This window comes from Crotalus tigris, unplaced genomic scaffold, assembly GCF_016545835.1.
Source record: "Crotalus tigris isolate CLP2741 ecotype Arizona unplaced genomic scaffold, ASM1654583v1 scf7180000018018.2415403412:4055106, whole genome shotgun sequence".
Classification (NCBI taxonomy): domain Eukaryota; kingdom Metazoa; phylum Chordata; class Lepidosauria; order Squamata; family Viperidae; genus Crotalus; species Crotalus tigris.
The window spans coordinates 3,811,293-3,955,471 of NW_024096780.1; the positions used below are offsets into that span (position 1 = coordinate 3,811,293).

General features: G+C 38.8%; 1 protein-coding gene across 1 annotated transcript; it reads right to left on the minus strand.

Moving 5' to 3' along the window:
• Positions 1–9,221: 9,221 nt before the first annotated feature.
• On the minus strand, positions 9,222–106,936 carry ANKH (ANKH inorganic pyrophosphate transport regulator). The gene is made up of 12 exons (XM_039346778.1): positions 106,156–106,936; positions 34,979–35,195; positions 32,516–32,634; positions 31,455–31,538; positions 28,712–28,882; positions 27,462–27,596; positions 23,319–23,411; positions 21,400–21,495; positions 14,805–14,934; positions 12,917–13,040; positions 11,059–11,158; positions 9,222–10,359 (listed from the first exon to the last, which is right to left on the minus strand). Exons 1-12 carry the CDS (start codon positions 106,249–106,251, stop codon positions 10,243–10,245), a joined length of 1,482 nt encoding a protein of 493 aa, XP_039202712.1. The 5' UTR covers positions 106,252–106,936; the 3' UTR covers positions 9,222–10,242.
• Positions 106,937–144,179: the final 37,243 nt, after the last annotated feature.

The following is a 144,179-nucleotide window of genomic DNA, read 5'->3' on the forward strand; positions in this document are numbered from 1 at the left end:
TAAAACAAGCCATATAGGGTCCTCACCACCCCAATTTCACTGGGGTTTCAGATATTCATACAGCCATCTGAACAACACTTAAGGTGCAATGATTGGTCACTGACCATTGGACTTCATAAATTACACGTTACTTTTTTGACGGGGAATGGGAGTGGGGTGATTTCAGAATTTAGGATCACAGAATTGGAAGAATTATTGGAGACCCACCTCTTTTTTTGCAGAATGTGCAATATAATGGCCTGCTTAATTGCCAGGTGGCCCTGCAGCTTCTGTTTGTAGCTCTCTGTCATGACTGGAGGTAGGCAGCCTGCTTTGTTGTTCTGGAAGTCTCACTATTAAATCTTCCCTCTAGATTTTAGCTGAAACACATTTTCCTCTAATCTGTCACCAAATGGCTCTACTCATGCTTCTGACCAACAGAAAAAAATCCGCTCCGTCGTCTGTTTATCAGATACAGGAAGGCTACTGGTATACCTTCCCTTAATTTTCTGTTTTGCTGATTTCAACTCCCAGGGTTTGTTTGTTTTTTCAATCAACTCTTCTATGCTCACAGAATCCTTTAGCTCTCACCACTTTTCCGGGCACATTTGATTTCTTAATATGCGTAAGGCCACCCAACTTGATTGCTGTTCTGGGTGGCATATAATATAATATGTATTTACATCTACATTACATATTTACACAAATATAATTTTATATTGTAACCTGCCGAGAGTCGTCGGACACAAGATGGGCAGCAAATTAATTAATTCCACAATCTCTAAAAAGAACCATATAAAATACAAGTGGCCTCGTTGCCGTGGACCAGCCTCACCGTAGTGTTGGGTGTTCAGCAAGTCATCGGGTGCCCCACACTGTGGGCTCTCTGCGCTCAGAGCAAACCCACTGAGAAGAAGGACCCACCAGGATCCTCAGCAACAAGGTCCACGATGATGCCTAGAACTTTGATTATGACCAATGCCTTCCCGGGGTCTGATGAGGCCAAGATCTTTGACCAGCTGACTCCAGAGGAGAGCAAAGAGATTGGGGTAGGAGAAGCTTGAATTTAAACTGAGTTTAGCTCTGGAAAGTGTCTCGCTGTTCCCTTTAGCTGCATGTCTTTGGTTTCCAGAATGAAGTTCAGGGGGGTGTCTGGCTCTCCTAGAGGGCATTTTCCTTTAAAAAAAAAAAAAAAACAGGTAGTCCTCAATTTACGACCATTTATTTAGTGACTGTTCAAAGTTACAATGGCAATGAAAAAAGTAATGACCTATTTCGTGCTTATGACTGTTGCAGCATGATCAGAATTCAGACCCTTGTCAACTGGCTCATCTTTATGATGGTTGCAGCGTGCTAGGAACACGTCATCCCCTTTTGCAAACTTCTGACCAGCAAAGTCAATGGGGAAGCAAGATTCCCTTGGCAACCGAGTTACTAACTGAACGGCTGCAGAGATTCACCTAACAATTGTGGCAAGCAAGCTCGTAAAATGGGGCAAAACTCACTTGACAACTGTCTTGCTTGCCAGTGGAGATTTGGGGCTCAATTGTGGTCATAAGCCGAGGACCCCATGTAGTTGCCCAGCCCTGTGCAAAGTATCACACAGGCCTTGTCATGTAGGAGAGGGCACACAAACCTTGATCCTTTCCAGCTCATTTACTTTCCTTGCTGTTTTTCAGCCTGGATTCATAATTCTGCCTCTGTTTTCTCAAGGGGGAAACCCTCTGGGATTAAACTGGTTTTCCCCTCCAGCTAGTATGCATAGCCCTGGTCTCAGTTTCTTGGAAACCTGGACAGCTCTCGGTTAGTTTGCTGACATGCAAGTAAATGGCAGTCTAGAGAAAAGAAGGACTATGGGGAACATGATAGCAATCTTCCAGTATTTGAGGGGCTGCCACAAAGAAGTTTGTGTGTGGGGGAGGTCAACTTATTTTCCAAAGCCCCAGAAGGCAAGACAAGAAGCAATGGATGGAAAATAATCAAGGAGAGAAGCAACCTGGAATTAAGGAGGAATTTCCTATCAGTGAGAACAATCAATGGAATGGCTTGCCTTCAGAAGTTGTGGGTGTTCCATCACTGGAAGTTTTTAAGAAGAGATTGGACAAGCATTTGTCCGGAATGGTCTAAGGTTTCCTGCTTGAGTAGGGGATTGGACTAGAGGACCTCTAAAGTCCCTTCTGACTCTATGATTCTGTTCTGTTAGTATCTATTCCTTGGGAAACAGCCAGGTTTTAAGAGCTCTTTCAAACAAGGTCAGGTGGTCATATTAATTCATGGCATCCTGCAACTTGAATGGGAACAAAATAGTGCACTATTTATTACTTCCTATGAGCTGCACTTCATCCATATAGCCCAAGACTGCCACTGATGTTCAAGCATGGATCAGTGGCAAAGCTGAAATAGCTTTGAAATCAAGCAGAACAGTTCCTCTGAAAAACTACAGTCTTCCTCATACCTGAATTTAGATTTGGATTCGAGATTACATAGTACCTACTCTGACATCTCCCAAGATTTTTTTTTTTTAATTAAGCATTTAAAATTCAAGAGCTGACCCTGTGGGACTGCATCTATATTACACTAAGCCTCCAGATTCCTCCTCCATTTTCTTTTAACTGTTTTTTAGATCACTTTATGATCCTGAAATAGGAGCTTTTTAAGTAAGGCAAAGTGGATGTTGTACCCAAGGCTTATCCTAGCCTAGAGTCTGGTTTGTGCAAACCCCAGAGGGCGGTTGTGTTGGCTTCAAACAATGCAGTAAAATCTCAAAATTGCAGTTACAGCAATGATTGATGACTGAATTGTGAGCATGTGAACCACGTCTGGCAGATAGAGCCCAGGAGAATAGAAGTTAAATTAAAATACAATGTTTATATTTTAGCTGAAGCATAAGCACCATTTTATTAACCATCCTGAAACAGCTCTTCTGTCTAGAGATTTTGAAAACGAAAAAGGAAACCTTAACACCACCACCTCCCCTTTAGTGCAGCGCTTAAAATATTTATTATAACAATTCAACCAATAAACCAAAATGTCAGGTTGACAAGCACCTGAAGGTATATTTGCCACACGTAGAAGCTGGTTTATTATTTAGAAGCTTTTCAACATTTCTAGCTTTAATAGTGGAAATTTGAAGACATTTATTCTACTTGGAGGCAAACATTCTTTTGCAGCAGCTTCACACTCACTATTACAAAGAATCTTTGTCAAAAGGCTTTGAGATCTACTTTAGAACGCGTATTCTTTTAATAATGCTTCTCCAAGAGTTGTGCTGATATCAGCATCTCCATTTCCTAGCCACTGAAACATGGTGAGAGACAGATATGAGACTGAGGGCAGTCAACTAACTAAAAGTAAATGCCTGCTCTTGAGGCATGTGGAGAAACTGTGTTCTGAAACAGCTTTAAAATAGTCCATAGCAATAGCACTTAGACTTATATACTGCTTTACATTTCTCTCTAAATGGTTTACAGAGTCAACATATTGCACCCAACAATCTGGGTCCTCATTTTACTGACCTCAGAAGGATGGAAGGCTGAGTCCACCTTGAGCAGGTGAGGATCGAACTCCTGGCAACGAGCTGAATTAGTCTGCAATACTGCATTCTAACCAATGTGCCACCCTGGCTGCATGAAGTTCTTCAGCCAGAACTATTATTAGAAGTATATTATTCAAAATGGCGGCCAAATGTGTGTCTCTGCTTAATATCATGAATAATTCCTTAGAGATTCTCAGGTTGTACATATTGCTAGGCTGGACTGTAGTTAGTTAATTTGTGGATCAGGGCTTTGTGCAAATTCAGACCATTCAATCAGTATGAATAGTTTATAATTCTGTGCACAGCACAAACATAGGAAGTTGGGTTAATTCAATAAGCCATGAAATAACCATGGATCAGAAGCTTGTGCAATCATGGTCATTCTGCATTTATTTATTAATGCCGTCTTTATTTTTATAAGTAACTCAAGGTGGCCAATATACCTTATATTCCTCCCTCTTCCTATTTCCTATTTCTCCACAGCAACAGCACTTTGAGAAGAGTTGGGTTAATATGGGCTGATTGGTCCATGGTCACACCCAGGTGGCTTTCATAGCCTGCACCTTAACTGCTGCTCCAAACTACAGATAGTCCTCGACTTGCAACAGTTCATGTAGTGACCATTTGAAGTTACAACAGCACTGAAAAAAGTGAGACATGACCGTTTTTCACACCTAAAATTGTTGCAACATCCCCATGGTCAAGTGATCAAAATTTAGATGCTTGGCAACTGACTCATATTTATGACGGTTGTTCTGTCCTAGGGTCATATGATACCCTTTTGTGATCTTCTGACAAGCAAAATCAATGGGGAAGACAGATTCACTTAACAACCATGTTACTAACTTAAAAACTGCAGTGATTCATTTAACAACTGTGGCAAGGTCATAAAACGGGGCAAAACTCACTTTAACAACTATCACACGTAACAACAGAATTTCTGGGCTCCATTGTGGTCATAGTTTGAGGACTACCTATACTTTAAGACTAATTTCTAACAAATATGTTGTGCTCTGGTTTAGTAGTGGCACATTTTCGAAAGATTACTCTGCTCCCTGCATCATTTACGTAACTTGTGCTGTGTGCAGAGATAACTTGGCAGTCAAGTTCCCTTTTTCCCTTTCTTTTCTATGATCTGTTATGGAGGGGTAATTTTTTTTAACTGTGTAATACAGGTAGTCCTTTTGTAACAAAAGTGACTTATGACTTATGACAAAAGTGACTTATGACAATTTTTCACACTTACAACCTTTGGAACATCCCCATTGTGCTGTTAGAGCAAGTAGTATTTTAAGGGTTAAAATGCTGTCCCCTTAAGGGATGGCCTTCTGGGAAATGTAGTTTTAGTTGTTTGGTCAAATCTGTGTTCTAACTGGTCACTGGGAGGGACTTGTGCTTTTATTACGGGATATTCTGTTTATGTGCCAGTCTATTATCTCTCCATGAATCCTAGCCATGAGGGTTGGGAGCTCCATAGAATGGAGAAATCTATTATCCTTTTACCTACGTGATGGGTCCCCTGCAAAGAACTACAGATCAATGAAGGCATTCGCCATGATCCAGTAATTGACAAATACCTATAGGCCCAAAACTGTGTATGGACATTCAATCCTCCCCATGCATCCCACATGGGAGGAGCGTGGGCGCGCATGATTGGCATAGCCTGCAAAATCCTGGACTCCACATTAACAAAGATACCCATTCTGACGCATGAAGTTCTCACTACCTTCATGGCAGAAGTGGCAGGTATCATCAACGCTCGACCTTTGGTTCCAGTTTCCTTGGACCCTGAAAATCCAACTATTCTCACCCCGGCCGCCTTGCTAACCCAGAAGACTGGCCAGCACCATTAGGGAACTTTGTTCCCAAAAATATGTATAAACAACAATGGAGACAAGTTCAACTGTTTGCCAACACCTTCTGGAAGCGCTGGAAGCAAGAATACTTGTCTACTCTACAGGATCACCACAAATGGAAGATCAAAGAGTCTAACCTAGAAGAAGGAGAGCTTGTCTTGCTGAGAGACAAGGATGCACATCGGAACTCTTGGCCCATGGGACTTGTGCATCAAGTTCTACCCAGCTCTGTTGGACTAGTTTGCCAAGTTGAAGTCCAGATCACAAAACCGCAAGAGTCAGATCGTGACTCAAAGACTTTCATTAAAAGGCTTTACACCAGACTGATCACCGACCTGGTACTGCTGCTGAGGAGGACAGAACTTGAAAATTGAACCTCGAACTATGCATATTTGTGTCCATCTCATAATTGCATTGTTTGATGTTTGCCTTTGTTTATCTTAGTTATAGTTAATTAATATTGGAAATTTATAATTCCAGGCGGGGAGTGTGCTGTTAGAGCAAGTAGTATTTTAAGGGTTAAGAACTGTGTCTAGAGCAAGTAGCATTTTAAGGGTTAAAATGCTGTCCCCTTAAGGGATGGCCTTCTGGGAAATGTAGTGTTAATTGTTTGGTCAGATCTGTGTTCTAACTGGCCACTGGGAGGGACTTGTGTTTTTATTACGGGATATCCTGTTTACATGCCAGTCTATTATCTCTCCAGGAATCCTAGCCACGAGGGTTGGGAGCTCCGTAGAATGGAGAAATCTATTATCCTTTTATCTACGCCAGTGTTTCCCAAACTTGACAATTTTAAGGCATGTGGACTTCAACTCCCAGAATTCCACAGCCAGCGTGTATTTGGGACGCAGTGGGTCCCAATTACAATCTGCATTCCAGAGGAATTTCTGCAGTATCTGTAAGTTATTGACTTGAGGATGCCTGGAATAAAGTAATTTTGTCTGATTCATCCGTGGAGTTAATTCTGCCTGCTTCAAGTGAAATCCAGCAATCTCCTTTGCTTGAGCCAGGAAACCCATGATCCTGTTATCAAAATCCAGATGCTTGGCAACCGGTTCATACTTATGACCCTTGCTGTGTCCTGGGATCATATGATCACCTTCTGCAACTTTTTGACAAACAAAATCAATGGAGAAGCCAGATTCATTTAACAACCGTGTTACTAACTTATCAACTGCAGTGACTCACTTAACAACTCTGACAAGAAAGGTCGTAAAATGGGGCAAACCCTACTGAACAAATGTCTCACTTAACAACAGAAAATTTGGGCTCAAATGTAGTCATAATTCGAAGACTACCTGTATTTTTATTAACTCTACTGATAATTGCTTTTATTAGTGCAGCTTGGAGATTACTGTGATCCACTGAGAGCAGGCGTGTCAACTGCCGACCCATGGGCCGGATGCGTCATGCTGAAACTGTGCCCACCCCGGCAATGGAAAAAAAGTTGCGATATGTCACAACACATCATGTAACATTGTGAGTTTGACACGCCTGACTTAGAGCCTGTTGATTTGGTCCAATGCAGTTTATATACTAAATAAATAAAACATCTAGCTAAATAGTAAATCCATTTCTGCAGGGAACCTGTCTTAGAAATGTTTCCCTCATTTAAGTTCAATAGTCGATAATGCAGAAAAATGGAAACATTTTGGGTGTCCGTAAACAAATAGAAATAATACTGCATACTCACATGTGGGACAGATATCAATAATGTAAGACAGAATATATTAACAAAATAAACTCATGTATTCCTAACAAAGAACCTATTGTTGAACAGATCTGATTTTTTTTATTTCACTCGGGGCTGTTATTAATCACCAAGTCATTGAGAGCACATTCAATAGAGATTGGTTTATCACCCAGGACTCCCTGGGCTTTTGGCATTAATTATTATAACAAATAGTCTCTCCGTGTATTTTTCTTGCTTTTGGCTTGGCACTGGTGGGTCGGCTAATATTTTTTGGGTGGGACAGATTTAGCTCTGAAGTTTCAGAAGCTGATCTTAAACTTTGTCTTACTCTTACAGTATCTCCCTGGGTGCAGAACTCAGTACTGATTTGCAAAGATAGTGTGGTGGAATGTAGTACAGGAGCAGTCTCCAACTTTTGCGGTGAGCATCAAGCCAATGCACATATGATTTGCATGAGTGGTAAATCAGCCTGCATGCAAATATGCATGTGTAGCTTGACTTGCATGAGTGGTAAATCAGCCTGCATGCAAATATGCATGTGCAGCTTGACTTGCATGAGTGGTGGACTGGCACGCAAGCATAGGCGCACACAGCTCAACTTGTGCAAGTTGAGCTGTGTGTTTATATCTGCATGCACCAACCTGCCGCTCGCGCAAGTCAGGGTATGCACAAATACGAGCTGGACTGCAGCTCGCATGGGCCGGTTTGGAATATGCCGCAGCCCAGGGGTTGGGGACCCCTATAGTACAGACTTGCAGGAGGGAGGGGGTCTTTCCCAAAGAGCAGAGGCAGCTCAGCGTGGAATCTTTGGTCCATAGCATGGGTGTAAAACTCGTGCATGTCGTGATGTATCGCAACGTCATGACATGTGACGTATCACAACTTTTTTTGCATTGCAGGAGCTGGGGTGGATGCGGTCTCTGCATGATGCAACCAGCCTAGGAGCCGCCAGTTTGACACCCCTGGCCTATAGGAATAGAGCAGTGTTTCCCAAACTTGACAATTTTAAGGCATGTGGACTTCAACTCCCAGAATTCCACAGCCAGCATTGCTGGCTGTGGAATTCTGGGAGTTGAAGTCCACATGCCTTAAAATTGTCAAGTTTGGGAAACACTGGAATAGAGTAAGAGAGGACTCTCCCTAATCTTTCACAGGGTATAACTAATAGTTTTGCAGACTGATGCTTTAATCTAGCAAATTCCTGACTATAGGTGAGCTGCAATAAAGAAAGGGATCTGGAGTAATTCCTATCATTCTTGGTTCCCTGAGCTTAACAATTAGATAATTTACCCAAAATAATATACATCTTTAATGTTAAATTTCACCACGCAAACAAGCTGTTTTGCATTTTTTTCTTTTTACTGAGCTTTGGAAAAAAAAAAGACATTGCAACCTAAAATAAATTACATATAATGTACAATATATATATATATATATATATATGTATATGTATGTATGTATGTATGTGTATATGTATATATATATATATTTATACACATTCAGTATGTATATACACACATATATTGATATAGGATTGACATATTATCTTTAAATATGTCTTCTGATCAAAACTATCCACTTCCAAAATCTAGAAAACAGCTTTGTGCAAAATTAAATAAAATCATTTCACTGTTGTAAAGCTTATAGAAAAATATAATTTGTCTAAAGAAACCTTGAAATGTTTCAGTATGTTTTGTCTTGTGTTAAGATGTCATGTGAAGTTACCAAATTAATCATGGGCACTGAGGGTTTCACTTAGCTCCCTTAATAGTGCACAGCTGCATGACAAGAACAGGAAGTTCCTGAGCAAATACGGGCATCACTTTCACTTTCCACATCAATAGCTGGAAGCTGGTGTTGTCCATGTTAAAGCTGCGCTTGGACTGCAGTAACCCTTGCTAACTATGTAACTGGCAATCCATAAAAGTCAATGGCCTGGCCAAGGGGAAGCTCTATAGCATATCCAAGTCACCAAAGCGTTAAGTAGCCCCATCAGGTTAATGAGTGACAAATGAAACACTAATTCCACAGACAGAGATCCTCTTCCACAGCACTGCAAGATTTCTGTTTGGACCATTTCCCCTGTGTAGGCTTTGATTTATTTAACACCATTCCATTTTGGCAAGTTCCTCCTAAAGTAATATAGTCTTATCCAAAGTTTTCTAAAGGAAAAAGATATATTATTATATTTGTTGTACAAGTGAGCACATATAGCAGTTTGTACAAATAGCCTTATTTTTCCCCTACCCAAGAGATTACTACTTTGGTTTAAATATTGGGGTGTGTGTGGGGGGGCACATTTCTTTTGAGAAAGACCCCTATTAACAAATGCCTGTCCCTCATCTCAACCACATTATCCTGCATAGCATCAAATATGAGAACAACACTATCAAATATAAAGTTTTAGATAAGACACCAATATTGTAATAAAGCTTCTGATTTAAAGGTCCACAATTGTTTTTAGAAAACAGTTACAAGGTTAGTGTAATACAGATGGTTCACAGTTGACTACCAAAGGGAAAACTCTCTTTTGTATCACAGATAACAATTAATCTTAAACAGAAGTGTTACCCTGTATTTAGTCTTATTCTGTATTTATCAAAGTCTCTTTTAAGATATTTCATCTCTAATTCTTTTTTTTTTTTGACTCAGGATCTTGTCTGGTAGTCTTAGCAGTATACAATATATTACACTGAATATTAAGAAAGCTAATCTCAGGGATCCACCATGGTACAGATCAAAAGAGTAAGGTCATGTTTCAGCAAGCAAAATAAAGCTAATGTTCCCCTCCCCCCACAAATCCCATGTGTATTTTTATATTTCATTAACAATAATAAAAAGAAATGGGGCAGGTAAGAAGATGATGCAGGACGGCAACACAATCCATGAATCAACAGAGAGACTTTGGTTGACCAAGGAAGGATAAGGTCCCAAGAACATAGGCTTCCTCTACTGAATAGCCGCCATGTCTTTTGCGATTGCATGAAATGAGAAAAAAGAATCAGTGGAAGGGGAAGAAGAAAAATAGAGACTGTTCCTTGAAGTTCCTCATCCATGCCAGCATACTTGGTATGCTATGAATTCATTATCTGAAACCTTCAGAAGCAAGGTCTCATTATGAAAAGTAAAGTGTGAGAGAAGAAGTAAACTTCCAGTTTTCCCTGCAGAGTTTTCATTTATTATTCATTGTCTTCTCTCATTTCTACGATGTCCGTCGTTTCATCTGTTGGAGGCATGTCAGTCATTGCTGAATCTTCACCTTCTGTAGCAGTCTCATTATCATTCCTCTTCTTTTTCTAGGTTGGAAAAAAACAACAACCAGTTTTGTAGAAGATGGCCTGCAGGCAAGTTGCTTACTTGCCTGCCTGCCTGCCTACGTTCCAGCCATCCATAGATATCTGGATAGCTTAGATAAACACACATGTAACGCATAAAATTATAAAGTGTTAAAAGTAAATGTCAAAATAATTAAACTCTGAAGAGATTTTAATCTCCTTTTTAAATTTTACCATTTAAGAAGAAGTCAGCCTCAACTACAAGGGCATTTTATTCCACAATAAATGGGCCGTGCAAACAAGCGAAGTCCCATCCGCGGGATGCAGGCAGCCTGAGAAACCACGCCCCCTCCGGTCTGTGGAAAAACCTGTCTCCATGGAACCAGTCCTTGGTGCCCGAAAGGTTGGGGGGCACTGCTCTACTTCACACAGCAATAAATTTAGTAACATGCCTATAATAAACAAGTCTTCAGTTCAAGTGAGCATTTCTGGTCTTCAGAAATCATCACCATTACTGTAGGCTGGGGGTCTTCAAACTTGGCCCTTTTATGACTTATGGACTTCAACTCCCAGAATTCTTCAGCCAGCATACCTGGCTGAGGAATTCTGGGAGTTGAAGTCCACAAGTCATAAAAGGGCCACATTTGAAGACCCCTGCTGTAGGCCGAAGGTACAAGCAGATAAGCAAGAGATCTGTCTTTTTCTGAGAGAATGTCTTACCTGTTTTTGATAGACGTAACAAGCTGCTATTGCAACCATAGTTGATTCTCCTACAAAGCCAGCCAGAAGTGATCCTACACCTAGAGTAGCTCCATGGACCCTAAGAATATCAGAAAGAGAAACATTCTATTCTCTCATTCTTAATCACTATATTTTAACAATAAATACTACTAGAATGATGAAAGCTTGGTTACATTGATACTTTAAATAATGTTCTTTCTGTATATTGTTACAGACTAAAAACAATTGCCTCGATATCACTTCCAAAAATTTTTCCCTGGTCCAGTCATTGACTGCAATGTTAAAGTTTGATTACTACTAGCACAATAAGATGCAGAATGATTGTCCTGGTTGTGAGGAAAAATGCAGAGTTTGGGAACCATATCTTCATGATGGGAGAGAGGCCCCAAGCAGGAAGGGCCTCTCAGAGAGAAGGAGGCCAAACTGATGTCAGGTAGTACAGATAGTCTAAGGGATGGGGATGTTATAGAGAAGAGTAGGCTACTAGAGAAAAATCAAGAACTTGAAACACTGAAACAAGAATTGTATGGCCAAAGCATGTGTCATACAACACAGGACTAAGTAACAAAAAAAAAAAAAGCCATAAGCAACAACAGAATTACAGACAGTGCTCTAGGTATGAACAGGTTACATTCAAAGAAATTGTCTGGAAGTCCGTTTTGTTTGCAAGTCCAACAAAAGTACGTATGTGATGTGCTGTAAACTAACCTTCTCCCAACTTCTAGGACCTTCTAATTTGAAGTTGCAGACAAGATTGTTCATATCGGTGAAAGTTTGAAACTCGAAAATTCATAAATAGACTAATGTCTGTATATTCCTGTGGTACTGATTACTCATTACTCTCCACTGCCAGGTAGATGAGCAGTGTAAAACAGCAGTGTTTGTTACCTTGTATGTGTGTTTGATTCCTAGCCTGCCACACAACCTAATCACAAAATCTAGGTTTTAGAGTCATCTTCCAACATCTTGCCATAATAGTTTTCCTGACAGAAAAAAAAAGGAACTATGTAAACTCTTACAATTCTGAAATGTGTATATAGTTTCCTCCAGGCAGGAAGATCCCTGCTCCTCCATCATATCATTATTTCTGTACATGAGTTGTGATTTGAAAACTGAACATATATATTCTAAACACCAGAGTCCCAAAGTCATCATCTGATCAGTTATTTTAGTGTGTTCGAAATGCAGCAAAGTCGCACATTTGGGAAATAATGCCCAGAATTGAGTTTTTTCATTAAAGATCTTTACAGATAAATATATAATTATCAGCCAAAATTAATGGGGAAAAAAATAACAGAGGCAATCAACAGTTTCAATCAAGTTTTAGAAACGCTTCATCAACTCCAAACCTTACTTGCAAGTAATCCTATCTCCAAACCAAGGCTGTTTGGCATGCATCTAGACTAAATTACTTCGAATTATTTGGAATTCTCCTTATGGTTTTACAAAGCTCCATCCTCTTTAAAAATATTGGCTCTGTTTCAGTAGAAATGCAGAGCAGTCTCTGCATTGCTGAAAGAAATCAAGAAAAACAGAAAGGTAGCCCATGCTCACAAAAAGGATTGTCTGCTCCAGCAAACAGTTGAAGCAAACCCTGATTTAAATGTGGAAGGCTATCACTATGGGTTTAATTGTTGGGCTGATAGCATCCTTGCCTCTCTTTATGCAGTTCCTTAACCACTTCTGTGTGCAGTTGAACTGTGACCTAGCCAAGTAACAATTAGATGTGGATGGAGAATATTGTGTTTTAATGCAACGGATAGCCTGTAACTTTGTGTTACCGAAGTCATAGCATCATTAATACAAAATACCAAAGGCTAACAAGAGTATAACTTACCCTAAGTAAGGCAACACAATCAAACTGGTGATGAGAACAATGATGCGCAGTACTGAGCTAGGAGCTAGGACAAAAGTCTTTTTCAACGTCATCAACCATCCTGTCAAATGTGCTCTTACTGTGACTAAAGAAGAACACAGAAAGAACAATTACTGGCAGCAAAACCTCGGATACATGCTCAATGTCTAAGAGACAATTCTAGTTCCCTCCAGGAAAAAAAAAAATGATTGCCTTTCTTTCTCAGGTACTACATGAAGTTCTGAACTACATAAGAAAATGAGCATTATTCATGATTAAAGAAGCTGCAAACACAGACGTAAATAGCTAGAGTTACGATACACTATGAGTAGTAGCAAAATCTGATTTATTCTGTTGCTTAAAAAATAGGATTTGCCAATAAACAATCCTTTGGCTAACATACTACTAAACTGTAAGATCCTTGTGATATAGTTTGTTGCCCTCTCAAAATAGCACATTTCTAGTAAAGGCCTGATCTACCTTCTTCAACCTAAAAGATGCAGCATTAACACAACTAACTCCAGACTTGGAGTCCTGCTCAGATGGGAGAACATGAAAGGAGCCTGCCTGAAGATTGCATTATTTTTGGCAATTGGGCATCCCTTGGGCAATGGTGTTGTCACTGGCAAATCCTTTCAATCCAGACACACCCTTTGATTAACTTGGTTAGGTGCCTCTGACATGAACACAGACTTGCTCAGACTGAGGATCTTTATTTTATCTTGAATTAATCTGTATTGCCTCATAGTTTACATTTTAATTCAGGGACCTTCAAACTTGGTCCTTTTATGACTTGTGGACTTCAACTCCCAGAATTCCTCAGCCAGCGTGTCTGATTGAGGAATTCTGGGAGTTGAAGTCCACAAGTCATAAAAGGGCCAAATTTGAAGACCCCTGTTTTAATTTAAAGTAGCTGGAATTATCCTGATTGTTGTTAATACAGAAGAAAGTATACATGGTTGAATGCCAGAGCAATAACTAGGGTGGGGCAGTTCCATTATCTAATGTTTTGTTCTGCCATGATTCCCATTCTCTGTTCACACCCAGATTAAAATGCTAGTTTTAGTCTTCAAAAACCTAGCCAGTAGTCAATAGCAGAAGTTCCTTCCAGAGGTTTTCTACTGTAAGTGTCCTTCCCAAGTACAACCAAACAACTGGGAAACAAGGAAAGGACTGTCTTGGTGAGCTACTTGTGAAACATTCTCTTCAGAAATATGCCTTGTTATGGTGTTTTTTTTAATATTCCAGATGAAGACTTGACTTCATTTCACTTTAGTTGAAACTGTGATTTTAAAATGTGGGCTCTCAATATGTTTGAAAATCTTAGTATGCTTATTTTTGTTTTATTTTAATTCCCTTCTGAGTAAACATATTTTTATTTTATCATTATTTGCATTTAATATTACATTTGGTCAAATATGGACTAGAAGGCAAGAGGTCATGAGTTTTAGTCTTGCCGTAAGTATGGAGGCCAGCTGGGTGACTGGGTCAATCACCCTCTCAGGCCTAGGAAGATGATGTAAGACACTTCTGCAAATGTTGCCAAGAAAACTGCAAGAATTTGTGCCCATAGTATTTTCCCAATAATAACTTTCTCTAAAATACCTGCACATAACAAATTCAATATTGTCCTAAGATGAGCCTTGTTTGGATGTGTGGTTTTCCTGTGCGTGAAGAGCTTTTCTTTATCCAGAATCAACTGACACATTCTTTAAATGGAAGCTCTGGACAAGTCATAAAGGTTGATTGTTCCAAATGTGAGCTGTATTTCTACAAGTGTTGCCTTTGGGTGGATTGTTATGCAAAGCAGAAAAAGCTCTGGGTTAATGTAAATATTTTGTGCCATTCATTTCTTTGGTTTTCTACATACCTGGTACGGGAAAGAAGGAGAAGATGCGAAGAGGAATGACGCAGAGCTCTGCAAAAGCAAAATCGACGCCAATGATGTCGACCAAGATCTTCTCAGACACATTAGGTGTCCAAAACATCACAAAGCAAAGCTGGAAGAGTCAGAAAATAATACTTCATGATTAGATATCATCTCTTAATTAGCTAAACATGCCATTGGTTTTCAAAATATAGAACTTCAGCTCTCAAAACACTTCCAACTTACAGTATGTTTAGGACTGCTAGGCTCACTGAAGGTTACCATTCATTAGACCAGTGGTTCTCAACCTGTGGGTTGGGACCCCATTTGGGGTCGAACGACCATTTCACGGGGGTCGCCAAATAAGGCTGTCCGCCATTTTTTTCCTCCTTTTCTTTGGCCATGCCCCTGGCACCCGGTGATGTATAAGTGGTTGGGGGTCACAACATGGGGAACTGTATTATGGGGTCGCGGCATTAGAAAGGTTGAGAACCACTGCACTAGACTTATAAGCCTACTATTTTATTTAAAATGAAATTAATATTTTATTTAAAATGATATTCTTGCTCCATACTGTCAATATTTCTACCTGCATGAAAAATTCCAGGTTTAACTTCCCTTTCCATATTCCCAAAGCAATTCCATTTTGACTGCTGACCTAAATTTCTCTGTAAAAATGTAGTGAAAATATGCTTTTAAAGCCAGATTAACATTTCCTTGTTATATTTCTCTCTTAGTCAATATGCTGCTAATGTTCCTTTATTTTAATGCCTTCAGTCATTCATTTTTAACCACAACTGAGAGGTTTGCAGATTAAATCAAAAAAACAAAAACACTTCTAATCTTTGGAAAATGAAGTCTTCCAAGAACATCACATTCACAGCTCTTCTGAAATATGTTTTTAAACTTATATAAGTACAACCAAACATACATTTATAATAATATCTCTAAAGTATTGCACAGTTTAAACATTTCTTGCAGTAGTTTATTTATTGGTTTTAATTTTTTACTTTTTTCAGCACCTAAATCTGTAACTAGTATACAAATGCCAAAATCTAATAACTATTTAAAACATTAAAACATAAAAATATAAATTCTCATACTAAAATACAATTATTTTTTTTTAGAAAGGACTCTTTTTTCTCATGTTTTCAGCATATGTTGCTTCACTGTTTAACTTAAAACTTTAAAACTGTAGCTTAACTTGGTAACTAAAAATAGTTGCATAAATTAAGAACTAAAATAAGATTAAGAAATCGCCTTTCTCTTTTTGAAATTAAGTATATTTCCTTTTTAAGTTTACATGAGAATGGATCTAGTTTCCTAATGACTGAAAATGAATTAACTACTGCCCATCTAATTCAACTTAGACAGCAATCTGTGGGTTAAAGGATTAAGAAATAACAAAAATTGGAAATTGCAATAAGAATATCTTCAGACAAAATTATTCAGTATTGGATCAAGATCTCAGGGTGAATTACTGAAATTAATTGGACGAAAGTTAGCCATAATCCACAGAGTTCTTTGATTTTAAGGATTTATTGCAGATCACAGATTCAGTGATCTATTTTAAGGAGCTGCCTGATTCTGGATCTGAGCCACAGTTTTGAGAAAATATTTGGAGAGACTTTTACCCCAAGCCAATCAGAAAATATTTTAACGTAGAATATATACAGTTTATCATTTCATTTAATGGGCTACAGCTCTTTTCATGTGAAGAAATGTAAGTGGCAGTGTGCACACATCTACTTCAATATAGCATGTATTAATTCTTTCGGCATAAAAAAAGATAAATAAGTGTTAAAAAATGAACAAGTAACTTTTAAAAAAAAGCACCTACATCTTGGACAAAAAACACAAAGTATACAACTGGAACTGCTTCAACTTGATGGGAGAGGCCTAAGTACAGAGCAACTGTTCAGCATACAAATCTGTTATGCCAACTTGTACACATCCATCTCATAAATCATTCCAATGGCCAACAGATACTCTCTCATTACCTAATGCAGTTTCTTCCATCTGTTTCTCTCTACAAAAGAAAAACAGAGGCTTCTGTCTGATCATATCAAGTCAGCCTATTCTCCTGTCTAGCTCAGTAACTTCTGTTCAACAGTTCTTTAAAGTTTCAGACTTTTCCAATTATCTGCACATAGGAGACTCTTCCAACTATCTGCAAACACTTAGGACTTCAGCAAGTACAAAGTACATGCTCTATGGTGATAGTTAATCTCAACATTCATATTCCCCACCTCCAAAATATTGTAGGTTTCAAAAGGGAAGTGACTACTGCTGCTGCTGCAGCTTACACAACTGTTAGGAAATGTTCTTCCAAAAATAGAAAAGGATCTTGCTTATACTCTCTGAAGCTGATGAGGTTGACTGAAGGACACCATGTCTCCTGGCTACTTGTGGCCCTCCATGACATATGTCACTGCCTAATTGTTTTTCCCTCCAGATGAAAATTTGATCTTTATTCCAGTAAGGAGGAAAAGAAGCTCACTAGTGGAATTGTATCACTTCCCATGACTTTAGACTGGATATCCTGATCTTTCAGTCCCCCCCCCACACACACACACACATTGCAGCCAAGGAGGGCCAACATGATGCAGGCAATTGGACCAGGTTTTCCTCCCTGTAGCTTAAGCTGTTTCACATGCGAATGGCTTTAATTCTGATGAAAACATATGGGTCATCATTAATTCAATGCAACTTTTCTTTATCTATGCCCAGTCCTTTTGGATTTATTTAGTAGTTTTAAATACAGGTAGTCCTCGACTTACAACAGTTCATTTAGTGACTGTTCAAAGTTACAACGGCACTGAAAAAAGTGACATAACCGTTTTTCACACTTACGACCTTTGAAGCATCCCCGTGATCCTGTCATTAAAAAAATCGGAGGCTTGGCAACTGGTTCATACTTATGACCGTTGCTGTGTCCTAAGGTCATGTGATCATCTTTTGCTACCTTCTGACAAGCAAAGTCAACGAGGAAGCGAGATTCACTTAACAACCAGGTTACTAACTTATCAACTGCAGTGATTCAGTTAACAACGGTGGCAAGGAAGATCGTAAAATGGGACAAAACTCACTGAACAACAGAAATTTTGGCCTCAATTGTGGTTGTAAGTCAAGGACTATCTGTACATTTAGAATTTATTTAGAAATTCTACTTTTCAAGATACTACAACTGCTACCAAAATGGCTTACAAATGACATTTACATTTTTAAAGCAGAAAATCTGATCTCCTTCCTCCAAAATTACGTGTCCTGGGGGAAGAAAAGATAGAGTCCACTTAGTCCTAGAACAAGACTCTGGGTTAGTCTCTCTCTGCCTTTCTCCTTTTTTTTTTCTGCAATGCTTTTGGCAATTGCTCTGTGCAAGCAGTATTAAGAAGCAAGCCACAAGAAGGAAAACAGTATGATCACATTAGAAAATTTTCTTCCTTTCCTTCTCAACATTAGGTATTGAGTCAGAATAGAACATTTTTATTGGAAGAGTCAATTTGATCTAACAGAATAACAAAGTTGGAAGGGACTTTAGAGGTGTTCTACTCCAACCATCTCCTGTTCAAGCAGGAGACACTATATGAGACCCTAAATCGAGCAGGAGGATACCTTGGGGCAGGAGGTCACATTCTTGGAGAGGGCTCTGTTGTAACTTTGAATGGTTGCTAAGTGACCAAGTTATAAGTTGAGGACTACTTGTAGAGAGAGAAGAATGTATCCAAAAATGAAAAAAAAAAATGGAAAGACTATTATAATGGGAGAGTAATGTGCTAAACCAGGCATGTCAAACTCGTGACATCACGTGACATCACAAGATGTATCGGGACTTTTCCCCCATTGCCGGCAATGGGGTGAGCGCAGTTTCAGAGTGACCATCCAGCCCGGGAGTTTTACATGCCTGTGCTAAACAATCTCTTTTTTTTTTCTTAAAAATACATCTGAAAGATGCTGAGAACTATCCAAGCTGTTTGATTACTAGTCCAAAAATGGATTAAGAACCTGTTTGACTAGAATGTAGGCACTGTATGTTTTTTATAAGGGTAAAACCTAGTCTCCCAGTCTAATAACATAAAGTACTTTGCTGTTAAAATATTGAAGGTAGCATTTTATTTAGTTCACCAAACTTCCCAAAAACAGCTAAGGATTCTACTTATTGATAAAAAAGAATATATATAGCTCTGGGTTAAAATGAGGGGTCCTTGGTGCTCTAAAAGGGAACAAAATGACCAAAAGATCTCTCCATAAGCAATCAACACCCAGGTGAGCATAGAGCAACCAAGGAACTGCCAAACAAGATAATAATAAACAGCTGAACTAAAGAACACCAGGACCTCTCCCACCAACACTGGCAGGACAAACCACTAGAACACGGGTCTTCAAACTTGGCCTTTTTATGATTTGTGGACTTCAACTCCCAGAATTCCTCAGCCAGCACTCTGGCTGAGGAATTCTAGGAGTTGAAGTCCACAAGTCATAAAAGGGCCAAGTTTGAAGACCCCTGCACTAGAATATAAATTGAGAGCAAATCCTACTCCCTTACTAGCACCAATGATGCTACCTAGTTTGGGTAATTAAAAACATCTGCAAGAAAAAAACCAAACTCAGAGAGCACCAAGGACCTGTCATTTTATATATTGTTTGGTATTTATTTATCAAATTTATACAGCTGCCCATCTCATGAGTGTGACTGTGGGTGGTGTGCAGTAAAGCCAACAATTAAATTTAATATTAAAAACAGGAAGCATCAGTAATAATATTTAGCAGAAGTCAACACATTTGCATGTGACTTATTCAAGGTTTTCTTACACAAGCATTTTAATTTATGAACATAAAGACTTTAGGCAGATAATGAACAGCTGGGAGACTCAAGGATAAATGAAGGACCTGTCTAATTAAGAAGATTAATGAGATTTTTGATTAAGAATAAGCACTAACTCACAATGAAGTCTATTTTTAGAAGCCAATCCCCAATATATAGCCAACCATACTTGCTGAAAAGGAAAGAGAGGGTGAAGAGAACATTAGTGATGGAGTTCAGCTGATAACTTTTTCATGAAAGATTTGAGTGTTATTACTGTGCTTTGCTGTGCTATAATATAATAATGGTAGAGTCTAAAAAAGTATTTATTAGCAGGAATACCACATAACTATGAAGTTTCTTTTCACTTTTTTGTTTACTCAAAAATGCTACTGCAATTCTTGCTTCAAAGATTTGAGAGACAGATATTTAAGTCCATCTGAATTCTTTAAAGCTAAATTAATGAGATATAACAATGTGCAAATTATATTCCAAGTTTGTTATTGCTCTCTTTTATTCAGATTCTGTTTGATTTTGTTTGATATTTATTTGTTCTTTTCTCAGTAAGATTGCCTTGTGACTTGAAGGAGAAAAGACAAATTCAGAATGATTTTAACACCAAGTTCCCAATATTTACTACTATTCCAAGGAACAACATCCTAAGAAAGCACCTGCTTTGCAAATTAGGTCAGTTCCTAGCATCTCCAAGTCAGGATGGGAAAGATCCTCACTTCTGTGCTAGTCAACACAAAAAATAATAAACTCAGATAGTTGACTTTGAATAAACATCTTGCTGTATTGGTTTTTCTAATATAAGAAAAGAGAGGAATAATTTATTTTGTAATCAGTTCTTGGAAATCTGAATGCTCAATGTGGCAACCGAAACAGATTCTAGCTGTCTGAAAAAAATAGCGCAAACAATATTTCACAACATCATTTTCACATATTCAATAATTGAGTTTGCTAGAAATATAGAGAAAGGCAAAAGTTCTGAAACTGATTTTTACTTTTCATATGAGAGGTTTCATCTATTTAAAAAGAAAATTGTATCTGAAATCTAATTCAATTGTATAAAAATAGTATTTTCAACAATTTTGTTATATCTTATATGTATTTAATGTTTTGTTTTACTTTCTCAAGTATACTAAATAGATCAAATTCATAATCTCAGTGGCAGCATTCTTTTCTGCAAACATTCTAAAACAAAGAACCAAAACAGTAGTGGGCAAATGTAGGGAGTGCAAAGATAAGGTGAAAGAGTAAACAAATATTTGCTGCTGGCCTATTTGCTAACCTTAAGAGGACAGATCCTACATGCTCCAAAACCTAGTGTTTACAGCAGTGGTTCTCAACCTGTGGGTCGGGACCCCATTTGGGGTCGAACGACCATTTCACGGGGGTCGCCAAACAAGGCTGTCCGCCATTTTTCCCCCTTTTCTTTGGCCACACCCCTGGCACCTGGTGATGTATAAGTGGTTGGGGGTCACCACAACATGGGGAACTGTATTATGGGGTCGCGGCATTAGAAAGGTTGAGAACCACTGGTTTACAGTCAATGGAGACACTGACAATGGTTCTGGATAAATGGTTATAGAATTTCCAGCCAGGAAGGCTATCAGCCAATCTCCTGATAATTCTCCTAGTAGTAGTTCTGGAGGATTAGGATAAAATATTGCATGGCTTACAGAGGTGGAGTGGGTAGATAACCATGTATATCCTGGTAAAGAATGTGGACGGAGAGTGGTTAAAATAGGGTTAATTTTAAAAGCAATAATAAGACAGTTGACTCCTTACCGTTAAAGAGAGGGCCATGCAGACAAAAGTGAACTTTTTGATGTGTGTTCCTGTGACAGTACTGCTGGAATTCACCATTTTATTGCTGGGATTGTTCTAAGGTGAAAGGGAGAAAAAACAGTGCCATTAACCTTACTAGAGCAAATATATTTTATGTTCGGGGCAAATCATTAGACTTTGTCAACCTAATCTCTACTTATGCATTCCTCTGGATGAATTTAATGCTGAGTAAATTTGAGCTGAGAAACTTTAGAAAGTAAATTCTTTGCTGGCAAGAATTTGCCAATGAAAGAAACAACAGTGTCCAATAGGCTCTGCTTCTGGAAGTAACATCATAGTTCTGTTACCCATACTGCTATTCTTGCATGATGAAGCAGCCAAAAAAAAAAAAGAAAGTTGGCTGTAATTTTGCTTATTGCAGCTAGCAGCCACAAACCCATGAAGCTGCTTTCTTTATACCCACATCATTTCTTTCTAATCAGAATCAAAATGAACCGCATCCAACAAGCTTACAGAAGTGCATTTGCAATATTTCATAATTAGGATCCTCCATGTAGACAGCCCTCTGAATCTTGAGCTGGATCTCTTCCATTCAATAAATTAAAGCTTTTCACATAGCCACAGAACAATAGCTTTGAACATCTTGCAGCATAAGTGATAATCCTGATTTAGTGGGACTTACTCTACAGATTGGTTACCGCCACTGAATGCAACTTCTAAACAGAATACATATAAGAAATGGGAGGATGTTTTTCTATGCCAGTCACTGCTGTACAAATTGGTTAGAGATCATTAACCTTCTCCATTTGTCCATCTTCTCTCCAATTCCCTACTCTTTAATGGGAATTTACCCAAACCAATCCTGCAGCTTGATGCAGCAAGATGCTACTGCAGATGCTGAACACACAATAAGCTCTTATTTATTACAGTAGGTGTGTCTGCCTTCTTATAATATACCTACTGAATGTCCAGGCAAAATTTTCCAGATTCCTAGAGATCTATTAAGTCCAATGTGACCCACATGACAGTTGTTTTCATAGAAAAAAATATCCTCTCATCTCTCCCCAATGATCTAAATCACTGAACCCTGATTTACCCTACCTCTAATTAGCAATAAAAGTAACCTACAGAAAATGAAGGTCTGAACATCTAGTTTTTATTCACTCTGATGATTTGTACACATACTAAGTGACTTGATGTTCTGTTCTGCACAAAGAAATTCCAGATATCACTATGCAAATATTTAAAAAGCAACCTCTCTCTCTCCCTAAACCCACCCTCTATCTCGCTAGACAGATGGAGCTTCTGAAACAGAAGAAAGTGTTCATGCTAGAACAGCTGAAGCAGTGATGTCATTCTTAAAGGGAGCTAGGGATAAAAGGAAGCTAAGGGACACACACATACTTTTAGTGTGCATGTGTATACCCATCTTTGTGCATCATTTTCTTAGTTCATTAGTTGTGAGTCAGAGACTCAACGAAAAAAGAAAACCTCAATAGCTCTTTTACAGGATGCAATGTAAGAGAAAGTTTCTTGTCCACACAGATTGTTGAGGCTCTTTTTATATTCCATTGTATCTTTGTGCTCCATCCTTTGTTGACACATGGGGACACAACAGAGAAACAATTACCTTACAATTCCTTAAGGAAACAAAGGATTAACCTTTGGGTATGGAGGTCATTGTTCCAATCACTTCATAAGGAATAAAAAAGGTGGAGCGAGCAGGATGGAGCGAGATCAATGTATATGTGACAGTATCAGGAAAAGCAATCGGATAGACACAAACTAGTTTGCTCTGGCTTTTTTTTTTTTTTTTCTTCAAAATTCACTCCTCACAAAGCCTATTTCTTACAGAGTACTCTTGCCAAAACTGCATTTGGAAGGAAAACTAAGGCTTTGCTCACAGAACACAAGCTCACCTTGTCAAAAGCAGGATAAACAGCTCGGATCTCTGTCAACCAGCCATATGGCATGTGTCCCACTGGATACGTAGCTGTCAAAATTGCAACTGCCTACAGTGCAAAGGAAAGACAGAAGATTACAGATCAAATCTTCAGAGACAATGTGCTTTTTACCTAATATTCAGATGCTTCTATCACTGTTAGATCAGCAGTATTTTAAGACTGTCAAGCAGGCACCTGATTCATGACCACAGTAGATGCAAGCAACTAGGACTAGTAAATAAATACCTGGATTCACGTATTCTATTAAGTCATAATATTACTTTAATGCTGACTTAATATGTGTGAACCCCATAATTATGGTTTGTAAAACTGTGATTTATGGCTTAGTACACTGTGGCTTATTTAATAAAAAGCAGTTAAAGCAGACCATAGCATGGTATAATATGTGAATCCAATTTATGACTTTCAGTTGCAGAAAAATTTTAAGTTGCAACAATTCCAACTCAACTGCAACTGCTTTAAAATATATATACTTTGTCACCTTCATTCTGCATTTTCCCACATCCAGTAGACCTTTCTGATTTGATGACCATTCTCTAGTGAAATGTGGCACAATTGTTAACAGAGAAACACTGTTCAGAACTGTGGTAAAAATAAGCCAAACCATGACTTATGGAATGTTTTTGTTTCCATAGCAATTTATTCTATTTGTGATGCACTAGCATATGATTAACTGAAAATGGCAATGAAAGCCTCTGTGCTTCTCCCAACCATCCTGGAACGTGAGAGAGCACAAAACTGAAACTCATTACTAAACTTAATTTTAATTGAATCTAATTATTTTTCCCCTAAGCCCTCTTGATATTTTCTTGAAACACGGCTTCCAAACATGATTAAAGTTTGGGCCCATCCAGCTCATTCCACACATTTGGTCCAGATGTCATCTGCCTGCTATTGACAATTTTGTTGTGGTGCTATTCCAATTCAATGCAAGACTCTCCCCCCCCCCAAATTCTATAATCCTGTATTTTCATGGAATTTCTTGGAACATATACCACAAAACAGGCTAATCTGCATCTGTACAATGAAAGATCCATCTGAGTTGGAAAGCAAGGGGTAAACTGCATAAAACATTGAGAATGTTGTACTCAGTAATGAAAAGATATTCAGTAAATGGACAATATTTATACATCTTACCTAACTACTTGAGACTGCCTATGGAATTATGTTTTGTAAATCATGACTAGAAACACAAGCAAATGCGACTGCCTTGTGGATCATATCTAAACTACAGCAATCTATAAATTTTAGACATAGCAATCTAGAAGTATAGCAGTAAAGGAGCATACACTTAAATTGCTAGGATCATCTCAAGATTCTTTAAAGAAAGTGGACAGGCCTTTTGGCTTAAGGGTCAAGAACCCATATCTTGCGCAGTCAGAAATTTGAATAGTTTTTCGTAATCACATTAAAACTGTTTTGAAAAACATTCTGTATTATCCAGTCCAGAGTGGAAGTTCAAAATCTTATTCTTCCATTTCAAATTCACTGGGCAAATTTTATCTCAACTTTATTAATCTTTTCGAGTTTTGTTCTAAGGAAAATCATTAAGAAAACAATAACAATATAATCTTATGGCTTAGAAATAAATTCTAAGGCAGCGTTATTAAATTATTCTATGCAGCGAATTAAACTATTCTATGCAAAGTACTGTAATGGCACACTTCGCTAGGAAGCACATTCATGAGTGTAAACGTTGTGAGACACAGCATGCTTATTTAAGCAATTACAGTGCTGCATTTGAAAAAGGGAAATGAATTTCATAGAATTGCAAGGAATCATTTAGGCCATCAAGTCAAACTCTCTGCTTGGTACAGAAATCTAAACTAAAAAATCTCTGTCAATTCTGCTTGGAACACAGCCAGTGAAGAGGAGTCCACCACCTCTCTGGCTAAACAAGTGCACATTCAGCTAGCTTTTTGCCATCATGGGAGCTTTTTCTCATATTCAGTCATAATTTCTGGGACCTGTGTATTCTGGAGTAATAGATCATTTTATTTTTCAAATATATGAAGAGCGCTTTGCATGCAAGAAAACTGAAGTAATATCTGAGCCAGCAACACGTGTCTCACAGTCTAACCATGGTTGGTTCAAAAGCATCAAAACTGAATTGGGCCCAAAATAAGAGAAATAAAGCACTGGTCAAGTAGATCCAGCCACATTCATAAGCTGAAATTTGCAATACACTCTGCCTGTGTGCCAGGATTTTCCAAACTGTTAGTGCTACCAGTGCTTTCTCTTTTAGCAATGATGTTTTCAGACACAGAAAGCAACAGAACACACGAACAATAGACACCAATGAAGTCAGTTATCAGCTGACAAGATGACACACATTTCAACAAGAGAATGTTTAACAACAGAAAGCATGTCCAAATGGGTGGTTTAAAATATTAATTACACAACTTGTGCTCAGTAAAAGTTAATTGTTCAATTAAGTACATGCTGAATAACTCAGTTCTATATTTCACTTCTTTACATTACTCTGATACAAGTATATTAGATAAAATCTCAAAGGTCTTCATTTCTATGAAACAGAATTATATTAAATATCATGCTAGAATGAGAGTTGTACATTTATACCGATTCTACAAATGTGAGTGACTTTGTAGTGGGGCAGAATTCTAAGCATCTGAGCAGGTACCTGTATACCAACTTTTTTAGCCCTTGATATAGAAATATCCAAGCAATATTTCATGAAACCATAAGCACCTTCACCTTTGTAGTAATATGTAACAGAATTCAAAGCAATATGATTATAATATAGATTGATAAAAGAATCTAAAATTGCAGAGTACTGTAATGAAATTTAAAGCACATATACTGTTTCCTACATGAAGCTGATCAGACGGAACTGTCCCTAGGAACTGGTAGAGGATAGTAATAAAAAGAATCTTATTCAATTCCTCCTCATCTGGTTAAGAAATCAACATGCACATTGTTCTATATGGGATCATAACATAACTGAAGCAGTTCCACTCACAGGAAACAGTCTCAGAATTTGGCAGCTAAGGAAACCAGGTTGATTCAGAGCCTTGTATAACTTCTTGTTACTCTATATGACTAGTAGAGTCACATATTGGATTTAATTCTTCACGGGAAATTTAAGTATTGTACTTTTTCCCTGGTGTGTGATATATATAGGTTTGCCATGTGAAAGCTAGTTACCGTTAGAGAAAAAGTACATTTGAAAGTGTGCTACTTAATTGGGTACATTTTACTTACAAAGACCAGAAGCCATCTGGTTAAATATGCTCAAGCTGTCATTAATTGCTACAGTAGATGTGATTCCAACTATTAGTCTTCTCTTAAACTGTGTTCCTTAATTTGCGGAAGATGTGTTTCAACACTGAGCAATCTGGTCCATTAAAAGCAGTTATTCTCTAGTCTTTGAATTATAACAGCAGTGGAAACTGGGATTTCTGTCATTAAGTAATATGGTCAGAAAGCATGACATCACATGACTGCACTTTTAACAATGGTAATCTTTGCAGTCGCCACTGCTGTTTTTAAATGAGCACCTCCTCACAGTTTCCAACAATCAAAAGTGGGAAGCAAATAGGAAATTGTAAGTCCCAGGTGTCTCAAAAGCAGGCCAGTAGGCAGGTTAAGTGGCTGCTGTTGGGTGGGAAAGGGAAGGGCTGTGCAGATAGTTGGGGTGGCGCAGCATGAGTGTGGCAGGGCTTGGGGTGGCTGCTGCAGGGTGGAGGATATGTGCACAAGTAGTTGGGGAGGGTGGCTAGGATAGTGCAGCACAAAGTCAGTGAGTCAAAATCACCCAGCAAATCTGGAGAGCGCAAACTTAGTTAAATAAAAAAAGAAGACTTAATGATAATTTTGATTGGAAAGTCTTTCAGGGATCCTAGCAATGTCAGGAACAAGAAAAGCAAGTCAAGCCATGATGGTTAGGAATTGCAGGAAATAAATACAATACAGCTCAGAGCCAGTAATAATAAATCTTCAATAGCTTGACACAATGAGTTTTTAAAGGACTGGGAGAAAACACAGCTGTTTTGTGAAGACAGATTTAAGTTCTCTGCATAAATATAGATCTGCTATTCTGAACAACTATTAGAAAATCAAAGCAAATTGGACTCATACCTCTGTGGCTGCCGAACTGCCACCAAGATCGCGGGATACAAAGAGGTTCACAATAGGTCTACTGATTCTCTGAGTGGCCAAAATTAATGCCAAAGGCCACCAAAAACCTAGCATCTTTCTTATTGTAGCATCTCCCTGCAGATAAAATGAGAAAAAGTCAGTGTTGTTAAATCACAAAACCCGAGCACAGCCAATAGAGGAGCTAAAGAAATTATTTTACAAATTTCAGAATGTTTCAAAGATAGAGAAGTAGCATTAAAAAGCTCCTAAGGATATAAATAAAAAAGGAACTACATATTGTCTATGAAATCCAGGAATATTACTGTCCTGGGTGTTCAATTCATAAGAGAAGTATTTTAAGAATTTTCTTAAAATGATTGTGCTTTAGTTACAGAATTATGCAATGTGATATTTCAAAAAATAGTTCTTCTCATACATTTTTCTGCAAAGAAGCATCCTGGAAGATGAATGACTTTCACTGTCCCGCTATTGATTTTGCATTTTAGTTCTATGCTTATTTCCTTGGCTTGATGCTGACTGTCTCTGTTTCTTAGTATTGATAGAAATAAGAATGAGACAAAAAATATCAGAAACAGGAACACAAGAAATACTTTGGTAGAGATATGTAGGAGAAGAAGCAACAATGAAATAGAATGATCAAGTGGCATTATTTACGCCAAGTTTGATATATGCTGCTGAAACTAAAAAAGAATAAGTTACATTGAAGCCAGTATGTTTTATTGCCTAGCTATTGGTATGTAACTGTAGTAGTCTTGTACTCAGCAAAAGCCCACAAGCATCTTTGTAGGAAATGTTCAAAATGCAATTGATCTCTTACTGTTACTATACATTTTTTACCCTGGAATATTTTTCTCATTACATTTTTCAAACCTATGAAATAGCAAAATACCAATTAAATTTATGAAATGTCTTTTTAAAAGCATCCTTGCAAATGCAGGTGTGTAGTAGCTAACAGGAAATACTAGAAAGAGTTTTCTCTTTTTTTTGGTTAAAAAATCAACATTACAGTCCTCAATCTCTGTAACACACACACACACACACACACACACACACACACACACACACATATATATAGAGAGAGAGGGGGGGGAGGGAGAGAGAGGGGGAGGGAGGGAGGGAGGGAGGGAGAGAGAGAGAGAGAGAGAGAGAGATTGAACTATAACCCTATACTAACAATGGACGTATTGAATGCAATTATACAGTTAACATATTAATGTATCCAAACTTACTCCCATCTCTGGCCCGCTATGATCAGGAATAGTATCATGAATGTTTCTGTAGTAACCCAGGCATAACGTGGTACATCGGACGAGTGCTCCCATGTACAAAGACAGGATTGGGATCAGAAGGGGCTCTCGGCATTCCAAGTGACTGTGCAGTAAAATAGCCACAAAAACCACCTATCCAGAAAAAAAAAGAGAGAGAGGAGGAAGTCTAGTTAGGAATACCTAAGACTATCAGAAGGCTAAGTCGGGGCATCATTTTCTGAGCATGAGCTATGTCTTCATTATTGTTCAGGAACATATCCTCTGAAATTGCTAAAGGCAGATAGTATATATTGGCTTTTCACTTTTCAAGAAATAACAAAGAGCAGAACTTTATGATTGATTCCTATTACATGCATACCCCATTAATTTGAGAAATTGCTCCTTTTTATTCTGTAGATGTATTTGAAAATCAGAGAAGATCTCCCCACCTTCTCAACTGTACTCAACATTTTATTAAAGAAGATATGGCTAAGATTTTCATCAAGAAGCTGTAGGCATGCACACACTGGGAGAAATGAATTTGAAATTACAAGTAATAGCACTGAATTGTTGTAGCATCCCCACAATCATGTGATCAAAATTCAAATGCTTGGCAACTGGCATGTATTTGCGACAGTTGCAGCATCCTGGGATTATGTGATTGCCATTTGCGACTTTCCCATGGTTTCAGACAAGCAAAGTCAATGGAGGAAACTGGATATGCTTAATGACTGTGTGATTAACTTAACAATTGCAGCAATTTGTTTAACAACTATGGCAAAAAAGATTGTTAAATTGGGGACACAACTAACTTAGCAACTGCCTTGCTTAGCAAAGAAAGTTCTGGCTCCAACTGTAGACGTAAATGGAAGATTATCTATATTTTAAATAACTGATTTTTTTAAAAAAAAATCCTGAACATATATGGAGGAAAAAAAATATGGTGCTGGTGAAATAAGAACAAACAATAATTGGAGGCAGGACCAAGAGGAAAAGCAAGGGAACAGTTGCATTGATGTAGATCTCATCTACTTCCTCTTACCAATTTATAATGTTATTATGGATACTTGAAAACACAGAACGTGAGATAACTGGTAAGAGCAGGAAAGTTTTAAATAACAATGCAATCTGATTGAAAGTTTAGCTCAACAATCTTTGCAACATTTCTGTAAGACTGGTTATCTCAATGTTGCTGATGAATGGCTGAATGTTCTGCTTAATTAAATGCATTAATGATTTAATTAAGACTACAGTATATTGGTGTTTAAAAGATATATGATCTGTAGAGAAATCAGAATAGATGCAATATATTATGCAACAGAGCACATATTTTTACACAAAGAGTTAGTTTAAACCCAAATTGTTGGTTCATTTTGTAGTATTCTCCTTATCTGTGTGAGTCAAGATAATTCTGATTATTTTATGCCTATTTCACAGGATTCTCATGTATTTTCAGGGAAGTAAAAATATAGCATATTATACAAATAATCATAACACAGATGAAAACTAGAGTTAATTGTTTCCTCAGTAGTTTTAGCACTGTGTTTAAAAGCTAAAGAATGGAACTAGAATAATCAGTGTGCCTTTGCTTTCCATTTGATTGCTTTCTTTTTATATTTAGTATAATTATTTTAATTGCAAAGAACAACTCTTCAAATAAATATAACCAATAAAGTAAGTTTGGATAATTCTCTTGAGAAAATTTTACAATTCACAGCTAATGCATGTGAATCTTGATGCATTCTGTATATCTCCAAAGAGAAAAAAATAACATCCATGTGGGCTAATTAGTGAAATATTGAATTAATGTTTTTAATGAGAGTGATTACAATTTAATAGAATATTTAAACAAATATCCTGCAGTCTGTTACATTCCCTTCCAATTAGTTTTATATATTGTTTAGTATGCATGGAAGCATTAACTGAGCTGAAGATCATGTTAAGGACAGAAAACCTGTTAAATAGGATTGCTGAGCAAGAAACAAAGATGAAGTGCACCAAAGATCAATTGTTAAAACAGAAATTTTGAGGTAATTCATACTCAGGATGTGGTAATTTGTAGGTTTTTGCCACAAAACTGTGGTGCGATTGAAAACTAACAGAGAAAATTTCTCTGGGTTGCCTTTCCAATCCAAAAATTATTGTGTGCTTAGTCTGAGAGAACAGTAGGAAAAAATAAAGGCTGAATTATAGTATTAGTTTAAATACAGTCACAAGTATATTTAATGGCGTCCATTTCAGCACCATCTAACAGTTAGATGAGTCATTAATGGTTATTATGACACAAACAAAGAAGAGCTAAGCAACAACAGTATAATTATAACATTACAGTATAATATAAATGCTGATAATAAACACAAAAATCAATAACATTATGTATATATGTGTGTATATGTAAGTATGTATGTATGAATGTGTGTGAGTGTGTATCTAGTCCCTGACAGATGTAGCAGTGCCAAATGACAGCACCGTCAGGAAGAAGGATTATGAGAAACTGGAGATTGAGGAAGACACAGATCACTCTTAATGGTGAGAAGGTTTTTTCTTTTTTAATATTAACTTCTTATTTCCAACGTCCAGGTATTGGCAGCCCAGAAACCTCAGCATCAATTCATGCATGTTCAAACATATAAATTAAGAAAGACTTTTTCCAGCAGGGAAGTGGTATTCATTTAACTGGACATTTCCCAAAGCAGAAGTAGTTGTAAATTGAACAAATTCTTACCTGAGCAATAACGTCTGAAATGGAGGCACATCCAACCAGAAAGCTGTATTTGTGTTTCAAAAGAATGCCTGCATGTGTCCAAGCCTGACAAAAACGAAGAAAATAGATCATCAGTTGGGATGACTTTAAATTCTGGAATACTGGTAAAATAAATTTCACAACCACAACATTTGCTATAAGTGTTCTAGAACACTAAAAGCCATCATTTCTTTCTCTGCTCATCAAGGTATGAATCTCATTCTATTGTGCATTAGATGGGAAAATGTGCTTTCTAATAATAATGCACTGTGGCAGGACAACATTGTATAGCCTCGAACTCCAGATGTTTGGTTATAATGTCTATCCTCTCTAGCATAATCACTAGTCAGGAATTACAAAGGTTACACATCATCATTATCTGGGAATGGATGGTTAGAAAAGATTGTGGCAGTTTCCAAAAGCATACAAATAAGTCAATTACAAAATGAACTATAGATACAGACATATTTTAAGCATTAGTATCAAGTTATGTATAATTATTTAATCAATTATTGTTTGGGACATAAGCTAACTCCTTAAACTGACTGGGAGAGTGGACATTTGTTGAATTACAGTCAAAGAATGGGACCAGAGTAACTGGAGAGACTTAACTTCTGAAAATTACAATAAACCTTCAACTGACTGGACTGTGAATGTAAACAGTGCCTGTTAAAGCAGAATGTCTGTTACATCCAAACAGAATTTTACATATATACAGATACCTACAGTGAACAGATTTTGATCTCCGTGTCTGAAGCCCACTTAAGTAAGATCCATTAAACAAGGGTTTATGTAATAATTACATGTGAAATAAAAGAGAGATAGTGAGGCACTTTTCTTTGTAAAAAAAAAAAAAAGGCTTTATAGAAGTCTTTGAAGAGGCTGAGCTGTACTAAAAAAAAGGCAAGTAGAACAAATTTAATTTCGTGGAACAAACTACAGAAGCTAAACAAACCACAATTGAGTAAAAAAAAAACCCAACCCTGCTAACTCTTTTAAAAGATCTCCAAAAGCAAGAATAGCAATCTTTTTTGCAGACTCACCATGGCATCCATGAAAGGAAAAGCTGCAAGATAAAGGAAGGCCTTGCGTGTTTTACTTCCCACAGAATCATCAACATGATGCAACTTGTTAATGATGTAATATCCCAGATCACTGTATGCTGCAGAATAATAATAATAATAGTAGCAACAGGAATACTAATGAATAAGAATAATAAGTAGCAATAGCAGTGATATTCAACAGTTCAGTATTTTAGGATGAAAAAAAAATACAGGAGTTCTTTTCCACTGGAAATGCTGACAGTTTTTATGGACAAAATTTCATTGCTTAATAGGTTGCCTAAGTGTATTAAAATAAGAGTTCCCCCCTCCCCCCCAAAAAATAAGGGAGCAACAGTTTTTTCTTCCAGGAATTGCAAATGACTGAAGGAAAATGAGAATTGAATGAAGTAATTTTATGCTCTTTTCTTTAGTACAATTGCGTATTATACTATAAAGGCTCTTGATTAAAAGCAAATAAAATATTATCACAGGTGATTATTTAGAAAGACTGTACTAAGGATACACAAGCAGCTTAGTTAAGCCAATTGCTTTAGAATACACTAGCTGCTACCAGATAAATCAGAGTAAACCTATTTTGATTCCTAGAAGATGTATTTACTCATGGTAAGACACTGGATACTTTTATTGCTTGGAATCTTTTTTTCTACCTCCCCTCTATCTAGTTTTGCCATCAATTCTCTGTCAAAATGAGTCACCATAGTAACTTTCCATAACTGTTCAGTCCTCACTCCTAATTCAGGATGCTAGTCAACTGATATGTCTTCTTCACTTATTTTTACTCAGCTCATTCACTCTTCTCCCTGTCTCTTCTCATCCATCTTGTCTTCCACAGTTGCTGAAGGATAATATTGTCCTATCTTAGTTCCCTAATTGTCCTCTTGGGAGCTAGGGCAAATATTTTATGATATCAAAACAGGACTGAAATATATACATAAGATTTAGTGAATGGGTCCCCGATCCCCTGCCTGCTGGGAATGGGCCACACAAGGGGCGGGCAAGTTATGAAGCTTCATTTGCATCTGTGCAGGATATAGATTATACATGTGAAACTATCCCCCCACTGCCACCATCGCTGCCGGTCCATGGAGCCAGAAAAGTTGGGGATTGCTGATTTAATGGATAAGCTGCATAACTGTAATTTTTCAAAAAGCTGTTATCCTCTAAGCCAGTGGTCCCCAACTTTTTTTGCTCCAGGGATTGGTTTTGTGGAAGAATTTTTTTCCACAGACTGGGGGGGGGGGGATGGTTTCAGTTTTGCTCACTTGCCCACCACTCACCTGCAGCTGTGTGGTCCGGTTCCTAACAGGCCATGGACCGGTACTGGGGATTGGGGACCACTGGTCTAAACTATTAGTGTTCTTAAAAGCATTTTGTTATTCTTCTAAGAAACATACTTATGAACCAAAAGTGATTCAGTGTTAAGTCAGAAAATTACATTGAATCCAGGGGACCAATTTTCTCTGCTTTCAATATTCAAAATATTAGTTGCTTTCAAAGATCTTATCAAGGAACTGAGTACTGCATTTATACTGACAAATATCCCCACATGTTTCCGATTACATTCTCTAACCAACTGTTGGCATTTACAGTTTTGAAAAACAATGATTTCATACTAGCATGAGGAAAGCTACCACATCAAAAGTGGCACACCGCCTCAATGCTTCATCAGTTAATCTTATCAAACTAATATAATTTAAGGAAAAGCATGACATGGCTAAGAATCTTATCACTTATATAGCATGGATGCTCGGTTTTATCTTTTATGTTTAATTGTTGATGTTTTAGTTAGTTTTGTTTTTAATTTCTTAAACCTGTAAGTGACCTTGAAGTTTTGCCTTACCTTAAAAGGGAGTCTAAAATGGTTTCAGATGAATAAATGCTATTGCAAAATGTGCACAAAAAAAGAGAGTATCTGCTAAGTATCATATCCTCTATGATACGTAGCAGCATCAATGCTGAATACTGGAGCCCCTTCATTTCAATTGTTTAATGCCCATTTTTTTGTACTCCATCTGTATCTCTTCTGACTTCCGTTTACCCATACATTAACTATTATTACAAAATGAAGATTACAATAGACTGTGGAAATAGAAAAACCCATTGCTGTAAGAATTTTAGTTAGTGCTTACTGTATGCCAAAATATCACTAAGCTTTTCAATACTTCTACTTCAATATTGTTTGAATAACCAGTCAGAAATAAGGGTTAAGAACAAATGTAGAACCCAAATAAGATATATTTTGTTATTGGTGACAACATGAGGATACCTTCTGCTAAGAGACCTGGCTTTGATCAAAATCTAGAGAGTAAGGGAGGGAAGTTCTACCTCTGGCAAAATTATAATGGACAAATTCCTAAAAAAATTGAATGAATACAAAAGAAGTTATTTGTCAGCCAATTGTTTGAGAAGAGATGCTATTTCAATAACGTGAAACAAACTTACCTATCAAGGTATGAAACACTGCAGCCACCGCACCAGCTACAACCATGCACAAAACTGCTTTGGTTCTGTCTCTTTTACTGTTGACAAAAACCAGACCCACATTTTTGAAATCACTCATTGGTCCAGTGAAAAACTTCATGAGGGAGTATGCCAAGCCATAGCTGGCTAGCATTTCCACAGCATCTTCCTTAACAGCTGCAATTCCTCTATTCAAGGCCTAAACAGAAACAAGAAAATAGAAAGGAAGAGAAATTAACACGTGCAATATGTTATTAATTATGTTTACTAATTTTTAATCAAATAAAGTAAAAAAGACATATGCATTATTTTGCATAGCTCAGAAAAGAGACTGTTTCCACATAATATTTTTGTGCAACTCTATTTCTTTATTCATTATATTTAAAAGTGAGCCCCAAAATCACTATCTTCCATTTGTATCCCTCCTGTTTTCTTACCACATAAATCAGTAATATGGAGTCCATAGGTGGCATAGCACCTGTTGTTCTAAAAAGATACACCGTAAAATTCAGTCACATGAATCTCACATGGAACCTCATGAACTTTCAGAGTTCTCACATGAGATCTTAGAAGCTTTATTTTGGCAGGCAGGTTGAATACACTACAACATGATAGCATCCAAGGCCTGACAAAACCATTAATCAAAAGTATAAACCATGCATTTAAGAGGAAATAACACAACAACAGGTACATGTGAACATAAGGTCTATGAACTATGAACCTAGTAAGACATATCCTTGTATGTTGTACCCTATACCTGGTGCTAGGCTTGGTTTGCACTGTTTTAACTTCTGAAATTAAGACAGTTATATATACAGACAATGAGAGATGTGACCTTGATGCAAATATGCAAGGAACTGTTACATAAGCAAAGCAGGTTGATGCATTCTTTAACCTTACGAAACAAGGTAACATTTGGAAAAGCACTTCAGGTAAACACCTCCCTGAATCAGTGGAATATAAGAAGAGGAGATACAGCACAGTCGGTCTTGCAGAAAATGTTAATATAGCCTATCTCAAGAAAGTGTAGTTCTAATTTCCTTCTGGAGTTATTTTCTGCTCTGATCTACTTACAGAGACTGACATTATGTGACAGTTTAATTTCAAAAATTGTTACTGATCTATTTCTATATTGTAATTATGATTATGAACAGATCAATTTCTTGGTCAAACATTGTTCAGCTAATTTGATTTTTCTTTCCCCCAAAAGGAAATATATCAACATATAAAATGAGCAAAACTAACCTATTCATAGAAATAAGTTAAATTTTTCCTGCTCTAAACTGTTTGTGAAAAATGAATGTACATCGACTAAGCTTTGTATATTAAGCATATATATTAAGCAAACTTCTTTTGCATGCCAGTGCCCGAGTTTCAATAGTGGAAATATATTAATATTGCTTTATTCCATTTCATGCACATGATCTTAAAAAAACAAAATATAAACCATTCAGTTCTGCTAAGACCTAGAGGCTGCAAAATGTATCCTTTTATTCACAAGTGCACTGTTTGTTCCCACCCACATAAAAAAAATTTTTTTCTTCTATCTTGCCTGCTTTAAAACAAAATCATTGGGTCCACCGGGGAGCATTTATCTCCTTTCTATTGTCTATTTGTGTGCTGAATTTTGTCTGTCTGAGTTTTAGGATAAAAAGATTTAAAGACCATTTCCCTGTTCCATTTACTAAAACGCTCTTGATGTTCCTTTGTACATCTATATATACTGTACCTACATTTGAGCAGTACAGTCTTTTCCATCCTTCCATAAATATGATTCAGTGTCAAAGTGCATAGAAAGAAAGTGATTTTATTACTAGCAAGCTGGCAGCCTGACACTATTCATCTGACATAATACTCTTGGTCTCTGATTACCCAGATAAAAGAATGATTTAAGAACAGGATTTAGAGCATCAAAGCACACATGACTGACTCGTCACATAGTATTTTGCAAACAGCTGCAGGAGAAGAGTCATACTGTAGCATGGTAGAGAGGTGGGGAATTCATGATGCAATGGAAGTAAATAATAAGTGTTAATTTGGCTATGACTCTACAATGACCGCAGAAGCCTTCGTGTAGAAAGTGTTCCTTTCACCTCTGGCTGCCCTGAGCTTCAAAACATTAGTTTCAAAGAGCAAACCTTTAGCAAGAATGTATTTCCAAGGGAAGGGAAGATTATTACTTGATGATGTTCAGGGGCATTTAGGGATGAGAACTACTTAACGGGGAAAGGTGGAGTAAATTATGAGGTACATAATCCTCCTCCCCAACTTAAGGTAGATTAAGCAACACATACTTGGATAATTCAATTCACTTCAGAAGTTTAAGTCATAGAGAATAAGCACTTTTTCAATTCAGTACAAAATTAAACTTCTGAAATTCATTGCTACAAAATTTGGAGATAGGTCATAAGCTTAAACAGCTATATAAATTCATGGTGAGTATAGGTTTCAGAAGGTAAATTAACCACAACAGCTAAATGGAAGCTCTGTGTTCATAGACAGCAATGAGTAAATACTAGAATATAAAGCATGTCAACAAAGTGAATATTTGTATATATAAACATCAGACACTGAGCAGGACATATTTTTAGTAACTGATTCATAAATAAAAAAATAGAAATTTTTGAGTTTGACTTATAACAATTATAAATGACTGGCCAGGAATCATATTGTAGAGCTGTATGGCACCTTGACCTTGTGTGGCTGTGTATTTCTTGTAGGTCTTTGCTAATTATTCATCATGAAATAATGTCTCAGCTCAGTTGTTCCACTAAGAAGGAATAGTTCACTGGAGAAATTATGGAAGGTCTGACACTGCAATGATGCCATGCAAAAGTTGGTTTTCCAGTGGGTGGCTACTAAAGTAAATCTAACCCAAATGTTGGTTGCTCAGTTTAATTAACTACCTCCAGACAAACCAAATGTTTTGACTGACCAGTTCAGCATTTCCTTTTTTAAAGCCAAAGAGAAAGAGCTAATAAATCAAATATGTCAAATCTTCACTAGTACAGTCCCTAGAAAATCAGTTTTTCCCCAAACACTGGAAAGCTGAGTTAGTTCCTCGACCTCATCCAGATTAAACTTGGACGATTCATGTCACTCCACATAATGTAGCTGTTCAAATCCCTGTCTAAACATTTATTTATGTGCCCAACACAGGTCTCTCTCTTTGGGAAAAGATTATTCCTCTTTAAGACTCAAACAAATTTTGGAGTCTTACAAAGAACATAGACTTCATGAAAACAAGAAAAGAACTCTTATGATTAATAGACATTTAACTCAAATACAGATACTGCAAGATAATTTAGATCACATCAATAATATTACTTCAATCACAGGGTATACAACAAAAATAACAAAACTTTATGAAAACCAAAACAATACCTGAGGAAATCTTTGTAATTCTTACTCTTTACTACACATGGATAAAGTATTCTTGCAATGAGGAAACTGATTTTTATTAATTTACAGTGATTTATATAGCTTAATATAATCACTACCAAATGTACTTTTTGGGGAAAAGTGAGCTATACCTTTGTTTTCTATTTCCTTCCAAACTAATTAGATAGATAGGTGTTGTCCTTATCAGTCCTAAGACCAATTTAAAATTGTAATCGATTGGCACCTACAGTAAAGTTTTATGACTTTTAGTCCATAATATATATCCATCAGCAATATAGAATCTCATCTTGCTAACCATTATCTGTAAACAAGTCAAAGTAGGTTGTTGTAATCCTTCCCAAATGTGTGGGGGTGAACCTTAATTTAAAAATGGTATCTCGAGGCAATCCATCTTAAAATGCAGGATCAGGAAATCAATAATAATAGCCCTCAAAGGAGGGCCACCCAAGAAGTTAATAGGTGTTAGGCTACAAAAGGCAATACTTGGTTTGCTACTGCTAGTGAGACATGATGGAAAGATGGGTAGTTGATGGGAATCAAAAACTTAATTTTGTGAAACCTCAGAGAGACTGGAAAATTGTTCATGTCACAATACTTTATTTTGCTGAGCCAAGAGCAGCTCTCAGTATGAAATGTTCATATCTGCTGATAATGAGAATATTAAGGTAAGAAGCCGAGACAACATTAGGTGGGCCTGGGAAAGAACACAATAGCGGTCTAGAAAGATGGAAAAATTGCTGCCAAAATAACAGAAAAACAATTAAAGAGGTAATGATGGCATTTCCCATACAAAAACTATTTGTATATGTCTCAGTGTTAAATGTTTTGTAGTTAAAAAAATAAATGTAGAAAAAAATTAAGAAAGGAAGGAAGATAAAGAAAAAGATGTTCAAATAATGGAGTGGAAACACACACATACCAAAAAAAGAAACTTAAAAAGCAACTTCCCATCTTCTTTACAGAAGTTGTAGACATATTTGATACTGTTTTCTGCCTTGAAAAATCACATGTACCTTCTTCCCAGGTATCTATGTTCAGCAAAAAATCCATAGAGGGTTTCCAGTGTTTAACAAAAGTGGTTGTTGTTCCTTCCTTAACAAAAAGTCATTTCTTAAATGTATTTTATAACTTTTACAGCTAATCTTTGACTTACAACCACAATTGAGCCCGAAGTTTCTGTTGCTCGTTTGTTAAATGAATTTTGCCCCATTTTACGACCTTTTATGCCACAGTTGTTAAATGAATCACTGCAGTTATTAAATTAGTAACACAGTTATTAAGTGAATCTGGCTTCCCCATTAACTTGATCACATGATCCGGTGACACTGCAACCGTCATAAATATGAGTCAGTTGCCAAGCATCTTAATTTTGATCATGTGATCAAAATGGCCGTAAGTGTGAAAAGCGGTCATCAGTCACTTTTTTCAGTGCCGCTGTAACTTTGAATGGTCACTAAATGAACCGTTGTAAGTCGAGGATTACCTTTATATAACAGGTTTTTCAAATTATATTTAATATAAGTTATATCAAATGTATATAAATTTTATTAAATATATTTATTATATAAGCATTTATTTTAAAAATAAAAATAGTTTTAAAATAAATGGTGGATCCCAGTTAGGTATTGCAAAATCATTTGATGACATAGATTATTGTCTGGGAAGTGTACCAGACAGGCAACCAGCCAGTCAAGGAGAGTTTGCTGCCAGGAAGAATCAAGGTGGCAAACATCTTTGTCCTCATTGCCAAAAATAGCATATGATCCCAATGCAATGAGTAAGTCTTTTCAACTCATGTAGTTTAATGAGGAAGCACCACTGACTGTTTATTTGAGAAAGGCTGCTGCTGAGATAGATATCTTATGTATCTGCTGGGAAATCTCAAGTGGAAGAATCTGAATCCCTCAGGATGGAAAACTTTACAAAATGTCAAAAGTCTATTAGGGGTTGAGGAACTGTAGTACGATATTTTTTCGACTGCTATGCATTGTATTATAATTTGTCAAACTCCCTGCTTTGGAACATGTACACATCTACATAAATATATAAGAATATTTGTCCATTTAGTATAAAATGTTGGTCTATTTGTGCAGCAGTGTAACCTGGTCAGTTGTGGCTTTCTCAGGTTGCAGGAAGAGATACTTCCCACAGTCTGCTAACTCTTAATTGCAGATGCGGGAACTGAACCAAGTGAAACAATTCAAGTTTATGTTTCATGTTATCCTAAGACAGACTTGCTACAGTGGTATTCGATGTCCTCAGTAATATTGTCTGATTCGTGACAGAATACAAACAAACATTTACTTTTTTCCTGGAAAAGCCAAGACATTCAAGAACCTTCAAGAAAGCACATCTCAGTGAATACGGAATGGTTATCTGTGAAGTAGTTTGGTTTAAAACCAAAAGAAAAAGTATAGAAGACTACTGAGTCTCAGAGGATAGGTGTGATGCCTCCCTGATTTTTTGTCTTCAAGGTGTTATCCCAATATACACATCAGATTATTCAATATTCTGTAAGTCAGTAAACTCAGGGTTGCTATATCTTCGCTTAGAATTCACCAGCTGTTACTCACCATGGTTAAAAGGAAACTCAATATTTAAAACAACTTTAATTAATTAATTAATCAATTTCCATGGCTGCCCATCTCAGAATGACACTAGGCACTTACATATTAGTTAAAAATATTTTAAAAAAACATTTTAAAATAATAAAAATAGTAAAACCAGTAAGAACTCTAAAAACCATCCAAATTAAATGTACAACTTGGTCAGTTAGCAATACAGCCAGGAAATGAGGTCCTTGACACATTCAGCCTCCTATGCTCGTGAACCTAGCCAAAGGTTAACAGGGTTGGGGCCATTGTGATCTCTGAAGGGAGGATGTTTCATAGAGCAGAAGCCACTGTGGAAAATGCTCATTTTTTTAGTTGACCGGATCTACAACATGATCATTCTGCTCGACCTGGTTGAATAAGTAGAGACTTTTAAAAAAAGGTGATCCCTTTATAGGTATAGGTATTATCTGCTGCATTTGTTTGTATACTATTACTGTTGAACACTCTGTGGAGTATAACCTTGATAGAATTGGGTGTCTATACATTCTACAAATAAATAATTAGTTGCTAGAAGCAACATCAAAAGAGACAATTGCTCTCAAGATGCACTTTGGGAGTTTCTCAGAAGTAGGTGGAACGCTAATGTTCAGGAATGAGAATTCCAGATGATGGTATTCAAGCTGAACAACGATCATATGCATCCATATAGAGTCGTAGCCAAATTGACCTTTGAATAATGTTATTCACAAATCACTTTGAAGTTTTCACACGCCCTTTCTAAATGTGGTATCTTTGGCTATATTGATTAGGAATTCTGGAAGATGCAATTGCAACAACAATCAGAGAGCCTCGGTGTGTGAAGTCTGTGCTATTGTGAAGAAACAAGAGGTCATAGTTTCATTTCATTCCTTATTACCACCTCACACATTGTCGTTGCTATCTTTGGAACTGTAGAGAAAACTATGAACTATAGCTATTTTAACTGTCCTCATCTCCAGGATCATGAGCATCCATGTCACAGTTAAAACCATTATAACAAAATGACCTTTCTTATGAAAGGACAATGTTTGCCATCAGAATTTTTATAATACATTGTTTTTTTAAACACTATATTTGAGAACTCTGACAGCCTTGGCTAGTCCAGTATGACATCATGTCCTGTGTTTCTAAAGCCATTTTTATCCAACATGATCATTCTGTATATTTTTTCTAGTAGATGTCTCAAGGTCGTTAAAGCTCCAGACCGTTACTGAACTGTCAAGAACTCTTTTTTTACTGAGGACATTACACCCACAGACTAGGCTGTGGTTGTTATGAAAGACCAACATATTAAATGAAGTCTCAAGTAGATACAACATGTACCTTACAACTTTGTTACATGATGCATGTCATCAGGATTATCAACCAGAATTCCAAGAAGCAGAATGGTAAATTATACTATAGCGCTTCCTTAATGATGAATCTGCCAACTATCATTTAAATATTTATTGTATCAATTTTTAATGTAATAGAAAATACAAAGAAAAAAAACAATATTTAAGTTCATAGAAAACAAAAAAAAATAAAAAATAAAAAAGGAAGGAAGGAAGGAAGGAAGGAAGGAAGGAAGGAAGGAAGGAAGGAAGGAAGGAAGGAAGGAAGGAAATGAAACAGCATATATTCATACACACATATTTATACAAGAACATTGGTGACTGGGGCCATATTTCTTTATAATCATCCATTTCTAACCCAGACATTCTAACCAAGTGATGGCGAACCTTTTGGAGACCGAGTGCCCAAACTGCAACCCAAAACCCACTTATGTATCGTCGGGTATTAGGTGAGCATGGCCCATTGGGTGGGTGTGGCCCATTGGGTAGGCGTGGCTTTAGTGGTAATGGCAGACTGGGTGATTTCAATTATTTCAATTATTTCTGATTATGGCTTTGTGTTATCAGCAAAAATCCATTTGTCCAAAGAAAGATATCAGATTTTGGCAGAACTCAAGGCCTCAGACCTCCAGTCTCAAAAGGCCAGAGCCTAAAGTAGGGGTCCCCAACCCCCGGTCCGTGGACCGGTACCAGTCCGCGCATGCCAGCAACCAGTCCGCACAAACAAGCAAAGCCCCATCTGCGGGATGCAGGCAGCACACGAAACCACATCCCTTCCGGTCCATGGAAAAACCTCTCTTCACATAACTGGTCCCTGATGCCCAAAAGGTTGGGGACCTCTGACCTAAAGTAACTCAAGGGAAGTAACTCTAGGGAATGGAAACAGATCCAGACATCAACAGTTTGTTCCCCATCTTGTGAACAGAAGATGTTTTCTGCTCTTCGATACAGCCTGTGTGTCTCCATGTCCTTTTCTCCCATCCCTCTTGTTCAATTGTGTCTGATTCTCAGGGACTGCCTGGACAAGTCCCTGTAGTTTTCTTGGCAAAGTTTTTCAGAAGTGATTTGCCATTGCCTCCTTCCTAGAACTGAGAAAAAGTGATTAATTTAAAGTCACCACTGACTAAGGCAGAACTAGAACTCATGGTCTCCCAGTTTTAGCCTGATTCCTTAACTACTATATAAAACTGCTCTCTCTATATGTCCTATATATCCTGGGGGGAGGGATTATTGCACCATAGCTAAGAAAACAGCCAAATCTCATTTCAAAATCCTACACAGAATGGAACGGTCCTCCAGACATCATATTTTGATGTAACGGTTATCCTGAAAGAGGAAACCAGTGTTTGCAACATACCGGCTTAATCTCTTCTAGCAATCTAATTCGATATACCAAACAGGAAATTAAACTTCTCTTTAAATATTCTGTATTGCTGAAGGATGTAACGTGACTGGAATGACAACTGCCACCACTGTCATCTTTGCATTTACTGATAACTGTGACTGTGATGGAAATGAATCTATTTAGTTTTGTACTAGTGTGACCTGCATCTAGTCCAGACTGTGGGCGTTGTGAGGACTACACCACTCTTTCCCCACAGCACTCATTGAGGAAGGGTCTTTTTAACCTTTATCCTTTGTAGAAGGGAGGAAGAATGTGAGCAAAGAATCACAAAACAACATGGTCAATTTGATTATAGAAAAGAATTAATAATTCTCTGAAGCATTTTTAAGAAGATACTCTATTTGAACATTTATCACACTTCCCTATTTAAATTAGCCTAGCATTGGGAAGGGCTCTATGGTGAACTTAACTGTTCCTGTAATACATGAATAGAGGATTGCTATTTTTCCTTCCCTGCCTAACTGGCTCCTGTCCTTGACTTATTTCCATCTGATTTTGTTCTCTCTTTCTTTTCCTTCCCATTACAGTTCTCCCAATTCTTACTTATTATCTTCATCCTGCTTCTCTCCCTTTCTTATTTTTTTACAATTCTCCTGCAAGAAAGGAGGTGAATGTGTCGGTGTAATATTGAAGTGGAACAGTTTAGTAAGGCTGGTATAGATGCACACCCACACAAATACATATAACACATTCACAGAATGCGTAACATGTACAGAGGAGAATCTTCAGAATATTTTCAATTGGAGCTGGCAAGCCTATTTTGATAAGATGAGCAAACTGAGCACCGCATAGAAAATTCTGTGTGTATTCTTCTAAGAGGTTATCTTAAATTCAGGGCCATCTTTCTTCCTAATTATAGCACTTCTATTTTAATCTGCCATCTAATAAGCATCATTAACTCCCCTATCGAAAAGCATATGTTATAACACAAAGGCATTTTAACAACTATAAACACTGTATGCTCTCTTTTATGCCCCCTTGGCTGCCTACTTTTTTGCCAGTTTGTACTAAAAACAGTAAAGGGTACTACTGTAGGAATATTCATCTCTTTAAAGACAGTTGCAATAAGCGTTCACCTGAAGCAACTAATAACATCTCTTCACAATGAACTATCTATCACTGTTAAAGTCAATATTAATTTATATATTTGCCATCCAGATGGCAACAACTAACTGGTTATGGTTGATTTCAAGAAAGCTAGGCAAGATCACTCCTACTTAGTACTTTGAAAGGAGACTGCTTGGAAATCCCAGATCTGTCAAGTAAACTGAGATGTCTAAAAATGTTCTGGAAGAAGGCAATAATAAACTATTTCCATATTACTACCAATAAAGTATATTGTTGCTTATTATTAAAGTTACTAGGTGTTGAGCTTGAGCTGAAGTGTATTATCATAAGGTTATCTTCCTTCTCTCAACTTAACCTACCATCATCAAGCTTCATTGGTGGATGTCCTGAAAGCAGAATAGAGCTTTAAAATCAGTATAAGAAGCAGCAAGTATCAACTTTGTAGTTCTCAAAAAGCAATTGACAGTCTCTTTCATAATTTAATAATGTGGCATGCCAAAGGAAAGAATACAAATGTACAGTTTACATCAGTATGAAGCTTTTATAGTTTAACCTAAACACCTTGAGTGACCTGTGCATCAAAGTCTCTGATGCCAAGCAGTGATTCATTTTTGTGTCTTTTTTACTCACTGTTGAATACATCAAGACAAGGAAAATTCAATAATTGCTTGCTAGAAAAAAACAGTGTAATAAAAGGATGGTATATTATTTCTAGAGCCTTTCAATCAATAACTGTATATCAGCATTACTGATGAAAAGTCTCATTTAAACACTGCACAAAGGCATTTTATAATTAAAATTAAACTGGAAACTATATTCTTCCCCTCTCCTCCACATAGAGACATTAAGAGTTCAATGACCTTGGCAATAAGTCTATGGTTAGGTTCATGATGTGGTTTTTGTGTGCTTTTGGCCCCCTTTGTTATATGATCCGAGCTATTGCTATTTCTAGATATGATTTATGACTACATGTAATGTGAAACTATCATAGTTTATTCAATAAACTATAGTTAAAAGCAATGGTTCAAATCATGTGTAACTTCAGATATTGTAATATTTTTGATTTTTTATAATGCAATTTTGATTATAACTCAAATATTACTCTTTTTAAAAATTAAGAGAATACAGTTAATTTATACAGCTGTATAATATAAAATAATTTCATGTATATAAGGTTACATAATTAGCCATCTATAAAAATGATTTTTTTTTCTGAACAGACATTCTGTTTTTCTGGCAGAGTAATGCCTCAGAATAGTACCACAGTACAGTTTTCTCCTCTTACTCTGCCTCCAGTAATAAAGAAAATGAACATATTTTCTGTGCTATCCTCAAACCCCCCCAACAGTATAGAAAACTTTAGAAATTGAAGGGATTTAAGCTAAGCTTCACGTTGTGGCCACAAACTTTTCATTTAGATAGCAATATGGATCATAAGTATTTATATAATCTTTCTTTTAACCATTATAATTCATTCTACAAAACATTTATTATAGTCAATGCTGCTCAATGTGTAGGGTTTGCTTAATGATATTGCTTTAAAACTTCCTCTCTAATTGGTGGGTTTGGACCTTCTATAGTTGCCTTTCAAAATGAAAACAGCATCTGACATGTTATTGAGTGGCAGCTGAGTCTACTTCAGACTAGCCCCACTTGTAATCTCCAAAAGTCAGGCAGGCTCCCAGCCATGCATAGCAAAGTCAATAAATCATCTATCTTCTTAAATAGGGCAGCAAAAACAAGAGGGCCGTTTAGCCTCTGATCCTCATGCTAGCCTGGTCTATTATGCTGAAAGGGAAAGAAGGTGAATAGCAAGGTGAATGGATTCAATTAAAACAATAAGAAGATCTGAACAGCCAGGGTAGACAAATCATATTGAAGAAGACTGTCCTACACTCCTACAGGATTGCTAAGAGTTGACAATGATCTGATGACACATTTTACAAGCAAGTACGTGCATTTTATCTGGAATGGTAGAAAGGTTTCATTTTACTTGGAAAGGGTGATATATGTAGTCCTCGATTTACAATTGAGCCCAAAATTTCTGTTGCTGAGTGAGACATTTGCTAAGTGAGCTTTGCCCCATTTTATGATCTTCCTCGCCACATTTGTTAAACGAATCACTACAGTTGTTAAGTTAGTAACACAGTTGTTAAGTGAATCTGGCTTCCCCATTGACCTTGCTTGTCAGAAGGCCACAAAAGGGGATCACATAACCCTGGGATACTGCAACCTCATAAATATAAATTAGTTGCCAAGCATCTGAATTTTGATTACATAATCATAGGAATGCTGCAATGGTCATAAATGTGAAAAACAGTCGTAAGTCATTTTTTTTCAGTGCCATTGTAAGTCGAGGAATACCTGTACAACTTTCCTATCTCTCCCTCAACCCCTCTGCTCCCCAAATTAGATAGCGCAGTCTTCTTTCTGATCAAAAAAGACTCATAACAGTTGGCTGAAACTTATTGTATTATGAAAAAGCCAGTCCAGCATAAAACTAATCCTCATATTCATTTGTTAAAGAAATTTTACATTTGATATTTATTATTAGAAGACGTGATGGGATTTATTTCATAGGTGATTCAGGAATCCCTACTTATGACCAAGAATCTTTAATGGCTGGAATGAAAATAGAGGATAAAGGGGAAAAACATACTCAGTTTGCCTGCTTGCAACTTAAGAGGTTTTTCTTTTATTTTTAGATTGGCTGTCGGCTGTTTTTTCTGCCTTTTGTTCTGTGGCATACCAGTAATTTTAATTGGTATGAAAGGAAGCCTGATTAAACAAAACTAGGAAAAGAGAGAAGAGGCATGAGACTCACAGCTACCTCTATTTCAATCACAAACTTGTATGAGAGGAGTTGTTTTGAATACTTACAGTCACACTACATTTACGTGACAATTAAAATTGAGAAGTTTTATCTGGAATATACCAGATGAGTAATTGCCCAATTAGCCATTACAATCTCCCCTCATATTAGACACTAATTCAAGGTTCCTCACCTTTATGCACTTTCCTACAAGATAAATATGGCAGAGAACAGTAACAAGAAAATAGCCAACACAGAGCATTCTGAATATGGTTCAGAATGCTGGAAACTCAAGTCCCCCACTAGTCAGCTGTGAAAGTCATTTAGGCCATTCTGGATCAATGTTCTGTTGTAAGAATTAAGCTCTGACGGATGGATCATAATTTGCTTGATTCAACTACAACTGCAACTACAGTTAAGAGTAGCAATGTCTAATTCCACCATAGCAACATAGAGCCAGTTTGGTCTAGAGCAGTGGTTCTCAACCTGTGGGTCGGGACCCCATTTGGGGTCGAACAACCATTTCATGGGGGTCGCCAAACAAAGCTGTCCGCCATTTTCCCCCCTTTTCTTTGGCCACGCCCCTGGCACCCGGTGATGTATAAGTGGTTGGGGGTCACCACAACACGGGGAACTGTATTATGGGGTCGCGGCATTAGAAAGGTTGAGAACCACTGGTCTAGAGACTCTAGTGGTTAACATGCTGGCTTAGGAACAAGGAGACTGTGAATTCTAGCTCCTTAGGCATGAAAGCTCACTGGGTGACCTTGGCCAGCCACTTTCTCTCAGCTCAACTTACTTCTCAGGGTTGTTATGGGGAAACTAGGAGAATTGGACATGTTTATTGCTTTGGGTTATTTATTAAAAAAAATAAAGGCGGGATATAAATATCTATATATAGATTTAGATATGATGTCCTACCTGCAATAGAAATGGCTAGTGAATTCATAGTCCTAAACACTCTTTAAATGCAACATGGCCAAGTCCCATTTTCTATTTATTTATTTTATATGAAAGAATCACTCCTTCTAAAGTACTGTATACCATTTGCTGTCCTCTGATCCATCTGCTTCCACAGTAAGCCAAGCCACTACATGATAACTACCAAGCCATGAGCATGTATAACTGGCTGACTTCATTTTTAAAAGTAACTCTGAATACAGGATTTGTAGAGAGGCTTTTGTATGACAAGGTCCTAAAATGTGGTATGTTGCTTATGTGCAACTGTCTGACACACAGAGCTAATGCCCACAGTTCAGTGCTAAAGTACATGGTTTATATCCAGAAAAAATGTCAGTTCAGTCCATAGCAATTATTGTTAAGAGGACCTGAGTTACAAAAGGGATCTCTACCTAAGCCTTAAACAGCTACTGCAGGTCAATAACTTACAGTGCTAAACAAGTTGGATTACTGTTTTAATTTCATATGTGGCCATTTTATTTACTCTACAATGTGCAAGCCCTTTTTTATTGGTTAAAATTTGCCCTACCAGTGGCTGCGTACTATTAGTAATAACTTTACAGTGACTATTCAATAAGTTTATAGACCACCACCAAACAAACACTATTTCAATCCTCCTTAATTGTCTGTCTGAAGGAAGCTGATGCACCAAAGTAAAAAAATCCAAAAATAATGGCTTATGGGAGCAAGGCAGATGGCACCTTTTAATTACCATGTTGTTAAAGTAGCATCTTAAAATAATGTGTTACAATAAGTTGTTTTTCTCCCTTCAAATCATTTAATTTTTGAACAAGCCCAAATACAAACATTAATAAGTTTCAATTTAGTTTATCCGTAGGGTAACAAATGTCATTGTGGAGAAATGGAATTACAACGGGGACACATTCTGAACAATAAATAGAACGTACATTAAAATATAATCCTACTTAAAATGGGATTGTATATAATATAGCATGGGCATATTCAGACTTTTCTAATGCCTTCAAGTCGGTGTTGATGCCTGGTGAGTGCTTATTGTTATTTCTGCTCCATCAGTCAGGACTATATTTTACTCTCATAGCATGCAATCATATGGATTAAAAATCTGATGCAAAAGTTGATGTCAAGAACAATGCAATGTAAGTATGTATAGGAATAAATTGGGAATTTATAAGTGAAATGACTTCTGGGTAATGCTGTGTGAGACAATGAATATGAGAAAATGCTTCATTGATGTACTGCTAGTTGCTTCCAAGTAGTTTGAAAGATTTCTTCTGATTGCCTTTAAAAATCTCCCATAATGATTTAACTGGGCATGGGATTTATATTTGGTGTATTTTATTTTTTGTGGTTTCTGGGAAAACACATTTCTCCTTGTTCTGTGGGTGGACCTTAGTCATATAAATGGATGTACAGTGCCACCACTACAAACATGATAGATAGCAATAGCCCTTAGACTTATATATCGCTTCATAGTGCTTTATTACACTCTCTAAGCGATTTACAGAGTCAGTATATTGCCCCCAACAATCTCAGTCTTCATTTTACCAACCTCAGAAAGATGGAAGGCTGAGTTAACCTCAAGCCTGTCAGGATCAAACTCCAGACTATGGGCAGAGTTGGTCTGCAATATTGCATTTAGCCACTGAGCCACCAGAGCTCCAAAAATTCCATGTATAATCCATAAATATTTTTTTTATTTTTAAAAGACTTTATTCCTTAAATATTCTTTATGAGATAGAGTTAAATGTCTTCATGTACGTTGTTTACCAGTGCAGCATATGTTTTATTACTGGATATATTGATAACATTTTGTTCACTGTATTATGATGATGCATCTACTTGCTTATAAGTTGCACAGAGTTAAATTACTGAAACAACAAAGTATCTAATTAAATAAACAAATGGTGGCCAGGGTGGGGCAATCCTTGAGCCAAGAAACAAATCCCTGAAAATCTTTTGCTGAATAAGAAAAAGATGGTATATCCTCCCAGTTCACCTATAGAAAATGACTGGGCTGAATCTTTGCTTATATGGGCAAGGGGTCAGCATCATAGCATTAACAGAGCTAGGAAGCAGTGCCCATTGCCATCTTGTCATTTGATCCCTTGAATATACAAGTGATAGCCATACTGATAGTTGATAATCTGAATCTGGGAAAGAGGTGGAGGTAAACAAATAAGGCATTTCTTCCATATACATACATACAGTCTCTCTCACAAATGGAAGTTGAAAAACTGGCAGAAAGCAGTTGAGGAGGTGTGATTGGATGGAGAGAAGAGAGAAAAGATGACCAAGTTGGACTTAGGCAGATTCAGGATATAAGGTAATTGAAGATCATGAAAAGAATTCAACATAGAGGTCACTAGGTTAGAATGGTCTCCTGCAGGTTTGACCATTGGGAGGTGACCGGAATTGCTACCTGCAGTCTGTACCCTTTAAAGTAGTGGTTCTCAACCTTTTTATACGGCGACCCCGGTCATAAGCAGGCGGCGCGCATGCGTGGCGGCGCCCCCTGCGTGGCACGCATGCGCGGCGCCGCCTCCTGTGTGGCACACATGCGCGGCGGCGCCCCTGCGCGGCACGCATGCGCAGCGGAGCCCCTGCGTGGCACGCATGCGCGGCAGCACCCACTGCGCGGCACACATGCGCGGCGGTGCCCCCTGCGTGGCGCGCATGCGCGGCAGCGCTCCCCGCGCAGCGCCGCCCCCCGCGCAGCACGTCCCTGCGTGGTGCTCATGCGTGGTGGCGTCCCCCACGCACATGCGCAATGGCGCCTCCTGCGCAGCATGCAGGCGCGGCGGCGGCCCCCTGCGCCACCCCCTGCACGGTACGCAGGCGCAGCGGCGCCCCCTGCGCTGGCTAATGGAAAAAAATGGCGGATCGCATTGTTTGGCGACCCCCGTGAAATGATCGTTCGACCCCAAATGGGGTCGCGACCCACAGGTTGAGAACCGCTGCTTTAAAGGATACCAAGTTCATTAACCTCACTTGCTAATCTCTTTTGGACATTGCTCATTAACTACTTCTAACCTCAGAACAGAAGCCTGAAAACACCAAGTGAGTGTGCCTTCAATCCTAAATGAAACAAATCATAGTCTTAAGAATTTAAAGAATCTGAAAGAAATAGCAAAAAACTAAATAAGATATGTACCCTAGAATGTTATTTACAGAGTAAGAGTCCAGATAAATTTAATGCTGAAACTGAAGATTTTGGAAATCAAGACAATGGAATTATTTATAAAGAATAGTTTCCTATTAGAAATAAATCCTGTTTTGGTTTTTGCAAGGCATAAAAACAATAAGTAATTTCATTAAAACTAAAAACTGGACATTAGAGTGGATTAAAGATCTTAAGGAAAGCAGATTCTGAGACTGGGAAACTAACATTTCAGGTTTGTAGAAAAACAAGAAACCACCAAAATAATCTGCAGAAAATACTCTACTATATACTCTTCTACACTTTCCTCTCTTTCTTTCACAGCAATTTGAAGAAAGAATGATGTTTGTTATGATACTTGCCTTTCTGCTTCAAGAGGTCACTTATCACTGCTGGAGCAGTTTTGTTTTCCACCGGCCCACACTGACTGCCCAAACCACCCCCCCACATACACTGTTTACCTCTTTTCACCACTAACTGTTCCCATAAAATAGCAGGGGCAAGGAGTACTGCATGTGGCAGTTTTCCAAGCTTAATCATTCTTTTTGTTAAACAACCGTTTCCGAGTCTTCTTTTTATAGATGTTTATCTGCCTAGTTTTCCACACAATATGGTTATGCCTTCCTCCTCTCTCTTTTGGTTTGGGAGCTCTTAACTCCTACATAGCAAGCAGCTGGCAGTGTGGTAGCTTTTTGGATGAAGCCCATTCTGAAAGGAATAGTTTAATTATACATCCTCCTGTTCCCTTTAATATAGCAGACATTATGTTTACTATCCAATTACTATACAGTGCTCTCATTTTCTCTCCTCCCCTCGCCAGGTAAGTTATGACTACTTCTCTGTTGAAACTTTCAATCATATAATTAAATTTCTGGATGTTGTTTAAGCTAACAATCTTATTATAAATGAAATGCTTAATATTCTAAATAAACACAAATAAACCTTATTTCCTATTTCAGCATGAAGTATATTACTGATACCAGCAGCAAGCATGCATGTAGATAGATACTATATTACAATCACTTTATTTCAAAGCTTCGTAATATGCCTGTTTTTCTGCTTTATAAGCTTATGTGCAAAAGGCTGATTTACATGGATTTCATCCTTATAGGATGCTTCTGTCTCAATTAATAACTAACAATCCTAAAGATATAATAAAGTACATGCTCAGTCTGTTATTCGCCACTTGTCTGGAGGAAAAACTACTCTTTTATCATGGGTAGATCATTAATCTGAGCTAATAATTTGAGCTAATTAGAAAAGCTATTTCCAGCCCATCTAAAATAAGAAGTCATTCACTCTTGCTGAAAGATGCTGGTCCACACCTGCTTCTAAGCTTCTTCTTTTTGTGTGTGCAAGATAACATTGCATTGTTTCTGAAGGAAATAGACTATCTGGACAAATTTCAATTGGGGTTCAGTGTCAATTTGTTCGTTATAGAGTCAGACTGAATTTATTTAATTGGTGGACAGGGGAAGGAAGTCCCTGTTAATTGAATCTACCATGAAATCATCCTAAATCATCCAGAGAGAGCGCATTTGGAAAACACTTATAGTGGATAGCATTCATTTATTTGAATTTTTTATCCTGCTTTTATTACTTTATAAGTAAATCAAGGTGGTGAATGTACCTATTCCTCCTATTTGCTTTACAACAACAATTCTGTGAGGTAGGTTGGGCTGAGAGAGAGTGACTGGCCTAAAGTCACCCAACTGGTTTTCATGTCTAAGGTGGGACTAGAATTCATACTTTCTAGGTCAGCACCTTAACCACTACATCAAACTGGGTCTCTTTTCTCTCACATCTGTTTTGGAGGCATGTATGTGTGCTTCAAATCAATGTTGGTTTCTGGAGACTGCCTGGATTTGGCATGCTTCTCCCCAAATTCTTTTCTACGATGCTAAAAGATTCTTGTTTGAAACTGTAAATACTGTTCTATGATGCCCCTCAGGGACACAGTTTCCACCATCTGTATGAAACTCATGGAAGATATTAATTAGATGGTTAGAGCAGGATGACATCTGTATACAAATAACTATCACTCATAAGTTAGACACACGTCTACCTGTTCTCATTTTGTAAGCCTATTTACTTTCTGAAGCTCCTCTAACTTCCTCAATTTTTAGTAACTGATCCTCAGCCTTCTTACCTTCAATATGCTAATGATGCCGCTCTGAATGCTCAACCAAGACTATTCTGGGCAATACTTATACATGGGTGATGGATTCCAAGTTTTAAGTTATACATAAAAACATTGTAGTTTTATTTGCCCTCTCTACAGACATAAAAGGGGCCAAATCAGATAAAATGGGGTACAATGAGTACAGAAAGAGGAACAGCTATATTTCCAGCTGCACAATCTCTCTTTCTCATAATGTGCTATCAACTGAGTGGCTGCCTCTTACATCATTGGATCATCAGAGCAACGGGGAATATCAGAGCATGAAGGATCATATATCTATCCCTAATCTTCTAAAAAATAATATACTGGTAAGCAAGTACTATTATTCCTGCTCACAAAATGATTTATTTAGGCATTAGGCATAATTGAAGCTCCACTTAGAGGGAACAATTACTAGTAGAATAGTTGTCAATGTGACCGGCTGAATGAATTTGTTGCTTTGATATACCTAGAATAGCTTTAGGCCTCCCAAACATTCCCTAAGGAGATTTCAGAGATTATCTTCAAATGTAGGAAAGGTAGGAAATTAAATTTTGACTGCTAAGCAATTTCAGAAAAGCAGCCTGCAAAACAAGCCATTCTTCTTATCTGAAATTCACTATGAAAATGCAACTTTCTACAAGGAACAAACATTTCCAGAAGCTGCCAAATAAATAAAATTAAATAAATAGCTATGTACAATAAATCCTTTTTATGACTACTGGACAAGAATACATACATCTATCAGCACTCCTTATGCTTTCAATATCTAAGTGCCATGTAGAAATTCCATACTACTAAATTTCTCAAGTCACCCTATAAGGTAGGTGAGCATGACTATTTCAGGTTGGCAGATAAAGTTCTGAAAGAAGATGATTGCTTTCACAAAGCTATTTCATATATTTATAGCAATATCTAATCCAGAGTTTTCCCGATACAGAGTTCTTCTCAAAAAAACTATATTATACTCGCTCTCACATTTTACTACTGTAATCCTTTAATGAGAGGCAAAGCAAGGGCCACAACTGAGAAGGAAGGTAATGCATGAAATTGTCTTGAATTTTCAAGATGGTGACAAGTGGATTAAAATTATCATTTTTAATAATTCTGTTGCTTAAACAATTTGATGTAGCAGAGAAATGTACCAGCATACTTCTACATAACAGCAATAGTAAATTTTGCATTACAAATCTGAGGGGGAAGTGGCTTGGTAGTCCACTATAAAGAGGAAGAGAAACATGTGAGGGTTTAGCACCAGGGCTCCCTAATTAAAATATGCAAAGCTATTACCATATACTTGAGTCCTGTGGTTATTAGAATATGTATTCTCAGTAAAAATAGCAATAACTGGGCACATGTTGAATATTTATAAAATATTTTGAAATGCACTAAAGTATAGCTTGTGCAGTGTTTAATATGGTATCATTATAGACTGTGTTACTATTGAAATATTACAAGAGAGATTTACTTTTTCATCAGTGCCCTCTGCTTCCTTTCCCCCTTTATTTAATCTTGGGTGGTCTAAAAACATTAAAATGCCACTTAAAGCTATTTAATGATGGCTTAAGACAAAGCAGGTCTAGGAAAATGTCCTGCAATTACTCTTTATTGTTAAATGTAGTTTGAAAGCAGATGTTCAGAAATTGCCCTTTGTTAGTTTTGGATATAGTTACAACAGTCTCATTAATGCCACAATTCTACAGAATATCATTATTCCTTGATCATGAGCTCTTTTTTAGTTTGTTTCCTTTTCACAAAGCCAGTTCACCTGAAACTATGGATGCTAAACTGCACAGACCATGGTTTCTTGTCCATTATTACCCTTTTTCTATTATTTCTTCTTTCACAACTACAGGAATTGCCAGGAGATAAGTTGCCTAGCAAGCTTGCCTATTTCTCACCACCCCTATTCAGTTGACATGTCCACATGTCAATCCCCCAAAATCAGAAATGAGCTGAACCTTGCATCCCAAATAAAAACCCATGGTGTGACTTCAGTCATTCTTGTGTAAGGCAGGACTGTCTGCCATAGGAAGCATTTGCATGTATGCTCAGGAATTCAGATTTGGAAAGTTTCACTCAAATCTAAAAAAAGGTTTTAGTTATAACTAATGTCACTGACGTTCAACCCAGAAATTTTAAAAGACCATCAAAACCCATTTCTTTTTTGTTAAAAATAGTGCAGCATAAACTGCTTTTTATGATTAATCCTTTGTCTCCCACTTGTAGACCTCTTCGCGTCACCTTCCAATGCCCAGCTGACTCACTTCTTTTCCCAGTTCACATCCGTAGGGGCGGAACAGATGAATGCTCTTCGGAGTCCATGGCCGCAGGGCCTGCTTTACGCCTTTCCCCCTCTACCTCTCCTCCCGGCGGTAATACGCAAAATTCTTCGGGAATGAGCGGAGATACTCCTGGTGGCCCCATATTGGCCAAGGAGACCTTGGTTTGCCGATCTGAAGAGCCTTTCCCTCGGGGAGCCTTGGCGGATTCCTCCAGAACAAGTCTCCCTCAGTCAAGGGGTTATTCTCCATCCAGAACCCCAATGGCTACAGTTAGCCGTCTGGCACTTGAGCGCTCAATCTTAGCAAGGGAGCTTTGCTCGCAAGGGGTCGTCACAGTAATTCAGGCCTCCCGCCGGTCTTCCACGAATCAGATATATGAGGCCATGTGGAAGAACTTTCAATCATGGTGCTCCGGCCGACATTTGTCCATCGAGGAACTTATGATTCCCAATATTTTGGACTACTTGTTAGACGGTCTGGATAGGGGCTTGGCCCCAAACACATTACGCAGGCAGATCGCTGCTCTTTCCACGGTCCTCACTTGTAACTCGGTGGAGTCATTGGGTCATCACCTTTTACTCTGCTCATTCCTTAAAGGGGCCGCTAAAACCAGACCTCCCACCGTGCACAGGTACCCTTCGTGGGAGTTACCATGGGTCCTATGGGCGCTTACTAAGTCACCCTTTGAGCCCCTAAAGACATGCGACATCCTCTACCCCACAAGGTGGCATTCGTGGTGGCAATCACGTCGGCACGACGTATCTCTGAATTGGCGGTGCTCTCAATCTGGGATGACCTGTGCATTTTCCACAGGGATCGAGTGGTCCTTCGACTTGACCCTACCTTCATCCCGAAGGTCAGTACCTTATTTCATAGGTCACAGGAGATAGTGCTGCCGGATTTTTGCCCAGATCCATCGCACGCCCTGGAACGACAATGGCATACCTTGGATGTCCATAGAGCTCTTCAGTACTATATTTCACGGACAGCGGAATTCCGCAAATCAGAAGCCCTCTATATCTTTCCACTCTTTCTCCAGTGGTTGGAAGGTTTCCTCTTCCACCATTGGTAGGTGGATTAGAGCATGCATCGCCGGGGCGTATCAGGCTGAGTCATTGCTGGTTCCAAGACGGGTTACAGCACACTCCACACGGAGTGCAGCTACTTCTGCAGCATGGGCCACTCAAGCTTCCATTGAGGAAGTCTGCAGGGCGGCCACATGGGCTTCACCATCTCCTTTAATTTGGCACTATAAAATCGATAGGTTTTCCTCTGCAGAGGCCTCCTTTGGTAGGAGGGTTCTTCAACAGGTTGTGCATCAAAGTGCCACACCGGACCAGTCTACTCCCCACCCTCAGGGACAGTAGGCTTTGCTATGTCCCATTGGTGGATTCTCCATCTCCAGTGCTGGAGAAGGGGCGTTGTCTTACCTGAACGCCTTTTCTCAGCACATAGATGGAGAATCCACACCCACCCTCGTAGGTCATCTAGGCCTAGGGTTAGTTTAGTTTTGTGAGCCACAACGTCTTGCTGTCAGTCAATGGCTTCGCTCGCGTCAAGACTGGGATCTCTATGGTCCAGGACAGGCGTGGCAACTTTGGCTGACTTGATCTTATTGGGCAGGAATACAGTCTAAACTCCATTGGTGGATTCTCCATCTCCGTGCTGGGAAAAGGTGTTCAGGTAAGACAACACCCCTTTTGAAAAATATATATATTTTAAAATAGCAATAAAAGAGAAAAGGAAAGATATAATGTAAGGGTGCAATATCAGTAAGGGGTAGATTGGTGCTCAGTATATTAATGAGTCTTTTCTTTGTTCGGTTCTGGGGATATGGACAAGAGAGGAACCGATTTGGGGGGTTGGAGACAAATTCCAGGGAAAGACCGTGACGGACGGTGTTGAGCACCCATGCGTCCGTGGTGGTGGCCTCCCACTGGTGGGCAAATAGAGATCTGCTCCCTATAACAGGTACTGATGGGGAGTCACCTGGAGCAGCGGAATGGCCTGCTGTTCCCTCGAAATGGCCGCTTGCCCTGCGATTGTTTCCTGAGTCTAGGGGCTTGTCTATCAGCCTGTCTCTCCTGCCTATCTTGCCTGGCCTGAAAGGGCTGTAAGGGCGGAGTGTAACTGTATCTAGCTCCAGCACGAAAGGACTATCTCCTTGGATAGTAACCGGAGTGTTTGTCCGGTCTTTTAAGGAGATGATTAAGGACCTTGCGTTTGTCCTTGTTTTCCGTTAAGTAGGGATTCAGCGCTTCCCCAAATAGCTTGCCTCCCTGGTATGGAGCAGCTGCCAGCTTCCATTTAGCATCGGCTTGCCAATGCTTCAACCAAAGCATACGCCAACCAGTGATACTGGACGCCATAGCTCTGGCTGAAAACCTGGCAGCCTGGAGTGTTGCGTCTGACGCATACTCAGTGGCCGCCACCATCTTACTAAGGTCCTGGTGTGTGCGGATATCCTCCGCTGGAAACCGAGCTTGGAGTTGTCGGAGCCAGCTGAGTGCAGCTCTGTTGAAAAAAGAGGCGGATGTTGCGGCCCTGATTGCCCACGTGGCCACTTGGTGTATTCCGCGGTAAGTGAACTCACATTTGCGGTCCTCGGCCTTAAGGGCCTCTGAAAAATCCCCAGAGATGGCAGTGGCCAATACTAGGGTCCCTAAAGGCTCGTCCACAGTCGGTACCTCCAGAGCCTCCTCTAGATCTTTGGCCACATTGTACAGCCTTTTGTCAGTGTTACCTGGGAGGGGAAGAGAAGCTGGAGAGGTCCATTGTTTCCGGATCACATTCAGGAATAAAGAAGGGCAGGGGATGCGGTGTTGAGCCGCAATCGGCTCGACCAAGTTCGGGTCTGCTTCCACATCTGGGGGAACGGGAGTCGATTCTATTGAGGTCCCCGGCCCAAGATGGGCAGTGGATGTAGCCTTACTTAGTAGGGTAACAAAGAATGAGGGGTTAAAGAGGCCACTAAATGAAGGCACGTCTGGGGGAATGTCTTCCTCTTCAGACATTTGAACCTCCTGCTCTGTGGCGGGTTGGTCGAGGTAAGAATCCTCAGAAACTGATGACCCCGATGGAGAAGAGGTTGTTGAACAGGATGGGGCATGGCTGTCCCTGGTCTGGAAGCCTGAGCTCTGGCCTCAAGGGCTCGGTCTACTGCTTGTGCAATCAGTAGGGCTAGTCGGTCCTCCATAGGGAAAGGGGCCGGCTCGCTAGGACGAAGCCCTGCCGCCATGGGAGTGAATGTGGCCTTGGGAGCCCCTTGAGGCGCCCGTGCTGAGGAGGATTGGGAAAAGAAAGGAAAATCGCCTGCCCCGCCCTGAGCAGGAGAATGCGAGGATTCCCCCATTGACCAGATTCCGAGAGGGGAGGTTGGAGCCCCCAGGTTAGTCAAAGGCTAACCCTCTGGTTTGAGGTGTTTGAAACCTGGCCACTTTTTGCACCTTGGAGAACTCCTTTTCCAAGGCTTGGTGTCTCCTGCTGGCCAATTTATCTGTTTTCTTTGAAGACTTTGTGGTAGATCTGATCCTAGTGGCAGCCATCTTTTCAATGCCTTCCAGACCAGGGGAACCTGATGAGGATGGCAAGGCTCCCTTCGAGGAAATAGTAGTTTCCTCCATTCTCCGAAATGCAGGAACACGATAGGGGGCCCCTGGTATCTGGAGAGTATTACACACTGGATAAGGACAGACGTACTGCAGGGAATGCCTGGAACCCAGGTACAGCCTCTGCGTGGATAAGGACAGGTGCATGACTGGGGATGCCTGGAATCCAACTATGGCTGGGCACGGATAAGGACAGACACACTACTGGGGGCGTCTGGAATCCGGCTTGAAATATTATGGATAAGGACAGGCACACTACTGGGGGTGCCTGGAATCCAAGTATATTGTCACACAGATAAGGACAGACACACTGCGAGGGGTGCCTGGAATCTGGATGGAGCCAAATTATTTGAATAATTACGGTGAGGGAGGCAGGGGACACCAGAACCTGAAAAGGGGGAACCCCGGGAAGCCTGGATGTATAAACAATCCAGTCAGGTCATAGTTGGAGACGAAGGCCTGTGATGTTATGAGAAGAATATGCCTATGGGGCGACTAGGCCCCTTCTCTGCCTGCAGGCCTCAACCTGTATTCAAGCTGGCAGCCGTCTAAAAGAGAGAGACTGGTCTGATTGTTTTTCTCTTTGAAGACCACCCCCCCGGTGAGGCCCCTCACCCCAGGTGCCTCCCAGTGGAAATCAGGAAGGGATCCCTTCCACAGTAGTCCAGGTTCGCTGGGCCTATCGAGGCCACACGGTCCCAAAATGGCGGCCGCGAGTGAAACTGCACAGTTCCAAAATGGTGGCTGTGCGTGGAGACCGACTCCAGGAGATAGGGCCTACCTGAGACTAGAGAAGAGCGCAGCTCGCAAAGGGAGAGAGATAGTAAAAAGCCCCATTTTTTTTTTGCTCACCAAACCGCCGCTGGACAGCTGATCAGCGCTGTTCTCTTGCACGTGCACCCCCTCTCTGCCGAAAGCCTGACGATCGGAGACCAGAAGGCTGAAAACGGCCCGAAATTCTTCTACAAGTCTGAAGCAGTCCATCAGCACCAACGGCTCCCAAACGAGCTGGGAAGGTCTTGGGGGGGGGGTGCCTTTGGCCTGGATCTATGAACGGAGCTGCAGCCACAAGCTCCGTTAGGGAGATTGAACTCCCCAGCTGGTTGGGGCTTACGGCCATTAGTCCCGAGCAATCCGGTGAGCAGAAGAGCTTTTTTCTAATTTGGATGAGGGAAAAAGGGGGGGAGGGGAAAAGAGGAAGGAACCCCTTCCTTAGCAAGGGCTTGTATAGCCCCCCCAATGGAGGAATTGAGAAGATAACTTCAAATTCCTATGGGAAGGGATTGAAAATTTGGTAATGATAACCAATTTGAAAAGGGGTTGAATCCAATTAGTTCACTAAAACTAAACAGCTACTGAGGAAAGGAAAATCCACCAATGGAGTCTGTACCTGCCTAAGAGCCAAACCTGCACGTCTATCCTGGGCAAGATCAAGTCAAGACTGGGATCTCTATGGTCCAGGACGGGCGTGGCAACTTTGGCTGACTTGATCTGATTGGGCAGGAATACAGTCTAAACCCCATTGGTGGATTCTCCATCTCCAGTGCTGGAGAAAGATTTTAAAAAGCTTCATTGTCGCAGATTAAAAACACTATTAATGGAAGACTATAATCAGTTGGTTGGTTGGTTGATTACTGCAAAGAGCTCTGCATGAGGCTATCCTTGAAGAGTGTTCGGAATCCACAGCTGGTGAAGAATGCAGTGGCACAAACAGTTCTAGGGGCCTCTAGGTTGGCATGTATAACACTGCTATTGCGCGAGCAACAATGGTTACCAGTTGCCTCTGACTCCAATTCAAAGTATTCATTATTAACTTTAAATCCCTTTATGGCACGGGTCCACGGTACCTATGGAGCTGTCTCACTCCAATGGAACCAGCCTGCCTGTTGTGGAAGACGCCTACTCTGGACCCTGTCGGCTAAAGAATTCTGGCCAGTGGGATCAAGGAGAAGAGCCTTTTTTAATGGGGTGAGGCCTGCGCCCACCCTTTTGGCATTACCAAATGTGTTTTGCCAGTTAGCTTGGAGCCCTGAGGGGGCCCTCACCAATGGAGGTGGTTAATACGATAAAGACAGGATAATTTTACAGTATTATTTCTGACATTTTTATTAATAATCAATTGGAACTAAAATAGTACCTTACCTGTAGAACTCTCATGGCATCCTGCCTGTGATTTCTTCTGGGCTGAAATTTTGTATTTTTCCCATGATTTGAAACATTAAACTATTTGCACTGAACATTATTATCTTATTTTACCTTAATTTTAGTGCATGTATTCATATTTTTTAGCTGTTCTTTTTTAATTAAGTTGCCATGAAATGAAATGGATATTGGATAATGCAAGGATTATGAAACTCAGAATCAGAATCACAAATAGCATAGATAAAATACACAAATAGCATACAGATTAATATTATAAATCTTTGCTATAAATTCAAAGTTGTCTCTGCAAAACTAAAAAAACCATAATTCAAAAATCACTTATGAAAAAGAAAAAACAATTCTAGTTGTTTTTGCAAGATCCAATTAGTTCCATAGCTGGGCAATTAATTAAAATGGAGTAAATGTTCAAATACAAAACTTACAACTCACACTTTTCTCTAAAATATGGTCTCAAATAAATGGCCCAGAAATAAAACTTAATTTTTTTAAAAAATCAGTATTTTCTTCCTTCATTATCATGGGAGATGCTTGAACGTCTGTTTAAATAGGATTCTACACAAAATTTTCAGAGATTCTAATAAATTTTGGCATCATATATTCTTGAATGCAAATAGATAAGAAAGGGCATCTTTCTTTGAATGATATGAAGGTTTACAAAATAATTTTGGAGATGGCAACTATTTCATATTTTGGCAGTTAATCTTTAAAATGCCTGTTGCTAAAATGAAAGGGAATGTATGTTTCTTCTTAAATTGTGTTTGAAGGAACATGACAAAAATTAATTTAATTTGTTTAAAGCTGGCAGTATAGAAAACCTTAGTTTTCCAATACTTGTGTTTAGCTGCCTGACTCTAACAAACCACAGTAAAATAAGCCACTCTTTTAAAGACTGAAGGAGTGGAACATCAAACCAAAAAAACAAGATCCATCATTTTGTCTGGATTTGTGAGTAATCATCACTGAAGGCAGCTTTTCCACAAAGGACACACTCTTGGTTTGTGTGGCCAGGATGTTTTGCCACCAGTATGAAGGTGGAGTTAAGAATTTGTTCTGAGGCTTTTGTGGTTCATTAATGTGTTTTCTAATTTTAAATTTTTTTACAGAGCAGAACACTTCAGTTCCTCTAAACGCAGGCAGGCACTTGTATTTTTCTGTTGTTTATGCCAGCTCAACCCAGATGGAAAGAGTGCCTCCTTGTAAGAGTCTTCCACTGACTTTAATTAGCATGAAACTATAAACTATAAGTAAAAGTAGTTTTGGTTCTGCTTCTTGTACAGATGTGTTTGGCGGGCAGAAGTGTTATAACTATAGTGAGAGTGCTGCAGTTGTAGGAGGTTTCTCTTTTTTACCTGACGGCTTCTTTTTTTAACTATATACACAATTAGATTGACTCAGATTCAAAAGAGCCACAAAACCACTGGACCCTGCACATGTAGTCTTTATATCTCTGTAAAAGATTGTCAAACTGTAGATGACATTGTGACTGGTTGTAAGTGGAGGGCATCTATTGGTCTAGTTATGATATGACTCAGGTGGTCATGGTTAGGCAGGCCTCCAGAGAGTTCTTTATTTCTCTTGGGAATGGTTAAACAAATGGCCCTCCACCGACCAGTAAGGCTCCACCCTCAGTCCCCCAAACAGCAGCCCATAGATTACCCGGCAAGTCCACGAGGCAAAAGTCCAGGCATAAGACAAGGGCAGTCCTCAGGGCACACAAAGCAAAAGTCCAGGCATAAGAGCAGTTTCGAAGGCAAAGTCTTCAGGGCTAGGGCAAGACAAACAGCAGGCCATAAAACAAGATGGGGTCCAAGGCAAAAGCAGTTCCAAAGGCAAAGTCTTCAAGGCTAGGGCAAGCCAAGAACTGTCTGGAAGCAAGGCAAAAGCAGTCCTCAAAGCAAAAGGTCTGAATCAATGCCGGGGGAGTGTAATTCAATAACACTTGTTCCTCTAAAAGCCCCTCCTCACAGCATCTCCTTAAATGCTACTCTCCAGGTGAACCTCATGAGGAGGGGCAGGGCACCCTCCTCTCAAGTAGTCGGTTTGCCCTGCACTGACTCTGCCTCCTCTTCATTCTCCATGCTTGGGGATTGGGTGGGGGAGGCATTTGCTCCTATCTGGAGCTCTGCCACTTCTCTGCTCTGCTTCCTTCTCTTTCCATCCCCCCCCCCCTTCCTCGGTCAGCCTGTACCCTCTCTTCCTTCCTGCATACTCTTCCGAGACCCGAGGGCCCCAGGACTGCCTCATCCTCATCCCCAGGTCGTTCCTCATGGGTTTTAGGGACTACACCACCCCCCCTCATCAGCCCCGGCTCCAACTCCTCCTCCTCAGATCCAGGCTCTGATTTTTTAAAAAATATAATTATCTGATTTTTTAAAAAATATAAACAATGCTGTGTTTTAATGGTTAGATGGTGTTTGAACACAGATCTTTCTAACATTTATATTTTATTATGTTTTACTAATCTAGGTGAAATGTTAATATAAATTGCTAGTTCATGTATGGTATGCCATATGCTAAATAAATAAATGGTAATGACAACAGGAGTTTTAATAGCATACAGATAGATATAACATTTTATACCCAGCAAGGAAAGGTTTGAATAACCTTTACTAGAGAATACACAATATTAATATATTTTACACTACTTTATAAAGACAGTTCTCATTACAGTTGCCTGTAAAAATAATTTATCACCTAGGCTATCAAAAAGCCTGAATCAGACATATCATTTCTATATGCAGATCTAATATATCAGTAAAAGAAGAAGGCTGTGAGAAGGAGACTCAGAATCAATAACCTGCTTTCAAAATAACCCAAATCTTTTTATTAAATGAGAAAGCAAACAAATGTTTCTGCTCAAATTCTGACGTTGTTTAAAAGTGTATATATTTCTAAAAACAAAAGTTGGAAGGAGATTCACATACGATGACAAGAAATGGCATCTGTGGGTGAAAAGCCACCAAAGATCAGGCTTTCCTCTGAAACTCAGATGACGTTTCCTCCAACTTCTCTGCAAAGGTATTTTATCCACACCTATGCCAGGCTGATTCATAATCTCCAATTGTATCCCTATCCCCAGTTGAGTCAGATGCTTTTTATTATGTAACAATAATTTTGAGAATATTAGCAGCACACTTCACTCATTATACACAATAGAATTGTGCAATCCATGCACGTGCCTTAAAAAAATAGTTAATTGAGCTGAGTCTACCCTATTCTATTACATATTATATTTATGGGACAGCAAATAGATATATTTGTATGATTCTTCTATATCTGCTTTTCACATATTCTATGAAAAAAACAACTTAATATTGTTTTCTTTTAAATCTGACCTTTTCTGGCCTGGCTTCAATCTTTGCTACTACCCAAGTACTAGAATACAGGTATTAGAAATCAATCTTCTTTAAGGGATCAGGAGATTTGTGCCAGGGAATCCAGACCAAAATCGGGCACCCTATTCCTTGAGCTAATAGAAAACTCTGAGACACAAGGCTGGAAAGTAGGGGATCCTGAGTTCTAAACCTGCCTTAGCTATGAAGGCCAGCTGAGTGAGCTTGGGCCAATTGTTCTCTTTTTCAGCCCAACCAACCTCACAGGATTATTGTGGGAAAAATAGGAGGGAGGTGTGTTGGATATGAAGGGATTTTATTATGCTTGATATTAGTAATATTGATATGCTTTAGATTGGGAAATTAGTTATATAGAAGCAAATGTTTTATGCTTTAGGTATAGGTGATTGCTTATATGAAAAGAGCAAGGTAAGGGGGAAAGGAGTTATGGATGGAGCCTGGGTTGCTGTGTATGAGTCATCATCTAGGAATTATTTTTTTGTGCCATCTTATGCCTAGTACCAAGACCTGATCTTTTTGTTCTGGAAAGGTATAAAAGGTGGAAGACATCTTTTCTGGTTGTTGCCTTCATCTCTCTACCAGCCACGAAGAGAGATGGGGTCACCCAACTCTGTTTTGATCAAAGTTGTTTGCTTGCTGAAACCTCGACTGAGGAGTTTCTTTGGCTCTTTTAAATTCCTGAGTAATGCTGGGGCAATTGTGAGGCTAAGTGGAAAACCTTACAGATATGTTTGCCATCTTGATTAAAAATAATAAAGGGGGATAGAAATAAACAAGAACAAAGAAAAGATGTGGAATGCCCACATATTTTTAAATTCTAAGAGGAAAAAGAGAAAAAAGACATCCTTAATGTTTTACCATTAATTTGTAAACACCACTGAAGATGATATGTATATTAAATTAGACATTGGATAATGTGACAGAAATTAATTATATGTTGTATCAAGCTGACATACACTATAATGGGAATTTCACTAAGTTTTATTACTTCATGAAATGTTTATTTTCATCAGTTAAAATATGTATAAAAAGAGAAATGTTAATGATCACATAGAAACTAATAATAAAGACAAAAAATAAATGATCATTATTATTAGTCACTGAACTGTTGACTGCAATTATGGGAATAAGTATACATCAGTATCTATAAGATATATACAGTATTAGGAATGTTCTCTTGATCTAGTCTTTTGATATTTACTTTCTGACCTGAATTTCTACAATAATCTATCCTGCTCTTTTCCAGCAATACTGTTTTTCTTAAATGTAAAAAGAGAAAAAAAATTCAACTATCAATCTTTGGACAAAAGATACACTAAATAAATTTTATGATCCACAGAATTCTACGTGCTGCATTGAGAGCCTATGAATTGAAAATACTTCAAGCCATTTTAAATTATTTTAAATGGTTTATCAGATTAGGAAATATATATTTCCCTTAGCATGAATCCTTTAGTATGTAACATCTGCATTATGCTTCAAGTCTACAGCAATGCTGCATTACACAACAGGGTAAATTTGCCATCTGCTGCTTCTTCCTGTTCAGTATCACTATAGCAACAAGAAGTCTGAAGGAGATGAATATATTAAGGCTGTACAGTGATATGGATTTGAGGAGAGAAAAGAAGCTTGACATGTCTGGGGATTTGTTGTTGGCAACCTATGTAAGTAGCTATGTCTTCTCATGGGATCACATGGCAATAACACAACTGATTTAAGAGATCTCAACAGATGTGATATTTGTGTGCTCCAAATCATTGTGCCCCTTCTGAATTACTGCATAGCCCTAGAAAATATTAGTCACTGATAAGATAAAAATTCAGGAACACCTGGGGGGAAACTTTTTTTTTTGAAGAAGTTATTTTTCAATATTTTTAAGACATGTTCTTAGGGAGAATAAACTAAAATTATTAAATATTCCAAGAAGAAGCCTAATCTACTCTAGTTAGTTTTCAGTACACCAAGTTTAGATCTTCAAACCCTTTTTTGCTTTTTCTGATAAAAACAGGACTATTTTGAGGATTATTAATTTACAAAAGAACCACTTCTCCATTTCTAATTGAGGAAATTTTTTTACACATACAGGAGTTAGCTTTTCTGATTTATTCCTTCCCTCTCTCTATAGTATATATGGTTCATAAGTAGCCCAGTCAGCGTAACAAAGACATGGAAAGTTCCAGTTTGCAAGATAACAAGTGAATGAAGAAATGGAAGAGATGGGGTTTAATCATATACACTCCAACTTCAACCAAAGATTTTCAATGAACCTTAAAGCACAATGTGAACTTGCATTTTTATTAATTAGCATAAGCAAACTCAACTCTCTGTTTGGAAACACAACAGGAGAGAGTTTTGCATGATCTTTCCAAGTGAAAATGGCCCTGAGCTAGTTCACTAAGCTTTAATGGAATTGCATGTTGCAAGTATCTTTTCTTAAAAACTGATTTAAGAACACAAGAAGTAATTAAGATATCTTGAAGATTCAAGGATCTATTTACAAAGATAGCTGGAGCAACTAATCCTAAGCCTAAAGATAGGTCTTTTAAGGCTCTTAACCCTAAAGACAGATCTTTAAAAAGAATTCCTTTTCTCTCTCTTTCTTTTGACATCTCTCCTTCAAATTCCAAGCATTTTGGGGGGGAAAAAAATCAAACCATGAAATCATTGATCAAAATTTGCATCTAGGCATGCCGAGACTGCTTTAAGTAAGGAATCTGAAAACTGGAATCATGAGGCTTGTGCAAAACTATCATCTGCATCTATAGTTTGCATAATACACTTAACCAAAATATGGCTGATAATAAATTAGCAGCGTTTGTGCTCTTATGTCATCCAAGAGCTCATTCTGGAAGCATGACGACATATTGAAATGCAGGTTCTGTCTACGATGTGTTTAGGACACATGTCAATATTGTGAAGCCTCCTGATTTGGTTAAGGAAGACGACACACAATGATGAAAGTCTTAGCATAGCTCTAACACAGTTTAAACCCCTTTCCTCAACAGATCTCTGGCAACGAGGAGTAAAAAAAATCTAGCTCCACCATTATAAGAATTTATTAAACATATATTAACCAGGAATCAAAAGGTTGCTTACCCTGCTTGGCAGGTTGTTTGAACCTAAGATCTGGCCAGGGAAAGAATCCAAGAACATATTTTGGCTCAGAGTATCACATGCAATGATTCTGAATAGCAAAAATATGAGAAGGGAAAAGTACTGCACGGTCAGAAAAGATGTAACATTTTATCTTATTTCACCTACTAATATTTACAGCATGAAGTGGATGCTTTTTACAATATTCCTCCAAACAAAAGATAACCCAGGGCCCTCTCCATACTATACACTGAAAAGAAGAACTGTGCAGTATAATGAAGCTGCAGAGCAGAATTAAAATTAAGCAAGAATAGATGGAGCTAAGTCTACACAAGGGCAAAAATAACTTTCACTTATCACTGAACATAATCACTTCTCCCACACAATAGACTTGCTGAAAAAGCATAAAAGAGGTTTAGTTCTGATTTTCATAAAAATACACATGCTCTTGTGTATGTTCACGTGTCTCCTATATCAGAGACCCCCAACCTATGGGGACTGTGGAAATGGCTGGCCGGTGCACGTGTATGTGCACGTGCACTCCCCCCCCACTTGTGCTAGTGCCCATGGCCCCATTTGCGCATGTGTGCAGGTGCAAACGGGGCCGCTAGTGTCGGGTGAGTGTGTGCGGCCCGTTTGCGCATGCATGAATGGTAGCGCTGTGCTAGCGTGTGGCCTGCTTCTGTATGTGTAAACAGGGCCGCTAGTGCCATGCCAGTGCGCGTGGTGTTATTTGCGCGCATGCACACCAATGTGGAAGCTGCTCTTCTTTGCTCCGGGCTGGAGCAGGTTGGAGACCTCTGTCCTATATACTAAACTACCCATGTTTGAAGTGACCCAGAACACACCTTCATTCCTGCACAATTAATAAAGTCAAATGCAATCCTGTGAATATTCAGTAAAACCTTCACATACCCAAGATCTTGTTTAGCTTTCTCCCTCAACATTCATGAACCTTTGTGCAATAGCAGTCTCTGTTTGCATATAAAGAAGTACAGCCTTAGATTATAAATTAATCAAAAGTACTGTATAATGTACTAAATGACACCACCAGTGGAGACTATTTTTATTATCTTTATTTTTCAGTCATTTATATCATGCCTTTTATTATTTTTATAAATAACTCAAGGTCCCAAACATACTCAATACTCCTTCCTATTTTTCCCACAACAGCAACCTAGTGAGGTGGATTGAATTAAGAGAGAATGACTGGCCCAAAGTCACCCATCTGTCTTTCATGCCTAAGGCAGGACTAGAACTAACAGTCTCCAGGTTTCTAGCATGGTGCCTTAACCACTAGACCAAACTTGCTTTCTATTATCTGTTTGTTTGTTTGTTTGTTTGTTTGTTTGTTTGTATTAATATATTCTTTGGAGAAGAGTGTCCAGATGACATCAAAATCCTGTAAAAGAGGAGATTTCCTTCACCTCTCAAACAGTCTTCACTACTGAAAAAGTACTGTATATTTGAAGGTTTTTCTCTTTGGAAAACTGCAAATAACTCAATTCCTATGTGCACCACATTACAATATACTTGGGATCACTCATGGCATATTCTCACAGCTTTTTGTTGTGATTTTTAGAAGAGAGAAAATGTATATTCAGTACACATCTGAGACCACAAATCAATTTACACACATGACTTCATGCTGAAAACTTCATGAGATATATATAATTGTCAATATAAATGTCAACTCTAGAATTAAACCACAAATCAAGATAGGACTAGGCATTTACATAGCTTATTCTATCCTTCTAAGAGGCAGCAAAATGATGTCTGGAAATATGGAAGTTAGTTTGCATGTTTAGATAAAGCAGATACAAGTTACCATAGGTGAGGAGCGGTTCAAAAATTAGCTCAAAGATTAATATAGATAAAAACTCTGACTCATACGGGAGTGGGAAAGTTCAAACAGTAGGAAGTTTTCATAATTAAGAAAAAGTATCATCAGAGATACAAAACAGAATGAATATCGAACTATCAGCTGATCAATATTTATTTATTTGTTTAGCATATGGCATATCATACACAGACTAGAAATCTATATTAACATTTCACCTAGATTAGTAAAACACAATAAAATATAAATGCTAAAAAGATCTATGCTCAAATAGATCTAGGCCACCTAACCACTGAAATGCAGCATCTTTTATCTGAAAAAAAAATCAGATACTGGACCGGTATCTGCCTTCAGCTTATAGTCGATCATGATGTGATGTACAATTTGACCTGGGACCCAGCTATCACGCTGAGGGAAGGATACTATGCCCCATTTATACAATGGGTCCGGATAGACGCTGTATGAGATGCAAATCCTATTCGGGATTGTCCATCGCTGATGTGGTCGTTCAAAGCCTGGAATCTTTTTTTGTTGGGTCACTTTTAGGTTTTCTTATGACTAGGCATTCAGTGACCCATTTGGCTTTCCATTTCCACTGTTCCTTACACAATGTTACCCTGTTTTATTTCATTCCATACTGTCCTCTTATTAATTGTTCTTTGTTTAATTTCTTGAACCTCATGTGAAATAAAGTGTTTTGATATTTACAATCATAAATCACAAAGGAGATGTGTTAAAGCTCAGCATATCCCTATTCTTGCAGAAGCTCAACAATCCACTACTCAACAACAACAACTTAAAGATTAGACGAAAGACAGATGCACAAAGAAAGCAGGATTCCAGCACATAACTTCTGAGACTGCAGAGGCTGCTCTGAACTCAACGAGAAAGATATGTAATCTTATAGATATTTTGTGCAGGACAGAAGCCAATTATAGACTGGAATTCCTAGAATTCTTTTGGAAAGCAAAAGAACAGAGCAAAGTCCATCACCAACCAAGCAAAGCCCTGAAGAGGCAACCTGCATGCATTTACTGTATTAAAAGCTCTTTCCCTTCATAGCTGCCTTCTTAAGAGGGAGATGCCTGAAGGGATCTTTAATTAAGCATAGTGAACTTCAGCAAGACATATTAAAGAAAGTTATGAAAAGGTTTAGCAATACCATGATGTACACAAAAAATTAAAATTAGAACATTGCACTAATAATGCAACTCATTAGGTAACAATTCTACAGATATTATGAAATACTGAGTTCATCAACCTCAATATCATTGATCATTTACCTACTGAAACATATTCAAAGACTGAATGTGACATCGTAACAATGGCTTCAGAGGGAAGTAATAAATATTTATGTTACCACCCAGTCATAAAGCTTCCAAGTTGATCTCTAAGCAACCTTACGGGATAGGTGGGGGTGGCACTGTACGTATATGAAATTGAGCTCTACAAGAAGAAAAGTGTTTGTGTGTGAAATGAAGCACACCCCAATATACCAAATTGTTTCCTTTGCAACACAGAGGGAGGAGGGATATCAGACATCCTATTTCCCAAGTTTGTCCTGCAGCCATTATATAATAAAAGAATTAAAGCTGGAATAGTCAAAGGCCTCAGCTGCTATCCACACTATTGCTTCCAGTTTACTGAAAAGTTTTGTGTCCCTTTGATTAACATAGCTATACACAAAGATAATCAAATGATTGCCTATTTTTTATTTTATTTATCTGAATTTAGAGATCACTCAACTCTAAATGACTCTGGGTAGTCTATATTTAAAAATGCAAGATAATAAAATGAAGGGATACATTGTATCCACGCAGAAGGGAAAAAAAAACCAGAACAAACAGAAAACCTTGTAGAAACATGCTAATCTCTACCCCAAGTCCTGCTTCCCTCCCTGCTTTGCCAATTAATTATTTATTAAACATTAAAGCAGTGTTTAAGGCAAACAACAAAACAAACAAGCTATCTCTTTTGCTAGCTAAACTGAATGTCGTGGATGTTTGGTCTGATTGAATATGGAGACTGACTGGGAGTCAGTCAAACTAAACTAGAAATTAGTATATTTTCCAGCAAAAGGGTTATGGGCTCAGCAGAGCTAGAACTAAATACAGAACCCTAACAGTAGGTCAAAGCACCCCAGTCACAAAATATCCCAATTTATTTCCAGATGCTTGATCAAGCAATATAGCTGAACCAGCATCATCAGCTGGTTACTTTTTCATGCTTCCAAAGCTAGAATAACATTTTTGAGACTGATAGTTATACTGAGTTCCAAAATCTCTTGCTTGAAAATGGGATAGAATATAGCAGGGCTTTTCAACCAGTGGTAAGGATACCACCTGTGGTAAATTGGCACCTGGCAGGTGGTACACGACCATCCTAGAAAAGTGGTAGAGGGGGAGGGGAATGACCTGAACCAGTGGCAGCACTGCACAAGCCTGAGCGAGAGATGGCTGGAGCTGCAGGGCTGTCAGTGCTCCTTCTGGACTGTCAGGACTCAGTGGAAGCACCAGGATCAGTGCCAGGCTCCAGCTGGAGCTCAGCACTGATCCTGGCTCTTCTGCTGAGCCCAGAAGAAGCGCCGATCAGCTGGAATGTTGCAGCATCTCCAGGGCCTTGTGATTTACATTCAGATGCTTGGAAACTGATTCATATTTATGACGGTCACAGTGTCCCAGGGTCATGTGAAGTGACCAAAGCCTGCTGCAACCACTCAGCAGATGGGGGGAATAAAAACCAAACACCCCCCACCCCACCGCCATTGCCAATCCTCAACAGAAATACTTATAAGAATGAAAACCTCGGACAGGAGGAAGAGCGCCGCTGGGCAGGCAGGTGTCTTGCTCGGCTCTGGCTTGGGGGGCACTTTTTTCAGTGCCATTGTAACTTCGAACAGTCACTAAGCGAACTGTTGTAAGTCGAGGACTACCTGTACTTTATCACTTTTTTCCTTTTTTTGGTCATCAAGTTTTTGACACCTTGCTAGGCAACTGGTGGTACTCAGATGTTGCCATATTCTAAAAGTGCTACAATGGGTGAAAAGGTTGAAAAGCCCTGGAATATAGCATTTGAAGCATGAAGACGGAAGCAGTATTTGAAAAACTGGACCTCTCACAAATTTCGGAAATGCTATATATAAACGAAGCTGAAGTCAGACCAACATGAAAGAAAAAGTACAGATCACTGAAGTCTGAGGATGAACTCAAATTGAACGTTGGTTCAAAACCGTGTTCCAAGGCAGGGGTCCCCAACCCCTAGTTTGTGGACCAGTACTGGGCCGCGACATGCCAGCTGTTGTGATTCCTCGCCAGCCAGTGGATCTGGCAGCTGAATCTGAGGAATCAGATGAGGAGGAGGGGCCTACAGTGACATTAGAGTCAGAGGAAGGCTCTGAGGAACTCCAAGACTTACAGTCGGACGAGGAGCCTGGCCCCTCTACTCGCGTTCAGGCTGAGACACAGCTGTGCTGGGAGCCTAAGTTGGACAGTGATGAAGAAGTTGGGACAAATCCAGGATGCACGAAAGCGCAGGCAAGAGAAGCGAGTAGGACAGAGGAATGCAATGGGGCAGCTCCAAAGGCAAAGGAGAAGGCACTAGGAAGCCACGTCTTGGCTGAATTATAAAAGGGAAGGTATGGGAAGTGCTGGTTGCTGAAAGCAATCGTTCGTGTTGAGGATCAAGTTTCTGTGGACTGTGTTTGTTTGCCTTGGACATTGCCTCAGGTCTGTGAGAATAAAAGGGGTTGTTTTTTTTCTTGCGGTTCCTGCCTGTTTCTTGGAAGAGGGGTTTCTCTGTGGGAAGAATCCTAGCCTCCACCAGTTAGTCCAGAGCAGCACTGATCCCAGCGCTGCTGAAATGACTGTGGAGATAAGGGAGAATCCAACAATGGAAAAGCTACTATGTACAACCTGCTATCTGGGAGCCAAGATTGTCACGTCCGTCTGGGCTGCAGACTAAGTCAAGACTGGGTGTGTCCTGGTCCAGGACAGGCGTGCCAAGTTTAGCTGACTTAGTCTAATGGGCAGGAAGACAGAGCTAATCCATTGGTGGATTCTCCATTTCCTATGTTGGAGAACAGTCTGAACGTTTTTGATGATTTCATCAAGGAATTGTCAAGTTTGGAGGAGAACACTATAAATATATAATAGAATTAATCAAACTTCACGATGAAATTTCTCCAGTGAATAGGCATACCAGCATAGTTTGAAAGATATAACTGAAGGGAATTCTCAAAACTAGATAAAAGAGAAAAATGCAGATTGTCTTTAATAAAAAGAGACATATTAAAAGAGAATGATTTTACAAGGAAAGGAAGTGGGAAAAATTGCTTTGTAATGTTCACAGTCACTCAAAGCATACAGGTAGCCCTTATTTAACAACCATAATTTGGATTGGCAACATCATTAAGCGAAGCAGTCACTAAGTGAAACCACAACTATGCTTAAAATTTTACTTTTTGCTCTACAAAAGTAACTGATAACCTTTTCATCACCATCTTAACTGTTAATTAAATGAGGTAATTGCTAAACGAGGACTACCTGAATTTGCACCTATCTCTGAAAGTGAGAAGGAAGTATCTGAGAAATACAAACTTTTTTTATATAAAAAATAATTCAAGAGTAAAATAAAGAGAGTACGGTCTGATAACAGGGGAGAATATTGGAACTGGACATCTGAAAAATATTTCATTAACAAAAACATATTAACATGAAAAAAATGTTATAGCCCTGGGCAAAATAAGAATGCAGAAAACAAGAATCAAACCCTAATAACACGATAAGGTGTATTCTGGCTGATTCATGGTTACCTGACTATTTCCAGGGAGAAGCACTTAATAATGCTTAACTAATTAATCCACAAAACCATTTACCACCAAAAGGTGAAAATAATATTCTGTATGCAACAGCAGTAAACCCATCTATTACACCTAAACATATCTGGATGCAAACCCTAAAGGAAAAAGGAATAAATTAAATTGCAAACTCAATTAGGAATAATGGTAGGAATAAAAAACTTACAAACTTTTAATGAAACATTACCTAGATTAGCTTTATTTATACTGTAATGCAAGCTAGCCTAGTTTTACTATTGGCACCTACTTTCAACTAGGAGAATCACAAAGGGATGATGATGATAATGATGATGAATAATGAGAAAAGACCATTGAAAATGAGTCTGAGGAATCTGAAATAGGATGGGATTCAGAAGGTGCTCAAACACAATCAGGCCTAGAATTAGAATTAAGATCTCATAAATTTAATAAATGAGTTCCTCCTGAGAGAATGAGCTACAAAGGATAAACAAAGGATAAATCTAATACCAATTCACAGAAAGAGGTCCAATGACTGCCACAGCTGAGGCACAGAATTGGAAGGAAGCTGCAAGGGAAGAAATAGCATCTTTGTACAAAAAAATAAAATATAGATTCAAACAGAACTACCAAGGGGCAGTCATACACTGTAATGCAGTTTTCAAAACCAAATGAGATGTCCATTGAAATGTGCAATGCATAAAGCTTGTTTAGTAGCAAAGGTCCCACACAAAAAATATGGCAAGAATTATGAAGCTTTTGCCCCTCTGCTTTTACATGTAAACATCAGAATTCTACTACGTTTAGAAAATTGCATGTAAAGTATGTAGATATTAAGACAACCTTTCTGCATGGTGACCAGAAAAAAAGGAGACTTATATGTGTCATCCATTAAGTTTTGAAGAATGAGGGAAAGAAAAAACTGGTTTGTAAATTGCAAGAATCTCTGTGTATGCTAATGTGTGGAGTAAAGCGTGGTGTGATAAACTAATTCAAATTAGAAAACATGGGCTTAGAACTGATCCACTGTTGACTGAAAATGAATGAGACAAAATTATTATTATATGTAACAAAACCTGCTATACTTCTGTTCAAAGAGTAGACAGAATTGCAACTCGATACAATTCCAATTCTGCATTTAAACAAAAAAAAAAATATTGTGGTCATGTTTTTCTGGTCTATGTGACCATCAGTAAGTAAAAGAAGTCATGTAATAATTTATTTTCAAAGCTGGTATATATTTATTAGCAACATATGGAAGTATGTAATAACAATTAATTAGCTAGTTTTAAGGCCAAAGTTAAGAAGATCAGCAACCTCTGTACTGTGTAGTTAAACTTCCGGCTATTTATTCCAAATAAAGAACAGTATTGCTTTGTGTTCAAGGCCTTTTGTATGCTATGCATTTAATTATATCACACAGCACAGGTCAGTTGCAGAAACTGCATTATTCTGGCATTAAGACCTTTACCTATCTCCAGAACAGTTCTTTAAAACACAATTGTAAAATTCAATTTTATACAATGGTTTTCTAATCTATGCCAGAGTTTAAAAATTATACAATGGTTTTCTAATCTATGCCAGAGTTTAAAAATTATACAATGGTTTTCTAATCTATGCCAGAGTTTAAGGGGCAACTTCTATCTCTCTAACTGCTTGATTCTTTGCAAGCTTACGGCTTCCTGTGTTGTTAGGAGGCTACTAGGGTAGATTTCTCTCCACAACTCTTTGGTCTTATTATTTTGAAGGCATTGATGAAAATAACAGTAGAGTCAGCTCAGCATATATAGACAGTCCTTGTTAAGTGACCACAATTCAGATCAGCAAGTCAGTAGTAAGCGAAGCTGGCACTAAACGAAACTGCAACTGTGCTTATGATCATCAGCTATCTTTTGTTTGACAGACCTATGAAGGTCATAAATGAGAGGATTGGTCCCAAAGTTATTTTTTCATCATCTTGCAACTGCAAATAATTATAATAATAGTAGTAGTAATAAAGTTGGAAGGGACCTTGGAGGTCATCTAGTCCAACCCCCTGATCAGGCAGGAAACCCTACACCATTTCGGACAAATGGCTGTCCAGTCTCTTCTTAAAAACTTCCAGTGTTGGAGCATTCACCGCTTCTGGAGGCAGGTTGTTCCATTGGTTAATTGTTCTAACTGTCAGGAAGTTTCTCCTTAATTCTAAGTTGCTTCTCTCCTTGATTAGTTTCCACCCGTTGCTTCTTGTCCTGCCTTCAGGTGCTTTGGAAAATAGCTTAATTCCCTCTTCTTTATGAGATATTAGAATACTGCTATCATGTCCCCCCTTGTCCTTCTCTTCGTTAAACTAGACATACCCAATTCTAGCAACTGTTCCTTATATGTTTTAGCCTCCAGTCCCCTAATCATCTTTGTTGCTCTTCTCTGTACTCTTTAATTGCTAATTGCTAATTTAATTGCTAATAATTGCTGTATGACTATTGGTTTGCTAAATGAGGAACTATCTGTAGTCTGGATTTAAATATGGATCAATATTTATTAGCTGCTGCTACCCACATATGGTAAAGAAGTGAAGGTTCCTTAATGTCTGACTTCCCTATTCTATGTTGCATTGCCACATAGAGTACATATAAAGCAAGCTGATCAAAAAATCTCCATCAAAATATTTAAAAGAATAGATCCCGTACTTTTTCAGTATTTATGCATATTTTAAGGTATTCTTTATAATGTTATGCCTATACCTTCACTTCTAAGCAGTGCAAAGGCTCAGGAATGCCAATTTACCTAGGATTAGTTTCTTTGAGCAAAATTCATATTGTATATCTATGGCATAAGGGAGTGGGGGGTATATTTTTGTCATATACATATTCAGCATATCAAACTTCTAAGTACCAACTGTCCTGTTCAGTTATTTTCTCTGTTATATTTAAAGGGCAACTCAGTACCACAGAATTCCCTGCAAAAATCAGCCTTAACCTTATTTTCAGATCCAGTTTTAACCTAAATTAACTTTCCTGCTGCACTCATATTATGTCATCTTTGATTAATCAGAAGTAGAAATCACGGCTCTCCATCACTGATGCAGCCTTGAGCCAATTTTGTTTCTACTCATGTGTAGAATGTTATATTTCCAGAATGTTACATTTAGTAATTGACTTTTGGGGAGCAACACTGTGAGGTCTATTCAAAGCAACCCTATAATCAACACTTAAGAAGCTGAAAGGAATTCCTGTATTATCATCCTGCTTAATTCCTCAGCCTATAATGACAGGCTATGTTCTAATATCAGTGCCAAAACGCTAAATTTAAAAAAAATGGTCCGTAATCGCTTGAGTCAAATTACTGGGATTTCATTTCTGACATACCTGGATTGTAGGCACTCTGAATTCCCAAAGGGCATGAATTATGTGGGCAATTTCGTCAGTTTCATAAATTCATTTTGGGCCACAGAAACCAGGCTTTTGTTTAAAAAAAAAATATGTGGCAATCAATATTACACAGAAACCAATATGAGGTTTTTTTCCTACTGAATCTCTCCTCAAAGAATCTGACAAAGAAACATATTATAAGCAGAGGAGGAAGAAAAGACCAAGGTTTTTCACAAATGCTTTTTCAATGCTGTAGGAGGCAGGTTAATTTTATGCCAAAGGACCTGATGTCAAGATGGAAAAAGCAGTAAGATTATGGAGGGGTCAACCAAACTCAAAGCTGGCTGAGGAATTCTGGGAGTTGAAGTCCACAAGTCTTCAAGTTGCCAAGGTTGAGGACCCCTGGTTTAGAGTTACCAGGTCTTGGCTGCAATAAAATAGAATTTTAAATGATGCAAGTATTTCAGGTACGTATTTTCTCTGATTCTTTACTTATAGTAATATATTCTCTGTAACAATGGGAGATAGGAGTGATCTGGATTTTGCCAGCCCAACGAAGTCTGCAACTTTTATTTCTTAAAGTACTGGAATTCTGCAGAAAGGAAGAATGGAAGCAAAGGTATCATGACAACTGCAGCTACTACCTGCATATAGCAGAATAACAGAGTAGGAAGGAACCTTGGAGGTCTTTTAGTCTAATCCCCTGCTGAAGCAGGAGACCCTATACCGGTGGTGGTGAACCTATGGCACAGGTGCCAGAGGCGGCACCCGGAGCCCTCTCTGTGGGCACACGTGCCGTTGCCCCAGCCTTACCTCTCCCCGCGACCCCCTCTCCAGCAGCCCCCCTGAAGGAGAGTCGCCCTTGAGCGTGGCCCGGGTGGAACAGTGCAGCCAAGGACATGGCAGCCAGGCAGCGTAGACAAGAGTCTGCCCTCACACCCCATCGTGCACAGTTGATGCTGCAGGGCACGGGCAGAGGGCGTGACCGCCATAGCACTGCTGGGCTGCCTGGGCGATCTGTGGCGGGCCCTGGAGGCGGTGAGTGGCCCTGCGGGCAGGTGGGGCATGGGATGGGGGGCCGAGTGGGGGCTGGGCCAATGTTTGAGCACTCAGTCTCTAAAAGGTTCGCCATCACTGCCCTATACTATTTCAGACAAATGGTGGTCCAGTCTCTTCTTAAAAATCTTCAATGATGGAGTACCCACTTCTGAAGGCAAGCTATTCCACTGATCAATTGCTCTAACTGTCAGGAAACTTCTCCTTGGTTCTAGGTTGGTTCTCTCCTTGATTAGTTTCCACCCATTGCTTCTTGTCCTGCCTTCGGGTGCTTTAGAGAAGACGTTGACACCCCCCCCTTCATATCCAGAAAGCAATGGAAAAAAGAATGATGGGATTAGAAAATAAAAGGAGAAAACCATTATCACATGAAAGTTGCTCTTGAGTGGAAGAGGCTGTGGTAGTGCCAGAGCCTCCACAAAACATTTGCTCAGGGCCCTCAACTATGCCAACAACCTGGTACAAAACTAGCTTAAATATACCACCTGGGTATATTTATTTTTGCTTTGATATACCTTACATAAGAACGCAGGAGGATTACAAATGGAAGGCATCCTTCAGACTTACTCATAAAATGCCCTTAATGAGCCTGGACAACTGGTAAGCAGGTTTTGCATAAAACAGCATTTAAAGCAGTGGTTCTCAACCTGTGGGTCTGGACCCCATTTGGGGTCAAACGACCATTTCACGGGGGTCACCAAACAATGCAGGCCGCCATTTTTTCCCCCTTTTCCTTAGCTGTGCTACTCCCTTTTATTCTATTGGCTTTTGAAAGCCAATAGAATAGACTCTCTTGAATAGAGTCTAATTCTATTGGCTTTCAAAAGCCAATAGGAATTGTCCAGGCTGTCTCTGCCCTGCTGAGCCCGCCAAAAGTCCCATTCTGCAAACGGTGCTGCACCAGTTGAGTAGTCCTCGACTTACGACCAGTTGAGTAGTCCTCGACTTACGACCGGTTGGGGGGTCGCGGCATTAAAAAGGTTGAGAACCACTGATTTAAAGGGAACTCTATGACTAAAAGCTAATAGAACTTAACTCCTTTCCCTCCAGCCTTGTTTGTTATGTAAGATGAGTATTTGCCTAATTCATTGTTCATTTAATTTTCGCAGAAGAATATACACAACGCTGGAAGGGACCACCTATCCAAGCTATAATATTGAATATAATAGATGTAATATGAATGCAGTCAGATAAAAAACCATAACTGTGAAGATAATGGATGCACTTATCATCCATATAAATAGCCAAAAGTATATGGCTAAGACAGTCTAATTCCCTCAAGATATGACGTGTATTGCTTTTGCATCATATTACAAAACATGTGGATAACAAAAAATATTGGGTACTATATTGTGTAAGACCCAAATGTGAGGTTTCCCTTTTTTCTTATCTTGTTGTAATAACCCTAAACCTTTATGCCTACTGGTGATACAGAAATACTTATACAGATGCTATAGAAAAATTCCCCCTTTTAAATTCTATATTAAAACTATTACCACTGTGATCACTTCAAACTTCTATGTCATGCACAAAGATCAGTGAAATTTAGAGATATTATCTCCATAGACATTGACACCTTTTTTCTATTCCTCAACTTTTTATTTCTTCTTCCCACAGCTTGTCACAAGCATTTTATGATACTGAGTCTCTTGCTATTATGCTTACTTGTAGTGCAATATATCTGTATATGTATCTGTATAATATTAAAGAATAAAGACTGTCAACTCCAGACTGAAATATAATGGATGGTCTCTATGAGTGGTATCAGTGTTTGAAAGGATTTACTAGCCATCTCCTTAGAACAGTGTTTCCCAAACTTGACAATTTTAAAGCATGTGGACTTCAACTCCCAGAATTCCACAGCCAGCGTTGCTGGCTGTGGAATTCTGGGAATTGAAGTCCTCATGCCTTAAAATTGTCAAGTTTGGGAAACACTGCCTTAGAACAAACGCCAAGTTTGTCTAAATAGGAATCATACAGTAGATTCAGTGTGGAGTTTGAGGAAACATGGACTCTGGCATCATTCCCCCCCCTTTTTTTTAGCACAGCCACAATCAGAAAAACAGATACCCCTTCTTTGATTTTAGATGTACTACATTTTAGCATGATAGCTAAATTATACTTAATTCCTACCATGTGGTGAAATTAGCTTCCTTCAGTAAACCATGGGGACACAAAGATGATATAAAGCACGGGTGTCAAACTCACCATGTCACATGACGTGTCACAATGTATCATGACTTTTTTCGCATTGCCGGAACTGGGGTGGGTGCGGCCTCCGCACGATGCAACTGGCCCATGGGCTAGCCGTTTGACACCCCTGATATAAAGTATATGGAGTTATGGCATTGGCATTTGCACAACAAATATTTCTAATTGTTTCTAGAGGAAGGCTTCTTTTTAGCAGTTTACTAAGGTTATTTTAGGCCTATATGATTAGTTTTCATGAGTTTATTTATTTGTTCACCTGATAACATGTGTGCTGTGATATATGATGTGATATAATGTGAGTGATTCTGGGCCGTGCACAGAGTTAAAAATAACCAAAAAATACAACGTATCAAAAAACAGAAACATAAAACCATTAAAAAACAAGTGAAGACAATTCAACATAAAACATATAACATGGGAGAGTGCTAATTAGCAATCTGCAAACAATACAGCCATTATGCAGGATCCATATCTCCATGGAATCCCCAGGTTTGATGGCAAAGTCATATTTTCAGGGTCAGGGCAAATATGTTCCAGAGGTGGATGCCGTGGTAACAAAGCCTCTCTTCTAAAGTCCCACCAGATGAAACTCCTTAGCAGAAACTTAGTAGCATTTCCATCAGAAAATAGGAAAGGGAGAATTATTGATCCTGAATTCCTTAATCATCTTTTATTAATAAACCCCACCCCTAAACTTCTGAGTTTAAATTGTCACATTATTTGTGTGTTTAAAGCAAGCTGTCTTCTTTTGCTATTTTTTTTATGACAGTCCTTCATTTCCTCTAGGTCAAAGGTCCCCAAACTTTTGGGCACCAGGGACTGGTGCCATGGAGAAAGGTTTTTCTGTGGACCAGAAGGGGTGTGGTTTTGAATACTGCCTGCATCCCGAGGATGGAGTTTTACTTGTTTGTGCGGCCCGCTTGCTGACATGCTGCGGACTGGTGCCAGTCCACAAACCGGGAATATGTTCTTCCATATTTAATAGCCCAAAATGAACAATAAGCTGCTAAGGTTATATGAGCAATTTCACTTTATCGGTAATACAATCAGAATCAGATTTGCTCATCCACCTTTAATGGGGTGCATGTCCAATTTGAATAGCAGCTCAGTCAACACTGGAATTGTTAGACAGGCTCATTTGATCTTTTCAGCATTTCAGATTCAAAGGCAAAAGGTGCTATGTGCTTTGAAGCATAGGAGCACTGCAGTGACACTTTCTCCAACTCCTTTAAAGCAGTTGCCCTTTTCCCAGAATTACACAGCTACCTCCTCCAAGTGAGCCCTGGAGGGGGGGAGAGAAATTGCTTTAAGGAGCTGCAGATACATGCCATGGAAATGTGAGCCCATATGCATTCTACAGATTCTTTGGATCTGAAGGACTTGAATCAATATCCTGTAATTGTATTATTAAGATGAAGAGGAATGAAGATGAAGTTGCAGGTTAAAGTTTCAGCCAATCTACTTCACAGGGTTGTTATTCTAAGAAAGTGATGGCAAACCTTTTAGAGATTGAGTGCCCAAACTGCAACCCAAAACCCACTTATGCATCATCGAGTGCCGGGTGGGTGTGGCCCAATGGCTGGGCGTGGCCAATTGGGTGGGTGTGGCCAATTGGGTGGGCATGGCTGCGGTGGTAACAGCAGACTGAGTGGGACTAAAAAGTTCAATCAATCAATTCCAACTTTGCAAGAACTTTTTTTTTTCCCGCAAGAAGTTGAAATTGACTGATTGAACCTTTTTTTTTTTTTGCACATGGCGGCAGAGGCCTAAAGCAAAAAGGTTTTATAAAACCCAGCTGAAGGCCTAGGACTGGGAAAAGGTTATGATAGAAATGCAATAAATAAATAATACCTTACATTTCTGCTTTTGATAAATATCAGTGCTCTACAATAAGCACTGACAACTGAAATGTTATTAACAAATCAAGCTTCTATGGGTCTTTTTACTTTCTTTTCACTGTTTCGCTTCCTCTTTTTTTTCTTACTCTATGTCTTACCTAAGGGATTAATCACATTGATATGGACAATTAAATCTGATTTTGGACTTGAATTGCCTTGCAGATATATTTATTGGCATATTTCTCTATGCCAATATAGATAATCAGATAATAGAGTGGTATGGATAGTCATTAGCCTTGAATGCTGAGAAAACTATAACAATATAAAAGAATCCTTTCAAGAATTCCAATATCTATTTTATCAGATAGTACAAAGCTGATTGGCCACTACATGCCTGCAAAAGTATTGCTCCATGCTTGGAGAGATTCTGGGTGCTTGACTTTGTTGTTGTTTTTTCCAGGAAGAGATAAACAACAGTTAAAGGCTCAGCTAATGTGGCTCTTTCTCTCTCTCTTCTACATGAAGAATGGGATCTGACTCAGTTGATATTCCTGGCACTGTAGAAAGATTAGCTATCATATGAGAAGCTGCATTATATGTGAATCACTGCATGTGACTGAGATACTGCTTTACTGTTGGAGATCCAGTGCAACCTGAATTCCCTAAAACATCTGTTAGAACCTAACCTGAATATCTGTAGCCTATTTGTCTATGATCCATCTTCAACCTCAAGTGAATATCTTGCACTAACTGCAATATTTTGCCTGATGAATATATCTAGAGGACATAAAAGCCTGGAGCTTTTTTGTGACCTTTTAAGTTAACCCAATACAAAATACTGTCTTTGGGCAGAAACATCCCTGCAGTGTAGCCATCATCAAATAGCTGCCCTTCAAGTGATTTGGAATATAATTTCTGTCATCCAAGGACCATCTCTGGCTGCCTGAGATTATAGCCATAAGTATAGAGAGGATCACTTTGAGAAAGATTCCTAGAAAAGTGCTACAAATCTATATAGCTGTGGTTCATCTGCCTGTTTTGATTTGGAGAAAATTTGCTCGTAGGGACTTACATCCAATATAATTATTTATTTGCACTTTTTCTTTTTTAGATTATTATTTTTATTTTTTGGCTGTTAGCCATCCCAGATTATTTGCTGAGATCACATAAATCAAAACAATCAAACTAATAGACTTCTTTATCTACTAAGGTTGGCACGTAAAAGGCAAAAACAAGCCACAAATGTTATTTTTTTAGTGTTGCTACAGTATAAGAACATAGGCATAAGGACAGCCTTCAGATGGCTCAAAACAGTTTGCATATTGGGGCTTGTCTAGTTCTTTGGAGATTTTCAGAAGATATTGGTGGGCTCTCATCAATGGTCACAAAATAAGCACTGTTTTTAGATGGTTCTATGTGACACACCTTTTAAAATATTTCAACTTTCCTGTGCCAGAAAACTTTTGAAGTGAAAGCAGGATAAGGAATTTATTAGGCTCCAGCTGAGATTAAACATACTAGAAATAGTAGCATACTTGTTTATAGTTTATAGTTGAACTGAATTTAATTGATTGGGGTTTTATAGACAAAATAGCAAGCAATGAACTCAATCTTGATTCTTGTAGGTTCACAAATACTATATATTTAGGCAGTTTTCATGTCACTGCCTTTTCCCAAAATACCTTAAATTTCCATCCTAGACTATGGTCCTGATACTTTCATTTAGCCTCCCATCTACTGTAAGTACTAACTAGGACTACTTAGCTTCCAAGTCTGGACAAGATTAGACACCATATATAGTTACGGATAAACCAAAAATTTTAGGTTCCAAAATGTACCCCAAAAAATCAAATTCAGCTTATCTGCAGAAAGCTGTATCTGCAAGTATATATGGTAATTTTTTAAAGTATCCATATTTCCTATATATACTGTCAAAATTAATAACCGATGACTTCTATGTTGGCCCATCTGAACATGGGCATCAATACAAATTTATTTATGTAAAAGATTTAAGTGTTTGCATATCTTACACAACAGAACCCTGGGATGCTAACAGTTAAATACACAAGAACCTGTCACAAGAAGACAACCCAGCAGGCTACATAAGATTTCTACAAGAGCTCCTATACACTTCAGCTCTTGTGTTAACTAATCTTTTATTACTAAACCTCATAATGTTCCTCATATGTAGATAATATTTAATTACATGTTTATCTATGCAGCTGCTGTAGGTGTTAAAGTAGCATTGTGCCACATGTCTGTCTGTCTGTCTGACAGGCAACTGATTGACCTAGAACAGGGGTAGGCAACCTTGGCTCTTTTATGACTCGTGGATTTCAACTGGCTCAGGAATTCTGGGAATTGAAGCCCATGAGTCATAAAAGAGCCAGGGTTGCCTACCTGACCTAGAAGAAACAACTCTTGTTCCTCTTTTGGTTCTGCATGATCAGGCGTATCCTATGAGCGTTCTGTATTCCATATAAGAAAGCTTTTGTTCTGAAAATGTGATGACTAGGCTACTGGTTTTTTTTTAAGCAGTGTTTGAGCTGCTTGATTTAAGGCAGGGGTCTTCAAACTTGGTCCTTTTATGACTTGTGGACTTCAACTCCCAGAATTCCTCAGCCAGGCATGCTGGCTGAGGAATTCTGGAAGTTGAAATCCACAAGTCATAAAAGGGCCAAGTTTGAAGACCCCTGATTTAAGGTATTCTTTCAAGTTGACAGTGTTTTTTTTTCTCCTCCTTCATTCCCCATCCTTTTAGAATAAGATTTTTCAGTTCAGCCATGGACATAGTACCTTTCCCTCTTATTTCCCCAAGGCTAGTAAAGGGAGGCTTCTGACAAAAGTAATTGGAGTACCTAATATGATTTTATGTTCTGTTCTTGTTAAATACATGGAACAATTTAAAAAAGACAACTGGTTCAGAGGAAGATTTCAATGAAATTATCTGGGTAGCACAAAGATATGCTAGGCATTATCTAGAATCAGGCTTACTTCTTTTTGTCTTGGAACCACTCTCAAAAAGTATTGGTCCACCAATTTTGGTGCAATGAATGGAAAATTTTAAGATCAATCAACTATTACATATATTGGTTTATGTCACACTAATCTCTGTTAATTTAACAAATCCATCATAACATTTTCGCTCATTTTGGGGACTTCTGATGAGGATTCAGGTAAATTAGTGATCCCTAAGGGAGCAAATATGGCATTGCATCGAGATTCCAGACAGTGATTTCTGGCTGGCCAAATCTCTCCAGAAAAAGAAGAAATTGTATGATTGCTCACTGGTACTCTGGACAGCTGCTCCTCAGGAGTAAATTACAGGAACTGAGGTTTCTATTGCTGGCTTGGGTTAAGCAGCAGGGAGTTGAAAGATTTCTATTAAGCTCACAGTTGCAATATAACCTTATGGGCATAAAATTCTACTGAGTCTCATTTTTTAATCACTTTTAGAAATTGCTTTTTAAGCACTTATCAACCTTTTGACTGACAGTTTTACAATATGCATCGAGTGAGGTTCTTTGAATCCTTAGTTACAGGAGTTTTAAAGATAAGTTTAAAACATTAAAAAAATCTCTTCATAAACAAACAGAAAAGGGGAAGTTAGAATATTGATTTTCTAAATGTATAATATTTGAAATAAGATTTTGAAATTAATTATAAGAATCCTGCCCAAAGTTACTGTACTTTAAAAGGTGACAAGTTGTTAAAATTATTAGCAGTTGTGACAAAGGAAGTAGTCATTCTTTATACATTTCTTTTTCTTGGCTATATTCTTATTTTTTCTTCCTTTTCTTTTCTATCTTTTTAATCTGCACTAAACAAAGTACAGTAAAACTTTATTTTCAGCCCACAGAGCATTCTGTAATTAACATAAAATAAACCTTATCTTATGGTATTAAAAAAAAACAATTCACCGCCTATATAAATATGTAGGCCTTCATTTTCCTCAGCTATGGCTTTCACACCTCTGCAAAACAGCATAAATCTGGGTTTGAGTCTTAACTTTTATCTATCTTTCTAAATCAATAACCAGCATCTGCAGTGAACAAGCCATAATTTATATTGGTGAGGATATGGAAGTTGTAATTACATTTGGGAGGGTTGGACTAAATTAATTTTTGTTATAATTCCACATTGGCTTTTTAAACTGGAGCCAACATACGATTTTAAATAAAAAGAAGGAAAGTACTTGTCTTTTTCCAAGTATAATTATATTGTAAATTTAAAAAAAAACACAGTACTGTGTCCTCACCAAAGCTAACAAGCAATTACATTAATTTGATTAATCTCTATTTAAACATCAGTTCATAATGTAGGAGCTTGTATAAGTCACACAGGAACTTGTGAAATATTTAATGTCTGTATAAGAGCTTTAAGTGAAAGAGGTTGTAAATAAAGCAAACTCTTCTCTAAACAGAGTACAATCATGTCAATAGCTTATGATAATTAGCCCCAGTGGGTATGAACTGCATTATCTGAGATCATCCCTTCAAAAATGTTTATGAGGAAACAGCTAATGTAAGCAATTAGAAAATTATTACTTTTATTTAAAATGTTTATCTTGCTGTCTTTCTTTGAAAATTGAAAGGACATTAATTATACAAATGTAGCTAAGTGAGTAAGAGTGGCAGAAACATATATCCTGCTAACAAGGAATGTGGTTGGTTTTGTGAAATACTAATGTTAGTCAATCACTCTGTTTTAGGATATATATATATATATATATATATATATATATATATATATATATATTAAAAAAAGAAGCTTGGTGGAGCTGTCCAGCTTGATCCATATGCCTGAAATATGAGAACATAACACATAAAAGACTGGGGGCGGGGGGGGGGAGGAGGGAAATAGCTTCCTAGCAAAAACAGTCTTCTTGCATTTGATGTTCTCCAATAGGACAGCTCAAGAAGGCAGTAAAAGATCCCTTTGATGCTGCCATTCATGCGTTATTTAAAAAAATGTATATATGGGCCTTCATTAAGATTTCCAATAAATAAAAATATTATAAGAGAAAACATAAGACTTTTTAAAAAGCACAGTAAAAAAATGAAAATAAACATATACCATATTTCCACAGCAAAATAGAAATGTTGGCACAAGGTAAAAGTCAGTGTCAGCACTGAGAAATAACATTGATAGCTAGACCTTCAAATACAAATTTTATAAAACAAATAATTACCGCTTATATTTTACAATTTTTACCACAAACTACCTATTTTCAACAATATCCAAAAGCAAACCCATGTAACAATGCACTTCACCAGTCAATCCTAGATGTTACCAGACAGAAACATAACAGAAGATCACCCCCGTATTTCTCCAATCCATAATCCAAAAACCAGTCTACCCAGTTCAGACAGTTTTATGACTAAGAGGATCTGCTTTTTATGACATTGGAATGAATTCCCAAATCCTTTGTTTTCTTTCCATACATCATTTAACAACTTTCCCTAATATCAGAACGTGATTGCAATACAAAACATAATGCATTATCTACAGTGGCATCTTAAAACATTGGTGGATAAATATATTGGCACGGCTGATAGTTAGGTCCACTTACCTGTGCTCATCATTTCCTTAAATTAAAAAAGAGCCCTGGTGGCACAGTGGTTAGAATGGCAATATGCTGAGTCTATAAACTACATAGAGAGGGCTGTAAAGCAATATGAAGCTGTATATAAGTGCTATTGCTATACTGGTAACTGCTTCCGGTTCAGGCCATTTAGGTTATCTGGCCTTATCAAAATCAAACCGAACAAGGACATAGGGTATATTACTTTTATTATTACTGTGTTTGTGAATACTACCCAGCACAAAAATGGCTGGAAATGAAAACAGCTGCCTCTGCTTTAATTTAAAGGCAATGGCTTATCCCACTTGATTTCTCAATCTTTACCCGGGTTTCCAACTATTCCTTCAGTTGTAATATATCAACTTCCAAGGCAAGCTCACACTTAAACCGGTTTTGGCTCTTGAAGCTGTCAAAGATTTTCACTGAAGCATTTCAGCAACTGTATTTTTTAATTATCTTGAGACTAAGAAAGAGGAAAAGAGCAGGCGTCTTGCTGGAGGCCTCTTCAAGGCCTGTGTCTATTTCATCTTTTGTTTTCAGCTAATACAGGTAAGGCAGTTGTGAAATAGATTAGTTCAAGGCTCCTTTTTGAGATTCATGATTATCACTATAGATGGCTTTGGTTGCTCAGAACCTTTTTATCAACTCACATTGATATAGCAGTGAACATCCAGAGATGAACTCATATGAACAAAGACAGCCTTGTGACAGCCATTCACACTCTACTAAAATCTAATTTGGCTCACAGCACTGTATTATACAGAATGTCTCTGAAAACAACCCCAAAATATTATTAATCCAAAATAAGCCAGCTGGGCTGTTAACTGGGCTAGGCCAAGTAAAACCATACATACAATACTAAACCTTAGTAACCGCACTCATTGCCTATTCTTGATGACATTCAAAATTTTGCCTGAAATTCTGGAAGTAGGTTATCCGATAGAGCAGTGATGACAAACCTTTTAGAGACTGAGTGCCCAAACTGCAACCCAAAACCCACTTATACATTGTCGGGTGCCGGGTGGGTGTGGCCCATTGGCTGGGTGTGGCCAATTGAGTGGGTATGGCCCATTGGGTAGGTGTGGCTGCGGTGGTAATGGCAGACTGGGTGGGATTAAAGTTCAATCAATTCCAACTTTGCAAGATTTTTTTTCCCGTGAGAAGTTGAAATTGACTGATTGATTGAATCTTTTTTTTTTTTTTTGCACACGGCGGTGGAGGCCTAAAGGGAAAAGGTTTTATAAAACCCAGCTGAAGGCCTAGAACTGGGGCGACGGTGCGTGTGCCCACAGAGAGGGCTCTGAGTGCTGCCTCTGGCACCCGTGGCCATAGGTTCGCCACCACTGCGATAGAGCATGTGCTTCTATGAATAGCTTTCTAGAAGTTGTGGTTCTAAATGATTTGGACTTTTCTGCAGGTGCCTCTGGCAAATGTTATGGGACAGAGCACCTTTTAGCATGCTTTCACTGTGGAAGCTGGGGAAATTTATTTTTACTTACTGAGCAGCCTAGGAGTTGTTTTGGAGTCTATTTAGTTTATTTAAGGAATTTTGCACTTTGCTGCTGGTTTGTTTAATCACATGCTGCACTGGTAAGTTTATTGCATCATTACTGTTATTTTACACTTTATTTTTTAAAGATGTATATGTATATTGGCACAGAAAATTTGGGTTTCAGCCATTTAAAAAGTAATCGACAAAATAATTAAAAAAAGGAGAGGCTGTGCACTTGTTATTCCCCCCCCCTTTTTTTCCCCTTGATTATTACCTCTTTTTTTAAAAAACAAATCCACCTTTAACTCCTGAGAAAATCACACTGCAATATAGCAGTTACATTCTGGGAATCTTCTTATATGCTGATCCTTTCAATGAGTTATAATTGCCCCAACTACATGCATGAGACATGTAGTGATCTCACTTCAGAAAATCTTCAAAACTAGATCCTTTGGGGAAAATCTGATAATCTTTTGGGCCTGTACAACCTTTACTTGATTATCATTTTTAAGACCAGGTTACAATGCTGGAATTGAGCCAAACCAGTGGACCATTCACAGTATCTCTCAAACTCTTTAAAGAAAACAGGATAGCAGATGTAGAAAAGTCGTTATGCTTTAGTGGGCAGAAAGAAAAGAGCAAAAATATGAGGAAAGCTTTCAAACTCAAAGGTTATAAAGAATATCTATGTACCGGTAGTTACAATTTTCTCATTTAAAGATACATTTACCAGAACTGGGGTAAAGAGGCCTGATGTGTAGCAACACAGAGTATTATTATGCAAGGAAAAATTCCATTGATTGCATATTTCAAGCAGCTTAAAAGCAAATGGCAGGTGCAAATTTTTGGAGGTGATATATGACTGCTATTTTGTTTTATATTCGTGCAATAATAAATATGTAGAACCACTAAAATATAACCTTCACGTCTGGAATAATTTAAAAGCATAATAAATTATTATCAACATCACTATTAAATTACTTTCATTGAGCACCCAAAAGAGAAAGAAAAATAAACAATGCACAAAATTATCAAGAAAGAGCACTTAAAATATAGGACATATATTTACAGAAACAATATATAAGTTCTACAGGAGCATTTCAATGAACGATGGTCATATTTCATTATAATGGGTCTATGAATGCAAGTTCATAAGTGGTAATAATGTCAACTCTGTAAACTGGAGCCATATAATTACCTTTCTACTACTGAAGAATAAGTCTTTTAGCTATAAGTAGGGCACAGAGAATTATTTGCCAAGGTGCAAATTCCGTATAATAGGTATATATTTAAAAGAGTATGATCATCTGAACATAATAAATCTTGTCTCAGAGTTGAGCTAACATATGAAATGACTTATTCACAAATGCAACACATACTTAATTCTGTAGAGTCATTTTATATTTGACATTTCTCAATACACCCAATAAAACACCACTGCTCCGCAAGCTGCACTGACTGCCAGTAGGCTTCCGGGTGCAAATCAAGGTCTGATCGTCACCTATAAAACCCTTCATGGCATAGGGCCAAGCTACTTGTGCAACCAGACCTAATAGAGAGGGCATGCTTTGGGCCCTTTCTATTAAACAATGTCATCCCATTCATTCATTCCCTCATTCATTCAGTTTCTATAGCTGCCCATCTCAATCAATCATGCCATGATGCATACAATTCAAAAAAATATACTACAATTAAAGCAACAGACATTTTAAAACAATAAAAACAATTACATTTTAAAAATCCAAAATAAATATACATAGCACCTGAGATACTTAGCCAGTAACAATAAAGCCAAGAAATGGGACCCTCAATATATTCAGAGCCCCAGGATTGGGATCACACCCAAGTTTTTAGAGCAGTGTTTCTCAACCTTGACAATTTTAAGGCATGTGGACTTCAACTCCCAGAATTCCACAGCCAGCATTGCTGGCTGTGGAATTCTGGGAGTTGAAGTCCACATGCCTTAAAATTGTCAAGGTTGAGAAACACTGTTTTAGGGCCTTATGAAAGGCTAACAGGGTTGGGGCCATTCTAATCTCTAAAGGGAGGGTATTCCACAGAGGTACTGTGGAACTCCAGAAATGGACCGTCTTTTAGTCCCCACCAGCCAACACTTTTTAATTGCCGGGTTCTGCAGCCCCCTGGAGTCATGCCTTCTTCAGTCGTAGTGCCTATTCGATGGAACAGCATCTCCTCAGAGACTTGAATGGCACCAACCCTGTTAACCTTTTGAAAGTCATCAAAGATGACAACTTTAATATGATAATGTATTCAAGCCTTTTCTATATACTGTAAGTGTAACGAAGTCCAATAAATACAAAATGTGAGGTGAATAAATGTTATTATTGTAAACACTGCTGCTGAGCTGCAGTAAGCAAATATTTGCATTTCGAAGAGGAAAATGATAAAAATTCATAATTTCATCTACTAATTGATCTTAAGTTCCTGCTCTCATCCAGATTTTCCACGCAACAGGCTTTTATTGAACTTGATATTAAATCCTAACATATTAATTTAGTTTGGGAAAAGGATCAAAATTTGAATGCCAAGATATAATATACTCTTCAAATCAATGTACATAATAGCAACAACTATTTAATTTTTTTATTATTATATTTTGATACCAACTAACTAGAAGTCTAACATATGAATATTCCAGATGAACCCAAGATGGAAAAATTTCCACTAAAGGGAATTCTTCAATATAGATGTGCAAAATGATATAGATCAATACCCTTTTTTCAATAGGCTGTCACATCATTTTAAATATATCATTATAACTGAACATCTCCATTGAATTTCTGTAACATTTTACTAAATATCTGAAAAGATTTGCAGATAAATATACAGAAATTGTGAAGTCCTTGGCACTCTCTAAGCTTGATTGTTTTCTTGCAGAAGTTTCATTACACAAGTAGGTAATATCTGCAGTGCTAGCTTAGTAATGTTACTGAGTTTGGTAATGAAACATCTGGAAGAAAACAACCAAGCTCAGATAATACCAAGGACTCCAAGGTACAACCCTGAGCTAGAAATATATTCTCTTCTATTGTATGGAATTCCATGTAAAATATATTCTAGGAAACATTTTAAGAGTACTAGCCTTCCCCCAAAGGGTAAAATCTAAACTGACTGCTGTCTATCAAGATCTAAAGAGATTTCTTTTTGTGTAGGTTTACAGTTATTATCTACAAAATATCACAAGCAACAAGAAACCCCAAGTTAGTCCTGATAAATATGAAGCAGAATGGAAAAAAGTTAATCAACATGGTACTCTAATAGATTTGTTGGGTTTGGACTCCCTGGGAAGAGAATTATTTCAGAATTGCACTCCAGTATATTTGGAATGTGCTAAGTTGGAAAAACTGCTTTAAAAATTTTAAAGGGGTAAACATTAATAAGGCTTAAAAATGGATCTGGTATTTCTACAATTTCTACACTGCGGTTTCCAATTCTGGAATGCAGATCTAGGAAGGTTATGCAAAATAGAGAAGGAAGACAGCCAGAATCATCACACCTAACCCTTCCCTTAGAATAAAAGCAAGCCAGTTCGTCTTGTACCTTCTAAACCTCAAATGCCATCCACCAGTCTGTATTTGTGAAATATCTGACAACCATTCTGTTCCTGGAAATCCTTATAAGCAATAAAACCACAATGCTTATCTAGTCTCTGCTGCGTATGTAATGGCTGGGGTTAAGATGGGTAAGTCCCTAACTGTGCACGACTGATATAATAGGACATTCATGAGAATTACACATAATAAATTCAGTTGTTCAGACGGAGCGATAATTCTACAAAGCCCCTAAGTTATATTAAAATTTAACTTATTCCTTGTTGTCCCACTCCCTATCTTCCCCAATCAATTCTGATATATCTACCTTTGGTTTTCTTTTCAGCATTAAAGCTGCATCAGCCCTACCTTTCAGGTGAGATTTCTCTACCTAATTTAAGCAACTGGAAGTGTTTGAACGTTCATTTTAACTCAGCATTTGCTCACATTCTACTTTTACCCTTGCTAAATGGTGTTTTGTTTTGTTTTTTTCAGATGGCATAGATACAGAGTTGGCCTCCAGGCTCAGTAGCTGAAAGAAAGGCCAGAGGGCAACAGTTCCAAAGCTGTAGCAAAAACTGCTTAGGTTAAGGATGACAAAAAAATAATAATAAAGGCCATCTTAATAGGAAGCTCCACTTTTGGAGAACTTCAGATGCAGGGGAAGACAACAGCCAGCCATAATTACAAAAGCAAAAGCTGTGCTGTCTGTCCAGTGCCTTTCCTAATCAATGCAACGGTGACGGTTATGGAGAATGCAATCCACCAGTGAGACAGAGGAGGAAACCTAGATATCAGAAAGAGGCACAGGGGTATGTTCTTTAGGGCTGACCAAGATTTTGTACTAATGGAAGCAAAATAGCAATGCCTGTCCTTCTCCCAGTCAAGAAAGATAAGGCCCCCCAAACCAAGACATCAGTCTCAAAAAACCTCTCCCCAGACCTGGTAATAACAATCCAATATGAACAAATTAAATAACAAATGATTTGTTGCCTTTCCACGCTACTTAGAATCTGCTGCCTAAGGCAGCCTGTTTGGTTTTGTGTCATGTTAGACCCTCATGCCTGAAACAACATGCTTTTGATATATTTCAAGCCGGTTCCATCTGACCTCTTCATCTGCAAACTAGCAGGATGATCAGCTGTGAAGAAATGATGGGTAAAATGACCCTGACTCCCAGCTACTTTTCCTTCAAGAAATGGTGCAGGAAACATTGCTCTAGATTACATACTAGAGGAAAAAGCGCTGTGGGAAGCAGCAGCAAAAGTGATAGTGGATAAATATTGAACACATCTCTTGTCTAATCCAGTCTTTCTCTTCAGAGCAGTAATAGGAAGGGCCAAGGCAGTAGCTTAAAAGGAATTATGTATAACAAACATTTGGAATATGCAAACAAAAAATATCTAAAAAATGCTCCATGATCTTAACTAAAAGAGAGCCAATATGTTTCTCTGCAGAGTGCTATGCTGTTGGCAGTTTTCACTGCTAACAGACTAAAAGTGGCAATCCCCTCTGGAAATAACGCTGACAAGTAAAAACCATGAGAGAGAAATATAGAGTTCTAACCTATGACACAAGCCTTTTGAAAATCAGACAGCGAAAAACAAATGAAATATGGCTAAAACAAAAAGGAATCATTATTTATAAAACACATTATTTCATGCAACTCCCTGCTGTGAGCTATATACATGGCTGTGTTGTTTATATTACACTGGAGGTTTTTAAGAAGAGACTGGACAGCCATTTGTCTGAAATGGCATAGGGTTTCCTGCTTGACCAGGGGGTTGGACTAGATGACCTCCAAGTCCCTTCCAACATAATAATAATAATAATAATAATAATAATAATAATAATAATAATAATAATATTGTAATAAGATGATAATATATTATCATTATATTATTAAGACAATGATAATGATATATTATTATATTAATAATAAAATAATAATATATTATCATTGTCATTATACTATTAATATAATGATAATGATATTATATTATTAGTAATAATATGATAATATAATAATAATATATTATCATTATATTATATTATTATATATTATCATTACAATAATATTTTAATAATATATTATCATTTTATTAATAAGACAATGATAATGATATATTATTATATTAATAAAATAATAATATATTATCATTGTCATTATATTATTAATATAATGATAATGATATTATATTATTATTAGTAATAATAATATGATAATAATATAATATTATCATTATATTAATGATAATAATAAATCATTATCATTATATTATTAATAATATATATTATTAATATAATAATGTGATAATGATATTATTATTATTACTATTATTATTACTATATTCAAGAGAGACTTCAGACACTGATTTAGAAGAGGTCTATTAATGGGTTAATGATCACCATACTGGACTTCACCTCTTGCCATCCATGTTTTAAATTGAGAGAGTCTTCAATTGTTGTAGGAAAGCTGCAGATTCCAAAGAGGTAAATGTGCTGTATAGGAAATGAAGAAATGATTGAGACAAAGAAATCTTTGTGGGTGTTCACCATTCAACAGTAACAGCTATCAGATATATAGGCATGACACATTACCTTTCTGCAAACTGCAGCCCCCATTTAATAGGAATTCCTTTTCTTCAGTAGCAAAAGGAAAGAGAAAGCAGCAATGGCACCAGGAGAGAGGCTAATTTGCCCCATCAGCTGTATCTTAGCATGGTAAAAACCTCTACCAGTGATACGCTCAAGGAGGGTACAGTATGGGCTATGCTCACTAGAGAGGGAGGGATTCCTGAGAAGATACAATACTTCCTTTCCCTTGCAATTTCCTGGAGTATGACTATATCAGCAAAAATCATCAGTATTCTGGTACAATTTCTGATGCAGTTGAACTGCAAAATGATTATTAGTCTTGTAACCTACTCTGTGAACCCACATGGCTATACAGAGATCAAGGTGTTAATATCCTGCTGAAATATTCTTGTAGAAATCTAATTATTTCATTAAAAAGTAAACCATTAAGTAGTATAATACAGCAAAGCTTTGTTAAGTAGCCAAATCAACATCATTCTCTTGTATCTACAGTAAGATAATATAAGGAACACTTATTTATAGCATCTTTAGAATATTTCTCATGTAGACATCTTAAAGACATAACAGAATATTTTTAAAGAAAAATCCCAAATGAATATGCTAATAAGATTATGGCACCTCCGAGAAGAAATAAGGGGGAAATGTGCTAACAACTCACTAAACCTTTGACTGCAAGTGTTCTCAACTTTAACCAAGCTCCAAAAACACAGGTAGGCCCTACTGGAGGGAAAATAAATTTGCAAAAAAATGTGCAGGTACTATTTAATTTTCCCCTGCAAGTTCTTTCCCCCTCTGTTCCCATGGTGTTGAACAAACACAGCATTGAATTAAAATGTTGGGTAACACAACATTTAAGAAATCTCAAGGTCTTTGATATATCTGTAACACTGAGTTATCTGACTATATTCTTACATACTGTAATTGGAAAGTCTCCCCATTTGTGGAAGTCTCAGGTAAATGGTGTTTACTGTTACTGTCATTGTTTTAGCTGTTTCTTCCTGTTTTCAGTCCCAACTAATTCCTCAACTTCCAGAACAAATTTTCAATAGATGAGTAGAAAAATCTCTAACTTGATCTAATTTTGTGAATAGAAAACATGTGAATGAAAAAAACAATGTTAGACATTACTATTTCTGGAATGATGGAAATTTTCATAAATGCTAACTGAATTGAACGGATTAGAACGATAAACAATCAATCAAAAGGGAATTAAAAGTTTTAGTATTGCAACTGTTAAATGTTTTGCTAAAAATGAGTCCTTCTAACCTTCAGACCTTCCCTAAAAACCCTGATGTAAAAGGGCCTTGACTTTGACATACAGTATAATTTATAAAGAAACCAATTATGTATCTAACACTCTCTTCTAAGTTAGACCTCTACTACTGTTGGTCCAAATGCTCATCTATCACAAGACCAAAGAACTTGAATCTTCCAAAGAAATACCAACGCCCACTGATACTAACATGGGCAAACTAATAATAATAGAGTTTCCTGTATGTCAAAAGGTCCAGATATAAAAACTCCTTACTAATTCAGGTAGAGGATTCAGCCACATCATTTAAATAGTTCTGGGATACATATAAAAAGAGCAATAGCGCTGTTCTGGCATTTGTCCAATCTATGGCATTTAGAAGAAACCTACCACAAACATGGTGGTTCTATTTATCCTTGATGGCTTAAAGCAGGGGTCTTCAAACTTGGCCCTTTTATGACTTGTGGACTTCGACTCCCAGAATTCCTCAGCCAGCGTGCCTGGCTGAAGAATTCTGGGAGTCGAAGTCCACAAGTCATAAAAGGGCCAAGTTTGAAGACCCCTAGCTTAAAGAATTTGCATAATCCTTAAGCACAAAAGCAGTCTGAAATAATGCACATAAACACCCAATGCTCCAGCATTCACTTGCATAATTAAAGTTAAGTTTTTATTTACTTATGTCACAAATGGACGCAGGTTAGGTAGAAAAAGCAAGTATCCTAGGAAGTTAAGACAGGCTAGAAGAAAGAGCTTTCAAAGCTGAAAGACAAAAAAAGGTTGCGCTAAAGGCTTACGATTGAACAAAATATCTACAAAGAGACTGCAGTGTTTCTGCTAAAAAAGAATGAATGTAGCCAAACTAGAAAAATGGCTCAATTCCTAATGTCCACAGCAGTTGGATCAATCAATGTAACAAAACAATCTCTTTTTCTATCCAAGGCCTAATGCCATATGTATCAATTGCAACCCTTTACTATCAGAAGGCTCTACAACAAAGTGTGGTATTACCATTCGGCAAGTACAAGCATGATAAATTAAATGTAATCCAGCAACCTAGTTGCACATTAACACAGGAAGGTTTCATTTCTCTGTTTTAGGGAAGACAAAATCTTGGAACTCCTGCAATGAGAATATACCAATTTCGTTACCATATTATTCCAATGACAAAATAAAATATTTTCAGATTTACAAGGAAACAATCCTTAAAGCAACAACTAATAATCTAAATTTATTTTGTTGTGACAGGACTTCCATCTCACTAATTACATTCTACACCAACAATTTCCCCTAGGTCAGGGGTCCCCAACACCCAGGCTGTGGCCCACTATCAGACTGTGACCTGTTCAGAACTGGGACGCAAAAACAGCAGGCGAGCTTGCATGCACACGCAGTTCTGCATGTGCATGCAGTGGGAGAGCGAGTGCACGCTCACACGGAACCATCCCCTCCCCCCCAACAGAACTAATGAGAAGTTGCACAATACATGACTATTTTTTTAAAAAATTACATGTACATTGACCCAGCCTATATAGAATTACAATAAAAGTCTAATTAGGCATGCTTCAGATGTATGCATTATCTTCCAAATTTCTTCAGCCAGGATGACTACTGCTGAGAATGTTTGGAGCTGAAGTTTACGCATCTGGAAGGTATCTAGACCAAATAAGGCTAAACCCTTGAAAAAAATGCTACAAGTAAAAAAAATGACAGTGGCAAATGATAACTATTAAGACTGAAAACCATCAAAACCCTATCTATTTGGCTGTTTCAGTTGCACCGGATCTTTCCTTTGTATTTGAAATAGAACAGCAAACATTTTTTGCTCTTCTAGTGATAAACAAGCTACTGATAGTCCTCAACTTACGGTCAGTGCTGAATGAAGAGAATGATGACTAGTCCCTGAAGTTATAGTCCCTGTAGCATCTCTGTGGTCATGTGATCAAAATTTGGGCGCTTGGCAGTCTGCCTGTACACTTTTAACTGCCCCGCCAGCCTATATCCTGCCATCTATGCCCTTTGGGCCTTCTGCATTCCCTGCTCCTTGCTGCCCTACCTGACTTTCACTGTCTTCTTGTTCCCCTTACAGACCAAACATGCCCAAACTGGTCCTTCACCAAGGCAGCTGCTGTCTACATGAGACTTTCCTCCCTGGGTCGCACATAGCAATTTCCCTGCAAGATCTGGGGACATGATCTCATGTGACCAGCATATGCCTTGCGAAGGGCCAGACTGGACATGCTTCATCAGCTGGGGGAGCAAGAAGATGGCAAAGGTCAGCTGGAGTGGTGCAGTACAAATCATCAGGGGCCTCAGATTGTGAGGTTGTGCAGATAACTGACTCTAGGGCTGGGCTGGGCTAGGCTGGGTTAGGCTGGGCCGGGCCAGCTGTGGCTTTCTGAGGTAGTAAGAAATCCCTTTTGTGCTATGCTACCAGGTCAGTCTGGGGCTGGGTGTCATACACTGCAGCTCAGGGGCTTTTTGCAGAATGCACCAAGAAGCCTCTTTGCGCCATGCTGCTGGGCCAGGCTGGATCTAAGCCTCTTCCTGGGATGCAATTCAGGGGCTTGCAGGTCCAGAGACATAATACGCCCAGAAGTCCCAGAGTGGCAGTGCTTTTTTAAATGTATTAATCAAATTTATAGAACACAGAACATCAGAGTTGGAGGGACTTTGGAGGTCTTCCAGTCCAACCCCCTGCCCAGGCAGGAGACCCTATACCTCTTGTCTGAAAATTGTCAGAAAATATACGTGCCCATCTCACCATTGTTGGAAAGTGCACAACAATCAGATTAAATTGTATTCTTTCTCCAGCCTCACTGAGCTCACACACAAGCACACACATACACCTACCTTCTTTCTTCGGCCTCCCCGAGCTCATGCTGTTCTGCATAGTCCCCCCCAACTCGTACCTAGCCGGTGCCAGCCTCCCCCACCTCCCTGTGACACCCCCATGCTCCTTACCTGGGATTCCCTCCACTTTCCACTTAACGACCCACACATCTGGAGTTACAATGGCAACTGAGACTGCCATGATTGCCCTCACTAAGCAGTGCAGGCACTGGACATCACACTTTACGACCTCATTGCTTAGTGATGGAAATTGAGGACTATCTGTAGTACAAAAGACATCACCTGATTCATTATCAGTTAGTGACTGGATTCCCACTTTGAGCTAGGCCATGGCTTAACTGAATAAATCATACTTCTGTGCATTCACAAGGTCGCAATTTGTTGAACAAGTGGATTCACATATTCTATCTTATAAAATTATTCTAACTTTGCAAATTATTTAAATGCCATGACATATAAAGTTTGCAAGCTACAATGACAAAGTTTAAACAATACACTAAGTAAAAAGCTCTGGGAGTTGTATATACATGTTTGTAAATATATTCAGCACTATGAGTGATTATATCTAGCATGCTCTGGCAGCTAATTGAGTCTATTGTGAATATCTCATCCTATTCATGGTGGCTCCCACACGGATGTCCAGGGGAAGGGGAGAGGCAAGTGATTAAATGTGTGTTCTGATGCAAACCCTGCTCTACTTGCATCACAATACTGTACACAAGTATGAAAGGGTTGGAGTTTACACTGTGACATACAACCCCGATTTCATCCTTTTGGTGAGTTATTGTGGATGCCTCTGGATTACCATTTCCAAATGGCTGTGTCATCGACATTTCCAAATGTCTTGACCGCTTTTCACCAAACCAGTCTAATCTCTCCCCCAGTATAGTCTCTGCAATAAATCCTGCTGAAACCCAAAAGCCCAAGCCCCAAAATTCAAGAGGTAATAAGTGAGTAGTCCAGATATTTTTATTTGGAACTGAGTTCTGCCTTCCATATTCTTCCCTTGTTTGACTTGGCATTATTTTTATATTTAAGAGATTTGAATTTATTATTGCAATAAAGGAATTTGTCCTCAAAACTTCCTTCACATACAAGACTGCAGAGTTGCACAGCTTTAAGGTGGGTACAAATTTTCTTAACTTCTGTATTTTTAGAAGGCAGGAAAATCCAAACTGCAATGCTTTCTATTTTTTCCCCTCCAAATCCTGGATAGCAGGCAGAGGTCTTTGATAACAAGGTTAAGAAGTCATCATCTGGACAAAGTACAGCATGTCAGTGAGTTCAATTGCTTGGAAGCAGCCTATTGTAAAAATCCTTAAATAGGAATCTGGCAGGCTTTGTACCTAGCTTGGCTATGTCTAAGGGCTCCAGACTGAAATTATTGCTCGGGACTTTGCTATTGGTGGAAGACTAACAACATGACTCAGCAAGGCTAATTACTTTATTGCAGTCTTGAGGGGAAAAAGTCATCTACTGTACAACAGAATATGTCTACTGCAGTGGCTAGCAATCACAGCTTATATATAGGTCTACAATCCAGGGTTTCAGTTTTAGCCTTCTTCTTCCCATCTTTCTAAGTCAGCAGATATTTTGCATCTCTCTTCATGTTCCTGGAAGGCACCTAAATGTGTTAAGAATTCACTTGAACTCAGGAACTGTCTCACAAAATTCTTCTCTATCAGGATCCATGGAAAGAGGGGTCCACCAGAAAAAAAAATAGATTATTCCCCTCCCCCAATTATTTTCTGGTTTCTCTCCACACAAAAGTGTTAATGATACAAAGTTCAGTGGGATTTAATCCAGGTAAATAGGTGCAGTTTACATATTCTTATTTAATTGCTACTGTGTGCTAATGAAATTATCAAGCAGAAAAGTAATAACTGTAAATGCAATACATGCTTTATATAATGAACAAGATAAAACAAATAAGGTGGAATTTAATTCAGTATCTGGTGGGAAGAAGACCTGAAAAAAACAAGGAAGGTAAGATAAGTAGTCTTCATTTTTGCACTTATTCCTCCTGGTGAAAACAGAAATGATCTCAATTTCATATCTCAAGATTTAAATACATGCCAAGATAAAATACAGTAATCTTATTCTCCTACTGCAGTCATGTTTAGAGGGGTCCTCAGATAAGACAGTAACTTAGTAATTAGGCGCAATATCACATGACTGCCATTTGCAATCTCCTGTTGATTTCACCATATTAACTTTGTCAAAGGCTGGTTGCAAATGATGATCACATGACCACGGGACACTGCAGCTGTCATAATTGTGAGTTGATTGCCAAGTGCCCAAATCACAATCACATAATCATGGGGATGCTGCAATGGTTGCAACTTTGAGAATCATAAGTCTCCTTATTCAGCAGCATAACTTCCAATGTCACTAAATGAATCATTATTAATCAAGGACTACCTTTTTTTAAAAAAAAAAAATTCCCCAGCACATAATTTCACATGGACATGTTAAGAACTAGATCTTTGATCAGGTTAGACAGAAAAACACTGACAGTTTAAATTGACATTAAAAACTGATTAGCTGGGAACTTCAAAATAGATCTGATACTTCCATTAAAATCAGCCAATAAATAATTAAGTTCCAGGAAAAAGGAAAGATATTTTTTTAAAAAAAGTTTGCTTATTTGTATGTGTGTATTGAAACTCCTAAGTAGAAGAAACTAGATATAAAGATGTTTATTGAGATCATTCCAACCCTCTTCCGTTTCAGTTAAGATTTCTTATTTTGGATGTTACACAGAGTTTACAATCTTTTCAGCTCCTCCAAGGATATTTTTAATCAATTATTACAAATCAGACACTGAACTCTTAAACAACCATGTCATAACCAGAACTACACTAGCAAGTGGATGGGTCTTCCTCAAGAGTTCCTTGTCAAGCGTCCTTTCTCAGTGAATTTGTTTCTATGAAGATGAAAGCTATAATCTCATCCACAAGTACCAGAAGCTTGAACTAACAGTCAAGCTTCTGAGTAGCTATTTATAGGATTATACTATGAACAAATATAGAACTGGAGTAGCTATTACTATGAAATGCGTACACTGTCGTGCAGGGGTCTTCAAACTTGGCCCTTTTATGACTTGTGAACTTCAACCCCCAGAATTCCTCAGCCAGTTTGCCTGGCTGAGGAATTCTGGGAGTTGAAGTCCACAAGTCATAAAAGGGCCGTTTAAAGACCCCTGCTGTAGTGTATTATATTCAGTTTGGGATAGAGGATATATAGGGGAAAGAATAACAGGAAGCATTAGTAGCCATTCATCTTCCAAATTAGTACTTTTCAACAAGATCCACTTGGGAGCTACACCTAAGAAAGGGCGCCAATAAAGAACTATCCTAGTTAGTGTTTGCCGATAAGTATTCAGAATTTTGCATATTCTAGTTAGTTATGTTGCCCTTTCCAATTCAGCTACAATACACAAAGAAAAAACAACGAAATTCTCCCATACACTTCAAAATGTAAATATTTTTTAATATCAAGAACTTGACATGTATCTTAAACCAAGATATACTTATCTGCAGAAACAAGAGTAATTTCATGAACAAAACAGCAAATAAACTCAGGTAAGTCCCTAGGAATTGGGCGGCATATAAATTTTATTAATAAATAATAAAATAAATAAATTACAGAGTATAAACTAACAGCACTGTACCAGAAAACATTTGGCTCTCTAAATATTGCTGAACTACTACTAATAGAACTTCAGCCAGCATAGCAAGTGATGAGCAACACTAAGACCTGTTGTTGAGATCCAGGTTCTTTGTCCTTGCTGTAAGTAATCCAACATTCTGATTATTTGAGCTGACAATGTGGAATCCATTTGTTGCATTTATATTTTATCAGTGTATAGGTAGTAAAATATACATTTAAATCACAGCTGTGTTAAGCACATCTTTGAAAGGAGACACCCTAGTTGGATGCAAATACTGAGAGAACACAATTTGCTCCCCTTTTATTATACTGACAATAGTTAAAGGTTGACACCCAATGCAGGAGTTCAGAAGCAGACAAGCACATCCAAAGTCACAAATCTTGACTGCAGCATGCCGGTACAAGCTAGACCTCAAACAAGCTGATCGATTAACTCTATGTCTTAGTTTGCCAATAGAAACTAACAGGTGTGGCCAATCTTAAAGCAACAGCACACTTTCCACCAGCTCTAGCAAGGCAGGCCTTGCGCCTAAGATCTCTGAACAGTTTTTATCTCCATCTCCAAACGCCCTTCCAAATGCCATTTAATAATATCTTCAGTCACTCAAGGACAGATTAATTGAAGCAGCAGGAATTGGAGCCCTTTACTTTCCTATCACATGTTACCAGTAATTGCAGGGTTTTAGCACTACTCAGCTTTCTACTTTATGAGTGGTGGGGGAGACAAATATGATCCATATGTGAACATGTAAGAAATTCCAGAATCTTTAATGGTAACTAATTCCCTCAAAGAACTGAAGAACTGTGAAGAAATTAATACCCGAGGCTGTGAATCTCTCTATATTTATTGGGGGAGGGGGGGGTAAGTGCCAAGGAAACAAAAGATGCGCTATGAATGAGTTTGGAAGAAAAAAAAATTAACAAAACCTTGAGCAATTCCCATAATTAACGGAGGGCTTCGGCCTAATATTCCCTGCTCTCACCCAGATGGGTCAAGCTCAGGCGTTCCGATAAATGAATACAGGTGTAATCATTTAATCGAAACTGCAGGCAACTTCATTTCCCTGCACGCTGCAGGCATCTTTTCGGGTTCATCTTGCATTACATAATATTGCTTCGAAATACACAATAGTAACTGAACCCTGGGAGCCTCCCCTAAACAATAATATAACGAACTGTATGCAATCAGGTTCACCTAGCCGTAATAATGCCACCACTACCACCACCCATTGCGCGGTCTACTATGGGTCTTATTATTTTCTCTTCCGCAGCTTTTTTTTTTTTAATATTCCGCGGCGTTTTTGCAATAGTCAATCCTAGGAGGTCCAACCCCTCTGGTCTGTCCTCCGTTCATAGGAAGGACGAGCCGGCTAGCCTCCTGACACTCAACTAATCTAGCCGGCGTTTTGTTTTGTTTTTTTGCCACCCGGCTGCGAATCTGATTCTCCAGGGGAAAAAAGGGAGCTCGTTGTTGCGTTTTGTCATCACTCAGCATTAGGGAGCCTAAAAATAGACTAGCACGAAGCACCACTTTGGCAACCTTGCAACTCTTTCCATCGCTCCGCGGTAGTTTCCCCGACTAAAGATGTTATCTCACGAACAATAAAGTTCCCAATTAAAAAAAAAAGGCAGGAGAAATTGCTGGGCTGAGCACAGTTTTTTTTTTTTTTTTTACCTGTTCCCCGAAGTCGATGGCGATATTGGTGATGCCTAAAGGGACCAAGAAGCGAATGAGAGGCCAATAGTTGGTGAGCGCCGGAAATTTCACCATAGTCCCAGCTGTGCAGCGACCCCAAACACATCTGCCGGAGCGGGGAAGCTACCAGGTGGGAAGCAGGAGACGAAGCGAAGGGCCGGAAGAAGCGATGCTGCTTTTAAAAACGAGGCTGCCGGCTTTCCCCAGCAAGGCGGCAGCGACCAGCAGCGGCTCCCACTTGCGTCTGCCTCCTTTCTGGTCTGGTGCGCGGAGCGGTTGTGTTGCTCCCTTTAGCAAGAAATCCCAAACACCAAGTCCATCCCTATCGTCGCCGCCGCCGCAGCTCCTGCCCTCCTCCCACACAATAATTTGCCGCTGGTGGAAAAAAAAGGAGGAGGGACGCCGGCGGCACCATTACCTCTGCCGCCAGAAATATCGCCGGGCGCTTTTTCCATTATCAAAACCTCTAAGGGGGGAAGAAAAAAAAAACACCCAACCATCCCCACCCCACCCACTTGAACTCCGAGCGCCCCGCCTCAGCCCGAGTTGGGCGAGCCCGGCCGCCGGAAAGTGATGGGAGCCGGAGAGGGAGGGGGGATGGCAGCAGGAAACAACCACACGTCCACGGCTTGGAGATCACACAGGATCTGCGCGGCTGTGCCTAACCCGCCTTCCCCCGCCTCTTCTTTCCGGGGCTGTGAGGACAGAAAGAGGTGGGAGAGCGGCCGGCTTTGCCGCTAGCGGAGGGAGAAAGCCGGCTAGGAAAAGGCCGCGCAGCCCAGCTCTTCTTTCTTAAAAAAAAAAAAAAAAAATCGCCTTCCTTTGCCAGCAGCTTTCTCTTGGCGCGTGGAGCACGTGGCCTGCTTTACCCAGGCTCGCCTCATGAGTTTGTTTTTTTCCTTCCCTTCCTCCGCGTCTTCCCCCCGAGAAAGCAGTGGAGCCGGAGGAAAGGAAAGAGAAAGGCTTTGTCGCTCCTGCTCTTTCTAACGCCGCGGCCTGGGCGCAGCACCAGTAGAGCTGCAGGCTGCCCTCTTGCCCGCCGCAGCGAGGTGCTTAGGCCGAAAACTCAAGGGCGTGAAAAGGGCGCCCTGCGCTGGATCCAGCCCAGCACGCGGCGTTTTGGGGAAAGCCAGAAGGCGATTCCTTCTTGGTTTGGAGGAGGACCCAATCTGACTTTAACCAGGTAGACCATGGCTACACCTGGAACGAAATTGCTCCTTGGAGCCATAATGGGTATCGGCCTTTCCCAATTTTGCAGCTGGTCGAATTGCTGTACACCCCTTGTCCCCAACCAGTGGAGTCACAGGGCTGGGAATGATGGGAAGGAAGCAGAACGCTGGTTTAAAACGTGAAAAGCAGTATATAAACTGGCGCCAAATCTCACATTGGAAAGATTGCTGCGGAATAGATTCTTCCAAGGATGCTGTTAGGACGCATATTATAAAGGTTGCCTTATGAAACAAAAATCTGTAAAAGCACTGGGACAGTTCTGCACTAAGACAATGTGCAACTTCAGGGGATTTGAAATGCTTTGGCAACTGACACAAATCATGGTTTGAGTTTGAACAATAATGTGAAGTGGGAATGATGTTTTACAGTAAACTCATTCATATTGGCAGATACTGGAAAAAGATGTGGGCAGATGAGAAGTTCCCTCCTAATGAAGTGAATATTTTTCTTTTTTATGAACCAGACTTTGCAAACAAAGAGCCTATTTTAGTATCATTTTACCTGCAACACCCTTCTCCTCAACCTGGATTTCATCATAACACTTTTGAGAAAATGGCAGGACTGCATATGAACATAGAACATCGTTCCAAGCAAGAATATAGTAAGGAAGGTCTAAGAACCAGATCTAGACAATACAGAAGTATATAATGCCAATGCCTTGGGTAACTACAGTTCGGAACTAAGTTGCATTGAATTCAATGGGACCTATTCCCAGATAAGTGTATAATAGATTGCAATTGAGGGGTATAATCCATACATACTAGAATAATAGAATGGAATTTACTTGGACTTAGTATGCCAGATAAGAAAACTCCAGGATAAAAAGTTGATGTGTAGGCTTAATTGATAAATCAAGCAGTTGGCAGATTGTAAAAACTTATGCCCAATTTAATCAAATTAACGCAAGGGTTTAAATACCAAATTAGTACTTGGCTTGCATGAGAGAATATCAGGAAATACAAGAACTGAAGGCTAGAATAGGAGATAAAGAAAGACAGAATGGGACAACTCGCCTGAGCCAACTCACTGCTGCCAACTTAATCATAGTCAAATTGCCATGGCCAAGTTGCCACAGGACAATTCACTGTGGACAATTCTATAATTCAATTATTTAAAATAATTAAAAAATACTTTAACTTTAGTCATTCACATTTTATTTTGCCCCTCCTTTGGTATTCTTTCTTTAATTATTCTATTCGACTATTTGTCCAATGTTAGTGTAATTCTTGTCCCATGGCATGTCCTGTAGTGAGTTAACCATGGTGAGTTGTCCCGTGACAAGTTGGCCATGGCGAATTGGCCGTAGTGAGTTGTAAATCCAAAGACCGAGCAGCCTTTCTACATGTATAATCCAAGGGAAAGACATGGCTGCTTTAATGGGTTGTTGGCAGATGCTGGATTTGAAGTCCCATATTTCCCAAAGCCCCTATTCCAAAGGATAGCACACCCCTAATGATCAGTCCTTTCTGGATCATTGCCAAAGAAACATGGCAGAAGCTTCCTGTATTTAGAGATCAATACAGAGACTGCTAAGTATAAATGAAGTGGTACAGAATTGCTAGAATTGCATTTTTAAACATTTATTAACTTTATTCACAGGAACATCCAGATGTTTGTCACTATCTAAACCTGCAACAGGTTAACTATTTTAACTTTCTGACATGTTTGCAAAAATATAATCAATACACTCATTCCTTGTAGTTTTTAGGCAAAATTTTGTAAGAAAAACATATTGTTCTTAACCCTAAGGTTCTTTTGAAAAGAACCTTAGCTGGGAGAAAGTAGGGCCCCTACTAGTAATAGTAATAGTAATAGTAGTAAAGTTGGAAGGGACCTTGGAGGTCATCTAGTCCAACCCCCTGCTCGGGCAGGAAACCCTACACCATTTCGGACAAGTGGCTGTCCAGTCTCTTCTTAAAAACTTCCAGTGTTGGAGCATTTACTGCTTCTGGAGGCAAGCTGTTCCACTGATTAATTGTTCTCACTGTCAGGAAGTTTCTCCTTAGTTCTAGGTTGCTTCTCTCCTTGATGAGTTTCCACCCGTTGCTTCTTGTCCTGCCTTCAGGTGCTTTGGAAAATAGCTTAATTCCCTCTTCTTTATGGCAGCCCCTGAGATATTGGAATACTGCTATCATGTCCCCCCTTGTCCTTCTCTTCGTTAAACTAGACATACCCAATTCTCGCAACCGTTCCTTATATGTTTTAGCCTCCAGTCCCCTAATCATCTTTGTTGCTCTTCTCTGTACTCTTTCTAGAGTCTCAACATCTTTTTTACATCGTGGTGACCAAAACTGGATGCAGTATTCCAAGTGTGGCCTTACCAAGGCATTGAAGAGTGGTATTAATACTTCACGTGATCTTGATTCTATCCCTCTGTTAATGCAGCCTAGCACTGTGTTGGCCTTTTTGGCAGCTGCAGCACACTGCTGGCTCATATTTAAGTGATTGTCTACTAGGACTCCGAGGTCCCTCTCACAGTTACTACTATTGAGCATGGTGCCACCTATGCTGTACTTGTGCATTTGGTTTTTCTTGCCTAAATGTAGAACCTTGCTTTTTTCACCATTGAATTTCATTTTGTTAGTTAGTGCCCAGTGTTCAAGTCTGTCCAGATCCTTCTGTATCTGAAGCCTGTCTTCTGGAGTGTTGGCTATTCCTGCCAGCTTGGTGTCGTCTGCAAATTTGATGAGTTCCCCATCTATCCCTTCATCCAAATCGTTGATGAAGATGTTGAAGAGTACTGGGCCCAGAACAGAGCCCTGGGGCACCCCACTACACACTTCCCTCCATATAGATGCAGTTCCATTGAGGACCACTCGCTGAGTACGGCCGGTCAGCCAGCTACGGATCCATCTGGTGGTGGTTCTGTCTACCCCACATTTTTCTATCTTGTCAAGTAGTAGGTTGTGATCTACTTTATCAAATGCCTTACTGAAGTCCAAGTAAATTATGTCCACAGCATTCCTCTGATCCACTAATTTTGTCACTTGGTCAAAGAATGCAATAAGATTTGTCTGGCATGATCTATTTTTGACAAACCCATGTTGGCTTTTAGTAATGACTTTGTTTGCCTCTAGGTGTTCGTTGATTCGTTGTTTGATTATCTTTTCCAGGATCTTCCCAGGTATTGAGGTCAGGCTGATAGGTCTGTAATTTCCTGGATCCATTTTTTTTCCTTTTTTGAGGATGGGAACTACATCAGCTCTTTTCCAGTCCTCTGGTAGTTCCCCTGTGTTCCAGGATCTTTGAAAAATATAGTTCAGTGGCTCCGATATCACATCTGCCAGTTCCTTGAGAACTCTGGGGTGTAATCCGTCTGGTCCTGGCGATTTGAACTCATCTAGGCTGGACAGGTGCTCACTGAGTTCTTTATGCAGCCATGCTGGTTTCTTTTGAGAGCTGTTATTTTTCCTCTTTGTTGGTATTGTGCTAGACTGTGCTTTTATTATCTCATTTTTCAAAATTTCCCAAGCTTCTTGAGTTGTTTTCCCCTTGAGGATTCTCATCCATGGAATCTACTTTGACTTGGCTGGCTCAAGCAACAAAAGTGGCAGAGCAATCTATATGTGCACATACAGCCAAAATCTAGATTATTCAAGGCCAGTCAAGCTATTTTGGCTCTTGAGACTGAAAATCCCAGATACTTGTTCTGGACTGTGGAAATATAATAACAAATTAACTACAATTAGTTTGGGATTTCTTGCACTATCCAAAGTAAGGTACCTAAGGTAGTTGCTTCGTTTTCCCATTGACCAGCTTTTTTCAATTTATTTTTCTTCCCCTAGGAAGGTTTTCAAATTGGATTAAGACCAGTTGTATGTAGGAGTGTGAGTAAGCACAAACATTTAACTGGAATGGCAACATTTATAAGAAAAAGTGGGCACAACTTGTTTTATGAATAACACTTGACTGCCAGTTTGCTGTAAATGCTCACATATAAATTCTTACTAATTCAGCAAGCATGATTTAGAGAACTCTTAAACAAATATGCTCTGGACAGCCCAGGTAAGCAAAGAAAAAAAAGTCTTTTTCATGTTTTTTTTTCAGATTGGTTCCTTTACTAAGATAATTGTGACTGCCCATGAGTTTAGCATGCAGAGTGAATGGGATCTTTTATTTTCACAGTGAAAAGGTGATAACGTGATGAATTTATCTGTGCAGAGCTCAAAGACAAGGACAGTTGCAAAACCAAAATATAACTGATATTTGCATTGGAGTGCTGTCATTAGCCAATGTTCCAGACTTTGTTTGTAATAATATTGATAAGGTTGTTTTATTATAATCCTCCTATATTCAAAGTTAAAAGTCTTATCTAAGGAATGAATATGCTGGGTTACTTTTTAAAAATCACTTTAAACCCCAGAAGAATGTTCATTTTCTAACAAAAAGAGAGCTTTTTTCCCCTTTAGGTTTGACTTCTAATTTTGAAATAAGATAGTATGAACATAATATCCAGTGAGCCATAGAAAATAAATTCCAATTAAATCAGCGGACCAAATTAGATATAAGAAATTTAAAACTGCAGTTTTATGTTTGCTTGTAGGGAAGTAAAACACACTCAACACAGACTTTACAAAGATACATAGGATTTCAATATAAAGGTTATTAGTTTTTATGAGCTGTTTAATTAATAACTTATTTTCTTATGACTGGAGACAATGCGTTTAATTCATTTGGAATACGGGAAAATACTGTTTTGCACCCAACTGGTGTGCCTTAATCTATGGATATCTCAGATGCTGTATTCTATTAAGACATACATAAACACCTTTTCATTCAAGAATTTTCAGGAGTAAAATCTACATTGGCAGCCCAGTGAATATCACAGGAAAAATTTCTAGTGGAATACTATGAAAGAATGAAAAAGACTGGGGGGAAAGTTACATATTCTGATTTGTAAACCATATTTGTTGTCAAGTGGGAATCCGGTTAATTGTAGCTTATTCAGTAAATTACACTGAAGCAAACCAGTGACTCACTCTGGTTCTTCCCTCATCTTGTTATCCATGAACTCTGGGTATTAAGGACAGAGGTAAAGAAGCTGCACATTATGAATGGGTAAAATGAAGGCTATCTGCTGTTGGACATTGTTTTGTATGATTAACATGTAAGATGGCTTCGTCAGGCAGGGTGGAAACAGCTAATTATAATTGTTAATAAGAATAATCTCTTATTCTTTCTGCTTATGGAATTTTCCTCATCCTAAAAGGATTACTCAGCAGTTTACGAGGATATGTTTTGCTTTTTCCTTTGACTTCATTATACAATGATTTTAGCAAGGAATATTTGTGTGTTATTGGGAAGGTCTAAATAGGCATAAAAATAGCCGTTCCATATCCATTTTCTGAATAATTCCTAGCTTGTTGGAGTTTAGTTTGTATGGAAGCAGCTTCTCTTCAATTGGCTCAGCTTCTACCTCACTTGAAGGAACAAGTCGATGGCCTGGGTTGTTTTTTTTTTTCCTGGACTCTCAGATCCTTCTCAAGCAGCAGCTGGAACTTTTGCCCATCTTCAGTAGCTGCCCGTTCTGGACAAGGAAAGCTCTGTCCTTAATCACATATTGTAACATGTTTTCCATGGGGCAGCCTCTGAAGTCAACAGAAACTACCATTGGTTGAACAGTAGTAGCCTAGCTGCTCACTGATGTGAATTGTTTCACCAACATAGCAACAGTATTTCTAAATCCAATTCAAAGTTCCAATTCATTTGTGGCTCACCTTCTGGATGTTTCCATAACTGTTTCTTCCAAAGTGATTCCAGCCACCCAATGCAGACATCAAGAGAGGGAATGTTTGGGATCCCAAACCTATGAGAAGTAAAAGGGCTGGAAATTTGAAGCCAGACTTCTGCTGTAGCTCCAACATTTATGAAAACCTTACCTTGAGGTGAGGTGGGGCCTACTACAATATATTGGCCTACTATAAGGCCAGAAAGATAATTTTATTCAAGCAGGCATTTGGAAATTAAAAATAAGGTTGGATGGCTACTTTGTTTTTCATGGATCTTTAGATGGCTTAATTTTGGAGCTGAATCTGTGAAAGGTGGCTAATATATTATGTGATTTTAAAATTTTACAATTGTTGCTTTTATGAAATCATCAATCCCATCGAGTCTCTGGACTAGCTAGTGTATAAATAGTTGTAATAAATAAATAAATAAATCTAATACAGGTAGTCCTTGACGTACAACAGTTTAATGACCGTTCAGAGTTACAGCAGCACTGAAAAAAGTGACATGACTGTTTTTTCACATGACCGTTTCAGCATCCTCATAGTCACATAATCAAAATTTTGATGCTTGGCAACTGATTCATATTTATGACGGTTGCAGTGTCTCAGACTCATGTGATCACCTTTTGTGACCTTCTGACAAGCAAAGTCAATGAGGAAGCCAGATTCATTTAACAACTTTGTCACTAATTTAACAACAGTGATTCACTTAACAGCTGTGGCAAGGAAGATTGTAAAATGGGGCAAAATTCACTTAACAAATGTCTTAGCAATTTTGGGTTCAGTTTTGGTCGTACGCAAAGACAATTGTATTGTGAAGGTGGGTTTGGTTAGCTTCCCATATTTCCATTGAAATGATGTGAAAGCAAGAGATCTATTTTCACCTCAAATACTGTGATACTTTTTTATGAGGAAAAGATAGAGATTCTTTGAAACTTACCTACATTTCTTTGATTTTGTAACATTTTAAATTATGTGGTCTTCTTTTAATAGTGGAATCAATACTTTAGGAATCCTGAGTTATTTTGATTTTCAGACAGTGCGTTCCAATTTTCAACAACTTTCTATTCCTTTGTTTTTTCACCTGGGTGAATATGTACATAAGCATTTATAACGAAGTACAAAGAAAATACATATATTTCCATAAAAATCTTCTTGTTCAGAAGATGACTCGTGGCACAAGCATTTTTATGCTGAAAAAGTTATTTTTTTGTAGTTCTGTATTGGGAAAGAGACACACGTCAGAATGAAAATTCCACTAACTTTCTCCTGTAATAGAAGACTATCTGCAGGTTTGGTGAACTAACAATCCCTTAATTCCTTAGCCAGTATTATCAGTGAAGTAACTGGCTGAGCCTTTAGCTTCAAAAACACTTCAAAAACAATGGAAGAATGGAACAACGTACAGATAGTCCTTGACTTATGACCAGAGTTGAGATCAGAATTTCTATTGTTAAGCAAGGTGGTTGTTAAGCACCGATTTTATGATCTTTTTGCCACAGTTATTAAGTCAATTGCTGCAGTTGTTAAGTGAATCAAACAGGCATTAAACAAATCCTGCTTTCCCCTTGATTTTGCTTGTGAGAAGCTGGCTAAGAAGGTCGCAAAAGTGATCACATGATCCTGGGATGATGCAAGTGTTGTAGATATATGCCAGTTGCCCACTTTTGATCATGTGAACTGACTTGATCATGTGACCGTGGGGATGCTGTGATAGTTGTAAAGGTGAGGACTGCCCATAAATCGCTTTTTTCGATTGTATGGTAATTTTGAATAGTTGCAAAACAAATGGTTGTGAGTCAAGGATTACCTCTACTTACCTGTCTCTAGCTAAATATATACTCCCAGATTCAAAAAGTTCAGCTAACTATAATGTAGTGATGGTGAATCTATGATACATGTGTCAAAGCTGACACGCCATACGTTTTGGATGGTATAACAATAGTCATCATTCATCAAGGTTCACCATCATTGCTATAATGCTAAAAGAGGAGTGTTGCTCTTGTGTTATTTAGCTAATGAGACCGCCAGATTTGAGGACATAATGCTTATGAAACCCTGCTGCTACCATTATCCCTCCCTCTGCTGCACAGTCCTAACTTAAAAACAATCTTGCATATATTACTTTCTTCATGGTGCGCTGATTCATAAGAGAATGAATTGGGGAGTGGGGTCCTTTTTTTCTTAAGAATCCAATTCTTCCATCCGCCTTTCTTGCTTGGTAGGCAGGCAGGTAGCAGCAGTAGGGCAGCTCCCAAAATGTTCTAAACCACCATCACCACCGCCTATTGCATCTTGTTTTCCTCATTAAACTTCTCATAGAACTCCAGCATCGAGGACGTGAAGATGGTTACCATGACATCAGTACTGTTGTGTGTTTTTTGTTGTTGGTTTGGTTTGGTTTGGATTTTTATTATTTTTTTGAGATATGCATCTGTGTTCATTTAAAGTGCTGGAGCCAATGATCTAGCAGTCTATGTGGTGACTGTAAAACAAGACAAAGGATTAACTAGGTCATTAGTATAATCCAGCAGGGCTAGTTTTACATTATTCCCATCAAATGTGACTGAGGACACACATTGCACTGGATTCACACATTCATTCATTTGTTCATTCATTGAATTTATACGCTGCCCATCTCAGTAAAGTGTCTGCTAAAGGATCACATTCTGGATTTACAGAATGTTCTGAACCAAACAAAACAAATTGTATGACATGGCTTGGAGAAAGAGAGAACATAGGGGGTTTAGATAATTTAATATAATTTCTGTTTCTAAATTCCAAGTTTAGAAGTCTACCATATTTTCAGAATGCTGCTGCTATTTTGGAAGCATCTGTTTCAGTTACAAGTGTTTCTCTTTGCCTAAGTAACGTTTGCATTAATTTTTAAGATTTTTCTTGAGGAATTTCAAAGGAGCATGGAGAAGTGTGTTATCAATAATAAAAATGTTTATTAAACAATGTTTTTAAATTATAACTGATAGCCGAACTTTAACTTCCCCTCATGTTTGGACAGAACATTTTAAGAATTTAAAAGGAAGCTTCAGGGAGAATTGCAAAATTTATTGCATATTTTGTACACCCATAGATACCCATAAAGAATTCTTTAAAGAAAACTGAATGCAGAATATATACAAAAAACAATACAGTATGCATGAAGGAAGCAAAATAAAGATAGACCTCAACTTACATCCAGAATTGAGCCCAAAATTTCTGTTGTTAAGTGAGACATTTGTTAAGTGAGTTTTGCCCCATTTTACAATCTTTCTTGCCAAAGTTGTTAAGTGAATCACTGCAGTTGATAAGTTAGTAACATGATTAAGTGAATATCTGGCTTCCCCATGGACTTCGATTGTCAGAAGGTTGCAGAAGGGGGTCACATGACCTGGGGACACAGCAACAGTCACAAATTTGAGCCAATTGCCAAGCATCTTAATTTTGATGACATGATCATGGAGATGCTACAAAGGCCATAAGTGTGAAAAATGGTCATAAATAACTTTTTTCAGTGCCATTGTAACTTTGAACGGTCACTAAATGGATTATTATAAGTCGAGGACTACCTGTAATTGTGTCAACTCTTTCTGTTTTGCAGGAACCATTGCTTCTTTATTTCATAATCATTAGACAAAAAGAACTGGTTCTCCCTTTGGTGCCAGAATTAGTGTGCATGGCATTATCTTTCTAAGCCAAGGCTGTGTTTCAAGGTAATTGTGCAGATTATGGAAGACCACAGAAACTCAGCCCTGTAAACAAAGGGATTTACATTGTTAGAGTCAATATGAGTTGACAGGGACACACTAAAGCTCAAATTAATATGGGCGGAATCCAGTGTTTAATTACCTAAGTCAAACCATCTTCTAAAACCTGCAAGGCTTGTGAAATTTATGAAAGAATTTGGGACATTCCTCATGCACAGCAAATTGTTTTATTTTATCTTCTGAAAGCTTCCCACTGTAATGTTTGATAATTTAACGTGAGGGGGAAAGCCCCTATTGTATGGCAAGAAACCTTTGTCTGGAGAGATCAGATCAGTGATTTTGACTCACTGTGTCTAATTAATATAAGAGTACCTAATTAACTCTTGAGATTTATGCTAGATATACCAATCTGATGGAGAAAAGTAGCATTTTAAACAAAGTGATAGGTATCTAGAGGTATTAAAGTACTCCAGTAATTATGTGAAAATTCTGCAAAAAAACAAGGGATTTCCCCCAAAGCAGCTGAGGTAAAGAGTCAGCATTGGACTTTAACTTATCAGCAGGGCAATTTTATAAAATGTACTTTAACATATATTTCCTTAAGAAAAATGATAAATGTAATCTGGTATGGAAATGACTTAAAATGACTTAAAAATGACCTCATTTTGCACTCTTTGAGTCATCAGCATATAGCATATAGTAATGTTTATTTGCCCTTTACCTCCATCATGTGCCTGTGTAGATATTACAGGTAAGGTAGCCAAAAGGCACTGCTTCGTACTATTTTCTTTCACCTTCTTTATATTGTTATTATGAATGCATCATATAAAATGTGTCCAAACTATGGTAACTTGAGCTTGGTCATTTGTACCTCAAGCAAAAACTTTGGATTATTATTATGTTTTTAAGATACATGACTTTAAAACTAAAGGGAAAGGTTTCTCCTGTCAGTCATTTCCAACCCTGGAAGGTGGTACTCATATCTGTTTCTTAGCCAAGGAAGTCAGGGTTGTCCGAAGACATGTCCGTGGTCATATGGCTAGCATGACTATCCACTGGGGCACACAGAATGCTGATACTTTGCCATCAAAGTGGTACCTATTTATCTACTCCCATTTGCATGCTTTCAAACTGCTAGGTGGGCAGGAGCTGGGGCAGGGAATGGGAGTTCACCCCCTTGCATGGTGCTTGGGTGTCAAACCCAGGCTGTCAGCTTTCCAACTGATAAGCTCATCATCTTTAACCGCTGAGCCATTGCGCGCCCCCCCATTTTTTTTCTTGGCTACCATGGTATTTTCAAGAATCTTCTCCAACACCAGAGTTCAAAAGCGTCAATACTCTTTCTGTCCTATTTCTTCGGAGTCCAGCTTTTGCTTCCCTAGAGTGTTGCTTCTTCAGAGTCCAACTTTCACTTCCATAGTTCACAGAGACAAACTAGAGCCTGCATTATTCTTATCTTTGCAGCTATTCACATGTCATGATATCCGAACATCTTTTCCAAAGCCTGCTTTCTATTCTACCAAATGGATGGACTGCTGGTTCCTTTACTGCTCGTAGCTAATCTTAAATGGAAGAAACTACTAACCGCTTTAATGTCTTCATTGTCAATTTCTACAGCTGTCTGCTGTACTTATGGTTATTAGTTTGTTCTCTATATTTAATCTTAGTCTCATTTTTTCACTGTCATTCTTCATTTTCATTACTATAGCTTCCAGATCATTTGTATTTTCAGCTCTCAGTATTGTCATCATCTTAGTACAGGATATTGATGTTTCTGTGTCCAATTTTAAAACCATGCTCAACTTTTTTCAATCCAGCTTCCTCAATATGTATTCACCAGGTAAGTTAAATAAATAGACATTATACGTTCCTTTGCCAACTAGGAGCCAGTCTGTTTGCCATCTTCTCTCCATACAGTGACTTCCTGAACTGTGTTTAAGTTTCACATGAGGACAATGAGATGTTGTGGACTTCCCATTTTTCCTAAGAACATTTCACAGCTTGACATGAAGATCTTTTGATAATCAGTGAAGTATATACTGCCTTGTTTCAGTATTCTTTGGCTTTCTCAATTACCTAAGATGCATCAGCAATGACCTCTCTTTTTCCTCAGCTTTTTCCACAGCCAGCTTGAACATCTGGCATTTCCCTTTCCATACAGTTTTAATCTGCATCAAACGATCTAAGCATTATTTTCCTAGCATGTGAAATTAAGGATGTTGTATTATAGTTTGAAAACTCATGTTAAGTCTCCTTTTTTTCATATTAGTATGTAAACAGACTCCCCCCCCCCGATCTATTGGCTACTGTGTCGTTCTCCAGATTTGCTGCATAGTTTGATTAGAAGTTTTACTAATTATTTTGTTCTTTGCGATATTTGCGATATTTCTGTGGATGTTAAGAATTTTACCGACAGATTCTAAATGGGGGGGGGGGACAATGCTAAAGTTGCAGCTGAATGAGATGCAGTGGTAAGATAACTGGTGAAGTAGTCCACTGATAGAAAATTGCATTCAAGAGCTGCCTACTGAAAACTCCCTCCCCTTGTGAGTTTTGCAAGGCTTGGCTGAGATGACAAGCCTTCTCTGTACAGTAATAACTCCCACCTTGAGTACTGTCCTTCCAGAAGGCTGGGTAGCCTCCACTTGGCTGCAGTTCCATCAGCAAGCTAGACGTATTTTATTTCACCATATATTTGGTCCCACCACTAACTGACTGTGAGTGCATATCTAGGGTTTTATTTGTGATTTATTCTGTTTTTATAATTATTCTTTGTGATATTCCTTTGGGTCACTATTATTATGTTTGGTTTTTCATTATATACCACTGATTGGGACAGATTACAAATCCAATAAAATGATAAATCCATCCATCCATCCTGTTTGTAGATTCTTGAATAACTCAATTCAAAAAATTATTTGGAGCAAAGTTCTCCAAGAAGCCCAAAGCCTGCAAGTGCCACATCAGCAGTGTGGAAGTAGAGGCAGATGCTTGAGACTCCTTTTTATATATTTCTACTACCCTAGTTTCTGACCAGTTCCAGATATTCCTCCTTCCTCCAGTCAGATTTTTCAATCTTGAAATTGGTTTGGAATATTGGCAGGAAATCAGTCTTCAGCTCCAATTTGGACCAGCTCTGATAATTCATCCAAACATAATAGGAAGATAATCCTGATCCCAATTATGATGTAACATATGGGAAGCAAATAGAATATTACTTAATATAATATTGCAATCGGTAATTTGGGAAAGGGGGTCAACCTACAATAATTAGCTAAAAAATTTTAGGTTCAATTATAAATATGTAAATAATTCAACAGTTACAACAATGAAATCTTGTTTAAATGGATTCCCATTAATGAACCTTGGATATAATGGATCTAATTTCCATGTGAACAACCGCCAAAAGTAACAGACAACTGCATTGCATCCAAAGTAGTTTGGGCAAGACAGCTTTGTTTCAATTAACTTGTTTCAATTTTAATGGCATCCATGGTGATTTACTTTATTCAGCAATGATGTCATTATGCAACTCATATAGAATGATGCAAATGATGTGAATCACCACTATGAGGTACTTTCATATTTAATGGACATTAGTGAGAAATGGACACATTATTTTCTCCATGGTATTTTAATATCAGTTTTTACAGTATTTTTTTTTTAGGCATTTCACCCTGGCTTCCTTTAATTTTCTATCTATGCGGCTAAAAGCCACATGTCATTTTCAGTGAAGTGCTAAGGTAACCCTAGTTCAGTGTTTCTCAACCTTGACCATTTTAAGGCATGTGGACTTCAACTCCTAGAATTCCACAGCCAGCAATGCTGGCTGTGGAATTCTGGGAGTTGAAGTCAACATGCCTTAAAATGGTCAAGGTTGAGAAACACTGCGCCTACTTGAAATCTTCTACTTCATTCACTGTAGTCCCTGTTTAGCAGAGCATGTATGTGTAAATAGTACCTCAAATATATAGGAAAAAATGTTGAAGATCCTAAAAAAACAAGTTTACTCAGGAAGTTACGCTCTCCAAGAGAAAGCCTGAATCTCTGAGCTTGCCCTCCTCCTGGTGGGGGAAAGTGAAAAGGAAGAAAATGTTTTATTCTTCCTTTAGGAATCAGTCTGAAGAGGCAGGTCTGAGCTTCTTCTAATAAGAAAAAGCAGAAAAGGAGAGACAAATAACAAGCAAAGAACTCCCTCTTTGTTCTTTTGCCTTTGATGCCCTTCATGGTTAACTGAATGAAAAATATAAAAAATTGGCATTTTGGGGGGTGGCATGCCACCGAGGGAATTCTGGGAGTTGAAGACCATACATCTTAAACTTGTTAAATTTTTTTAAAAATACTGACTTAGCCCATGAAAAAGGACAGGTTGCTTAATATACGTCCCAATTTACCATATGGCAAGGAGAATGAGGAAACTGATGTATTTTTTAATTTTTAAAATTAAGAACAGGATTCTGAAGAATCCAAACTTAAAATTACATATGAATTATAAAAAAAAATAGAAGTGCAGTGAGATACTGTAAAGGGTAAGAAAAGTATGGTTTTAGTCTCCCTCAATTTATTTAAGCAAGTTGTTGTTAGTTGCGAAGTCGTGTCTGACCCATCGCGACCCCATGGACAACGTTCCTCCAGGCCTTCCTGTCCTCTACCATCTTCTGGAGTCCATTTAAGCTCACGCCTCCTGCTTTAATGACTCCATCCAGCCACCTCATTCTCTGTCGTCCCATATTTAACTGTCCAGATGTTACGGAATTACAGTTTTTAGCAAATGCAATCAGCATACTGCAAGTTAAAATTCAGCTTTTCAAAGGTAACACGTTCCCCATCTCTAGAAGGCCACACCTCCAAATATATGTGAATAAGTCAAACATATATTTAAAATACAGGAGGAGGGCCAGTATGTATAATTTAGCACTAATTGTACAAACAAAATAGGTGCCAGATTGGCTGGTATTTGTTAGTGGTTAAAGGCTGGGTACTTTTCCCCCTTAGACATCAGTGTAGGAGGTAGACTGTCTACTTGCATATTCCTGTTTTCTTTCTCTACTTCACTATATAGATATTATGATGTGTCCATAAAAAAACAAAGCAAAATGACATCAGCAAAGCACAAATCTTTTAAGTCCAAAATAGCTCTGGAATAATGCTTTTTAAAATGTATTTGTCTTTTATTGGTAAACACTAACATAAGGAAGGCAGATTACTTCTTAGACCAGTGCTAATCTGACAATCTTCTTAAATAAGTTATTCATAAGTATTTTCTGAGTCTGTTAATTGGGTTCTGTATGTATGTATGTATGTATATATGTATGTATGTATGATTACACCTTGACATTTTTAACTGCTATACTGCAGTTTTACTTTTTACAATGTCTTTTGCCTTGCAGCCCCCCAACTAGGGGCATTAAGCAGACTCAAGTCGCAACTGTATATGTGTGTGTGTGTATGTTTATATGTATGTGTATGTGTATGTATGTATATGTATGTGTGTGTGTGTGTGCACGAAGCCGAAAGCAGCAGCCTGAAGATGACGAATGAGACTTCGTCGAAACGTCGCCAAGACACTTCCAATTTTACGTGGGAGAAAACCCAAATAACCAAAGACCTACATACAAACACCCGCGAAAACCTCAGAAAACATATATATATATATATACATACATACATACACACACACACACACACACACACACACACACACAGCTGAATTTGACAGCTGTTGAGGGCTGTTAAAGATGGTCATCACAATATTTATTAAAAATGTGCGTTTGTTCATTTAAAACAGTAAACTGTCTACTCTCATTTTTGCCTCTAGACAAGTTAGAATGCTTATGCAATAAACTTCACCTAGCACACTGTTAAAAATTAGCAGCATGACAACTCTAAAAATAAATTTCTATAAAAGGCCCTAACAAAAATGCACTAATGAATAACAAATTATTTATTCCCATTTCCTAATATGTTTCCAGGGAAAGGCTAGTCCTGCCCAGAAGAAAGAAAAGAAGTATAGTAGCTGATTATATTAAATAGATCTATGGAAGGATGTGAATGTGTCTCCACAAGAACTTAAAAGATGGGAACCACTGCACAGTAGTCCTGGAAGTAGTTTAGAAGAAATCTGTGTAATGATCTTGAATTGGAGTCAGAAACCAACAAATTATCAATGTTGCTAATTATCATTTGTGCTCTCCATTGTAGGTTGCTTGCAGTTTCTGGATCATCTTTAAAGGCCATGCCATTGAAACCACAATTGAACCATCCAGTCTTAGATTTTTATTATGTGAATTTACAAATGCCAGGTTTCTTTTCTCTAAGAATAGGACAACAGATTTATCAGCCAAAGATGATATAAATCCCATCACCACCACCATCATTGATAAAATGTGTGGTCTAGAATAAATGATTCTAGTTCTAAAAGGACCTTCCTGAGCCCTGAGCTATAAATCGATTTTTAAGATGAAGGGCAACATCATTAGATCTGAAAGTCTCCCCAATGTCACTGAAAACTCTATCTTGTTCAAATACAGCTTCATTTTATTCTCTTATTGAGTTTATACATGCCAAAGACATGTGTTAATTCTTAAGACATCCACCCTTGAGTTTGCAGAATAGAAGAAATACATCTAAGGATCATCAGTGTAACAATTGGCTTAAAACTTTCCCAGTGACTTCTTATAAGTTTTATATCATGAGAGATAAAGCACAATTTTATTGGGAAGGTCATTGGATAAAGTTCAAGGAGCTGAATAAAAATCCAGCTGTAGAGCAATGGTCAGCAGTATAAAAATAATAATAATAATGCAGAAGTATCCTTTTTCCAATTACAGATCATCTTTCAAGAAAATCTAAATCTAGAGAAGAAAGAAAAATATTCCTTCAGGTATGAGTAACATCTTAAAATTTAAAATAGTACAGAGATTTTTGGGATATATGGCCAGATTCATACAATATGCCTCGCAAAAATGTGTTGTAGTTTGTGTGTAAGGCCATTTCTACCCTAGGAAATTATATAATCATTTTGCATCACCCAGGTAATATAAAATCTTTCAAGAAAGGAGATTATTTGTAGCTCTTTGAGGTTGGCTGTTTTCTTGCAGACATTTCACTACCCAAACTAGATAATATCATCAGTGCGTTGATGATATTACTTAGTTTGGGTAATGAAACAACTGCAAGAACACAAGCAAACTCAGAATGCATCAAGGACCCCTCATAAATTTTTTCATTATTGTAGTTATATTTGTGTAAGAATGGTTGGGTGACTCAAGAAAAGTAACTAATTAGAAAATGGCTCCGAAGTCTGTTAGTTGTTGAATATCACATATATAATAGCAAATAGGAAAATGTCAGTTCTGAATAGAATTGTGCATTCTGAACAATATAGATTTTATATCAGATGGAGGAAAATATACAGTATTTTTTGCCATTTAGGCAAATGGCTCATAATACAAAAGCCACCATCCTCTCTGGTTGTTTTTATTTCACTTATGCCTGGAGGATAAGTTATTGTGGCTGTCTAGACTGTAGATGACTGGCATACAATGTGCTTTCAGGAAGTGAGTAGACAGATGTGGTTCAGTATAGTTTCTGTTAACAATTTGAAGTAGCTACATTTTCCAGAAGAGTCACAGTTTGGTAACTGTCCTTTCTAGTAGTATTTTTATAACATCAGTTTAAGTGAAATTATAATCCAGGAAATTCCATAGTTATGTTTCAATCTCAGTTAAGATTACCAATACATTTTAGAAGAAACTCATTTGGAAACCAGGTCCCCATCATTTGGAGTGTGGGTGAAAAGAAAGGGGACATGGCACATTCAGGAATACCTGATACTTTCATGCAGTGGAAGGCATCCTTCACATCTATGGGGTTTATGTTATTTTAATAGCAGATCAAATGGAGTTGTGCAAAAAGATACTGAATTGTAATTCTAATTTTGTTTGTTGGAAGTTCAAGAATGGAATTGAGCTCTCAATCTTTCTGCTCTCTTGTATTTGTTTTTTCACACTTTGAGTGTGAATTATTGTAGGAGAGATGCTAATTTGGTTTCTATCTGAGGCAACCCCCCCAGGTAATACATAGCCTGATAATGGGTACTGTTTAGGCCAGAAAGAGTCTGTTCTCCAGACACATAAGGATCTACAGAAGCCTATGTCCTTTTAGTGATGTCTGTAGTAAGCTGACTTGTAAATGCATGAGTAGATCTCTCACCTTTTGTGTGGATAAACTTGAACTTCTCCAGCTGTCAGAAGTCTTTTTGTTGTTGTTTTTATAATATTAATTTTCCAATTTTACATTTAAATATTTAAGAAGCAACATGGTGGCTGGGTTAATCAATAGTTCAATAACAAAATCTTTAGTACAAATCTCAAGTTACAACATCAAATATTTCCTCTCTTTTTCCCTTAACATTTACTGTCTCGTATTTAAGCTAATACAGTTCTTATTATATCAACTCTTACTATATTTATCAATAAATTTTTAGCTCATACGTATCTTATTTATTTTTTACATTCAGTCTTCATAAACAATCCATATCCTGTTATTATTTTTTTCCAAATTTTTAGTTTCCCATGAATATTCCAATTTAATCTTTAATATTTATAATTTTCAGGTTTTAGGTAACTAAGATTTCCCTTATCTCAATTCATAACAGAATCTAATATCCAAAATACACATTTTATCTATTTGAATATAATCTTGTTCTATTTCCTAAAAGTTATCTATTTCCCACCATATTATATTGTCTACTTAATAATACATTATCCCCTTTAATAAATCAAAACCATTGTATATATTACCTGGGTTAATTAATAAATCAAACATATTCATAATAATTTTTTTTTCTTTCAGGTCTAATTTTTAAATATTAAACAGATAAAATCCTTATTTTCAACTAATTTCCAAATATTTTAAATCTAATGACCAGAATTCCCGTTATCTCAACTTCTCCCTTTAACCTCTGATTAATAATATGAAATCCCCTCTAATAAATCCAAACCCCAATTTTCTTCAGCCTTATTCTGGCTTTTCCCTTTGCCAACTAGACTTCCATATCAGTGCTTTTAGATCGTCAAATGGATCTCCCTCTATTATATATGTTATTTGAAATAAAGGAGACCATTTAATTGCCATTTTTTTGGAAGGACTAGCCCATTTGTATTCATAAAGTTGTCTCTCTATTATTCCAGTTCCCCATAATTGCCCTGATATGTTTATCTTCTATTCAATCTGTTCTTCTTTCTCAAATTTCTTCTGATTTATATAGAAAGTCTTTTCCATTTTCAATGTTGTCACTCCCTTTTCTGGATTTTCCATTAACTGTATTTGTTGGTCAATTGAGTCCTCTGTTTTGATATTTAATTGTTCCACTTCTTCTGTTATCTTCTGCGTTGTTAGTTCTTTGGTTGTAGTCAACATTTGGATTTGTATATCTACGCTGGTGTCTTGATCTTTTATGTTAGGTCTTATTTTATCACAAGCTGAAAGAATGGTTTCATGTATTGCTTTCAACATGGAAAGGATCTTTTCCTGGTCTTCATCCATCACTTTCACGTGTTTATAAATAGTCTTTATAGTAGAAGTCATTTGTCAAGCAAGATTTTATAGTCCAGGGTACTTCATCATCTCATATAGTAACCAATATTCCTCAAATAAAGAGATAGGAAGGCAATTCCATCGCTGGGCGAGCGCGCCGACCACCGTGGGCGACCCGAGGGCTCGAGCGCACAACTTCGGCTCGCATCTCCCGCCAACTCTGAGGAATGAAAGCTTTTCCAGGCGGATTTGGCTCTGCTCTGCTTCTTTCTGCTCAGCCAAGGTATCTGATGATCGAGAGCTGAAGTTCTCCTCGAGGCAGGCGGGCAAAGAAACTCGCTCCTACGGCTCGCCCGCCAGGGATCAACATCACTGTTGCGCGCTGCCGTTCTGAAGACAGAGGCAAGGCAAACTGTTCAGCTTGGACGCCGAGACTCCAGGCTGAGGAGCCGACTCCAGGCTGAGGAGCCGAACTTCGCCGGGTGCAACGGCCGCTTCTGTTCGTCTCCGAGGACTGAGAGCCTCCAGGCCCAGCGAGGGGCGGGCGCGGCTTCTTTCCACCAACGGAGGCCCGTTCGCGCCCTTCTCGTGGAGCCCGTGGCAGCTTGCAGGGGTTGAAAGACGAAGGAAGGCGGATTTTGCAATCCACCCCACCCCCGCCGCCCCATCGCTTCAGCCGAGAAAAGCAACCATCGGTGACTGTGACATAAGGATTGTTTTGCCGGCCAGCGCCGGGGCCGATGCTGCCATTGCTGCGCCGGAGCTGAGGATAGGCGGGGACTAGAGCCGGGCTAGCGGCGGCGTTCGGGCCTATCAACGAGTTTGGAAAGGAAGCCGGGCTCGGGCGGAGCAGGCGGCGGAGCTGCCGGGTAGCTTCCCGGGCGGAGGAAAATTTTTCAACCTTCGCTAGGGAGAGGGGCAGGGCGTGCCTCGTCCGGGGCTTTTCCAGCTGCCGCTGCCCCACCTTACCCTGCCCAGCCCAGCGTTCTTACCCTCATGGCTTCCTTTCCACTGAAGCTTGGTCTGGTTAGCCATTTTTCTAACTGGGTTTGTGTAGGGTTTTTGTCTTCTGCCTCGGCCGCTTTGCTGTGCCTGGAGGCCGCCACCGCCTCGTTTCCACTGCCCGGCATATCCCGCGTCCCGCATGGCAGTGACCCACAGCCTGACTTTCTGCCGCTGGAGAGTGTCGGCCTGCTCCACCAGCAGCCACAGCCTCCCCCGTGGTGGCAGGCCTCGCCGCAGCAGCCCGCCTGGGCAATCCGGCCCGGCGCTCAGCCAACCCTCGCTGCCCCGTGTGTGGCTTCCTTTTCCTTCTCTGCTATCATCGCCGCCGCCGCCTCATCGTTTCCCTTAGGCTCCGCGGCGGGGCCTTCTCCAGTGACCTGGGTTCCCCGCGTGACTTCGCCCGTTGCCTTGGCAGCAATTGCCGCCGTTGCGGCGACGGCCAGTAACAACTTGGAGAAGTTGACCCAGCTCTTTGAGGAGCATAAGGCCAAGTACGGTCTGCCCCAAGACAAGTACCTAATGACCATCTAGCCGGCCACATTGGACCAGCCTAGGACACAGAGGGGCAATACTATTTTTTAGAGAATGTTTGTTGTGGTTGTGAGTATGCATGTAGATGAATGGTGGCCCTCTTATATATAAATTTATTATTGTACTTAGGGCATATGAATGTGAAAATTTTTATTTTTTTTCTGTATATAAATTGAGTGTGAATGTGTATTGAGTGTTTGAGGTATGAGTATGGTGGAGTCGGGGGTGGAGCCTGGTACCCCCTCTGCTGAGTGCAATCGCAAAAGTAGAGGGGGGGCAGGACTTACCCTTGGGCTCGGTTTGTATGGAAAGCGAGTCCGGTCAGGAAGGGAGAAGGCTGGTGAGGGTGGGGGTATTCCGGGGAGGGGAGAAGGTCGGAGCATCCCGGTCATGACTGGGATGGGCATATATGGCAGGAGCCGAGGGGCAGGCCATCTTTGGGGAACGAGGACTCGCTATGTTAGAGCGATTCCTTGTTCCGGCCCCTCAAAAGGCTCATCCTGTAGTACTGGTGACGGGAGCACAGGGCCCTGATTGTAGGCTGCTGTTGCTTAATGCCAGGTCCGTTGTCAGCAAAGCCCACCTTGTCCATGATTTAATATTGGACAGCGGGGCAGACCTGGCATGTATAACCGAAACCTGGCTGGGCCCTGAGGGGGGTGTTTCCCTCTCGGAGATGTGCCCGGATGGGTTTGTGGTGCTTCATCAGCCTCGACATCAGGGCAGGGGTGGGGGAGTGGCAGTCATCGCTCGGAAGTCCTTGAGCCCTCATGGGATTCCTGCCCCGGAGGTTGTTGGGTGTGAGTCCCTCCTATTGAAGTTGGGTTCGCGGGTTCAGTTGGGCTTGCTGCTGACATACCTACCTCCCAGCTGCGTTGCAACAGCCCTGCCTGCGTTGCTGGAGTCAGTAGCCGGGTTGGCGGTGGAGTCCCCCAGACTTATAGTACTGGGGGACTTTAACCTGCCATCACTCGGCGATTGCTCAGAGGCGGCGCAGGAGTTCATGGCTTCCATGGCAACCATGGACCTGACCCAGGTAATTCAGGATCCAACTCATAGGGGTGGTCACACACTCGACCTTGTGTTTCTCTCGGGGCAATGGAGACATGATCTGGAATTAAGGGGAATAGAGATCTCACTCTTGTCATGGACAGATCATTTCCTATTGAGGCTGGACTTCAGAGCATCACTCCCCCATCGCAGGGAGAGGGAGCCGACTAGGTGGTTCCGCCCCAGGCGCCTAATGGACCCAGATCGGTTCCAGGAGGAGCTTGGGGAAATACCTGACTCCCTTGTCCACAACTCATCCGGGTCCCTGGTTGCGGCCTGGAATGAGGCGGCGTCCGGGGCCCTGGATCGAATTGCGCCTTTGCGACCTCTCTGTGGTGGTGGTCCCCGGAGGGCGCCTTGGTTTACTGAGGAGCTCCGGGAGATGAAGCGCCACAAGAGACGTCTAGAGCGACGTTGGAGGGCCAGTAACTCTGAATCTGACCGATCACTATTAAGAGCCTATATTAGGACTTATTTAGTGGCGATAAGGGCGGCAAAGCGTGTTCACTTTTCCGCACTTATTGCGTCCGCAGAATCTCGCCCGGCCGCCTTGTTTAGGGTGACCCGCTCCCTTCTTAAAGTGGAGGAGGCGGAGGAACCCTTGCAGGGGAGAGCTGAGGAGTTTGTTCAGTTTCTTTCGGACAAAATCGCTCAGATTCAGAGAGACCTGGACTCCGACTGGGCAGTGCCAGCCGAGTTGCCAGGGGCTGGTCTTAGTCATGTTATCTGGAGCGAGTTTGAGCCTGTGACCCCTGATGAAGTGGACAAGGCCGTGAGGGCAATGAATGCCGCCACCTGTTTATTGGACCCGTGCCCCTCCTGGCTGGTTTCTGGCAGTAGGGAGGTGACATGAGGCTGGCTCCAGGCGATAATCAACGCCTCCTTGATGGAGGGGTCTTTCCCGCAACCTTTAAAGGAAGCGGTGGTGAGGCCCCTCCTCAAGAAGCCTTCCCTGGACCCAGCTGTTTTGAAGAACTTTCGTCCCGTCTCCAACCTCCCCTTTGTGGGGAAGGTTGTAGAGAAGGTGGTGGCGTCTCAACTCTTGCGATCCTTGGATGAAACCAATTATCTGGACCCTTTTCAATCTGGTTTCAGGCCCGGCTACAGCACTGAGACTGCTTTGGTCGCACTGACCGATGACCTCTGGCGAGCCCGGGATAGGGGTTATTCCTCTATCCTGGTGCTTCTTGACCTCTCAGCGGCTTTCGATACCATCGACCATGGTATCCTTCTGCATCGTCTCGGAGAGGTGGGGGTGGGCGGCACCGTATTGCGGTGGTTCTCCTCCTACCTCTCTGACAGGTCGCAGTCGGTGTTGGTGGGTGGACAGAGATCGACCCCTAGGCGCCTCGATTATGGGGTGCCTCAGGGCTCGGTCCTGTCCCCCCTCCTTTTTAACATCTACATGAAACCGCTGGGTGAGATCATTCGGCGACACGGGGTGAGGTATCATCAGTACGCGGATGATACCCAATTGTATATCTCCACCCCGTGTCCTTTCAGTGAAGCAGTCGACGTGATGTGCCGGTGCCTGGAAGATGTGAGGGTCTGGATGGGGGTGAACAGGCTTAGACTCAACCCTGACAAGACCGAGTGGCTCTGGGTCTTGCCTCCCAAAGGCCAACTGGATGGTCCATCTTTAGTCCTGGGGGGGGGCAAATTTACCTCCCTCAGTGCAGGCACGCAACTTGGGTGTCCTCCTGGACTCACAGCTAAATTTGGAACAACATCTATCGGCTGTGGCCAGGGGGACCTTTGCACAGGTTCGCCTAGTGCACCAGTTGCGGCCTTATTTGGACCGGGAGGCTTTACTCACAGTCACTCATGCCCTTGTCACCTCAAGACTGGATTACTGTAACGCGCTCTACATGGGGCTACCCTTGAAGGGCGTTCGGAGGCTGCAGTTGGTTCAGAACGCAGCCGCGAGAGCGATTGTGGGCGCGCCAAGGTACGCCCACGTGTCACCTATCCTCCGCGAGCTGCACTGGCTTCCTGTGGGTCTCCGGACGCAATTCAAGGTGTTGGTTATCACCTTCAAAGCCCTTCATGGCATAGGGCCAGGTTACTTACAGGACCGCATTCTGCCGCACAGCTCCCAGAGACGGTGAGGTCCCATAGATTGGGCCTCCTTCAGGTCCCGTCGGCCAGACAATGTCGGCTGGTGGGCCCTCGGGGAAGGGCCTTTTCTGTGGTGGCTCCGACCTGGTGGAATCAACTTCCCCCCGAGGTTCGAACTACTCCCACCCTGCCGGCCTTTAAGAAAGCCGTTAAAACTCTCCTGTTCCGGCAGGCCTGGGGCTGATGTCCTCGGGGGGGCGGGATATGATCGGACTCGCGGTATGACTGGATTATTTTATTTTATTGTTTTATGACTGTTTTTAACTTTGTACGCCGCCCTGAGTCCTTTGGGATTGGGCGGCATATAAATATTTGTAAATAAATAAATAAATAAATAAATTCCCCACATATAACTCTGAAAGTCAGTAAGGGTTTACATTCACAGTTCAAGTAGGCCAGTTATGCCACCCAACTGTTCTCTTGCAGCTGAGTTTCTCACAGGTGATGCCACGGTCAGAAGAGTCTTATCTAAGGTCTGGACTTCGAGCCAAGTCTCTTTTAGGAAATAGCAAGTTGTAATACCAAATTTTGCCACAAGTTGTGACCAATGCCGTTTAAGGTTTTTTAAGTCCAAAATTTTTATATTTTATATTTATTTTTTGTAAATAAAAGCAAAAGTCTCCAATAAAAATAGGAAAAATTTTGGTCCCCAAGTTTCAGGAAGATATAAATCCAATTAAATTAAAGTTGTTCTTTTAATGCTTTAATTCCCCTGGGTAGTCAGTTGTCGCTATTCTTAGAGGGTGGGACAGAAATTCCCCTCTCTCCTCACAGGGGGAAAGATTCTTCAGGCAGCTTTTACAGGAAAAGAAAGTACTTAGGGTAAAGAGAAGATCGGATCTCACCCAGTTTCATCTGTGTTGCTTTCAAAGTGCTTGGTGGTAAGTTTGACTTCAGCTATCTGCAGCCTAGTGACGGTCCATATTACTATAGCTGGTCTTTCCTTCGCCGGTTTGGAGGGCTGCCCCGGATCAAGCGGAAGGGCTGCCACGATCAAGCGGGGGTCCCCTCTTTGCTCGTCACCCCTACAGGACGACTTTTGACCCTTTCCAGGGTCCCCCAGCGGAGCAAAACCAAAAGTGGAAGACAGAGCTCACCTTCCAGTGGTCGCAGCAGCTGCAATGGCAAACCAGAAGCCAAGTCTTTTTGTGATTTGATTGAAACAAATGTAATCTCAAGCAATACTTCTGGTGTCGCTGTGGAAATCTCTGCTATTTTCCTTGTCATTCAGGATATGTAGGTTTAAAATGAAACATTATTTGATACAATGAAAATTTTAAAACAATGCTCACAACAAACTGATTATTGAAGTAACTCATTTTCTGAATTGGCTCAATAAAAAAAAGCATAAATTGACCAAATGGGCTGAATTCACAGGGCATTTTCAGCCACGGAAAACATTAACTAAAGTTAAAACTCACATGTTGGGTGAATGTAATCATTAGGTTTGTAACTGCCTTACTTAAAGCACATGTAATCACAGAAAATATGTAGGAAACCTATTCTTTCCAGTAGTACTCACTATCTATTCTAAACTATATAATAATATTGCCATGAAGCCACTGTCAAGAACCCCTGTTCTTCATTTCCCATATATTGTTAGAGTTCCTTCTGTTTCAGTAGTCCTTAAGGACATAATAAGTTCTTGTAGGGGAAATGGCAAAACCATGAATATCCTATCTGCCTCCATAAAGCTGCCCATTCCTGCCTATGGAAAAAGACAATATAGCTCACTACAATTATTTGGCATGGTTTGTTGGGTGAACTAGGCAAACAGCAGAAACAATGGTTTATTAAGCTCTGATGGGTTTGTGGTGGTTCAAAAATAGGCAAGGACAGAATCTAAAAAAAATTCCAAGGATGCCAAGAGCCAGAGGTGAGTCCATATTCTCAGATACAGGCAAAAGGTTAAATCCCCAAAGGAAATATTAATGAGGACAGAGGTGAAAATCAGGCATGGAGAAGCTGGAGACATCAAAATAATGTTGGATGGACAAAGGCAGCTATATGAGAGAAATTAGGCAGGAGTTTGATAGAGGCTAGAATTGCCCTTTGTGTTCAGCTGATTTGAGTCTTAAGTCTAGGTCTTCAAGATACAGCTACTATCTTCTTTCTGCTAGTGATTCAGAAGCAAACATGAAGGACCCAGTTTGTATCAGAATCTTGGTGTGAAGAGTGGAGTGAGGAGAGAGGAGCTTTAACCATATGCATCAGCTATGGCTCTAAATTGGATTGAGATCCTTGCTTTATCAGACTGCAGGGTTTCATCTCCCTCTACATACTGATTTAGGATCACAATCTGGACCAATCCATTCTATATTTCAATAAAATACAAATCCTTGCTATGCCTTTCAAGTAACACAAACTTGGATTCTAAAGGTACTTATAACTAAAGGACTGTTAGCAACTACTAATCAGAATGTGTAGCATCTTGCCTCCCCCCTTGTTGGAGTTTTAAAAAGTATTATTATTAATTTGAATAAATGAGGGGAAAAAGTGAAAAACACAATTGGTTTACGATGGCAATGCCTGAACTCACATAAATTTCCATGAAGAAAATAGTGCAATTGTATATTATAAGTCTTATCAAGAAACAACTAAACAATATATTTATCCCAAAGATGCTTTTTCATGAGGCAACTGGACTTTCTTGTTTTTCTTTGAAAACGTTTTGCTTCTGATCCAAGAAGCTTCTTCAGCTCTGACTGTATGGTGGGGAATGGAAAGATTTATACTCCTATAGACAGCTGTTAGAAGACAGCAAAGTCTACATTTTGGACAGAGGACTGCTGGTTTGAAAGGGGTCAAAGAGGTCATCTATGTCAACAGAGGGGGGGATCCAACATCATCTATCTCCAGTCTACAACACAGTCCTTTCAACAGTTCCAAAAAGACTCCACACCCATTTACACTACTCAGGTGACCATGAAGACACAGGTAAGCCTGCAGGTAGCTTTAACGACTTGCTAAAAGAACACAAATGAACAGCTGTCTGCAGGAGTATAAATCCTTCCATTCCTCACCATCCAGTCAGAGCTGAAGAAGCTTCTTGGATGAGAAGCGAAATGTCTCAAAGAAAAACAAAGTCCAGTTGTCTCATGAAAAAGCACTTTTGGGATAACTATGATCTGGATGACTGAGAATCTCCATAGACATTTAACACTATATTGAGCAAAAATGGTGGTATGGAGGAAATAGGTGAGCTTGATTACTTAAACTCAGTTTGAAGTTCCTTCTCTTTTACAGCCGAGCATCAACATGTCAGGTCATAAGGTACACAAGCATATCTCAGACAAATAATTACAGTGCATTTCAACTATTCATTTTGTTTTTCTTAATGGAAAAGCTGTTTGTTTATTTCTTTTTGGTGATAATTACATTCAGTTAGTCCCCTAAAGTTGCATGCTGCTTCAGGTCATGCAGTACACTGTTTCAGTCAGGTTGAAAGAGTTCAGTTCTTCAACCTATATTTTTAATTTACCCTCAGTTGGCTTTCCTTCCTCTTGTGGACGTTATGTGTCTTCTCATTTGGTAAGGAAAAACAAATAATAAGAAAAGGGCAGAACTTGGACTACATTTACACCCAGTGTGGTTTTTGTTAACTGCCGTGGTAGTATCCAAGGTCATATAAACTTGGATGGAATTCATGACCTACATACATAGGACTATATTAACCATCAATATTTTAAATGTAGACTAAAACACTCAAGATATCCCCGTTAAAGAGCTTCTAACTTACACCTTTGTGCAGGGAAGCCTCGTACACATGCATGCACATGTATTTGGGTCTCTTTTCCATGGGCTGTCTGTATCCAAGCATACATGCTTTGCTCGCCATTAACAAAAAGATAAGATTCAGTGCTGGAGAGGAAAAGGCAAATAAATACATTTCAGGTAAAATATTTCTCTTTGTTTATACCTCTAGGATTCTTAAATAACTGAAATAGTTAAATTGGGTAACAATCCATTCCGGATCAGTAAAAGCAGGGCAAATTGATCAGCAGGAGGCAAGACCAAGGGGGTCTTCAAACTTGGTCCTTGTATGACTTGTGGGCTTCAACTCCCAGAATTCCTCAGCCAGCTTGTCTGGCTGAGGAATTCTGGGAGTTGAAGTCCACAAGTCATACAAGGGCCAAGTTTGAAGACCCCTGGGCAAGACCATCAGGACTCGTAATCAGAAATGGCTCCCAGCTAGTGGGAGTTACTTTCCCTTCCCTATCCCCTTAGGTCTCCAGTTAGTGGAGGCAGCATCTCACCTTGGGCTTAATTCCAGGTGCTTCTGGACTGACATCACCATGCGTCTTTGGAGGAGCTAGCCTGGTAATCTTTTACCCTCAAGGTGCCCTGCAAAAAGCTAAATCCAGGGAGTTCTTGCCAAGGAGAGGGGCACTGTCCTTTGAGAGTAGCCTGAGCATGGATATAAGCAGTTTCTGGTTAGGGGCTATGATAGATGTCAGACTGCCATCCTCCTTTGCTTTTAGAAACACTTGCATTTAGAAACAAATTAACAACTGGCTTGCATGAATCACACTGACCTAGCTAGATAATATTCCTCAGTTGGATAGGCTAATGAGGGATTCACCTTTTATTGCTCATCTAAAACCTGGTGAGCTCAGCTCAGCTTCAAAAAGGGAAGACCTAGTCCTCTTATAGTACCATTCACTGCCCTTTGCCCTAAAGACCAGGAAACAAGAATTGTATCATATAAACAAACAAACAGAAACCTTCATGAATGATGAATCGGTATGAAAGGCGGGAAGCTATACTGGTCTTTCTCTTTGCTGGTTATTTTCTTATTCTTTGACTTTGTGTATAAAGGAAAGAAGAAGTCAATTTTCAAGTCTCAATCTGACTTTAAAGTCACAAACGAAGCTATGAGAGTCAGTTTGATATGGTTAGGGTACAAACCTAGAACCAGGAAACTGTCAGTCTAGTTTCACCCTAGGCGTGAAAACCAGCTGGGTGACCTTGGGCCAGTCATTCTCACTCAGCCGAACTTACGGTACCTTACAGGGTTGTTCCTGTGAGGAAAATGAGACAAAGAAGGAGTAGATATGTTCACTACCTTGAGTTATTTATAAAACTAATAAAGACAGGATTTTTAAAAAATCTAATAAAAAAAAATACCAAAAATACTGCAGGGAATTGTCCAGGCAGTCTTTGAGAACAAACATGATTGATGAGAAGGGGAAAAAAATCAAGGTAATCTGCCTTGGTTCTTATTATACTATTATTTACACAACATTTTTGATGACTGCAGTAATCAATTTTCTGGATTCACACAATACTTTGAATCATAAACTAACCATCCAAACTTGGTTTGAACAATATCTTAAATCACATCCTCTCTCCTTCCCTCCCTCCCTCCCTCCCTCCCCCCTCTCTTATACACACAACTAACCAAACTAAGCCTATTGAAACAAAACCACCACTAGGTCTTTAACTGACCAAGGTAAATGTGTTGTCTCCCCTTATCTCACATGGGGTCATAGATGATCAAGCTTTGTTCTGCCTAAAGCAATAAATATTGGAAGAGTGACAGTAGAAGAATTTGGATTAGGTCTTCCACAACTAATCAAATGTGATGTTTTTCAATTAAATGAAAGAAAGCAACCATTTTAATGAGCTATAACATCCTTAATGCAAATAATTGTTTCAGTATGAAAGAAATGGAGGCCTGCCTGTCCCCATAACTTACTTTAGGGCAGGAGTCCCCAACCCCCGGTGTGTGGACCAGTGCCGGGCCATGGCATGCCAGCACCAGTCTGCACAAACAAGCAAAGTCCCATCTGTGGGATGTAGGGAGCATACAAAACCATGCACCCTCCGGTCCACGGAAAAACCTCTCTCCACAAAACCGATCCCTGGTGCCCAAAAGGTTGGGGATTTTTGCTTTAGAGGGGTTTTGTAACTTTTGAAACTTTTGCATTGGTATCCCCCTTCAACATCCATTCTTTCCCCACCACCATAACAAATACGTCTTCTTTCTGTGCAGTTTCTCTGTGGCATAATTATATGTACATCAGAGGGAAAATAAATCCTTGCTGTTTTCCAGTTCTTGAGAGTCTGAGCATCAATTATTAATCTACAGTTTGATTCACTGCTGGTAGCTCTCTAGGGAACATAAAACTGGCTCAACTGCAATAATCATACCTTTTTATTACTTAGCACTTTCATACTGCATTATTTGTTCCGATTGCTTCCTGTTGTTTTATAGAGGAGTAGATGGAGAGAGAAAAAAAGTTGTTTTTTCCCTAGGTATACCCTGCCTTTCTAATTCAGAGTTTCTTTAAAAACATGAAGAAGAAGCACATTCAGTTCATTTCTTTTTTGATCCCATAAAACAAAGATTGCTTCACCATGAACCAGACAGAATCCACACATGGCCAGAATGTAAATATACTTAGAATGAGCAATCGTAACCACTGCAAATGGTTGGGTAGATTATACCAGATAAGTTATCAATCAGTGGCACAGTAGATGAGTGCCAAGCCATATAAGGATTCTTACATGTCTGGCCCTTCTTGTCCATAATACTACATTTCTGAAGCATCCTTTATTCTTGCAAACCCAGGCCAGAAAGAATCAAATCCCAAAGCACAACAACAGAGAGGAAATGTGTGGGCATGTGGGTAAAGTGAAAGACCCACAAATGCCATAACTCCCTTCCGATCATTGTCAAATGACAAGGGTATGCATCACTATGAAATTATCCCAAGGCAAAGCTCAAAAACCTTTCAATTTCTGTTTTAAGGTGGTTTCTGCCTAATTGGTATATTCCATATAGTTAATGTAATAGGCTAAAAAAGGGAGGAAAAAATAGACGCACAGTTAGACATGTGTTGATCTTTTCTTTCTAGCAACCTCTAACTTGGAAAATATGACTTATTTTTATTTTACCTGCCATACAGTTTCATTAATGAACTTACCTTTGCTCAGAGGCAATGAAAATTATCCTTTATGGCCATGAGGTTATATGTTAATGTAAAAACGTAGTGCTAGATGCTTAAAAAAGTCTAAAGGTTTATTCTTGAGGTTAAAAGTCATGACGTCTTTGCTTTCTTAAGTTACACCATTAAAGAATAATTCATGCTTTACATAGTAACACTAGCATTGGGATGTGACCACATCACCATCTCCACCCATATAATCCATTTCCTTCAAACATTACGTGGAAGCAGACATGTCATAGTGGTCCTTTGCATCTTGCTGGTAATACAAGAATAATCTTTTAATCACTTTTGGCAGTGTCATTCTAAAATGTAACCAAAGAACATTTTATACATCTCCAGAAGATTCCCTGTATGTTGAAACATAATCTCTAAATGGGTATAGTGCTTGAGGTTTTGATGATATATTCCCAAGTAAGGTTAATAGATGAGGACCTCTTTAAGTATCACTGTTATCTCTCTTATGTATAGTAATTGCATCTCCAATTAAAAAGGAAATAAACATTGTGAGCAATTGAATACAGTAATAGAGTGGATGAACTGCCTTTCAGATGTGTTTCTGTCAATTCTGAAATGGTTATTCACAATGAAAAATCTTTTCAGTTATGGATTTTGAAAAAGACTGAACTGTAGAATGGGATTATGGGCATTTTCATGATTATGGTGGTAATCTCAGAAGACTTGCTAACATTTCTAACATGCTTGTTCTCGGAGAAATTTTTGTTCTTGGAGAAAACACTAAGACCATCTTCATGAAGCAACTCAAGTTTATGAAAGTCAAGTTAGAGCTCATTTTCTGTTGCAGTGAAAGTAAAGAAGTTACTTCTTCATAACCGCTATATCTATATAACACCAGCTAATACTATGGTTTTGTTTGGTAAATTATCATCTTCATCTAGGTCAGTAGTTCTCAACCTTTTTAATGTTGTGACTCCCAACCGGTCGTAAGTTGAGGACTTTCCCTGCCCGGGAGCGCCGCACATGCGTGGTGCCGCCCCCTGTGCCAGCCGAGGCATAGCTGGCAAGCGGCAGAGACGGCGCAGGCCAACCACTAGCTGGGTCACCAGCTGGCCCAGCCCAAGGGAGGTAAGGCATCCGCTGGGCCCCACACATGCCAGCAACCCTCCCTGCGTCCGCCGGCCTCCCACCTCCCACCCCTGGCCCTCTTTTACTTACATTTTTAGTAGTTGCTCATCAGGGAGGGGTGGAAACCTCCAGACAGCTCGCCTTCGCTGCAGACAACTTGCAGCACTGTTTGCAGAATGGGACTTTTGGCAGGCTCAGCAGGGCAGAGACAGCCTGGACAATTCCTATTGGCTTTTGAAAGCCAATAGAATTATACTCTATTCAAGAGAGTCTATTCTATTGGCTTTCAAAAGCCAATAGAATAAAAGGGAGTAGCATAGCTAAGGAAAAGAGGAAAAAATGGCGGACTGTGTTGTTTGGCGACCCTCATGAAATGGTTGTTCGATCCCAAAGGGGGTCCCGACCCACAAGTTGAGAACCGCTGATCTAGGTTGAGTAATGAACCGGTGGAATGGAAACCCATTAAGACCAATCTGCTTTGCATTTTGCAGATAGCATTATTTTCAGTTGTATAAATAATTCTTACAATTTACATATAACACTTGAATTGCTACAGATATTGTTCAGTTTTTGTTGAAAATAACATATTTGAAAGGCTTATTATTAGAATATTACTCTTCATAGTTACCAAAATTAGCCAGGACTGGACAATTAGTTTTGACCTCAGATATTACAAATGATAATTTGTAAGAGTTATACCTACTCTCTTGAAGAAGACTATGATTCAACATTTATTGAAGATACATAATTTGTTCCTATTTTGGATAAATACCAGTTTTTGAACAAGGTATGCAACAAGCATGTTGTTCTGGCCACGCTGAATATTTTGTTACAGTTTGGTTTCCCACATATTTTTAAAAGAGAAAGATTTTTGGTTGTTGTAATAGATAACGGTTCATCCAAATATCTCAGCAGCTAACAAGATGGGATTTGAAAATGTGATGGCTATAATTTTTCTTAAAGAAAAGATGAAAAGGTAGCACAAGAGGATCTTTGTACCACTTTATGTATGTTAGTTGTGACAAAATCCTTTCTTGATCCCATTTCCTTTTACATCTGTATGCATCTATGAGAAACACCTGTGTAAAGGTTTGGGAAAAAGTAGGACTTAGAAAATGAACAAATCTAAGCTATTTTTAAAATTATTTTATTTTCATTTTATTGCCAGAGCTAAAATACAAAAGAGAAAAACAACATAGAAAAAAATAGATTAACAAATATCCAACACTAACAACAGAGAAAACAAATTGTGTACAAAAAAAATTGTGATTCTAACATTAAATATAAAAAAAAATTCACCCAGGGTAAATGCTGAAAGATACATCAAAAAATAATATGTTCTCCTACCCTTATGTCATAGGTCTACAAATAATTATTAAGTTTCCCATCCATATTTAACAAAAATCCTTTATTAGATAAACAAATATCCCAGATATGAAAATCTATTTGTCAAATAGCTGAATCAACTCAACATCTGTTCACAATATATATGTTTTTTTAAAAAATCAACAAATTATTTTAATATGACTAAAGTGGAACAGTCTTGGACCGTAGCAATCAGTTCTGGAAAGTCTCGAAGTAAATGTCCATTAGTTCCAGCCTGGCTTAGGAAGGGACTTTGACGTAGTCAGTCTATTTTATATGTATGTTTTAATTATGGTTAAAGAGACATTTTGGAGCTGAATAATAGCATTAAAATGCAAATCACATCTGTTAAATTTCTACCGCTCCTTGTTATAATGCCAGGGATTAACAGAAAAACAGGTTGCAGACCTGGGAATTTTCAAGTGGCAAATGGGTATTCTTATGTATGGATTATAGGAACAGATGTAATTCTGGGAGCCTACTAAAATAGAGTTTTAGTGAGAACTGCTTGTGCAAAACTAGACAAGACATTGCTCACTTTTTCCATTTGTTCACTGCAACTGCTGCATCAACCATGAAATCCAAGTTTATTATACAAGTGCAACAACTACAGAAAGGAAAATTGGGGGTTCTGTGAAAATAACATTTGAAGAATTATGGTACCACTAAGCGCTAATTTATAGTCTGTGGTGTATATTGTACATATGGATGATTAACAACTTTGCATGCTTACATGGAGAAATGGGCTTTGATCCTAAGCAAGGACAGAAGAAAAAACACAGCATGTCTGAATGCAACAACATATAGTGTCCTAGTATTCATTTAAAAAGTCTGATGAAAATAGAAGACAGAGACAAGTAGCTGCTTTGCAAGAATTAGCCTTAGAATTCTACAGGGGAAGCTTTATTAGCACAGAGTAATAATATCCATCCATTGGGAAAAACACTGTAAAGATCCTAGAAGATTTCTGTTCCAGCCTGAGTAACAGGAAGAAATGAGTAACTAATCAAAATATGCTACCAAAACAACATAGAAGTTGAAGTCCTGCCTAGCATCCCTTGCATGGAGGAATCATTGAGTTCAGATGATACTTGGTGGAAAAGTATACAGATTAAGGTAGAAATTGGATGTGGCTTTTAAAAGAGTGTCTTGACAAAGAACCCCTTTGTCCCTGGAATTGCACGTAGTTAGAACCTGATCCACTCAAAAAGCATAAATGTGTGTTGCTCTCTAAGCAAAGACAACTGTAATAAGAAATTGATTTTGCTGACAAGTAACCTTAGAGCTATTTAGGACATAATGACCATCAGAATGATAGAAGAAATCAAAGCTACTACTGGCATGGGGATGAAGCATATATTTTATGTAGTCTTCTGAGATATATTTGAGGTTTCTAGACAATCAGAAAGTGTTTTAATTTCTATAACAAGAGTGTCAATCGACCTCAAATATGACATATACATCAAAAAATAATGTTTAGAATGTATTGGATTCTGTTATGTTTGTATTGAAAAGGACTGTCAAAAACAGCATTTTGTTGAAGAAACAGCAGTGCTTCTTTTAAATATGTTTTTACAGCTTCTTAAACTTACTAAGTTTTGGAAGAAAGTACTGAATTATATAAATGTAATAGTGTGATCAAAGCTAAAATTTTCAGATGATAATATTCTCTTGAACTGCATAACTAACACATGGAATTTGACAACCAGTCAATGTAAGTCACTTCTCTGTTCCTTTGCTATGATCAAAAGATTGATATTGCAGCATAGAAAAAATAAATATATGGCCTCTTTCACTAAATCAGTGGTTCTCAACCTGTGGGTCGGAACCCCATTTGGAGTCGAACGACCATTTCATGGGGGTCGCCAAACCATGCTGTCCACCATTTTGTTCCCTTTTCCCTAACTGTCCTACTCCCTCTTATTGGTGGTCACACCCACTTGGGGGTCACCACAACATGGGGAACTGTATTATGGGGTCACGGCATTAGAAAGGTTGAGAACCACTGCACTAAATGGACCTGATTGCCCTTCCACCTACTGTATGAGTAGACTTCCTATAGACATAGACTTTATATAGACAACTGTAATGAAATATGGAACTCATTTATACAAAATACAGTAGGTTAAAAATAATAGTTATATACAGTAAATGTATTCAAAATATACTGCTCAGAAAAATAAAGGGAACACATCCTATAAGAAATCCTATAGGAAGTGTTCCCTTTATTTTTTTGAGCAGTATATATACATACTTGAATAATTCTATTATATAACTATATGCAGAAATGTAACTACTGCTAATATATCTCTTTAAAAAACACTTTATGTTTTTTCCTTTTTTCTTTAACAATATATGTGTATTTATCTTTGTGTTTGAGTTTTTTTTTGTTTTCTGACATTATTTTAAAAGGTGTAGTCTTCTGAGTGTTAAGAGGATGAAAATACGATGAAAAATTATTGTTAAGAAGTGAAGCTGCAAAGGTATTCTCTTTCTGCAAAATGTATTGCCAGAAGAAACTAAATTGTGAAACTGTTCAGATGAAGTTAATAAATTCAAGCTTAGTCCCATGAGACGGGGATCCTACTACATTAGGAGTCTGCACTAAGCCATATGAACCTTTTAACCTGGTAGAATAAGGCTAAGATCTATAGTTGCCTGGTTACCAGAGAGCCAACAGCTAAGGGAACAGAGTCCAGTGTAATATCTGAAGAACCCTGATTATGGGGAAAAAATGCACAGTCACATAATACATTTCAGTACTAGAAAAACACATCCTCCTTTGAGAGATTATTGTTATGTACATTACCACCTTTGCCACAGTATTTCAGACACTGATATTGTCTTTGGCTGCAAACAAATTGATGGATGGTATTCCCAGGTAGAGAAGGGTGAAAGAGTTTATTGTGGTCATTAACCAGCACAAAGGACATCAATATGTGAATATCTGAAGCTGAATCAACAATATCAGAGAAGGGTGTAATGCTGTTATACCAGAAAGCAGGCATTCATGAAATGACTCCTGAATTCTGAATTGATTTGCAAGATTTTCTTCAGGCTTGCCAAATCCTCCATGACAAATGTGATCTGGGGGGAGGGAGAACAGTTCCATACTGTATTTACAATACAAGATTAAGATGCTTTGTGGGATCATGTTCTGTTCATCAAGAAAATATTCTGTATCACACAGTTCCTCAGAATGATTTCATATTTAAGAGAACTCTGGAGAATGCTAAGAGCTTTAAGTAGGGTGTTTGATAGCATAGCACACTATCCTTCACCGGAGAGGATGGTGAAGAAAATAAATGGGCAACCCCAAAGGAGTTTCTTGTAATCCATTCACTAAGCCAAAGAATGCCACAATAAGGTTGGAGAATGAAGGAGACGTCTGTGAGAGACCCACTAAAGTATCTCAACTGCACCATCTTCATATTAAATCCAGCAAGAGGTGATTGAAATTGCTGCTGTGTGACCAAAAAGCTTCCGAATTCTAGCATGATGCGAATTGATTTCATACATACATACATACATACATACATACATACATACATACATACAGTAATAGTGTTCGCTAAATGTTTGGAAAACTCTGATTAAATACTTCAGATTGCTGATGTATATACTGTATACACCACAATCAGAAGTATGTGATTAGAATTTCCCAAACACTTAGTGAACGCTATCACTTCCTTAAGAGG

Coding starts and splice junctions, on each gene's coding strand:
- ANKH (XM_039346778.1), bottom strand. CDS start 106,251: ATGGTGAAATTTCCGGCGCTCACCAACTATTGGCCTCTCATTCGCTTC. Junction 35,196..106,155: donor CCATCGACTTCGGGGAACAG/GTAAAAAAAAAA, acceptor GTTTCTGTTTAG/GCCTTGAATAGAGGAATTGC. Junction 21,496..23,318: donor TTTATCCTGCTTTTGACAAG/GTGAGCTTGTGT, acceptor CTTTCACCTTAG/AACAATCCCAGCAATAAAAT.